Here is a 141,648-nt window from a genome sequence, read left to right on the forward strand (position 1 = left end):
CTGGTCACGTGACCGAAAAATCGGCAGATTTTTTTTCGGAAAGGCAAAATTTTTGACTTTGAATAAAGAAATAGAGTAAAAGACCTTTGCTTTACGCCTTGGACTTTGAATATGATTTAGAGAATTGAATTACTGGCCGGGTAAAAAAAATTTCATGTCAAAAGCTTTCCAAGAATCTGAGTAAAGTGATTTTTTGTCCAAATTTTTGAGCAATTTTTCCCTTACAGATTTAGCCTGAGTAAATTTACAACAAATATTGAAAATTTATAATTCTAGTTGTAAACAAGATATCGAAAAGCGGTTTTTTGCAGGTTACGGGAAATTTATCTCAAAATCATTATTCAAAACCATGTTATTGTAATTTGGCGCGAAAACGGTTAAAATCTTTTACAAAGCTATGGGCCACCCGGTGGCCCGTGCGTCATATAGGAACACGATTCATGGGCCACCCAGTGGCCCGTGCGTCCGGAAAGGGTTAACATCCAATAAATTAAATGAGAAACTGACGAGCTATCCAGCATTTGCAATGAATCATAACTTGGTGGATACTTGCTAGGATAAATTTTTTTGAGATGCCGTTAGCTTTCCATGACATAGCAATTTTCCACTTCTATGGCCATTTCAATTCTTCGTTCCTTTTGGGGACTGGGTTCGAGTCTACCAAGGTTGAATAAAATCAAAGAATGGAAGTCGTTGCATTGACACGCTAACAATTATGGACGTAATTTGACCCTAATAAACTCGATTCCAATCTCATTGTTGTGATAAGGTTCATACTTATATCTTATAACCATAAAGTCCCTAAATCTTATTTCCGAATAGCAATAAAATCCACAAATAACACTCAATTTAAACACTAATTTTCAGTCCAGCCCCACCTTTTTAACCACTTCCACAAGCCCATGCAATCATATTATCTTGCGGTCTGGAAAATATTGCAGATATATTATGTATGTTATTACTAAGAAATTCCTGCTACATTTTTCCCACTATTTTTTCTCTCCTTGCTTCTCTCCGATATATCATTTCTTTGTCAAATGGAGATATCTGACTGTGATTGACGTCATCAGGCTATTCATGGGTTGAAGATCCATTTCAGCACCCTGCTGAGCATTTTTCCATCAAACCGATCGCCTAAAGGAAACACTGAATATTTTTGTTTCAATTTAAACCTTGAAACTTAATATCCGCTGTTTCTCGTGCAACCAGGAAGATTATTCACTGCAAGTATGGTAGAATGTCTTATGTAAAAGGTTTTTCTTGAAATATTGACTCGCACACTGTGTGTCCGGAAAAAAACGTGCCCGACATTAAATAGCGTGAGGACACGTGAGGGAAAGCCATTATATTTATAAAATCACAGGCGACTTTAACTATAAGGAAATGGAACGTTCTAGTAAAAGGATGACCTATATGGAACGTTCTAAGAACGGCATAGTGCGATCCGATCCGCATCGATAATTAGCCTCCGTCTCGGATGAGGACTGGGCCCGAATTTGCGGACGTTTTCACAGTTTCACTTTCGTTTTCGGCTATACGACAGCGTTTTCAAGCAGAAAGCAGAGGAAATCTGTAAAATTATGGCAGGGAATGCTAACCTATTTTTCCAGTGTTTCTCAAGATTGGAGCAAGATTATTGTTCTAGAAAGTTCATAAAGGCCACAGTTTCAGATTAGTATGATTTCATCATAAAAAACATTTACACCAAAGCTCCAATTATTGATATGTGAAGGCTACCAAAAATAGCAATGTCCTTTATCAGAACAACTTTAACATAAGGGACAAGGACAGTCAAGAAGTCTACTTCTTTGTTGAAAATTTGCACAAAATACTAAGAGAAAATGGTACTATGGAAGCCCATTCTATACTCCTAAATGATAGTTGAAAGATCAGCAGTTTGAGAGGGTTGATTAAAATAGAACTCAAAGCACACAATAAAGTATACATATATATTTGTCCAGAAAGAACTGGCATGTTGTTTGCTTTGTTTTGGTGTTTAAAAATATGTACTTCAGTCCTAAAAAAATACAAATTCGAATATAATGAGGGCAATGAGTCTGGTCAAATGTTACTATATTTACAAGGAAGGATTACTAAAAAAATACTACTGTATGTACTACTGATGAACTAAACTCAAAAACTAAAACTTTACCATAAATTTACATTACGACAATTTAAAAATCTACCTTTATAATAGCAACAAAGAAAAAAACAGGGCTCAAAGTTTAAAAAAAAGAGCTAGTCAGAGCTTCAATTCAGTAGGTATAGAGCTTTCAAAATTTGAAAACAGGCACTGCATTGGTTACTACAAGACATACTACCCACACGGTTTTTTGGATTCATGAAACCAGACGGTGTCAATCGAACAACTTCGAACAAAAATCGCAATCGAACCAATCGAACGTAATCGAATGCGATCGAATAATTGCGATTCGATTGTCGAACGTAATCGAATCTCAATCGAACGGCCGATTCCTGGGTAATATTCGATTGTGTTCGATTGCGTTCGAGTAAGGTTAGATTGGTTCGATTGATTGTTGACTATGTTCGATTGGTTCGATTGATTGTCAATTACATTGGATTAATCTTCAATTTCGTTCGATTACGTTCGATGAGTTTCATTGCGATTAAATTAAATTGGATCACTCTTTTAGAGCTTCTTAGCGTGGGCGGCCGAGCGCTTAAGTACCATACAAAAGCGAATAAAATCTAATACAATTGAAGCAATCGAACGTAATCGAATACAATCGAACGTAATCGAATACAATCGAACGTAATCGAATACAATCGAACGTAATCGAATACAATCGAACGTAATCGAAGCAATCGAACATCAAATCCTGGGTAATATTCGATTGTGATTCGATTGCGTTCGACAATCGAATTGCAATTATTCGATTGCGTTCAATTGCGTTCGATTGATTCGGCGTTCGATTCGTTCGATTGACACTGTCTGGATGAAAAAAATAAAGTATTTATCAAAAAAAGGTTCTCTTTTTTTTGGTAATCAATTCCAACAAACAACAATCAATATAACAGTTTTTTGAAAACCATCCCACAGTGTAAACATTATCAACCAACTAAACCCACACCGCCACACCGCCAAAATTGTAAAAATAATTCAATACAGTATAATTTCTATCAACAGTTTCTCGTAAAATGTTTTTTTTCCAACATTTCTGATACCAATCATGGCTGGAGGCATCATGTGTAGAGTAACTGCGTGGCATTTCATTGCTTTTAATGATCAAGATACCAAACATCAACCAAACAAAACTGACGCCAAGCCAAATCTCTGAAATCTGTCGATTAAAAATTTCCATGAAAATTATGATTGAAACTTATCTCGTAAAATGCTTTTTTCAACATTCTGGAGGTGTTCAAAGTTAGAGGTATCATATATAGAGCCAAGCAATACATGAAAAGTCATTTGCTATCCCATTTGCCATGAGATATATGAGTCAACAAATCAAACAAAAACCAACAAATCATGTCTCTTCACTTTCATGTCACATCGTGTTTATATGGGGTATCAGAAAGCCAATCCACAAGAAAGAGCCATCTTCCTTTATTATGGAGTGTTCCAAAACTATTGGTAGGTTGTTTGGAAGTAAAGAAACCCACACAGTTTGTTTTATTTTGAAGATTTAACTTGAAAACAAACTGCATCTTTCCAGCAGAAACTCATGTTTCAACCTGCTACATAACATTGGTCAGTCGGGTCTGCTACTAACATGTAATAGTTTTATTATAGCCGAGCTTGAAAATCCTTAGGCAGAACTTGTAACATGTATTATGTGTATAATTATGTCAGTCGACTTGAATCATGATACCTTACTCACATTTCACTGGATACATTTTCGCTGTGAAATTATCCGCAAAATTTTCTGACCGCGTTCTGAGACGGAGGCTAATAATCCCCTTCTCGCTGCTACCCCTTTCTAAGAATCAATCCCTTGTTTTCATGAAGACCAAATTTCATAACAGTACTTGGAAATAACCTACAATATATATGGAAGCCCCCCCCCCTTCTTAAACAACCCCCTCCTTGCTACCACCCCCCCCCCTTTTCATAAAATTTTTTGACCCCCCCCCCTCCTTCTTAATTTCTTGGGAAGGTGCCGAGTGTGAGTTAAATCTTAACATTTGAATACAAAGGATTGTTCGTAGTAAGCGTTCAGGAATATCTCAAGATCATTCCATTTCATTTGTATTTCAGATCGTTTGTGATGACACATTATCACATTAGAGTTTTTGGTATGCATAATTATAATAAAGTATAATGCTAATGATTTCTGAAGAACAAACCTTACCCTGGATTGATTGAATTTCCGAGAAAAAAACTATCAAAATAATAAAATTAGGTTATCAAGCTTTAAGATACCTCTACCCCCACGCCCCCGTAGTAAGAACATTTTGAGGTGAAAATACCAAAAACAAAGGTTTACTGATTACTAGTTCTCATGGAAATGATTCTAACGGTTCATGTGGTTGAATTTGGTCCAGCCTTTGGGGACCAGCTCTATCACGAGTGTTACACACACTGACCTTTATATACCCTGGACCAAGCTTCTCAATCCCGGCCAAGCAAAATCTTTGATCGGAGTTTTTTGAAAAGTGGTACCCTAATGTCGGCACTACTCGATATCGGTGTAAATGCATCGAGAGTGCTAGGTCTACTTTTCCTCAAATTCTTATACGTTAATTTTTAACATTGCAATGGCTTCTTCTCGGGTAACAATTCCAAAAAAACCTCCAATCAAAGATGGTGGATATTGCTTGGTCCAGGGATGTATAAGGGTCAACGGTTACACGGCATTAAGCTGGAACTCTGTGGAATTAATTAATTAAAAAACCTCGGATCTGGTTAGTCGTCTCGAATCGAAGCATTTTTGTAACTTGTAAAGGTTTTAGGATAGATATGGTAGATATGAGTCCTCCGAATGCATTCTGAATGGATCCTACCCACGAAGGAACAGGAACCACGGCGCTGACAGACACTGCGACTTGACAGACGCGAGCTGACAAAGCCATGGCGTATACCATAACACTCGAATGACACTGGGAGAGCGAGGCCGAACCTTATGAGTGTCGCGGCACGTCACAATGTCACTCCTGTATCAGAGTAATGGTAACTAATTCCCCTCATGTGGCATGGGTTGACCCGGGCGAAGGTATATTCACTTGCCAAGTGAATCGTAGAGACACGGTGGGTATCAAACTCGGGCCTCCAAGGTGGGAGTCAAGGATGATAACCACTATACTACTACGCATTTTAAGTTTTAACAAGTGACTGCAAAATGGACAAAATTATGATTTATATCTATCAAATCGCAAATTTTTCTACCCGGTTATATAAGTTTCGCGCTTGCGTGCTTCATGAAGAAAAAAATCTCGCTTGACCAGATGAAAAAATTTCATATAAATCCGTCATACACTTGTTGTTCCTCAGCTGGAGTCTGATAATTAAGCGCTTGTATTACTTCAACCATAAAGAGCTTAAGATAACGACAAGTGTGACAAAAATGTATGCTATTTGCTTGGTGCCCCTACAAAAGAATTGTTTTTAACCTTATACGGCAAGTAGTATAGTATAGAGGCGAACCATTTCAAAACCCTTCATTTAAAAGAAAAAATGTTACCTGATTGGTATTTTAAGTCGGTTTAAGAAAAACAATGTATCGTTTACACCCATATAGACCACCTGTTGATTTGAAAAGTATACATGACTGTTTCTGTAAAATAAATCTAAACCTATCTAACGCAGTGTCCCTGTTACTTATCCTCTGTTTGATATTATGATTGTAATACATTTAATACTATTTATAGCTACTGTACAATTCTTGAGAATTTAATGAAATCCTTGCATTTTGATAGGGATCAGAATTTCTTTTGAAGCATGACCAGTCATTTTTCTTCCGTTCTCTCAAAAACATCGCATGAGATTTTCTTATTTCTAGACGGGGTTCCTGATAATTTCTTTTCCCTTATAAGGAAGTGTACGTGAATATTCGGTTGGTATTCGCAATATTTTTCTCCCTCTCGTATCTCTCTTTGGGATTGGCTCCTGTTTCATGGCGAGGAAAGAATTTACCGATTTTGTCCGAATCTTTTTTTTAAACAGTTGGATTCCTTTGATTTGGAAGATTAGATGTTGTGAAAGGCTCGTGTTTTACACTCCAAGCAATCTCCTTTTCTCTGTTGACAATTCCTTTTGAGGAAGGCACTTACGGACGTGCTTGGATGTTAAGACGCAGTCTAGCTTAGAGTATATTGTACTCCATCCCTAGTGACAGTGTATGTGTGAAATAAAGGCAGAATTTATTAAGGTTCAGAATTTCACAAGGGGCCCTTCGTGAGGTGTATACAGGGGGTTTGTACTTTTACGGTGTTACGGGATTGGCTTTTATGATTCGCTTTATTTTTTGCCAGTATTCCGGTATTTTAACCTCTACCTCTCTTAAGGGCTACTTAGACTACACAATATATTGACCAACAATATTCGACAATATGGTTTAGGGACCGTAATATACGAAGTAAACAACTGGTACTCTATTTTAAAAAGGAATTTTCTTTTGCAAATTGAGCTTACAATGTATTGCGAACGTCTTTTCAATATATTACCGACACTCAGCAATATATCGTCAATATATTGCCCGACAATATATTGTGTAGTGTATGTAGCCCTTTAGTATCCTAGCCCCTGCAAGGGCTGCAACAGGCATCGGCTGTGGTGAAGTCTACTTTAAAAAATGACGAGCTTGATAATTTTGACGTTGCTGAGAACTTCTTTTCTAGACGCGCCCAAACACTGCCTGTAAACAGAATGTTGAATCTGAAACGATTACCTAGTTACTAGGTACTTCATTTGACATTACACGCGCCAGAAAATAGATAAATGCTCTCTATTGTTCTATATAAGCAGAACTAAAATATGAAACTCTCCCAGAAGGAAAAGAAATTGGGAATATGAAACTTCGAAAGTAAAGAAGGCCTTTTCTCTAAATTTATCGTTATTGAAGGTCCGTCAATCTTCTTCAAAAAGTTTATTTAATTGACAGGGTATTCGTTTGATTGACAGCTATCCGTTTGATTGACAGCTAGCAGATACCGAGTGACCGGCAAATTTTTTTATTGGGTATCGAATACAAGCACGCTTTGTAATGTTTTATCAAATAATTGGCGAATATCAATCAAATCTGAAATAATCTTTCATTCTGACACATTTTAACTGAGGTGGGGTTTGGGAGTCTAGAATGATCTGTCAAGGATGTTATCATGTGAAATGTACTATACGAGAACTTTAGACCATGAAACTGATTGTTATTTTCTTCTCAACCTTCTACTCAAACCATAAAGGTATTAGGTCATCATAAAGGAAGAGCTCAGTGTACAATATATCTAGCAGCGCTATTATGAAATACTTTCCATTTTCGATGTACGATGCTAATTCTAAAAACTCCTACGTACAACAAAAATCTTCAGCATCTTTTTCAGAAACAACTACCCATTCCCTATCCAAGGTTATCTGAAATATTATATTCAATGTCGACGTCTTATGTAAAAAGCCTTGGTTTGTTGCATTGCCAAACTAGGTTGAGATATCATTTTGCGAGAGTAATCGAACTTCAAACAAATAATTCAAGTTTGTAACATTTCATTGAGATGAAGAAATTTTAGGCAATTCTTGAAAATAATGATTCAATATCAGATCTATAATCTCTAAAAATGAATTTAAGATATCCAAGATATGTGACGTTATTTCGGCCAGCCATTTAACGTTATGTGTAGGTTACGGAGCTGTTAGCCGTGTTTTGGTATGGATGGCTCGATTATGGATAAACATTCATCAGGGACTACTTAGACAAAATAGCGTAGTGAGTACGGGAGTTTGATAGCGCCATCTTGTTAACATGAGATATATAGCCAAGTTATCTCCAGATATCTTGAGATAAAGTGATATTAGTGATATCGTGATAGTTTAACTCGAGATAAACCTTTATATAGTGCGATTATTTATCTTTTTAAAGAAAAGAGAAAATTTTATCTCGGATAATTTAGTGCAAGATAATTTTATCTCGGAATAGTTTAACTCAAGAGTTATGGACTTGACACGGTAAAAAAGTCCACCAGCTCAAGAAAGCACAAAATTGAAACAGCTAATGTCTCGTATGGTATGATGTCTTTTCTTGCAATAATTAAGAGATATTTTCCAAATATCACCAACACGCTTCCATCGGTGAGCCCCCTTCCCCCAGCGGCACCCCTAATCACGCCATCACGCAAAAAAACTTTCTCCATCACACATCACGAAAATCGCTAAAATTGTCATCACGCGAAAAATAGCCCAAATCACGCATCACGCCTCAAATTTTTGCACTATCACGCATCACGCCAAAATCTTCATCACGCCGAAAAAAATCTCTAAGCACGCCATCACGCAAGAAAAAAGTCCCAATCACGCCATCACGCAAACCGCTGGGGGGCCTCATCGGTCGTTAAGGTTAATTCTCTTCCTGGCCTAAAGATCAGGTAAAAAAAGCTAAATGGATTTTAAAAAGCCAAAATAATATCAACCTGAATTGCGTGCAGATACTTCATTAAATGTGACGGTGATTTCATAAGTTTGAATCAATAGCGAAACAATGACAGAAAATACAATTTATTTTCACATCGCCTCTATTTACATACCATCGTTTCGTTAATTTGCACAGCTACCTAAATATCGCAAATTTTACACCCAATTACGACACATTTCACACCCAATTACGACAAATATTTGACGATAAAAGAGGACGGAATTTCAATTTTCGCACCATGAACGGCACGCAACTCCTTCAAAGAAGGTTGATGAGATTTATAAAGGAAACTGATCAAAATTATCCATCTCAATTTTACGTAGAGCTTTGATATAATGATTACTAAATTTCTGTTAATTCTGGGACTTGCTGTCCTTGGTGCCTTTGGTAAGTTCAAGCTACGAAGAATTGCTTTTATTATAATCTTTCTACAGCAATAGAAGAATATGGAAGATAACATTTTTAAGCTACGAAAAACAGCTTTAGTTAACTTCAGCACCCATGCTGTAAAGGTTTTTCTATCAAAATTTGGGATGAAAAATTGGTCAAAAAGCACTATTTTCAAGATTTTGAGACAAATGAGCTTTTAGAAAATTTTTCCAAAATTTATTTTTAGTTCAGTAAAAGATACACCATATACCGCAAAAAAAATTTTCAAAATGTTTTTTCTTCGCCGAAAATAATACTCTTCTTCACAAAAGTCTTTATTTTCTTCTTCATCAAACTTTTTCATTGCGATCCTTAAATTTTCTCAAGGACTTAAGGATGATTGGCCTAACAGAAGATGTTTAACATGCCACAGTTTTGTGTGCTACACCACGTAGAAATTTAAATTTATATTTTGTACGTGGCAAATATTAAAAATTCATTATGGTCAGAGTCCTTAAATGGCGGTGTTTTGTTTTTACCAAAACTATAACTAAACGTTATGATGTGGCAATATCCTATCGGGGAAAGCTTTGTCGGGGAAAAGTGAACCAATTTTAGCAAGTAACGAATATTTTTACCCGACAAAAATTTTCCTGTTTTGATAATCATCCTCAAGATACAAGACGAAGATACATTTTTCATATTTCAGGTGCTGAATCACGATGTTTCGATATGACAGTCAGGGAATCGTGTGAGAATATGAAAACATATTTCGGAGATATGTTCTGCAAAAATCCTGTCTTTTACCAAAACACGTGTAAACTTTTCTGCAAATCATGCAAACCTGATGAATCTGGAGCTGAACTAAACTCCAAATGTGGTATTTCCAAAGTGTTGACAAACAAACCACATTTTCATCGAGTGCGTCGTGTCGTTCATGGCAACAATGCAAAAGAAGGGTCTTTCCCATGGCTTGCTTCTCTTAGTTATTTTGGTAAACACTTTTGTGGTGGTGCCCTTATTGACCGACAATGGGTGAGTAGCTTTTCATGGATATGTTATCAATCTATCAGTCTTACAAATCTTGGAATATACGGTAAATATGTTGAAACATGCACTGCCCAATGCTACGGAAAACGATATTTGTTACTAGTGGTTCCAGCTCTATCCAGTGTGTCCCAAAAAGTGGTAAAATCCTCATGATTTATTCGAAATTTCATGACTTCCTTACTTAATATTTCACTCTCCAAAACCCATTCAATCATCTTGGTAATCGAGTATCTTTTGATTCAAGAGAGAATTTTAATCTTATTTCAATAATTCTAAGCCCAGTCTAGATAACGAGTTTTGAGGATTTTACTTTTATATACAAATTTGTCCACATTGTATACGGTATGGTAGCTGTTTCTCCTCATTTTCATGCAGGTGTTGACAGCAGCTCATTGCATTGACGAGGACCAACGTGGTGATTATAGAAAAGTTGTCAGTGTTGATCTTGGAGTTCACCACCAATCAAATATCTTGAAAAATCCGAAATTCGAACGGTTTAGTATCAAACGTGTTATCAAATACCCTGGGTTCCCAAACGACCTCTCAATGCTAGACTATTCTAAACTGAAAGACGACATTGCGCTAATCCAATTAGATCGACCAGCAGCCCTGAACGACCGCGTGGGAACAGTTTGTCTTCCAAAGAAAGGAGTTTATCCGAAAGTTGGAACTAAATGCATACTTGCAGGTAATTCATCAGATTGCTCCAATCTCGTACGCAGATCCACTTGTACTGCAAAGAACATGGCGTTGAAGTGTTTTCCAAAAATCCAGAGAAGGTTTTCAAAGAAAGGCTTCTTCTTAGGTTACCCTAGTGTAGACGTTTAGTCAGTTTCTTGTCAGTCGCTCAACATAACAAAGCAAACATTTTTATCCCCCTTCCTAATTTTTTTCAGTTACCGGTGTTTGTCATAAGAATAAACAACTTGGCATACATTAGATATTATGTGAGCCTTGTCTACTAGAGACGTCAATATCGATATAGTACCCTGCTGGTACACAACGTTTTTTCGACGTTTATCTAACGTTCACAACGTCCATATAACGTTAGATAAACGTTGAAACAACGTTATGTGCCAGCTGGGTAGGGCTTTTTATCATTCTCTTCATACCTCAGGTTGGGGGTATACAAATTGGGAAAAGAAGACTGATGCAGATATCGTACAACAGACATTTCTTCCCATCGCTGCGTCCGATAAACCACATCCTGGTTGCCATAACAACCCTAAAGTTATGTGTTTCGGTGAAGGATTTAACGCTAAAAATCCGACTGGTTGTCGCGGAGATTCTGGAGGGCCAATGATCTGCCAGGATGCTGATGGTCGTTGGGTGGCTGAAGGAGTTAATAGCTATCTCCACTCTTATTGCAAATACTTTCTGGCTAATGCTCCAGTTAACCAATATATTGACTGGATTCATAAACAAATGAATACATATAAATAAATAGTATTTGTGAATAAAAAACAGCTGACTTTTTTCAATCCTGTTCTAAGAGGGTGCTTATTGGTATAATACTGTTATCGAACTTTAATAAGATTTAATTTCGCTATAATCTCGGTCAAAATAAATTGAGAATTTTGGTTAATTCCTCGTTTTTAGCAATTTAAAGTTCGGGCGAGAAAGTTGCTTTTGGGCTAATTAATCAATTTATCCGAATATTTCAATTCGAGATGGGTTTATAGACTTCCAGGCTATATTCATAGCCCTATTGGACCATTCTTGGACTTTTAGTCTAGTAAGTCTAACGTTAAAACTCAGAGTCAAAAATCTATCCTTCCAACCTAATTTAGAGTGCTTTCAAATCGTTTGTGGTTGTAAGATTTCGTGGGGATTTTTTCTAAAATATTATGGGTCATACCAAAGATTCCCGAAAATGGTACTTGATGCCTCTCTGCTTGATGCTCATCAATTAAGAGAATCAGGGGTAAGTGGAGCAATTCAGGGGAAAGAATTGCACCTTCCCCTACCTTCGGGTAAATAGCTATCGAAAAAAGAGCCTCCGCGTCGCCTCGAAATTTTGGCTGTTTTACTCAGAATTGGCTAATTCAATTTGCCGCCAAAATTCATTTGCGATAAGTCATTACATGAATTTCTAAAACTCGGGCTATTTATCTCATAAAAAAAGGTTTTTTTGTTTTGTAATAAAGCTTTTGCCAAAAAATATCCTGCTACCGCCAAAATGAATTTCCGCTAAATATTTTTTTTCCAGTCTTACTATAATTTCTGAGAAAAATAAATAAAAAAATGGTGAAAAACGAAAAAGAAAAAATGAACTTTAGTGCGTTTAGTGTCGAAACTCCATTTTTGATATAGAGCTTCTTTGAAGACCCCTTATTGCAATTTTTTCTCACATAGAACTATTGCATAGAAGACTAAATAGGCCTTAGAAGGTAGCCCGAAAAAAAGATATCCAAAACAAGGCTTTCGTCTCCAACGAGCTACCTTCTAGAAGCTGTAACCTTCGATGCAAGAATATTATTAGAGAAATAATGGAGAGGACTTCAAAAATATTTTCAATGAAAAAGGGGGGTGCGAAATATGTTTGGGTATAGCTCTATAGAGATAGCTCAGGAGGTCAAATTTCATGGCTTCACATTTGAAGATTTGAAATTTTTTGAAACTTATTTCATATTACCTTAAGGGAGCTTATTTCAGCGGGAACTAATTTTGGCGAATTTGGCGAATTTAGACAAAATTCGCCAAAATTAGTTCCCGCAAAAATTAAATAATTTGCTCACTCGCCAAAATACTTTAATGGGATAAATTTTCGCGGGGATTAAATTTCGCGGTTGAGCTCATCCGCGAAATTTTAAGATTCGCGGGGATTAATCTTCGCGGATGGCACTATTGGGGGACATTATTTTCTCGATTTTGTGACTTTTACTGTCAAATCATGCATATTGGTTGTTCAAATACACATTATTTGCGCCTCTTTGATGCAAGTAACCATTCAAATAGTATTTATTTGACATATTTTGAGTTTTGTTTAGAAATATTTCGCGGATGGGCCTTTTTCAAATTTCCAATGGGACTTATTTTCGCGGATGACACCCAAATCCGCGAAATCCGCGAAAATTAATCCCCGCGAAAATTTATCCCATTAAAGTAAGTTCCCGTCAAAATTAAATTTTTTGTTTCCTTGCCTAAATAGCCCCTGAAATTCATCAAAATTGCTCAAAATAAGGCAAAATAGAAGAGATTTACGCGGTCATTCGCCAAAATTAAAAAAATTCACTATTCGCCAAAATAAGTTCCCGCCAAAATTAAAATTTTTTAAGATTTTTGCCGCTCGCCAAAATTAGTTCCCGCCAAAATAAGTTCCCTTAAGGTATTCTTAATTCTGTATTCATGAAATATCATCGTGATAGCCTCACCATTCAGGTTCCTATAGGTCTTAACATTGTGTAAAAATTGGTTCAGTGGACTAAGAGAGAATGTTTGTTAAGGGATCCCCCCTCTTACAATTTCATATGTCAGCATAGTCTAGCCTTTTTAAAAAGAGCTGAAAATACAGTGCTTTTAGGGGGTTTGTTCTTTTACGGTGTAACGGGATAGGCCCTTTTTTAGTACGGTATTACGGGATTTGACGAAAAAAGAGACGGGAAAACGGTATTTTGAAATCAGACGGTGACGGTGATTAGCCTAATTTTTTGTCGGTATTCCGGTAATTGAAGCTCTAAAAACCGGTGTTCCGGTGATGGGAAAAGTTGGACAGTCACATTTCATAATCAAAAACCTTTTACTAATCTCTTGCACACTATATTCAAACTAAAAATTTTTGCCTGTGGCGCAAGTAAATTTCCGTTTTTAGATAAGGTGACTGGGAAAAGCTTCAGAACCATTGACATTTGATTGGCGAATTTGTGGGGGGAAAAGCGATTTTAACTATATAACGAGGACCCCAACATATGAAAAATTTCTTCGTCGGCGCAAATCATGGTTGCGCCTCCTCGCTCTGACCAAATCTGATTAGTTCTCAGGCAAAGAAAAGAACAATCCCATGTATAAACTTTCAAATAATGTCTAGTCAGTATCCAAATGATGTTAGGGAGAACAGATTTAGATTGCACCGAAGATAGTGCCTCAGATTACCGATTTTGACGCCCATCTCCCCTATTTTACTTCGCAATAAGCGTTTTTGCCATAAACGGAGAAAGGTTGTCGAAAGACTTTCACGCGCGCATTACCTTACAACAACATTTTTGCAGCAGAGAGCGTCACTTTGAAATTTTTGTCAATTTGCTTGAACCCAGTCCCTTCGATTCTGAATCCCCTCATATTACTACTACCAGTAAAGTAAAAAAATTTGCTCTGGGTTCGAGATTGCAATTCTTGCTCAAGCCACCACACTACATCTTTTTAACCCAGAATTCTCGTTTAGGTGCGATATCAACCACTAAAAATCGGAATTATACTGCGCAATAAAGTGTAAAGTTTCATAAATTGAAATACTTTTCTAACAAAAATCATCGCACCCTTATGGAATCACAAGGTTGGTCGGGTTGGTCTTAGTGAAACACAATGGCAAAAATGCCTTTCCAAAGAAAAAATTTACAGAAGTTTCATCTGCGGCGCACATTTTCTTCCGCCTTCTTGCCTTCAACATGACCCGCATGGCTCCCTCACTTATTTGCCAAGAAAAGCTATTTTGAAAATTTTCAGTTATTCTTCCACAAATTCGTTTCAAATTGAATTGAAATGGGTCCTAAAATAGCATTTTCAACCCCTCAAAATTCAAAAATCTTCTCCGTTGCCCAGCCATGGTGAGCAACGTCAATTTACTCCGATATTTGGCCCCCTCACTTCACCCCTCAAGCCGGGCACAATCTTTAAATACGTCAACTAGTACCTCTTTTCAAAAACGACACAAATTTTTTCGCGTGATGCGGAATGAGATGAAACATTTGGCATGATCACGTGATTAGAGGAAAGAATTGGCGTTATGGCGTGGTGGCTCATGAAACATGCCGGTGACGGGATTTTGTATTTTTAATGTACGGGATTCCGGGATTCAGCGAAAATTTTGACGGGAAAACGGTATTTCGAACCCCTACAAACCCCCCCCCCCTTTTAGCGAACAAAGTGGTTGAAGATTGAAACTTCGCAAACCATTTTTGCGCCTCCTTAATCTCTGATAACATTGTATATGCAAAGAAAGACTTTACTTTTAAATTCCATATGATTCAGACATTGAAAGCCTCATTTCTGGACAAAATCAGTCCGAAAAAAAGCTATGTTTGAAGGAAATCAGTAGTCCAAAATCAAAATTTTCTCCCGTCGGGGCAAACCATGGTTACGCCTCCTTCGTCACTAAATTCTTTGCCCCTGCACTTTTTAAATCAAGCTACTTGCTGTCTTCTATATGATAATGTAGTCCTTCCCATGCGAGTGCACAACATTTTTATATTGAGGCTTATACACTCACAATCTGGAAATTTACTGTAGTTAAACCCGATTTATATGTGACAAGTCGCCCTTATCCAAAACTAAGTATAAGTAAGTATAACCATCACCTTATTAATAATCAATTAAATTGTAGGGGGGAAATTTAGCAAGGGGCAGGAGGGGGGTGCGAAATTTTGTCAACCCTTTTGAGGGGGGGGTTCGAAAAAATTTTCCAGGTAAGGGGTGGGGGTGCGAATATTTTTTGGGTTTTTTGAAATCCTCCACTCACCCCTAGTAGATAGTTTCTGACCACTCCCTTATATGTTAATACTGTATACCCCTTTTCTCGAAAGTGTTGCAATGGTTACCTTCCTTTTCCCTCTACTACTGCTGCTTAATTTGATTTACTCCACGTTGGGGACTTCTCGATTGGACAATGAAAAAGAAAGCCGATACTTTACAAGAAAAACCCCTTTCAATATGGCTAATAATACACCACACGTTTGTTGTTATGGCAATAAGGACGTCATATGCGCAGGAAATGTTGCTGGTGTTAAAAACTATCCGACTGGCAACGTATGCTGTGTGTCTGTAACTCCACAGCTGTTAGGTGTTACATTTTCCTTGCAATACTGTTCTTAATGGCTCCTAAGTTTTATACTACCGAGCAAAACTTTGAAAGTGATAGTGTCCAAACTCAGACGAGTTCAAAGGCCTTATTAATTTTCAAGATATGATGTAATAATTTCTCTATCCTAAAATATTTTTCAAATTTATTTGTACAGCTTATCAAAATCTTTACCTACCGCCTTCATCATTTTTATCATTACGGTATCATGTGGCACGTAAAATATTTTTTGAGAGTCAACAATGGAGAACAGGTTTTTACAATTTCATAAGAACAAATAAATTTTTGTGATATGGCATACATTCTTCTTTTTCTTGAGATTTTGAGCCTTCTTACCTGACTGTTTTTATCTTCGGGTGATCTGTATTACTTACAACTCGGCCATTCCACAGTTTCATTTTTGAACGATATTATTTTTTGGGAACCTCATTGTTCCATGAAATTGTTCTAATAAAAAAGAAGCCTATTTAACTCTCCTTCTCTATATTTAGATAAATTTTGGTTCCCCGCCTGATTGCTTCAAAAGTCATATAAAATATACATTAGTATTACAAATAACTGCTACTTTTTTCATCAAAAACTTTTGGATGTTTCACACCCGGTCTGCAGAGTTTTGAATCATCAAAATGAAGGTATTTTTGGTTATCCTGGCTTTTTGTGTGTTTGGTGAGTGGGTTTGGATATTTTTTTTCATTTTACTTTACGTTCTCATCATAGTTTTTTATAATGACTATGTTTTCATCTACAGACCTGTTGGGAATCTCTGCTTACTAGAAAGATTTCCTAAAAATCGTTGTCGGCTATGAAAAGTGGAAATAGATAGATTTTCGACCTGTAAACAAAAGAATCTGAAATCCACATCCATAAGTCGGTGTTTTTTACACTTTTGGCAAAAACGTGAAGTTTTTTTAAACAGGTTTTAAAATAAATACAAAATGCACCTTTTCTTAATATAATATCAGGGGAATCGTCTAAGGATTGAAGATTCCATTCCATTTTTCCCGAGCCTTCTAGAGAAACTAAACCAGTACTTGTAACCTCTTAAAGTTAGGAGCACGTTAGGATTAAACGATTCCACAATGAAAATGGATTATAGATTCCATGAGCAATAACTTTTGATCTAATGGGGCTTTAGAACTGAAATTTGGCAGGATGGAGCATTTATGTATTTTCTATTCTTAAATAAAAAATCTTCCAGCTGGGAGCAGTTTGGGATCAGCTATTCCTAATTTTTCATTGAGTTCAAGCCTTTTTAAACTGAGGATTGTAGTATGTTTATTTGATATCAAGTAGTTCAAATTAAACTATTTGGAAGGTTTGGGCTTTTAAGAACACGAAAATAAGATTTTCCACTAGAATAGAGCATCTAAGGATTATCCAATCCTTCATTGAAAGTAACATACTTTGCCTTATCCGAAATGAGCGTCTTAGTCTGGAATGAGATATCCTACAATGCTCTAAACTGATTTTTTACGTTATGCATAATATGTCGTTACGTTAATGACCTAAAATAAGCTCAGATAGAGCCCCGAAGGATTAATAATTCCATTTTAAGACAAGTTGGGGTTGGGGTGGGTTGGGGTACTTTCACCACTTTAAAATGAAATTTTTAATCCCAAAACACTCGCGAAACCGCACCTTTTGGTATCTAAGAATGTTTTAAAGTTAAGTGGAAGTGACTTTTGATTAGTTTTAGATTGTGATCAGTCCATTTTAACGATGAAATGCATCTTTTATAATTGTTCAAGTTCAGAGGTGTTTTTCGGATGGAATTTTGGATCCAAAAGTGCTCTTCATCATTATTTCATAAAATATAGAGATCATGTAACATGTTCAGACCATCAGAATCAATTCAAGAGCCATCTAACTCTCATAATTCCAAAATTCTTAAAATCTAATATTTTGGAATATTGGATCCTTCTTCGCTCCTGGGACGAAAACTAAAAGTTCTATGCTCGTGCGTTACACCTTTTTGAAAGATTTCATCCCAAAATGCTCGTTCAAATTCATTTTATTCAAGAAAAACCGTTTTTTAGAAAATTTAATGTCACGTTTTTGCCAAAAGTGTAAAAAACACCGACATAATTCTAATAGCAGCGATTTTTATCTCGTTTCAGGTACGGAGCAAAAAGAATGCAAAGACACGAGCACGAAAGCAAAATGCGATTTGATGATCAAAATGTTCGGTTTTAAAGATTATTGTATGAAAGAAAGTGACTTTAACAAAATGTGTCGCTTATCATGCGGGTTTTGCGTCAAACCAACCACACCAATGCCAACACCTAAACCAGGTAGTAGGGATCATATTTGCTGTTATTTTTTAAGCTTTTAAAATGTCTGTCCAATGTCTGTCAGAAAAACTCAGAAAACCCTGGCTTATGGTAAGACTAACTATTTTTGGATGATTATTTTGAGCTCATTTGGGTTTCTATACAGACATCTGGTGACCTGTTGTAAACTTTTAAGCTAATGGGGATGAAATCTCGAATAGAAATGAGCAGTAAAGAAAGTACAATAAGAATTGAAAATCGAGTTTACCGACTGAATAATCCAGTGAAACATTCTCAAAATCATAGCTCTATCTTTGATCTTAGATCCCAAATGTAAAGACACGAGCACGAAAGCAAAATGCGATTTGATGATCAAAATGTTCGGTTTTAAAGATTATTGTATGAAAGAAAGTGACTTTAACAAAATGTGTCAGTTATCATGTGGGTTTTGCGTCAAACCAAGTTCCAACTGACCAATTCAATGAATGCTGGGATAAGTTGATATATTTGGCTTGTAATATATTTTTGTAATGTTACATAGTATAGTTTATTATGAAAATATTATGAAAATATTATGAAAGTATATAAATTGTTTTACAAAATCAAATCTTGGAATCCTTGTTAACCCTATCTAGCCTGAGCCTGAGCCTGAGCCTGAGCCCCCCCCCCCCCCATCGGCAAACTTATTTTCCTGGATGATTATGGACTTTAGATTTAATGGGTTTTTCCAACTTTCAGTTATCTTCACTTTTCAGAAAAATTTTCTTTCTTGCCCTTCAAAATTTGATGACGTCGGCATTTTTTTGAAATGGACCCAAGTTTTTAAGGCAAAATGTGTGGGGGTTTTCTAACAACTTATAAACTTAAAAATCTTTGCAACGTATTAAAAGCTTGGGGACACGAGAAGTTTTTTTCGCGTTGGTACAATGCAACATGCTCCATCCCATCTGATACTCACAGTAAAAAGTACTGTCTGTCTAGACCTGAAAATATTGGCAATCTAATTAAAATCGTTAGTGGGAAATTTAATTGGCTCTAAAACAACCTTTGCGTGAATTGGATTGAAGTTGTTGCATTGAAGCGAAGAGACTAAGATAACGTCAGAAAAAAACACTTTTTGGTCATTTGCGGCCCGCTCGCAAGGTGCTAAAAATTTGTTGAAGAGATTGCATTGAAGAGAAAAGACTTGGTTGATGCTACAAAAAAACGTTGTTTGAATGTCCGATATGAATAATAATAGTAATCGCGACCTTAGAATAAAAGGATTCTATCGTAAAATTTCAACTTTTTGAGTTTTATGCATAAATGAAATCTTGAGGGCATAGAGAAACATTTTGTCAACTCCTTTTACTGTTTACTTTTTTCAGTTTCTCAAAATTAAGAAGATAAATAGGTTCTATCCCCAATTTTGACTTTTTCGTTGGAAGAAAAAGGTTCTATCAGGCAAATAGAACCTTTTAGATGTTATTTTGTCAATCGTGCAATCTTCTCCCAGTAAGAAGCAACAAAAATAAAAAGGTTCTATTTAATTTGGATAAAAAGGTTCTATTTAGCAGAATAATTAAAAAACACCCAAATTTCACTTTCACTGCACTTGTATGCATTTCTTTAGATGTGTCCTTGGTGGAAATGACCAAAGAATTGAATATAAGACGTATGGTACGAACTACCCTTAAGAAATTAAGAAAAATTGACAATAGAACCTTTTTATTCTAGCAATTTTGGGAAAATTAAAAATAAAAAGGTTCTATCCGAAAAATCATTGCTTAATAAAAACAGGGGAAATGAATGTAAAAACATTTAAATTGATTTTTTTGTAGTTGTAGGACACAATCTTTCAGAAAAGCATGGTTTTTAGGTTAACAACAATGTGGAACCAGGTTATTTCTCATCCAATTTTTTCAAAACGATTTTAACAAAATCAAAGAAAATGTCAAATAGAACCCTTTTATTCCAAGGTCGCGTAATAGCGTTAATATTGTTATATCTTTATTTCGTGAGGCCCATAATGGTTTGTCTGATGTCATGACCGAATCACCTTTTTCTTACGTTATGACGTCATTTCGATTTTTTAGTGTGATAAAGAATCCACCGTATTGTCTGACTAGGCAAAAATTTACGACTATAAAGACAATATCACGTGACTATGCTCGCAGCAATGCTATGCTTTAGTCTAAAGGACTTATAGAAATTCGCGACCGGTTTTTGCTGTCGAAGCGAGTTTACAGCCGGTAGAGTTAGCAGTCTTCAAAACTCTTCTGCGACAAATTCTCTTTTAACTCCCACTGTCATTATCGGCTGCAAACCTATACTTATTTTCCCACATTTACGATATGTGTGACGGACGATAACATCGTTCTAACTTAAGACGTGGTATGTGATAAAGCTGTTTTTTTGTGAAAAAAATTTCTTTATCAAAGTTAGGCTGATGCGTATCGTCTAAAATATTTCTGTCCCAAATTACCCCCGTCTTTTTTTTTTCTTTTTTGATTATGCGTCATAGCAATCAAAGTAATTAACAGCTATTATTGCTGCACTTAATTGATAATTCAATACTGTCTTTCATACTGTACGTTGTAATGTGGTTAAGATTCACAAACATTTTAAAGGTCCCGATTTCTTTTTGTAGGTACCCGGACGACATGGAACGCAACCGTATACATCTTGGCCTGGCTCCATACCCGGTGGGCAATTCTCACAAAAATATCCACCGATTCTTGGCGTACCAGACGGACACGGTTTGCATGGATTTTCAGCCGCAGCCTTCACCTCTACCTTGATGTCGTAATACTGATTTTGTGGGCAGCAACTTGGTCCGTTCGCTAGCCTGTCCCTCTTTCGCCTCTTACTTCCTCTCAGCTAAAATAAAATAAACCTCTTTAAAAGTTGTCCTTAACTCAAATTACTAAGATTTGAAAATCCCTCTTTCAGGACTTGGTGAGAGCGTTTAAGTCAGTCGGGGTGACGTGAAGGGGATTAATGGGATATTTTTTATGAATATGTATGAGTAAAAACTTTCGGCCAACACTCCCAATTGGTAGTAGTGGTAAAAATGTAACTGAAAGAAAAGGTTAAACTTCCTATAATAGAGTTTGTTTTTTGAATGAATAAAACTACCTTTCCTAGATGATCTCGCTTGCTACTTGACCAAATCTCTATTCGTGCGTAAAGGTGGAACGATGATGCAGAAAATACTTTGGGTAATTCGTATTTGCTTCGAACAGAGATCTTCCATGTTGATTCAGTAGTCGGGTAGAAAGGCCCTGGTAACACTCCTTCCTGTGAAACACACACAGAGTATTCTTTATCACCAGGGCAAGTGTGGTACGGACGAAATCTCTGACTTTCTTTACAAAAGAGTGGATTTATGTTATCTTGATACTTAAAACTGAAGATTGTTGAATCATCGAATGTATACTCTTTCCCATTGACAGTGTTTTTCAGCATTTCGATTTTGGATTCAACTTGAAATGGTGCTTTGTAGCCAGAGCCTTTCGGATGTTGCGGTGGTAGAAAGATTTCAAAGCGTTTAATGAAGAAAGGTCCTTGGTCACCCTTCTCAATCCAACCTAATGAATGGAAAGTATCAGCATTTGTTATTATTACCAATCCGACACTTTTAAACTGCTCCTTATAGCTCGTAGAACCTTAGCCCGGGGGACACTTATAACTTTTCGATAGACTGGATGGCCCTGATATGAGGCCCAGTGTAATTAGACAAGCTCTATTTTTTGGCTTTGCTTTGGGTGGTAGCAGATCCATGCCACTAGATCTAGTCCATTTTCGGAGAAAAACACACAGAAAACCATGACCAATAGACCGATTCTTTTTCAAATTTTGGAGGTATTTACATGTTTTTATTATAGTTTCATAAATTTTGATGGCGTTTTATAATATATTTCATTGTTTTGTTGTTTTCTTATAATTTTTGAAAACGAATATGAAAAAATTCAAGATGGTGAAATCCTCTAGTCTACTTCCCTAGCGCTATTAAAATCATCAGGAAGCAAAGTTCAGTCAGAAGTAGACTCTAGTCTAGTAGAACCTTTAAGAGGCCCCCCCAGCGGACCCTAAATTCACGCATTCACGCAAAAAAATTTCGCAATTCACGCATTCACGCAAGTTTTTCTCGAAATTCACGCAAACCCGATTTTTTGTGAAATCGGGGAAATTTTCGGAAAAATCGGGGAAATTGTCAAACATTTCTACACATTTGGGTGAAAAGCCAGTTTGCAGAGTCTGAATTATCAGAGAAGTCGTTTGTTTTTGTTAAGTAGTCGAGAGTGGGGCAGACGTTAGACATTGCAATCTACTATAAATGGTAGAAGGCCCTCGTATACGAGGCGCCCCAGCGGAACCAAAATGGCAAGGCTGCTACACTCGAGATTTTTCGACCGGATCTGGTCATGCACTTGAGAAAAACTTAACTCAGTAGTGATTTTTTCCTGTACACCTAACTATAAGCACATTAGCTTAAAGCGCTACGTAAGTTTTTAACTTTAATCACATGCCATCACGCAAAATATTTTATTCTTCTAACATGTCACTGTCGTTTAGAAAAGGTGAAACTTCTCCAGTTAAGGTAACGCGATAGTAAGTGAAAAAATATGCGCCGCAGGCGAATTTTTGTACAAAAAATATCTTAACCCAATTCAACCTACGCTTTTAGGGGCGGTTCGGAACTAGGGGGGGGGGGGCTTTTCCTGTACCACCCCTTAACTTTTTATCTAGTGGGTCTTTTTCGATGAAATTTGGCACACAAGATCCTTGTGACGTAAGGTAACTTTTTACAAAAAAAAATTTTGATGACGTCACTCATCATGCCCAAAGTGAGCAAAAAACGAAAATTTCCTTTGTTCTTATAAATAGCTATTGTTTTCTAACAAAGGCTTTAGAAAAAAGTTGCCTGAGTTTAAAATGCTTATTTTATCCTAAATATTAGATAAATTACGGTTTAAACGATATATTTGACAATGAAAATAAATTTGTATTGGAAAAGTGTCAATTTTTGTGGCACCTTACTGTCAGAAATGTCATCATGCTCAAGGTGTGAAAATATTTAGGTGTCAAATTTTTTTTTATTTTGAAGCTAAATAAAAGTTAGGAATTTACAGAAAATTTCACGGCAAAAGCTCTATTATTTCAGGAGCTATTAGCAATAGTTTGACCTCCGAACAGAAAGAGCCCCCCCCCCTAGTCCGAATAGGGTTAATCATTATCATAAATAGGTCAAAGAAACTCCAGGGTGACACCATAATGCTTAGCTAAGGGGTAAGGAGGCGCAACCATGGTTTGCGCAGAGAGGAAATTTTTTGCATTTCTGTCACCTCGCGGTTGGCTAAAAATGCTATCTTTAACACCATTGAAAAAGAATGTAGTCTAAATTCGTTAAGAGGCGAGGTACGATCGCTTGATAGTTTGCAGAATGAGGTAAAAGGATGAACATTTGTTGCGAGCGAAGCGAGCAAACAAAAATTTTAAAAAGAATAGTTTTAATCAGGGCTCGCGTCTTGATTTCCTAACGTGGAGGGGCCGAAAACATAGTGACTAAGGGAGGCGCAACCATGGTTTGCGCCGACAGGGGAAAATTTCTATTTTCACACTCTGATGTGCTTAAATACGACTCCATTTCAGACTGATTTTGCCAAGAAATGAGGTTCTCAAAAGTCTGCATCATGGGTATTAAATATTTCTTTGAATTAAAAATTTGTGGTGAGGCCTGACTAAACTATACATGTTTTTTTTTTTTATAAGCAAGTGTCTGCCCCTACATCAGGCTCGCATCATGCTTAACATTCTATTGTTCTCAAACAATAGAGCCATTGTTTAGTGACCAAAAACTGAGCCTGCATATGCTTATAAACGTTATGCTTATAAAAGAAAAAATATGTACTTGCACTCGACTTTTGGCGAGTGCTGCACTCAAAATCTCGAACAAACGTGCCACGTTCTGCAAACTGGGTGAAAAGGGAAATTCCCCGAGTTCACGTAAAAAACAGGGTAGATTCACGCATTCACGCAATAGAAAATGGATTTTCACGTTCACGCAAGTTTTTTTAATTCACGCATTCACGCAATTTTTTTTCAATTTTCACGCATTCACGCGACCAAAAAAGCCCATTCACGCATTCACGCAAACCGCTGGGGGGGCCCCCTTTAACAATGGCAACATTCAAACATTTGAAACCAAGTATCAGAACCTTTATCTGCTTTAAAGTTTTAACTAGGAGGCCCTAAGAGAGCGAATGGGTCATTCTTAAATAGCCCGCACTACCCATATATCGGGTAAGAAAAAAGTCTTGATGTGGGATGCCTTTGAAATTAGGTGACATCTTCAGTAATTCCAAGAATATTCAGCCTTGATAGCAACTGGTTTTTCATAGGAACATTTCAAAATGAAATATTTAATTTCGATTTAAGTTACAAACTTACCATTTTCTGCCATCCAACCTTCTCCAGGAATTTGGAATAAGATTTCACCAGAGGTTTTCCATTCACTGTTTTTTTTCTTCTGTAGTAGTTCGTTGATGTCGATTGTTCCATTGATTTGATTTGGAAACATCGAAGCGCTGACTGGTATCAACACTTTGCGCTGATCTGGATTGATTGTCTTGTCTCGGACCTCATATCCCATTAATAAATCCAAATCACTTTCTCTATCAGGGTTTATTTTCAAATTGGTGCAGAAGTTTTGCTCCTGGCCTTCATTTAGATATGTGATTTTATTGCAGGCTTCATCGATCAAATCTCTTTTCTGTATCTTGGTTAGGATTATGGAAAGCACTTGACTAAGCTGAACATGCAGATGGTGTTTTAAATCTCCCTTCAAGATCTCAGACAATTGGTGAGCACTGGATTGTTGAAGTTTCAGTTCAGCCAGATTAACCAAAGCATCGGACATTGCAACACCATTTCCGTTGATTGATTCCATCACCTTGATAACTGCGCCGATACTTTTCTTTGACTCAGCACAAAGCCCTTGTTCCGATTCAGAATGAACAGCACTCGCTGCGTAGCTTGATGTTGATCCAGTGATGATATCACAGAGTCCTCCGACTATGTTATCTAGTATAATACTGAGTTCATTAAGATCAATGGCGCTGATTGGTCGCCCCATGGTGCTAAACTCGTTCAAAAAATATGAAGCTGAAGTTTCGTCGTAATTCTCTTTGTTTGCTTTAATGTTAAAAAGAAATACACGAGCTCGATCAAGTTTCTGGTTTTTACTGACCCAATTCTTTTCGAATTTTGTCAAAATCTTTGTTAGTTTTTCCATTTCACCGGAGAAGTAACGTATGCGTTTCGAATCTGCCTTAATTTGAGAAATTTTATTGGCGCTTTGTTTTGCTTTCGAAAACAGGTCAAGAGAAGCCTTTGTTGCCGAGATCGCTATGCTAGCTTTGCTATCTCCGGAAAACACATCGACAAAACTGAAAAGCGATGAAACTATAGAAAGTACAGTATCGATCGCTGATTCAGCAAGTTCCTTTTCATTGACTTCTTTAGCCATTTTCTTTAACTCATCCAATTGTACTTCAAGGGTGTTGACTTTACTTTCGAAAAGTATTTTAAGCGTGACTTCCCACGGCAATAAACGCTTGTTTAATTTTAGTTCAATTTTGTTTCTCTGGAAGGAGCTCAAATTCTGAAAATGTCCTTGCAGAGAAATTTGATATTTTGTTGTTCGAACAGCTAGTTCGTTGATTTGTTTTCTCAAATCGGAAAATCGTTCCTTTGATCTTTTATCAAGCAACATGACACTTGAAGCATAATTTGTCTTTAAAGGAATCACTAATTTCTTTTGCCTTGGCTTTAACAAATTCCCCAAGCGTTCTAGTGTAGACTTTGTAGCACAATATTCATTGATGCCCTTCCCTGTGGAATCTTTTGTACAATTCCAATGACCGTATTTAGATTCTAACCTTGACAAAGCCTTGATTACTGAATCATACTGTGTTTTACGGTGCCCTGTACTTGTATCAACTATTTTGATTATTTCAATTAAATCTGTGGATTTAGATGTGAGACATTCGACTTCGATATGGTAAAAAGGTTTTAGAGGGCACTTTGTCGAGAATTGATAAGCACATCTTCGAAGGTCGTGTTCAGTGACTTTACATCTGACGTCACTTATCAAGCATTTTGTTAATGTTCCTTTAACAGATATCTCCTTGTGTCTACCGTATGGGACGCCGTATTTTTGCATACAGAGCACATTTGTTTCTTTAGAAGTCCAAGGCTTTTGTCTGGTACTGATGACGAATTCATCCATCGCTTTGAGTTTACATCCATTACATTCCAAATCAAAAGCATATTTTTTGAGACACGCCACACCGGCTACGTTGGCGCAATTTTTCGAGAATCCAGATCGACAGGCAGAAAGACGGATATCTTGTTTGTTGCATTGGATATCAGATAAAACATGACCAACAGTGGTCACATCTATTAGGTCGTTTGCATTGAAAGGAACACCCACATGATCAAAATCTTTCACTTTATTGCAAATGACTTGAGCTTCGTTCCTTGTCATTGCTTTGTTGTAACAAATTGGTTTCCCAGTGATGAAAGCTGCACCATAAACACCACTTGATCGTCTTGTCACTATAATAAGTGAAAGGAAAGTGCAATTATAACCAATAAAAAATACGGGTTCAAGCAAAAAGAAATAGGATGGGTGAAGATAAACGGACCACTTTTTAGATACTCTTTTCACCTTCTTTTAAGTCCAATGTAGGTGCTGACAATTCACAGGCCAGTAACGACAGAACGTGTCTTGTGGTTGTTTAAAGGAAGCCCGGGAGGTGTACTTAGGAAAAATGGTATCTGGGTATGTACGAGCCACATCCATGGCGTTCTAAATCTTTAGGACGCCATGGCCACATCCCTTTTTCACACCCTCGAAAGAGTCTTAAAGAGGGCCTTAAAGGGGTTTAAAAACCATTAAAACGCCAAAATTACCAAAATCAAAAATCGACTCCCTCAAACCAAAGTGTCATGAATTCTTGTTGAAATTTGAAGATTTTGGGTTGATTATCTTTCTAAGGGTGGCAAAGACGTCAATAAATGAACAAAATATTCTCAGTGCCACTAAGGGTCGATTTTCGAAGTTTTGCTCGAACATACCCGTCATCTTGCAAACTTAGCCCCGGCCCCCGGGCCCCGGGAAAAAAAGTAAAACCTCATTCGTGCTCACGATACACTGTAAATCTGAAATTGAACACCAGGGTAGCATCCACGGTCTAGCTAACAAATATTAACAAGATTGAAGAGTACTGACCTTGTTTCACTTTTTCAGAATATAACCAATGATCTTTATCTACATAACAGGGTTGACCGTAATATTTTGAAACAGTTGTAGATGTCTCTTTTGATAATTGACATAAAAGGGTTCGTTTGTTATATTCAAATGAATTGCAATACGTTTGCGCTTCACATTGAAGTTGACATGCCTGGATTGTTGGAATGTTTTTAATTTTTCGGCTATTATGACTTTGAATGCAAGCCAATTTTGGAAGGGTCCACTCTTTGTTGATTACGTCTGAATAAAAAGAAGAGTTAGATGTTGGGTTGAAATATTCGATTCATTGGATGGGTCTATAAAATACACACTACCTTCTGGTGGCAAAAGATTGTTCCTGTCTTTCATAAACGAACACGTCACACAAGGGAGAATAAGTTGAAGGTGGATTTATTTTGTACAATTTCACAAGGTTTATTGAGCGAGTGCACCATTATGAATACATCCTCGTTGTTTGCTTTAATTCTACCCCGTGGTGACGAGGAAGCTGATGGTTGGTCTCCTTTAGAGGATGTCCAATCACGCTCCTGTATTGAGCAGTCTAGAAGTCATCTCGTTAGAACCCTTCAACTCTATGATGGTATAGCTAGCGATACACTGTACATAGATTTTGAATAAAGCACGTTAATTCGGAGTGAAGCACTTGGGAACAAGGCCAGTGTATTTTCACCTCATTCACGATGTACAGGGTGTCCCGAAAAAAAGTATCTAGTCGCACCTTGTCGTACCACTTCTACAGGGTGTCCGGAAAAAAAGTATTGAGTTCGAACATGATTCTGAGTAGAAGGTTGTTGCGTGTGTTTAACAAAATGTAAGAAAATATACAGGGTGTCCCTAATTAAAGTATCGAGTTTGAACATGCGATTGAGTAGAAAAGTTTGTGTGTGTTATCGCTAAAATATAAGAACGTTCTCCATCACACAGGCTTATTACAAAAGGTAGTTACAACGTATAAATTAATCGTAATGACAAAGAAAAAAGAGGGAGAGCTTAAAATACAATTTTGTGAACACGCACATAAAACTTTCTACTCATAGTTGTGTTTCGACTCGATACTTTAATTAGGGACACCCTGTATAACAATAATTGTTTTTACGACAGTCATTATGATTAAAAAGAATAAACTTTCTTTACAATTTTCATGATGTTAAGTTATTGAGAATTGTTTTTTGTAAAAATTATTCTTAAAAATTAATATGACACAGAGAAACTTTGATAAACATTGCAAATTTAGTGAAACACACACAAGAACTTTCTTTCTATACAGGGTGTCCCGAAAAAAAGTATTGAGTCCCACCACTTCTATAGAAAAATAGTTCTTGTGTGTGTTTCACTAAATTTGTAAATGAGCATGAGCTTTTCTGGGAGAAGAGGCATTCACTTGTCAAGTGAGTCACAGCACTGGGAATCGAATCACAGTCGGCAGTTAATATTGATGCTCACTGAACTACTACCCCCTCCCAAAAAAACAAAGAAGTTTAAATACACACCATTTCTTAATTCTAATGTACTTGGTTTGAAGCAGATGGCAACATTGACAGCCTGTCCTTTTGACTTTATCAAACTGTACTTGCAATCTTTGAGTTTGCTTGCTGAGCTATCACACTTGAGATGAACCAACCAATCACCAAACGAGTTTTCACGAACACCGTATTTTGGTATATCATTGTGTCCAGTGCATCCGAGGGCTTTGAAAATCAAGTCTGCAGTTTTATCATTCAATCCTACCAAATTGTAAGAAGATGTGCGCTTGTCTATTTTGGGTGGAAATCCGTTCTGTTTTACCCAATCAGCCCTTTGTACGCTGTAAAATTCTCTGTCATCCATTCGCTCATTGTAAGGATCCCATACGATCCGATCCGATAAGTAATATCTAATTCGTATCAAACCAAGAACTAAATCATATCCATTACGCCATCCTGAAAAAGTAAATATAGGAAAATTAAACTTATAGAGGGACTGTAAAAATTACCTTAAATTTATCTTGTCAAAAGTTACGAGGGCTCAAATATTTTAATTATGTCATCATAAGCTTTTTTTGCCCAGGAAAAACTGTAAGCTTATATTTTCAATATAATTTGATTAAATTCGATGTTTTATATATGATGGATGCATTGATATATGATGACTGGCTTCTCCTTGCAGGGGATGTCCGGTTCTATATTGAGCGGTCTAAAAGTTGTCTCATTAGAACCGTCTTACGTTGATGTTTATACTGCCTGCTATTTTGTGAGACACTGACATGCAGTTTTCGGATCGAGTGCGTTAATCCGGCATGAACCACTAGGGAACACGGCTAACGCACTTTCACCCTATCCGTTATATATTTTGGAATCGATACCTAGCACAGTCAACGACAGGCTTCTTAAGTCTGTGTCCTCCCAAGTCCCCTCACATGGCATGGGTTGGCCCGGGCAAAGGTACTTTCACTTGCCAAGTGAATTACAGCACCAAATGGGAATCGAACCCTGACCTCCTGAACGGAAGTCAAGATTGATAACCACTTTACTACTGCGCCAATGTATATATGGAGTGAAATACACTAATTTTACTTTATAATCATATGAGAAATCTGGGCTGGGGGATCATTATGCTTAGCAAAATTTCATTTTCACCTTCAAATTATGCTTGGTCATATCCTTACATTTTTTCAAACCGTCTAATTTTGTGCGATTGTCATTTTCAAAATATTCCTTGCCTACAGCCAAATCTCATAGATACTATTTTTCGAGCTATGCTTAGCATTTTGCTTATTTTTTGCAAAATTTGAACGTCAATATGCTTAAAAACTTTATGCTTACGGAAACGATTTTACTTACCCCTCACATTATTTGAAACATCAGACCTGTGATCTTTGTACGTTGAGAATGCGCAATCTTTTTCATCTTCTCCATCGGGACAATTTGGTATGGTGTTGCATACATATGTCGGATCTCTCGAAGATGCATCATCACAATAATAGTATTTGCAGTTAGGTCTTTTCCTAAATAAAAAAATAACTAGTCGATGCCCGAAGGCGAACTAAATTTGCTGAATAAATCAACTGCAGGTTTGACTAAAAAATATAATTCATTTTTGTCTATTTAAAGGCCGTGATACCACTTGTGGCTAACTTAAATCTCGACTTTCTTACTCACTGGTAAGGTGTGTGCCACTTAGGGTTCAAAAACAAAGATAGACAGACAGACAGATGCCCTCCGATGCATCGGAATGGGTCCTACCCACGATGGAGTAGGAATCACAGCGCAGGCAGACATTGCAACCCTGCAGATGCGAGCTGCCGAGCCATGGTGTATACCTCGAAACTCGAACTACACGGGAGAACAGATGTCCTCGCAGGTGTAGCACCTCTTAAGTGTCTCAGCACACCACAATGTCTTGAATATCTACCCATACTTTTGTATCAGAGTTATGGTACCCAATTCCCCTCACATGGCATGGTTTGACCCGGGGGAAGGAGCATTCACTTGCCAAGTGAATCGTAGTGCCACAGTGGGTATCGAACTCGGGCCTCCTACACAGAAGTCAAGCACGATAACCACCATACCACTACGCCTCAAAAACAAAAAGCAGAACAAAATTGATTACCTCAACCAATTAACAATATGCGGTATCGGTTTGGAAAATCCACTATGCTCGTGCGACTCCTCCATTTCTTCCAAAGAACAAGCCCGTTCCTCCTGACAGCATTCCTCTCCTAAGTAGCTACTTCTTCGCACACGACCGCTTCGTGATGTCAAGAATTGTGCGGCACTTTTACGTGATAAGGTCACATCTTTTCTGTGTCTATCAAAATCTGGATTAATGTTCTGATGACACTAAAATTTTAAACATAATTTTATGACAACATTTTCCCCAGCTAAAGTCCCAATATTGTCAAGCGATAATCAAGTCTGAAAATAGAAAATGGTCTTTTAATCAAAATAGAATAAAATCAAAGCTTGTTCTAAATTCTGAAGCTTAAAAAATCAGTACTTACCGCAATTCTATTTGCAAACAGTATCAGTAAAAAGCCAATATGAAACGCCACCATTTCTCCACTAAAACCAGTTTCCATCAGGTCCTGATATTGCCGAATCACTATACTATTAAAACAGATATCTTCAGCAAATCTCTTCGAAATGATAAGCTTTCTCTTACATGATGTGCGTGTTTTGTTTACAGATAAACAGTCCAGTACTTTCATAAATAACAATATATGAAAAGCGATCCAAAAAGCTCCAAATTTGGTCCTGTTTTACTTTATTCTGTTCTCTAGCGAATTCATTTGAAGTTTTACCACTGGGCACAATTAAGTCATTCAGATTCAGCCAGGTCCACGCAGCGGGCCTGCTGCTTTTATTCCCCTAACCTACCACCCCCTCCTTTAGCCGCCGCCCACCCCGCCTTCCTACATCGAACGAGGAGACTCTAAGCAATTCACCGAGCTGTAAACGAGCTTCTAACTCCTTCTAGATCCGGAGATATAAGCCTTTAAAATTTTCTTAAAAGACTTAGAAAAAAGGACCGTGGCACTTAAAGGGTTAAACGATTTTCTTTTAGAGATTCTAAACATTTTTAACCAGCAATCTCGAGAGTTCAAATATTGAATTCTTGATCCTGATAAATTGATTTGAAGTTTGCCAGAGGGTACCTTTCCGTCAATCCATTCAGTTCAAATCACCGAGATAAAGAAGTCTGAAGTTAGTATGAACTGCATCCGCCTCATATAAAATGAAATTCTTAAGAATCAGTTAATGAACCTTTAGATTTAAAAATCAATTATTTACAAATTCTACAAATAGCATATGATAAGAGCAAATGAAACAATGTAAGTATTATTTACATTCTAATAAAACTTTATCCTTGGGAATGAGTCAAATCTAACCTGCATTTGACCTTAGATTCGTTAAGCATAAAGCCCTGAAGGGGCTAGACAAAAAAATCTTAAAATCTTTATTCTTTCCCAGGCAAGAAAAAACGAAACCTGAAGGCTTGCGCCACCTTTAGAATGAAGGATTGAATCTAACCCCTGGGCATAATAAATTATGAACCCCCCCCCCCCCGGACAAGCATCAGTTGACCCCTCGAAATTAAGAAATACCCCTAAACGGAGCAAATTTGCCCCAAAAACAAGACAAATTTTGCAGATTTTTCACTCCCCCCTGGACAATATCCAATATATCCTCCAAAACCCCCCCCCCCCCCCCCATGTAAAAATTTTCTGGAAGAGCTCAATAAATAATTAGGAAAGGACCAAAAAGATCAAGAAAGATAAAGATTTTACGATTATTTTTAATTACGTTGATTTGGACGACTTTCGTGTCGTCAGGTTGAGATCAAAAATAAAACAATATATAGCGTAAAAGTTAAAAAATTCCACAAGAAATTCCATGCAGAAAAAATTATAGAAATATGCCCTTTCGTCACAAAATGTGGTATCTCTTGGCTAGTCACGCCTCTGATAAGCGTACATACAATCTCCCAGTCAATTGTTCAATGTGGTACAACGAGACAAATTTTGTCGACTATTTTGTCGCTCAATGCAAATCTAAAATGCGAATTTTCATCATACTGAAAAGAATTGTCTACCTACCAATCAGAAATTAATCGAAGATTTTTTTATCGTCTTGATTTTTCAGCAATGTGTTCTTCTAAGTATTGCCATCCAAGTCTCCTCCACGACCTAAAGATATTTGGCACTTGGCTGCTAAAACTCCAGTTCAATGTAATATGCTTCTTATAGGAGGGGGATATCATTTAACTATTTGAAAATGGGATCTCGGGAATCTATATTGACCAATCAGGAGAGATTCTGGCAATCATTACCAGTCCCAAATTTGTTCATCATCATCATTATCATTAACATTCGAATGTTTTAATAATCGTTCCAACATTTGTTCGATATTTCGAATCTGTTTCTTAGTGTCTTTCGATTCTTTTTGTAAGCTATCCACTGAATCTCTTATGGAACCCGTATGCTCTGCAACTATCTCTTGAATACTCTGAAAAGAAAAATTGCAAAAGTTTTAAAGTTTGTTTATTTAAAATCGCCACCACGACCGAATCAGGTGAAAGCATGGCGTTCAAGGTCTAACAAACGCGAATTTTTTATATGCACCGTTACAATGTCTTCACGAACCCCACCGTTTGATTGGTGGGTAGATTCATTTTTACGTCGCTTACAACCAATCAGCTGTTAGGTCTATGACTTTGTAAAAACTAGCCTTTAGATTTTGCTACCTTTCTGTGGCAACAAAAATGAATAATTACAATACAATACGTCTCCAATCTTTGTATCTACAAATCAATGTCGTTGCCGATTTACAAGACAGCCCTATCATAGTGACCGGGTGAGAATTTTGTAGCCAGTGAGGAGAAGTTGGAAAGCCAGCTGGCACACAACGTTGTTTTAACGTTCAAATAACGTTATTTTGGCGTTATGAATGTCACATGGACGTTGTTTTGACGTTGTGTGCCGTTTGGAAAGCCAGATAACAATGGGAATAAGGGATTTGAAGATGGAAGATTCTATCACTACAAGGAATCGTCAAAATCTCCAAGTGAAGCGAATATTACAGATATATTATATAAAGCACTAGATAGAGCTACTCTACCTTTTCTAAGCCATGACAAGTGAAGCTGAAGAGTAATCTTAGGTTCCAAATAAACACTAAAAACCTGAAAGTTGTGACGTCCTTTATTAAAGATGGAGCATGAGTCTACTTTAGCAATAGACGGGATGGGATGGCTCGATCTAGTGTTTTATATAAGATATCTGCAGCGAAAGCTCGTTGCAGCTCTCCAGTAAGGATGAAATTTTCTGTTGGTAGTTTTTGTCACCAGGGAGAGGTTGCTTTTGCTGTTTTTCAGCTCTCTGACACGAGGTTGGCACAATTACTTGCATCACTGTAGACCCCTTATCTTTTTTGTCTGAATATCCTTTGTTAATTAACCATACGACATCCCCCTTCTTGAAAGATTGCACACTCTTGGTTTAAATATCTTTCGTTCTTGGTAGTCGAGACGGAAGTTATCAATTTAAATTACACTGAATAAAAGCAACTTTACCTTGGTTGGATTCAGTGCTTCATTTATCTCATCCATTTTAGTGATATGAGAGATCAAAGAAATCCATCGGAAATCGCGATTCGGATAAACTATTTTGTCTTTGATGACGTATCGTTTACGGAAAGTCTTCGGTAAAGATTTCTCAACGTCCAACACAAGATGCACCTAACGAAAAGGAATCAATGAGAAAGGTAAGTTACAAACGTTCTAAATCTTATGCTAACACCAAAATTTACATGGAATGTATGAGTTCCCAAGGAGCACCGACGGCCAAATGAATTATATTGACGTAGGCAAACATGTTGCCCTGGTAATGTTCTTAGATTTGATCAGACAGTTGTTTTACCATACTACAATCATCAAATGCAGAGCGTGTTTTTCATAATCTTACTTATTGTAAAATTTGTATTCTTTCTTTTTCTGAAGCACAATTTTTCTTATTCAGAATTAGCAGAACTCCACTACTACTCTACTTCGAGTTGACGCTGATCTCATTTTACTAAAAGGCAACACACCTGCATAGCAACTCGGTTGAGGACAGCCATGTCTAAGACACCTTTGATGTCATCAACGGCCAAACCAACCTGAAGAAGACGAAGAAAAACTTTCATCAGGGATACAATTTAGGAAACAGTACACTCAGGTTTTAGTAGCACAAGGGAGAGTTCAGTTAAAGCTAGATATCTGAGATATTTCTTTTAAACCTTTTGTTTATAATTAATTGTATACTCATGTCAATAGCGGGAAATCTAGTGTGGGAAATCAAGGCTAGGACAAAATTTTTCAATTTTTCAAATTTTCACCATCATCATCATCATCCTTCGATCTAGGTTTTTAAAGACCTAGGTCGGAAACATACAATAACCCTCCCTCCACAGCTCACGGTCGACCATCACTGTATCCAGTTCTCCTAACTCAAGCCCTGTTGTTCTTTTTAAAATGTCTAAATAGGTATGTTTTCGTAGACGCTTTGGACCAGCAGGGCACCAGAGTAATAGATCAGATATGACTTCCTGTTTCGAGCAGAAACAGTGTCCAGAGAAGGTAAGCATTCTGCTGGTCAGGACAGTTGAAATTCTCGGAAGTCCGTAATAAATTTCTTGTAGAGTTGGATGGTTTCGCCAGTCCAGGTTTTGTACCCATTTTAAAAGGTTAGTATAACAGCCGTCCAGACTTTTTAGCATAGCTTTTGTCATTGTCCAAGTTTCGGAGCCGTAAAGAAGAATTGGCTCGACGAGAGCTTAAAAGCTGTAAAACCATGTGTTTACAGGTGAGAATACTGATGCTTGTGTGTTTGTGTTTCAAATTCAAATCAATGTTTTTCCTTTTCTATCCAACCAACTTGTTTCTTGCAAATTTTGAAAACTGAGCTCTAGATTGCTTAAAAATACACTCAGAACATGCACATAAAAGACAATTATGACAAATTAAAAAAGAAAAACTTTGCATTTTGCAAAATAACCATTTTTTTTTAAATTATTTGGGGGGGGGGGGCATAGCCCCGTGCCGACTACTCTCGGGTACGTAATAGCCGTCCCCCCTGCTAATAAATTTCTCGAAAGTTTTCCACCCAGGTCATTCTTGTTCCAACCCCCCCTTATTAATTTTTGGGAAAATGTTTTTGAAAGTTCCATTTTTTGTCCTAATTCTGCTGTATTAGCCTCCTTTTCAAAAATTTTCCACCCAGGACATTTTTATTCCACCCATGTGGTTTTCATTCTTATTCCAACCCCCCCCCAGCTTATTAAGTTTTGAGAGTTTTTCCAATCCCCCCGCTTATTCCAATCCCCCCGGCAATTAAGTACCCGAGAGTAATAGACTTCTTTATAGTTTTAACCTCCCAAACACTTCACTCCACATAACAAGTTTATAACAACTGTTTTTTATTGGTTGTTCAATATCCATACAGAGGGAAGGCAAACCTTTTCAAGCCAAAATACATTCTTCTCCGATTACCCCCGAAGATGTTCGTTCATCCCATCCCCGTATGAATATAATATGGAATGGCACATTGCTTCTATGAGAATTATCAAAAGTTAAAGATAAAAATGAACAATATAAATTGGATTAGGGGTGGTGTGGACAATTCTTAGGGATATTTCTTAAGAAAGTAAATTTGTTCAGTATTCTCACCATAAGGTTCATCAGCAAGATGGTCATAATGATAACAAAGAAAAAGAAAAGGATCCATGTGGCGGTGGGCGGTTTGTATCCCGCCTCAGAGAAAATGTTGTCGTAATCGAATTCACCAATCATCATCACGATCGTCTTCAAGAATGAACGCCCTGTGTTGCTAAACGTCAAAAACTGAAACGAAAAAAAGAAAACTGAAAAATAACGTCGAATCACAAAAGCTAGATTGAAATTCACGACAAATGATGTAAGGCGGAATGAACAGCCCATCAAGGAGATCCAACACTTTTATAAGTTACTGATTCAAATCTCCGAACCAAGTTTCGGCAAACTCACCGCGTCATAGATTCGAGTCTTTTAGACCATAGTTTCGGAAATAGCCAACGAAAAAAATTGTCATATTGTACGCTGTAAATGTAACAAAATTTCCCTCTAACATTCTACGTTGATGACTAGTACCGAGCAAATCAATCGACATAATTTGGGTGTAGACCCTGTAAAAAATCGTTGTTATAACGTGTTACATAAAGAACTGGAGGTCATCAGTCAAAGGCACTTTGTTGGCACTTGATAAGCTGAAGGTTTGTTTTATCGCTTAGCAATAAATACATCGTGTAATTGGAGCTGTATCCATAGGAGACGGTATTTTGTCTGATGGAAAGAGAAATAGGGGAACCGTTTGGAAAAGTTTAGACAGCTTTTTAGATAGATAAAACAGTTCTTAGAAACAATTTTTATGATATCAGCACAAACATGCTAAAACGTGGGAAAACATGAGATAGACTATTTTATTGTAAGAACAATTTAAGAATAATGGCGAGTCTGGAAAACTACATACCCCTTCACATTCTATTGAGAAAATACTAGGGCTGGTCATAGCCAATTATTCAAAGATTGAGCTAAACAACTCCAGCTCTAAGCGCAAATCAGGTTGCTTACAAAAAATACGTAAAATCAATATATTTGCAAGATTAAAGAGAACCTTAGATAAAGGTAAAATCAACAGATTTGTTCTCAGAACAAGCTTTCTTATAGATTATACAGCACAAGACACGTACAAACATGAAGATCATGTGTATTTTCTAGTAAGATCTGCGCAAGTAATTGTTAAGACAAGAAAAGTTTTGTGTTGAGTAGTGTTTGGACAGAAGGAAGGCTGATTGAAATCTCAACCAAAATGAGTCTATATTTTGATTTCTTGTCACTAAATGTTGGTATCGAGACTGGAAAAGTTAAAGCGAAGGAGCAGCAAGAATTCGTAGAGAAAAACAACTTTCGCACGAAAGAAGAAGCAAAGCGTTATTTTTACTTGGAAAAGATACATGACGTAAAACCTGCTATTGTCTGTCTTCAAGAACAAATCCCGAAAGACGTCAAGGAGATCAATGGCAAAATGATTGAAGACCTATCAGCAAAACTTAAAGCCAAATACACTCCTTTTTATGAATCGTATGGTTCAAATAAACAAGCTGCTGTCCTCGTCAAAAAGGATTTCATCTCAGACAATTCGAAACTCAAACGGGTTGAATTCACTAATGCGGATACCAGGGAATATTCTGAGATTCGAGCCCGTTTAGTACTCGTAGAATTTACTCCAAATGGCTTCAGTCTACCGATCTATATCGGATCATGGCATGGTCCTTGGACGGGCCCTTGGGGTGGAGAAAAATTGGAAAGACAACGAAAATACGTTGATGCAATACTCAAAAGAGTCAAAACACACGTTGGAGAAAGGCCTTTCTTTATTGCTGGAGATTTCAATCTCAAACACAGGGATCTGCCACAATTACCACATTATTGCTACAGTATCTCAGCAAAAAATGACAAAATCGATTATCTTATTGTTGGCCGCAACGGAACATCCAGCTACCCTGAGAATTTAAACAAAGTGACATTCAAAGACCCAAAGATGACTGTTATTGCTGAGGTAAGCGGAATTTCTATATCCATTTCCATAGATCTTACAAAAATGAGAATAGGAATGCAATATTTAGACCACTTCAAGTAGACGCTCCTTAAAACATCATACCTCTTAAAACCTACAAAGTTGGATTTTGGGCTCTCTTAACCTCTAAACTTAATTTAATATCATATATAATTCACTTTTTTTAACCTCTTATAAATGCACTTTCATAAAATACCTAATTTCGAGAATTTCAATTATCGCAAAGCGTCGTAAAATTCGAGGTTATTCAAAATTATATCTATACTTAAGGTATAAATAATCATTTTTTTTCTTCATGGCTTTACCTCAAACAAATCGTAAGGCCCTCAAAGTTCTATTTTGGCTCATTTTTATGGTAGTGGCCAAAAAAATCTGAAAGTCAACTTTCTCTAAACATGGTCATATTGCATACCAAAATGTCACAAATTTGATGGAAATTTAAAAAAACATTATTACCAGACATCAAAAATGAAGTCAATAAAAGTTTTGACCCTTCAAAGCCGTTTTTTGATAAAAAAAACAGACGCAATTGCATTATAGGTATGAAATCCTGGAAAATACAAATATTGTTTTGGGAATGGATTTTTAGCATGTATTTGTTCAATTGAATCACGGTTTAGCACCAGAGGGTATTTTTAGGGTATCTTTAGCGTATTCGGGTATTCTTATGATTTGGCCAAATTTCACACTGATATTCTTATTGAAAATATTCTTATAAAAAAGCGTGTACTCTCGAAAAATGTAATATTCTTTTCTTTTTTAGGTTAAACAATCATCGTACAGAAGATCAGATGCAGAGTCATTCTTGGGTCACACACCTCAATTGGCAAATGCCACGATCATCGAAAAACAAAGCTCGTCGGATGTTGCAAGCCTTAGAACAGGCTTTTCAAGCTTTTGGCAGTAGGACACTTTTATACAGAGATATAAAGCGACTTTGATCAAACTACTCTAATAAATTTTGAGGAAATTACTGATAAAAAGTGGGTGAAATTCTTATCATATCATACAAATGACAACACTTTCGTCCGATTATTAGAAGTATCAATTGGTCGTAATAAGCGGAGAGAGCTCGTTAGTAATCTATTATACCATCAGCACTAATCTAATTTTTCAAAAATATTATCTTCATTTAAATTTTATATTATTTGAATTGAAGTTTTAGTAATATTCATGATATGCAACACTGGAGAGTCGTGACGTATTGGGTTGAACTTTTTGAAAATTCTCAGAAGACTCTCCAGTGTTGCATATCATGAATATGATTTCTAATTCATTTGATTAACCTGACATCTTAAATATATTATAAATTTTGGAAATACTTTCTGTCTCTCAAAGACATTCTCTCATTCTCAATCTAATGCCATGTTGCGATCAACAGTTTAAGAAACGTTTACTAGAAGATATCGCCTGGATTATCATTCTTCATGTTGTACAGTGCAGTCTCTATAATTCGAAACTCTCTAATAACTCGAATGTATCCTTAACTCGGACGAGTTTTCTGGTCCATTCAGTTAACAATTCCTCTATAATTCGAAATTTCCTTAATTTGCATTCCCGTGGGTGTTCGAGTTATAGAGACTCAGCTATAAAACTTTTTGAATAATAGTACACCCCTGTGTCCCTAGCCCCACTGGAAAATTCGAAGAAAATTTCATCCCCACTGGGAAGTTGACTTTAACTTGATCCCCATTCCATATTAAATGTTTGAAAATTGTACTTCAAAATCATCCGCGCGGTTTGCGCGCACCTATTGTTTTATCTATTTTGTTGTGACTTGTATTGATTTTTAGTTCTTACAAAGTAAACAAGAGACAGTGCACAATATGAGCATAATTATTTTTCTTATAAACATCTACTTTATAAGAATGAAGTCAATAACTCTTGATAGACAGCCATATACCTTTCAGTAATTAGTCCTTACAAAGTAGACAAGGGACAGTGCATAATATGAGCATAATCATTTTTCTTATAAGCATCTACTTTATAAGAATGAAGTCAATAACTCTTGATAGACAGCCATATACATTTCAGTAATTAGTCCTTACAAAGTAGACAAGGGACAGTGCATAATATGAGCATAATTATTTTTCTTATAAGCATTTACTTTATAAGAATCAAATCAATACCTCTTGATAGACAGCCATATACCTTTCAGTAATTAGTTCTTACAAAGTATACAAAGGATGGCGTACAATATGAGCATATTTATTTTTATTATAAGAATCTTCTTTATAAGAATCAAGTCAATAACTCTTGATAAACAGGCATATACCTTTCGATAATTAGTTCCTACAAAGTGAACAAGGGATATCAAGATATTTTACTGCTGTGCGCTAAGCTGTACACCTCGTTTCGTTTTTATCAGCTAATCAGAGAGAAGAAAAATATTTGACTTTTGTGTTTGATTTTTCTTGTGTAAAAATATTTTTGATATTGTGCTGCGCATAATGGTTTCAAAGGAACGAGACAAGCGCTATGGAATAGAAATCATTAGCTGTGCGCTTTTTTAATGGCGCTATGAAGGCGTTGGCGGGGCATTCATAGCGAGAAATACTTGCTAGTTCTTATGGATAAAGATTCAAATTTTGAGGCGAAAATTATTTTTGTGAAAATCTGGTACTCTACTTTCATGCGAAAAAATCAGGAAAAATTAATGATCCAGTCTTCAACAAAGTTCAAAAAACCTTACGGCTATTTTTTAGCCGTTTTTTGGCTGCACTTTGCCCCCAAAATCGGGCTCCGTTACATTCGAGGATTTATAGTTAGGCGCCTTTGTACAAAAAAATCACAAGGAACGAATGAGCCAATCTCGAGAAAAGCTAATATTACCTAAGTAATTGGTAATGTGTTTATAATAAAATATCTTCAAAATCAAGCCTTCATGAGCAAAAGAAATATCTATCCCATCAAAAAATTGATCAATTTGGTTAAGAACATCGATGTATGCTTATAAATAGTGATTCTTATAGATAAAGATGCGTTTTTTGAGCCGAAAAGCTTTTTGGGAAAATCTGCTAGAACCATCTTTTACCTATGATGTTACCCTACTTTCATGCAAAATCAAAAATATCAAAAAAAATTAGAATATTTCACTAAGTCCAAAAAACCCTTTTTTAAGCCGTTTATTGGCTGAAATTTTTCCGAAAATCGGGCTCCGTCACATTTTGAGAATTGCCATTTTGCATCATTGTGCAAACAATCAGAAAAAACTAATGAGACAAGCTCATAACGAACGAACGAACGGACAAACGGACGGACAACAGTTAATTTATGAGACCTCAACCGGGGTAGGTCAAAAAAGTAAAAGTAAAAGTAATTGTGTACTGTAGTAGGAAATGTAAAAACAGAAGGAGTTTAATGAAAATAGACTCAAGAAATACATTAATTCAAATTAAAATTAAAACCATGATGCTTTGCAGAGGAATAAGACAGTAAAAAAGATGCATCAAAAGTCTTTTAATAAGATAATCTGTTGGATTGAAATTCGATTTGAAATAATTAATACCAGTGAGACAAATATAAAGTTCTTGAAAGACAAAATTATTCTAAATCAAATTCTAAATCTTACCTTTATATTCTTTTAAGGGTTATTTCTTTTGAAAAGCGAGGATAATAGGATATCTTAATAACGTTCATTACAAAACCTAATTTGTATGTTTTGTGAGAAAGTTTTTTTGGGACCTAACACTGTGAATTCGATAAAGGCGTCTATTTAAAAATCTTTTATTCTACAGTATTGTTTGTAGTTTTGATACCAATATATATCTTTTGTACAAAAAGACCTCAAACAGTGATATTTTATGAATGGTAGGGTGTTTATATTAGAATTATTTGCACATTTAGTAATTAAAATCTTATTCATAAGTTATCTATTACACCCCTGTCTCGGATGAAAGGAGCTATCGTGAACGCTTTAGGGTTACCCAAAGTCAGCAAAAGAAAAAACTAAAAAAATCCCCGGTGGATATGTCATTGAATATGGTATAATACTAAGGCTGGTCATAGCCAATTATTCAAAGATTGAACGAAGCAACTTCAGCTATATGCCCAAATCAGGTTGCTTACAAAAAATACGTAAAATCAATAGAATTGAAAGATTAAGCAGAACCTTAGATGAAGGTTTTTAGAACAAGCTTTCTAATGATAGAGTATACAGCACAAAACACGTACAAACACGATGTGTATTTTCTAGTAAGATCTGTGCAAGCAGGTGCAGTAATCGTTAAGACAAGAAAAGTTTTGTTTTGAGTAGTGTTTGGAGAGAAGGAAGGCTGATTGAAATCTCAACCAAAATGGGTCCCAAATTTGATTTCTTGTCACTAAATGTTGGCATCAAAACTGGAAGTAAGTCCGATGAGCAGAAAAAATTCAAAAAAGAAAACAATTTTAGCAGCAAAGCAGATGCAAAACGTTACTTTTACCTGGAAAAGATTCATGAGGAACAACCGGACATCGTTTGTTTACAAGAGCAAATTCCGAAAGACGAAAAGGAGATAATCAATAAAACTTACACATTTTACGAGTCCTACAGTTCTGATAAACAAAGTGCCGTCCTAGTTAAAAGTAGTCTTATCTCTAAAGATTCGATTCAGCACGTCAAGTTTAACGATTCCGATACTAAAGAATATTCGGAAATTCGAGCTCGCCTGGTATTGGTAAAATTCACTCCAAAAGAATTAAACCATCCTATTTATGTAGGATCGTGGCATGGGCCTTGGACTGGGAAATCAAAAACCGAGAAACAAGGGTATGTAGAGGCGATACTCAAGGTAGTCAAAGAATATGCTGAAGATAATCCTTTTTTCATTGCTGGAGATTTCAACCTCAAACATAGTGATCTTCCAAAATTGCCAGATAATTGCTACAGTATCTCAGCTGACGCTGACAACATAGATTATTTGGTTATTGGTTGTGTAGGGGCAAAAGAACCGTCACAGGCGCAAAACAAAGTCACTTTCAAGGACAAGAAGAGACAAGTATCTGCAGAGGTTGGTAAATTTTTATTATAACGTCAAACATAAATAACATAAACTTTTCTCTACCATGCCAGAAACAAAAGTTTTGTGTTGAGTAGTGTTTGACAAAAAAAACAGACGCAATTGCATTATGGTATATCCTGAAAAGTACAAATATTGTTTTGGGAATGGATTTCTAGTATATTTGATCAACTGAATCACGGTTCAACGCCAGAATTGCAGGGTATTCTTATGATTTGGCCAATTTTCACACTGATATTCTTATTGAAGATATTCTTATAAAAAAGCGTGTACTCTCGAAAAATGTAATATTCTTTTCTTTTTTAGGTTAGAGAATCCGGGTACAAAAGATCAGATGCAGAGTCATTCTTGGGTCACACACCTCAATTGGCAAATGTCACGATCACCGAAAAACAAAGCTCGTCGGATGTTGCAAGCCTTAGAACAGGCTTTTCAAGCTTTTTTTCCACCCAGAACATTGTTATATCTATTGCAGCATCCCTTTTTGTATTTTTGATTTTAAAGAAAAATCGTTAAATTTTTTTGGCAGTAAGGCACTTTTAAGGCCGGTCTCCACTTGCGCACGCTGCGATGGCACTTTGTCAAGCAAAGCTACCACGCTATTGGTCAAAGGAAAAATGAAGCAATTCCATCGGCGTGATCCGACGTAACGGTTGAAAAAAGTTGAAATGTGTTCAACTTTTTCTTCGAGCGCGCGCTACATTTTAATGACGTAATCTTTTTTCCAAGCAAAAAGGATTGAAGGCAAAAGGTGCGATCGCACCGCGCACAAGTGGAGCCCTGCCTTTATACAGAAAAATAAAGCGACTTTCGAAACTTTGATCAAACTACTCTGATCAATTTTGTTGAAATTACTGATAACAAGTGATACTTTTATGGACCTACCTGGTTATGCATTTAACACATATATAATTGATATCTACGTGAGCATGAACGTTATAAACTATCATTCAGAACACAAATAGTGACGATTTATTAAAATTAGTCGTTTGTTTCTTATAAAAAAAACGTTTAGAAACCAAAATTTCATGCTCTTGAAATATTCTTTTATATTCAAGACTTCGTGAGCATAAAAAGACATCTATCTCATCAAAAAATTGAGTAATTTGTCAAGAACATTGATGTATGCTTATTAATAGTGATTCTTATAGATAAAGATGCATTTTTTGAGCTGAAAAGTTTTTTTACAAAAATCTGCTTGACCCATCTTTTACCTACTTTCATGCAAAAAATCAGAAAAAAACAACGATCCAATATTTCACAATGTCCAAAAAACCCTTTTTTTAGCCGTTTTTTGGCCCAAATTTGCCCAAAAACATTTTTTTTTTCGAAAATTAGGCTCAGTCACATTCGAGGGTTTATAGTTATGCAACTTTGTGCAAAAAATCATAAAGAATAAAAGAGCCAATCTCGAGAAAAGCTAATACCTAAGTAATTGATAATGTGCTTATAAAAAAATATCGAATTTGGCCAGTTTTTCTATAAAAACACGCCAAGCAACCAAAATTTCATGTCTAAACACACATATGCTTCAAAAATAAGCCCTCGTGAGCAAAAAAAACATCTATCTCATAAAAAATTGAGTAATTTGACTAAGAACATTAATGTATGCTTATTAATAGTGATTCTTATAGATAAACATGCGTTTTTTGAGGCAACAAATTTTTTTTGCAACAATCTCCCTAAGCCATCTTTTACCTATGATGGTACCCTACTTTCATGCAAAAAATTAGAAAAAATCAATGATCCAATTTTTCACAAAGTCCAAAAAGCCCGCTTTTTAGCCGTTATTTGGCCCAAATTTGCCCAAAAACATTTTTTTTTTTGAAAGTTGGGCTCCGTCACATTCGAGGGTATATAGTTATGCATCTTTGTGCAAAAAGTCTTAAAGAATGAAAGAGCCAATCTCGAGAAAAGCTAATACCCAAGTAATTGATAATGTGCTTATAAAAAATATTGAACTTAGCCAGTTTTTCTGTAAAAACACGCCAAGCAACCAAAATTTCATGTCTAAACACACATATTCTTCAAAAGTAAGGCCTCACGAGCAAAAAAAACATCTATCTCATAAAGAAATTGAGTAATTTGACTAAGAACATTGATGTATGCTTATTGATAGTGATTCTTATAGATAAACATGCGTTTTTTAAGCCAAATAAATTTTTTTGCAAAAATCTGCTTGAGCCATCTTTTACCTATGATGGTACCCTACTTTCATGCAAAAAATCAGAAAAAATTAATGATCCAATTTTTCACAAAGTCCAAAAAACCCGTTTTTTAGCCGTTTTTTGGCCCAAATTTGCCCAAAAAAATTTGTTTTCGAAAATCGGGCTCCGTCACATTTTGGCCACCACCGTTTTGCACCTTTGTACCAAAAATCAAATGATTCCTATGATTCAATCTCGAGAAAAGCTGGTAACGAACGGACGGACGGACAGAGGTGAATTTATAGGACCTCCACCCCACCGGGGTAGGTCCAAAAAGTGGGTGAACTTCTTATCATATCATACAAATGACAACACTTTCGTCCGATTATTAGAAGTATCAATTGGTCGTAATAAGCGGAAAGAGCTCGTTTATACCATCAGCACAAATCTAGTTTTTCTAAAAACATTATTTTCATTTAAATTCTATATTATTTGTTTTAGTGATGTATGATTTTTAATTAATTCATTTGATTAACCTGACATCTTAAATATATTATAAATTTTGGAAATACTTTCTGTCACTCAAAGACATTTTCTCATTCTCAATCTAATGCCATGTTGCAATCAACAGTTTAAGAAACGTTTAATACTAGAAGGTATCGCCTGGATTATCATTCTGCATGTTGTACAGTGGAGTCTCCATAACTCAAACCTTTCTAATAACTCGAATGTCTCCTTAACTCGGACGAGTTTTCTTCTGGTCCATTCAGTTAACAATTCCTTTATAATTCGAAATTTACTAAATTTGCGTTCCCGTGGGTGTTCAAGTTATAGGGAGACTCAGCTATAAAACAGTTTGAATAATAGTACACCCTTGTGTCCCTAGCCCCACTGGAAAATTCGGAGAAAATGTCAGCCCCACTGGCAAATTGACTTTAACTTGATCCCCATTCGATATCAATGTTTGAAAATTGTACTTCCAAATCATCCCCACTGGATTTTTTAAGCTGGGAACAATGGAATCTTTATCCACATTGGGATTTCAATAGAAATTTTTATCCCCATTGAGGAAAAAGTTCCACCGGGTGTGTGAGACAGGGATGTAATAGTTATACCCTACCTTGTCACCAATCAGGAAGAAGAAGCTAAATCCAAAAGCCAATACAAAAAGAATGAACGTGATGGAAAACTTCAAGAAAGTCTTCGTAACATCTGTAAACATCACCACATAGATCCCTAGACTGGGAAACTTCTGAATAAACAAAAGTAAATCAATCCAGGCTAAGAAGATGGTTAATGCTCCAATGTTGATGAAATAACTATCCAATTGACACCTAATGATGAAAAAACACAACAAAACATTTTTATCCACCCTGTAAATGCAAAAAGTCGCGATGAGTTGCAAAACTAAAAGAGAATTTTTCTTCTCCGTAAATCACAACATAGGGTTGTTGTAAAGTTCTTCGCAAACTGTCCAAATTTTTCCCCCAACTAAATTTTAAGCCGACTTTGTTCTGTTTACCACCGTAAAAGATATAATTGAAATTAATCTGAATTGCTTGGAAGCAAATCAATTACAAATCTACACTCTTACATTAGCAGTCAATTAATTAATATAATCGACAAAAGTACTAGAGGGTAGAGCGGATGGAGAATCTAAGTTTAATTATTTTTCGTAAGAAAAGTTTAAGGGAAAACATACAGTGAGGTGCTGGTGGTAACCCAATCATAATCTTCACGCACGAAAAAGATGGCCAGTAAATAAATCAACCACTCCATCCAATTAGTGAGATCAGCCACGTACGATAGCTGTCGGTTGATCAGTTGAATAAGCTGGCAAGGTAGAAAGAACATGAAGTAGTTATTAGCTCAGCGAGCTTTCAGACTTAAATTTAGCTTTACACTTAGACCGGAATTCGCCAAAATATTTACCATACTTGGAAATGTTGACATATTATATTATATACATAAAGTTTATAAAACGAATTGTTTTGGTAGATACATACATCAAGATTAGAGTCTTAAATTCGGCTTCAGGTTATGAAGATCTTTAAAATGCGCAACTTAACTCTTTGTTTAATTATTTCATGGCGCAAATTCAGAATTCTCCTAAGAAATGATGACAATACACTCAATTAAAAAGTTTCGACCTTGAATTACCAGTATGAAGAATTGACATTAGATTTCATATTCCAGGACTCCAAATCTTATTAGGAACGAATAACAGTAAAAAAGCTAACATTAAAAAGAAAAGAGATACCTCTAGTAAAAGTTGCAAACTAGCCAGCACCAAGACTACAATACGTCCTATATGATGAAACATGAATGTCAGGGTTGCTTCTTTGTCCGCTAATGTTGCTCTCTTTATACAAGCACTTGTTCCGTTCACTGCTACATTGCGTGGTAATAAAGGCTTAGTCACCAACACGTATCCAGTCAAGAACAGTAAGAAAATAAAGTAGATTGCGAATTTTGAGTAGAAGACCAAACGTCCGAAATTTTGCCATTTGTGATAGATGAGGGATAGGACGAGTGGATGGTTAAGCAAATTACTTCGTTTGTGTTTGCACTAAAGTGAAATGCAATATATTACAGTTACCTTATCGGGGAAAACTTCGTCGGGGAAAAGTGACGAAATTTTGGACAAGTGACGAATATTTTTCCAGAAGAAAACTTTCCCCGGCCTTAATGCGTTTACCAACTACCAGCAAGTGACGAATTTTTCCCCGACGAAAATTTTCCCGACGAAGTTTTCCCCAATAAGGTACTCACAATTAGTTTACACAATAGACAGCTCCAGGTTTTTAGTTTTACGCTCGAAACAAAAGATATGACGTAGCCTATTTACACTTGACCTTGAGGAAATTCATAAAATTTAGCTCGGGGAGAAAGAACCTTCCAGCTAGTGACTATAAAAGTGAAAACTATTCAAAATGAAGTAGGTAAACGCCAATAGATGGAGAACTCTTATCAAATTTGTTGGAATACTAAGTGAGGATCTCGAAATTCTTCTAAAATTTCAGGGATATTGTTCACAGTAGGGGATTTTTTCGCACATTACTGATTTCTCAATCTACAAATAGTCATCAAATACGACAGAGATAGAACAACAGAAATTCAGATGTTATCATTTCATACTATGTTAGAAAAAGGGTCTATCAATAAACACACCATAAGATATATAGGATGATTTTCTTTCAACTGTAAAAGATGTTGATTCTTTCGAGTCAGTTGGTTAGCATCAGCGTCCTTTAATAAACTTGTGGTCGTCGTTTGACTGGCAATACTCCTGGTGTCTTCATCTTTGTGTCCAAGATACTGACTGTCCATAAAGTCAGGGTTCCAATCACAAAATGTATCGTCGATAAATTCATAAAAGAATTTGACTTTGTAATCAGGGTCATCCGGGGTTACAGTGTTTGTGAGGTCCATGCATTTGTTTAATACAATGTGCGCCACATCTAGGAGACGAAATAGAGAGATTAGTCTAGGATGCTGGACGATTACTTTTAAAAAGAGATGGTGTAGTAAGGAATGATTCAAGACTATCACATAACATCCTAATAACAATTAGGGAAAAATGAAAATGATAATACAATAGCCACATTCTTTTTCACCGTTCAACATATTTTACTAAATAACACTTATAAACAACTCTTTACTGGGATAAATTTTCGCGGGGATAAATTTTCGCGGGGATTAAATTTCGCGGGTGAGGTCATCCACGCAATTTTAATATATGGTGCGGAATTAATTTCGCGGACTGTACTATTGGGAGACAACATTTTCATTATATTCTACTTCCAAGTCAGGCATGTTGGTTGTTATGTTGGTTGTTAAAATACGAATTATTAGCGCTTCTTTGATGCCAGTAGAGATTTAAAAAGTAGTTTATATTGTTAATTTGAGCTTTGTTAAAAATATTTTTCGGATAATTTTCCAAATTTCCAATGGGACTTTATTTCACGGATGACACCCAAATCCAAGAAATCAGCGAAATTTAATCCCGCAAAAGTTTATCCTATTAAAGTTATAGTTTGAGATCATTTTTCAGATAATTCCTCCGTTAAAGTCTTTATTTCATCAATTTTAAGATCCACGCATCAGCACCTTGAAATCTAAATCAAATATATAAAAGAGGCCTAGGGATGGCATTGCTGGTTACCTGGCAACTTGGTGATGAGTTGTCGCATTGGAGATCGGATAACTTTCCCGTATTTCGTTCGATTTCTCATCAAAGTGATCCATTCTTTGTGTCCCAATAAAACTTTCGCCACTTTCCTGCAATGAAAAATGGACAACATTTGTTTTTCGGTTTATACCGAAATAACTACTTAACTTGTGAACGGTGTGATGAACCGCTTAACCCTGGGCAATGAATTTAACATTAAGAGTGTTATTTGAAATTGGTTTCCACATGGATCTCTTCAGAAGCAAACTAATAGGTTTTTTAGAGAAAAGTAATTGGAAAACTGCTCTGAAAAGGTTTTAAAAAAATATTGTTTTATAAGAATCCATTACTTTAGTCTAGAATCCGAAACCTACACAGGAAAAAAATACAGCCGACTTACTTGTGTGATTTTTCGATAGCCATGTCCAGTGCATTTTTCCCTGAATGGTCACATAACGTTATATCAGCACCTTCCTTTAGTAACACGCTGACAACCTGATCATGGCCTTCCTGACACGCCAAATGTAAGGGCGTTGTGCGGGCGATATCACAGGGATCAATCGGGGCGTCATATTCTAGCAACACTTTCACACATTTTTTGAATCCCTTTGCGGCGGCGCAATCGAGTGGCGTCCATTGTAAGATGTTTCGTGGGTCCACACTGGCGCCCTGGTCCACCAACATATCAATGATTTTGAAATGACCATTCAATGCAGCCAGGTGTAATGGTGTGTTCCCCGATTCATCCTCGTCGTTTATGATGCTTGGTTTGTTGGCCAGAAGAATTTTCGCAACTCTTTGAAAAGAGAAAAACGAGAAAATTTAGAGAGGGTTGGCAGTAGTTAAATTTGGAAACTAATTAAAAATTAGATAAAAAACTTCTTTCTAAACTCACACGGAACATAAGTACTTTTTAGAAGAGTTGAACCCCTAATTTTCGACCAGAATCGTCTAAACGTTCCAAAACTTACTTCTTGTTTCCATGGATACAGGCCAGGTGTAAAGGCGTGTTATCCTCGTCATTCCATACATCAATATCCGCCCCATAATCCAACAGTAAGCTCACTATATGTATGTATCCATGCAACGAGGCGGCGTGTAAGGGCGTGTTCTCGAAACGGTCTACTTGGTTGATCATCACTTCAAAATCGTTCTCTCTTGATTTCGTCTTTTCAAGTAATAACTGAATGGAGAAAATAAGTCGCGTTTCTACTACACGCTTTTTTATAAGGACAAACAATTTAAGCACAATTGTCCAAATTAATAGCAAGTTAAGAACATTTTAAGGCTTTTGCGTACTCTCAAACACCTAATTTATTGGACAAAAATACTTACAAAATGGTGAAAATTTAGGTCCTAAAAATATTTTAAGATGAAAATGAGTTTTTGATACATACTTTCAGTACTTCAATAGCATTTTCTTCAGCTGCACAGAAAATGACGGATTTTTCATACAGATCAACAATACTGAGATCGGCATCATGCGAGAGAAGGATTTCAACTGTTTCTTTGTGACCATTACCAACCGCTAACATCAATGGTGTTTGATTCTCATTGTCGTAAGCGTTAATATCACATCCCCTGGGAGAAAGATGGAAAAATATCGGTCATCCATTTAGTATGTACGTAGAATATTTCAAAATATTTGACACCCCCTCCCCTTGTACGCAACAATAGAAATGACGATATCAAAATAATAGACCTACGTTTTTACTAAACCCATCTCCTCCTTCATTGCGTACGTACTATATGGATGGCCCCTTATGTCATTTGTAAATTCATGTATTATAACTTCAATACAATAATCAAAGAATGATGTATCTTTAGAAAAACGTCTAAAAACCTTAAGATACCCTTAAACATCAAAAGACACCAAACAACCAAGAAATTATTAGGCTACTAACAAATTGGCTCAGACAACTTTTGACGAGCTCTAACTCGATTTGCAGGGGGATCGGATTTTAATCGAATAAGGCAGCGTCATTTCGAGAGTTTCTTGTTGACGGCGACCTTCAATATTATCAAATAATGGAACGTATAGAATTGTAGAACGCCGAATTATGTAGAGAGTGTCAACTGTTTCTACAGAATCTATGGTAACTACTACTTACTTTGATAAGAGAAACTCAACCACACCCGTCCGATTATTTCGCGCTGCTTTATGTAAAGGAGTCTGCAAATCCTCATTCTGTGCTTCTAAATCAGCCTTGGAAGCTACCAACAGTTTACAGATCTCCACTGAACCAGATGTAGCTGCTAGATGAAGAGGGGTAATGAAACCGTCGCGACATAGATTAACATCTGCACCTTTCTCAATGACTAAGCAGCATGTTCTGTAATCATCATTGGCGACCGCCAGGTGAAGAAGAGATTCTCCTTCTACATTTTTATCGTTAATGATTTGACTCAATGACCAATCACGCCACATGCCGCCCCCTTTCTCAATGTCCATAATGATTTCACGGAGGACCTGAGGATGCAAAAACTTTTAGAAATCAAGAAATACCAAAGCACAATCATGTCTACAAATTTATGTAGGATCGAGTTGTAAGAAAAGTAGGAAAAATTGGGGACTGCAAAATTCTACTTATTCCCAGACGTATACATGACAACTACCCGCGTACCTCTCAACAATCCTATATTTTCAATTTCTTTTTAGACCTAGATAGCTTAACAACGATCTAAAAGACACACACAGTATTTGCCATGTCAACAAATTGAAGAATCGGATGCATATAGACTTACGGTTGTAGATACTCATCATAATCTGACGAACACAACTTAGTACCTAAACCTTGCTAACAACACCCCTGTATCATAGCCCTCGTGGATTTTCATCCACGATAGAAATTTCTATCGAAATCCTCAATGGGGATATTAATTATATTTTTATCAGGTCAAAAAATCCAGTGACAATGGTTAAAGAGTTCAATTTTTCTATTAAATCTTATTATCAAAAACAAAATCAATTTTCCAGTGGACCGAAATTTTAGGGTTTTTTTACTTACGAAACGGAGTTTTGGCAAAACTTTCGTTGGAGGACTGGGTCTGTGAGACAGGGGTGTTTGATATCATTTTGTAACGTAAGACATTTACAAACCTTTGATCCATCACCGGTAGCAGCATAATGAAGAGGGTTCATGTGTTCGTTATCCCAAGACATTAACTCCGCTCCACTGAGTAGAAGGATTTTGGCTGCTTGAACGTGACCATTACCACAGGCGTTGTGAAGGGGCGTGGCTCCTGATGTGTCTTTCATCTAGATTGGAATAAGTAGAATGGAAGTTAAATATTTGAACTTTGCCTTTGGTTGGTTTGTAAAGATTCAAGGTCAGATGTATTAACATTAGGTATATTATTGAACAAGTCAATTCTTAGTAAAAAATTGTTGGTCATTCTAAAACTTATTTTAGATCTTAACTTTTAGGTATTAACTACCCTGAAAGAAGAAAACTTTGAAATTGGCTTCTGTTATCAACATCAGCAAATAAGGTATGTTAAGTTTTCGAAACAAATAAAAGCGGGACTGCTTGGTGCTAAGAGACACAGGGTTTGTTTTGTAATTATAGTTTTCTTCTTACTCCGATATCGATTTCATTTTCAGTTTCAGTCCAATTGATTAAAAGAGTGATAGCTTCAATATTTCCCTTGATAGCTGCATAGTTCAACGGTGTTTGATTGTAATTATCTCCCGCATTGATGTTTGCTCCATGATGTAAGAGGTAAGAAATAACATCCTCGACTTCTTCGTTGACGATAGCATCTGGAAGAAGTTCCGCTACTTGTTCAACACCCGCAGCGGTAGCCGTGGCTGAAAAAGAGAACGGTGAAAAGCGTAAAATCAGGTGTGACTTTTTTTTTGGCTTATAGTGAATCATTCCCGTAGTAACATCCATCCCAAAAAGCAATATGGTTATGCTAGTGGCACAAGACAAATTAGCAATCGTTTGATGTAGGCTGCATTTATCAACGGGAAATAGTCTTCGACGTGGGTTTGAAATGGACCGAAATGAAAACAGTATGGTTATGGTTACTTAAGCATTCGTCCTCATTTTGATTCTAGCTTATTAGCGGGTATTAATAATGCAAGGAATAATAAGTCATAAGTGGTAAAGTAATCATCTGGTAGCTGTCGTCGTAACCGGGAGTTAGGGAGTCTATCCCCTATTCTATTTGCGCTATACCTGGGAGGTCGAATATCGAGGTGGAGCGCCAGCTCCCAGTATCTTACCGCTTAGATTAGATTTCCCAATCTAAGCTACTCATTTGTTTAGTTGGTGATGACCGGGGATCGAACCAACAAGCCTTGGATTGTAAAGCGAATACTCTACCGACTGAGCTACCACGGCTACAAGTCCACAACAAGTTATCAACAGTACTAGACTTACTGAATCCACTCTTGACAGCAGCCACATGTAAGATAGGTTTCTCATCAGCAACATCTTCATCCAAAGGAGTATTCATTGTTATAGCAACGTGCTTGTCCTTCCTGAAGTACTTAGCTGCAAAATGGATAGGTAGAGCACCGTCTGATCCAGCTACGTTCACGTCTAAAGAAAAAGAAGGAGGAACGGTTTCGACATCTTCGTCTACTTATTATCATTAAAATTATTTCTGTGTGGGGACGAGCAAATGTTTGCAAATCTGTTTGCCTCTCAGACTTGAATTACCCATGAAACTCAGCACTCCTATGGGTATGGAATATATCCAGCTTATCCATATTTCAACCTGTCAGGCTCGAAATTCCTTCTTCTAGTTTAAAAAATGATCGAGAGACTACAACACATTCCATATTACTAGGCTACCCAGTTTTTCTAATGGAACGTCAAAAGCTTTTACTTACTAGCTCTGCCTTTGACCAGCAGATCAATGACACCCATGTGCCCATGCCTTACAGCGTAATGTAATGCTGAAAGCTCTTGACGATTCAATTTGTTGATTTTACGAGATCTTTTTTTGTATTTCTGTAAATATTTCTTGACTATCATTTCGTTGCCATATCGAGCCGCCTGTTAGGAAAAACAGATGAAGTTCAGTGGCGAGCGAAAAAAAAGTCTTCTTTTTCAATATTAAATAAGTTCAATGAAAAGGACCTTATGTAACTCAGATAACTTTGAGAAGATAAAAACGTTCATTTGATCGAAATATTTTTTATGCTTTGAAAAGCTTTTAGTAATATGTGTAAAATCGTCTTTGTAAGGTACCAATTTTCAGATTGACTAGGTATCAAACCATGTGAACGAAAAAGGAATAACCTGCAGAGGTTCTTGTCATTTAGCTCACTTTATCCCTGATATATATCTACAAAATTACCTGGTGAAAAGATAACTTTTCCCTTTGGAGCCCGTTATACGGTACTTGTTCCTCAAGTTTGATGTCTCCTGTTGTCCCGCCCATATTGTTGTTGTTAAGGTGGGGTCCGCCATTGGCGGGCGTGAGACCGTTCTGGTAAACGCCATCCATGCCATAATTGGTGGTACCCGTCCCAGCGACCTAAAGTAATATGAAAAATTAAAAACATGCATTAGTTTATCAAAGTTTATGTCTTGGTTTTGAGTTTCGACCTATAACCACGAAAGTAAGCAAATGTTTTTGATTTTTGCAGCAAAGTCTTCGATAGCATTTTATCTTACTACCTCAAGCATGGTTTCCACTTATTGAGGTCTTGGCTCGCGTTTATTTCTATTTTAGAATTTCAACATTATACATATCTTGCATTTCTCCTTTGAGAAATTTTCCAAGGAGTTAGCTAACACTAAAATTTTCATTCATTAGTTTAAACAAAGGTGTCCAGCCATCAAAATTTGATAGCGTAGCACAATATGTAAAGAAATATGTTAAATCTGAGACCTAGAATCAACAAAATATCATTAAAAGGAACAACTCACTGAGTCTATTCTCGTTCTCCTCGGACTCGGAGGAGCAGCTCTAAACATTCTCGGACTATTAGAAGGTACGATTCGACGATATTTTCTATAACCATAAACTTCCAAAGTTGAATTGTATTCTGAGCTCTTATTCTTCATTTAAACCCTTGCCGACATTTTGCCGACTTTTGGTTTGTGTTAAATGTTTACTGCTAACACCAATAATTCCTCTTACGTAAAATGCATGAAAAACCAAACTAAATAACAAGCTATTCAAAATGGCTGATTCGTCTTTTTTTACTTGAGGGTATAAACCTTTGATAAAGAATTTATCACCATACTCACTTTATTGAATTCATCCGATTCAACTTCTTCTATTCCGATTTCCAATACGGGATTTACCGTTGCCATGGGAATAGATTAAATAATATTTTGCTTTTTCAGAATGAATCAATCTATTTTGTTTGTTGCTTTGTAACAAAGTAATGAATAAAGGGCAAACTTTTCAATAAGAAATATTAGGATTTAGTAATCAGGCATTTTTCCTAATCCCAGGAAGTATTTGGTCACATGACTTTTATTCTAGATCCCTTTTTATACTTACTATATTTACAACTCGAAGTTCTTTTTTTTTGTTCAGTAAAGGACTGATGATCGAAAATAAACCTGAATATAATTTGCTTCATAATCTATTTTCCAAAATTTTTTCTCAAAACTGTTTCAATTTCGATTTAAAGCAAGTCATGAATAATTGAAAACCCCTTGCTGCTTACTAATCTTTTATCTCAAGAAAGTTCGGTAAAAAGTTACGAGAATTTCACGACATGAGGTACACCCTTAATTTTCTTTCACCTTATTCATCATTGCTTATTGTTTATGTGGGAAAAATAATCCCAAAATACAAACAACCGCCACCACAAATACCAAGAATAAAAACGAAATTCAAATACGTTCAGGCATTTCTCGTAAATCACCTTTTTTGTCGAGTAAGTGCCCGAAACTCTCACCTCACGCTATTTTTCATGGTATTCACGGAACAATGAAGAAATAAAAAAAGCTGACAAGATGCTTCAAACAACACTCATCCGACCTTTCTCGTGTACTTTAAATATATTGCGTGCTTTAGCGGACAACCTCAGGGAAAAAAAGAAGGATGTCCTCTATTCATAAACTACACGTTTTTTTTTTTATAAGGAACCTTAACTTTGCTCTGAGCCTGGAGTTCCTTATTTTTACAGAGAATTTCAGTCTCAAAGTTCCTTATCGAGTTCCTTACTACGGCTTACTACATAGGAAATTTTGAACTTTTTGCCCCTTAAAAGATCAAAATTTGGTCAAATTAGTCCCAATAAGGTACATTATTTTCAAATCCACTTATTCTCAGCCTGAGCAGTTCCTTAACAATTCCTTATTTTTTGAATCATTTTCAGCCTCGAGTTCCTTATAAACGTGTTCCTTATAAAAAAAAACGTGTATTTAGTCTAAATCTATTTACAAGTACTATTTAAAATACTGAAATCAGTAAAACAACTCTTCAGTCCTAAGACACAAAAGTCACAAGCAACAATTGATGTTGATGTAAAAATTATAATCATGCGTATTTGATCGCACACGATAATTATCATGTGTAATTATAAAATATCTTAATAATTAATTTGTTTACCAAAAGCCAAAGAAGAGCTTTTTTTAACGGGCTAAGTTCTGGAATCCTTGGCTCTCAAAGAATCTCAATTCCAGCTTCAAAATCCTTCCCTAGACCTGCAAGTAGCTTTGGTGAGACAATGGATGTCTGTCAAACTCAAAATAAAAAATAATTTAAAATCCAATCAAACAAAATCTCAATGGAGGATCTGCGGAGGAGTTGGTCTAAAAAGCAGGGTAGCCAATTGGCTACCCCAATTGGGGTAGGTTGTGGGGTACTCCCTTTTTGCCCAATTATCTGAAGTTGAAGCGTAGTGTTTTAATTTGTAAAAATACAACGTTAGAAACCTTTATTAACAGTCATTTAAAAAAAATCAGGTTTAGATTTGCTCCGTAAACTTTAGTCACTGTAGTCATTTTTTCAAAAAGTACTAAAATCTACTTCTGTTTACTGAGTGCAGTCGCCATCTTGTCTCCCTTCATCTCATACTTTGAAAGCTTACAGACCAGACCATTTTTATGGTTTAAAGGTACAGAATATTTTTAGAATCCCAACTTTCTAACAGAGACTCAAAATGAAAATCAGAAAAATGGGTAATCTCGTAACATCATAGGATACCTTACACATATGGTAACTTAGGGATTCACACCTTGCAAGAAAATCATATTTGATAATTATATTTAATCAGAAGGTCTACTCTCGGATACCTAATAGCCGTCCCCCGCTAATTATTTTTCGAAAGCTTTCCGCCCAGGACATTCTTGTTCCAACCCCCCGCTTATTAAGTTTTGAATTTTTTTTCCACCCCCTTCACTACGGCTATTAGGCACCCGAGAGTAAGTTCAAATAGTGGGGGAAACAAGCTCTGACCATGTGTTAAGTTAAATCTTTGAATATCTTCTGCGTCATAAATGAATAATTAGAATATTCTTCAAAATTTTACCCCTTGGCTTCAATAAGGATAATGATCTAAAAAGCTTTTTTACTCTGGTTTGTGAAATACACGGCTACCCCACAACCTAGCCAAATTTTTTATAAGAACAAACTAGATAAGAACATAAGGCTTCGATGGCCGAAATGTTAAGAACAAGTTAAAAACATTTTAAGGCTTTGCCGACTCTAAAACAGCCGGTTTCTTAAAAAAAATGCTCAAAAATATGTTAAGAACGCTTTTCGGCCTAAAACTCAAAAATTTATATAGTTATTATACAATATTATACTCTCATCATTAATTTTAAACCCTCTTCAGAGTCCTCACTGCCCCTCAAGCTCTAATTTCCAAGTTATAATATGCACATACACAATACTCTATACACAGAACCAATATAAGTCCATGATCAAAATCTGATACAACTCCTCTAAAATCTATTTAATATCGTCTTTATAAAAACGAAACAGTAATGAAATTATCATACTAGCTTCTCCTTTCTATATGCTCAAAAAAACATCTGCTTTTGTGAAAAAAGGGTAATCACAGATTAATTATTTTTCGAGCTCAGTCTTGTCACAGCAGTTTTTTTAAAAAATGAGGAGCGTGCTAGGAGACTAGATGAAACGTCCCAAGGGGGGGCCTTAATAACTAATTTTTGAAGGTTTTTAAATGTGAAAACTATCTACAGGGTGTCCGGAAAAAAAGTATCGAGTCGTATCACTTACATAGAAAGAAAGTCCTTGTGTGTGTTTCACTAAATTTGCAATGTTTATCAAAGTTTCTCTCTGTGTCGGAAAGCGGGTGAAGGAAAAAAGCTCTCATACCACCGGCCGGAAATATCTAACCAAACGACATTTGATAGCTTGAACGGTCAACTTGATTTTCTTTAAGATGAACCATATGGATGAAGCTATAGTCTGCGGCCGGGTCAGAAAAAAATTATTTTTCACCGCTTTGCGCAAACTGGGGAGGCAATTTTAGAAGATTTTGGTTTTTGGCCCCCCCCCTTATGAAAAGTAAATATCTTTTTAAAAATGACGCGAGCGAAGCGATCACAAAAATTAAGGTGTAAAAGAGCAAAGGGGTGCTAAAATTTGTAAGCAGAGGCGTCTTTTTGCGCCCTTTTGTTTGGCACCCCTCGGTCCTGGTCATGAGCGTTCAGAAGCATATATGGTTTACTAAAACTTAAACCAGCCGTTAGTAAGATAAAAGCTAAATTTTGTTAAATAAGCAATTTTTCCTGATTCTAAAATTGATACGTCTCGTCAACAGCTCTTCAAAACATATCAGCTTTGTTCTTGAAGTGTTCTTATTTTTTAGACGTTTTGGAACCTCAGTGCTCTTATAAAAAAGAGTGTATTTGAATGTTCGAAAAATGGTAGATAAATAAAACTCACTAAAGTCTTTCGCAAAATAATCTGCAGAGTGGAGACAAAAAAGGCTATAACTTTTAATAGAGTTCGAAATAGATACAGTAGCGGTTTTGTGCTCATTAAAAAGATATTCCGGAGTGAAATTTAATTAAAAAAAAAAATACTCAAAAAAGATAAGAAAATGATTGAAAATGAAATAGAAGAATATTAACTCGTCTTCAATAAAATGTGTTATGACTTTAAGTTCATTTTGAAATACATCGTCCTTTTTCAAACTAGCGCCTGACGCCTGTTTCGACGTCTAAAGGAGTCAAAACAAATCTAGATACAATTTACTACATTCCTACCATTAGATCATCCGTGTCAAATTCGTCATGCGTTTCCAAGGTTTGGATGAAAATCGTTGGAAGATTTCTCGCCATTTCAACAAGAAGTTTCTCAAAGCTAACTTCTACTTGGTCTACCGTTAGTAAAGGGTCAAAGGGCCAAAATTCCCCTCATTGTAGGAAATCTTGAGTTACAAAATTAACGTGGTACTTCTTTTCTTGGCTGTAATTTATGATCCTCTCTATGTCACTCTTACTGAAAGTCTTAAATGGAGATGATTCTGTTTTCACCTCTCATCAATTTTTTTCCTTATCTTTTATTTGTATTTGCCTGTGGTCAAAAATTCTTGATCCCTCTTTCCAAAACAGAGGAGATAGATTCTGATAATTTTCGGGACGTAAAATCGAGGTTTTGATTCCCTATTCTCCAGACGCCAAATCTGCTTAAAATCAGCAATCTCACTCTCAGGGTGTCCTTCATAATTGTTCTTATTTAAAGGTTTTGTTTTTAAATAAGAGTATTATCGTTTGCTTACTCATCAATTTTAATTTACAAGCTTTTTCACATTGAATTGACACGAATGTGGAGCAAGATTGGCCAGCGAAAACATTTTTACTCATATCAGCATAATATAGCAATAGGCAGACACTGTCCTGATATGAAATATGTGTCTGATATGAAACGGGAACACTTGTAGAAAAATAAAACCTTAAACAAAAAAGAGTGTAACACCCTTTTCTCACAGACCTGGTAGAAGGATTATTTCAGCCAGTTGGGATAAAAATGACGGCTGGGGATTTCAATTCTTTTGTTTTCAAGCCAGAGATATTGGCAGGGATGAGAATAATAGCAAAACATTTTGCAGTTAAAATTGGTTTATTTGACTATTTTCAGTGGGGACAAAAATGGTAGGATAATTTTCCAACGGGACGATATTTTGGTCAATCTTTCCAGTGGGAAGGGGTCTAGGGGTGTAGTCAATGATATTGAATCATCAACAAGATTGAATGTTTCAAAAATATTTAAAACTCCTCAAAAAAAGAAATGAAAAAAAGATTGAATATCAAAACAATACTAACGCTGTTTACAAAACATTCTCCCGCAAGCAGATCAACCAATAAGTCACAATTTCAAAACAAAAATCATTCCCTCTAAAATCTTATGTAAACTAAATAAACCTTACCTTGATGGTTCGAAATGGTCTGACGCGTGTATCGCCCTTCCAAACGCTGTATTTGGTCGAGATAAACCCCATATTTTTTTAAGCCAAAAATTTCCTCAAAATAAACTTAGATTTGTCATTTTGGAATTTTTTCATTACATTCAGTTCGAGTGTTTATTCATCCTACAGACCTCATGTATGCATGTCTTCCCTCTTCAAAACAAGCTTCAGAAAACATCTGCCTTTGAAGCTCTATCTCTCAACTATAATCATCCCTACAGTTTTCCTTTTTGTAGCTGTGTCGGAGAGAAATCTTTTTATCTATCTTTAAACTAAAAAATTGGAAATTGTGAAACTATGTATAATGTAGTTATAAGATTGAGAAGATTAAACATGTTTGCCTCAAGAAACTAAACTTCCAATTAAAAGATATTCTAATTTACAGACATTGTTAATTTGTAAACTAAACCAATCAAAATCTAACAATCCCACCAAGCTGAAAATGAGAGTCTAATTAGTCTATAGAGAAAAATCAGACAAGATGGGGACAAGATCTGATATCTTGCAATAATTTGATTTTATATCAAGCCCCACCCTTCTCCATGCACTAAAGCGTTTTATTTGTGATTAGTATGCTAACAGTGTAGGACGAAACAAGATGTTTTTTTTCCAAAAAGATAATAGGATGGAACGAAGCAAAAATTACTATTTAAATTCTATTTATTGTACATTATAAAAAACACAGCCTTGTTGTTAAAATATCTTTAAGTATTAGACGTTACTGAGTTAGAAATTCCAGTTTCTTTTCTTGGGTTTTTAGTCCTCCAATGAACATAAATAGTTTCGAGTATGAAAACAACCAACGCAATGAGAAGAAAGATTCCAACTAGAATCACCATTCCACCTGCATATTCAAACTCAAATTGGAATGCTTTTGGAGCATCAGAGTCATGGGGGCAAGTTTTCATCCATTTATCTAATAATTGGCTAATTACACCGGTGTCCTTTAAGTGGCGTATAGCTTTGGAGAATATTTGATTTAAATGAGAGTTTCTTTGAGTGGCGAACGAACCAGGGGTGGCAAATGATTCTTCTTTCAAGATGATTTTCTCGCAATATGAAGGAGATGTACCTTGCATTGTTGATAAACCAGAATATTCAGCAATGAACGCATCAAGTTGTCTAGAATAATAGAATATCAAGGTTAATAACAATATGTGGGTTTGAGTTTAATTAAGTGTAAACTCTAAACTGAGTTTTCTATTTCGATTTAAAAGATCTAAGAACTTTGTGAAATTAGTGCTCGCAGATGTTTCGAAAAGAATTTCGGGTAAATCCGAGAGCACCGTAATTGCAGTAAAATTACAAAAAATAATATGAAATTTAAGCTTCCTCGACTAAGTTCTCTTACCCATCATAAACCTTGGCCATGCCTTCCTTGATACTTTTGGTGAGATAGATTTGAACAAATTCCGAGTAAGCTTTTCTCCAAGTGGATGAAGATTTCAATAATACAGCAGTCGCTGACGAATTGACAACTCCGTACGTGAAATCACTTGTCGGGTTTGTTATCTGAAAAGTTATGGTTACCCTGTAAGATTGGGTTTGATTTCACTTTGGAAAAAAGTAAAGATTATCTAACCTTTTACGTGGGTTAATCCCGGTTGGTAGACGGCGTTGTTTTAAAAATAAGTGTCAAACTACTGGCCAAACCCCTAGTTGATTGGTTAAAAGATCAACATATGATTAAAACAAGGAATATCACAAAAATCCCCTAAAAGTACAATCTTCTTGTTGAAGAAGATTTCTCTATCATTGGCACAACTAAAAAATCACACATTGAGGGCGTATAGGAAGTTGGATCAAATTTAATAAAGTCTTTCACCTTTTCATCATACATGCCTTTAAAATCAGCCATACTCTCTTTCAATATGTTCGTTGCCGTGAGATTAGCCATATACGTTGACGTAATGATTGTCAAGCCAACAGCATAAGCAATGGCAACTATTCTTGCCGACCAATCATCTGGAGTTTTACCTGCGAGATCGCGTTGAAATGTTAAGCCAGCTCCATAGGAGAAAGATTCTTTGATGGGATATTTGTTTGTGGGAGGGTTGGTACGTTTTATAACTTTCCCAAGGAAATACAAAGAAGCCACAGAAACAATGACGAGAACTGGGAGGCTCAAAATTAACATTGGATCAAGACTCTCGGCAAATTTCCAGTTTGCGAATTTCAAATGTTCTGGTTCGTTTCGAAGAGCAATAGCCAGTCTGGTGACGAAAATATTTTCGGTGAATTCTACAACGTTTGTACGAGCTTCAGTTATGGTCATTGCAGCTATGGCAATATCAGCTCGTCCTTCTCTTAGTTCGTTCACCATTCCATTCCATTGGCAAGTTGTTAGATCCTCTGGATCCGAACAGTTTGAGAATCCTCCATATGCCCCATCTGGTGCTCCATAAAGAATCCAACTGTGACCAGTATGTTCAAATAAAGCAGCTGCAAGGTCAGCATAGAGACCAGAACAGCAAGTTTGTTGCCAAGAATATCCAGAGTTGTCTAAAGGTTTTTGACATAGATAACTTTCATCTTGGCAATAAAGTTCACCGAACATATAAAGTTCAGCTTGAGGTACATCGAACAAATAATGATCATGAAAAGAGCTTACAGCACGAATTAATTTCTGTTCTTTCTGTTCAAGACAACCTCTTGATGATTGAGTGATTGAAGACAGGATCTCTTTACTGGCGTTGATTGGTAGCTGTATAGCGCAGGTCGAATTAGAATATTTATGTGCGAAGATTGTAGTGGAAATAATTCGTATCCAAAATAAATGGTCCTCATGAAGACCCCTGATGATTTCAACAAAGTTTTGAACCATTTTCCATTCAGTATCGTCAACTATCAATAAAACTTTTCGACTTTTTAATTCTTCAATTATTTCATTCGCAATGACACCCAGAATTGTTTCATTGAGTTCTTGGAAAACATAAAAAGTGATTTGCTTATTTTCATTTTGGGTTTGAATATCAAATGTTTTGTTAGCAATGATCACTAGTTGATTGAAATCATCTTCTTGTTGAAGAAAATTGATCGCTCGTTCCAAAAGTTCTTCGCTACTTACCAATGGGAGGGTGCAATTCTGAAAATATGCAAAATAGTATATCTGTTGATTTCGCAACAAAAAACTGAGCAACTTACAAATCACAAGTTTAAGAATGTGTAACAACATTCCTTTTAGAAATACTGTAGAACAATCTAGATTATAGTAAAGCAAGTAAGTTTGCGACCGCAGTGGAGGGTGACCCGAAGGCTCCCTTTTCTCTAGCTATCTACCCGAAGGCAGGGGAGGGCGCCATTCCTTTCCCTGGATTTCTTCACTTACCCTTGATCTGTCTCTTTATTTGCTGAGCATCAAATAGAGAGACATCATGATGGTCCCCCCCCCCATGACGTCCATGGAATCTTTTGTATGAATCAGCTGGGGTTAAAACCCGCAAACCTGCGCACCGTAGCTCGATGCTCTACCTTCATGCTACGGCCTAAAGTTGCAGTTAACATTATAAGATGACGTACCCTTAATAAGCTTAGGTTGTGAATTTGATTCAAAGATGACCAATTTCCAATGTCAAATCCATAATAGTTCTGATTGGCAAAAGTTGAGATGAAACCTTCGTTTGTTGTTGTAAGCATAGTATTAAATTTGAAGATTAAAACCAGTATCGTCACAAGAGCTGATGACATATCCATTTCAGTTTTTTTTCATTAGCACAGGTCATTCAAACAAAGTATTTTAGTCTAATAAAAGTGTAATTTGACCACGTTATATATCCATTGAATTGAAGTCTGGCTTTAGTTTAAATGAAACTTTTTTTGCTTTGACTTTAGAGTTTGGGTCTGATTTTCCTTGAGAAAGAAAAAAACTATGAAGAGATTAATTATCATTTTACAATAAAGAAAACAATGAAATAAATGGATATGATAAAAAAAATTGGGGCAAAAGAATTAATTAAAACAAACAGTTCTTAGGAGAGTGATAAAAGTTTGGCTTCTTGGTCTTATTCTTGGCTTATCATATATTTTCAAAAAAAGAGGATAAATTTAGCCTCATGGATTCGCTGTTTTAGGGCTTTCTCAGGGAAACAAAATTTAAGAAAGAAAGATGGCCTTCTCCCTGTAATATACGCTTTTTTATATTTTTTGAAATTTTCAGCCTTAAATGTCCTTCTTAGTTTTTTTACCAAAAATCTGAAAATGGCTTAAAATATAAAATATAAAATCTGTTAATTTTTTTTAGTAATTTCTGAAATCTGAGGCTCAGTACACGTTTTTTTTTTTTATTAGAACACCTACAATTTGGCTGAGCCTGGATGTGCTTATTTTATTTGGCAATTTTCAGCCTAAAATGTTCTTAAATGCGTTCTTAATTTTTCAGACTACTCTAAATCGACAATATGATACAAAATAAAGAGCACTTAAATTTGGCAAAATTTGGACAATATTTGACTCTCGACTTTTGAAGATCCACCCCTGAATTCGGTTTAAACTGCTTAAAAAGAGGAAAAAATTGTAGTTTCTTGTCATTTTTTCCAAACTGAGACTGGGCATGTTCTTAAGATGTTCTTAATTTTTCGACGAATTTCAGCCTATATGTTCTTATAAACTAGGTTCTAATAAAAAAAAAACGTGTAATTTGTTCTCAGGTTTTAGCCAATTTTCAGCCTCGTGTTCTCATAAAATTGTTCTCAAAAAAAAGCGTGTACTTTATTCCTCCAATATCTTAAATAAAAAATCGACGAAACTTTTTCGGCACACCATACAGTTAAAGTTGTACCGTCGTAATTGACAAATCTTCCTTAGATATCATAGGAATCGTTCTAATCAAGAAAGTGCATTTCCCCATGATATAAATTCCCAATTAAATTCTTGATTTGACACAAACTTCAGTATAAATAAATGTAGGATTTTGCAAGTGAATTTGAATGTATATTAAACAAGCGGTGATTGTTTGTGCATTCATTTTGTCGTGAATGAGAACTCTGCAAACAGTATGAAATATATCCCTCTGTGAGGTACCTGAAATGTTGTAAATTTGCCAATTGAGTAAGCTTATTCTTTATTGACATTGACATTGCATGTAAAACAATCATTACAAAAACTGTACGGAAAATCTTATACAAAATATATATAGTGAAGATATGTAATTTTTTATTAGAACACCTAAAATTTGGCTGAGCCTGGATGTGCTTATTTCTTTAGCAATTTTCAGCCTAAAATGTTCTTAAATGCGTTCTTAATTTTTCAGACTACTCTAAATCGACAATATGATACAAAATAAAGAGCACTTAAATTTGGCTAAATTTGCACAAGATTTGACTCTCGACTTTTGAAGATCCACCCCTAAATTCGGTTAAAACTGCTTAAAAAGAGGAAACAATTGTAGTTTCTTGTCATTTTTTTCCAAACTGAGGCTGGGCATGTTCTTAAGATGTTCTTAATTTTTCGACGAATTTCAGCCTTTATGTTCTTATAAACTAGGTTCTAATAAAAAAAAAAACGTGTATCTGTCATTGTTTCAAACTGATAAAAACGAAAAAAGTAAAGAATATTTTTGTTAATTATGTATATTTACGATTTTTTTGGGTATTTTTAATTTTTTAATTTTTTAAATTATAAATCATTCCGAAACAGAGGGAAATTTAGCAAAAAGTCAAAGGGAATTTAAATAGTGGTATGTGAAAGAAAAACCTAATCCAAATAAAATCCAAAGAAAAGTAATATTAGAGAAACGATGAATTGCAAAGATTTCTGACAAACACACTTCCGTACAATCATTAATACCAGCTCATCAGAATACATACAAAATGGGGACAAACACAAAACAAATAGAAAAATATATAAAAAAACATGCATACACACAACACAAACCCGAAGTCCCAGACTTGTGACTGGCATAGTGACTTTCCACGTGTTTAAGGGCCCACACTCAGTCGCCTTCAGAAAACATAACGGAACCGACCAGCAGCTTCCAAACAAATAACAGACACTACAACAAAATACAGTACAAAAGGGTAAAAAGACACACTATAACAACTATCCCACATACACTACAGGTGAAACAAACATTTTAGCAAACATCTCACACAAAAATAGAAAAAATCACATAAAAACTGAAAAAAACTGAATCGTAAGTTGGACGAGAACCCAGTTCGGCGTGCCGCGACGGGATAAACTCACGGGGAAAAGAAAAGTAGGAAATGAATAACTCCGATGCTTATGCTAATTCTTTAGCCATGAAAAAACAAACAAAAAACACAAAAAACAATTTCACAATTTGAAAATATGTAAAAATTCTTCGACGGTTTTCATACTTCATAGAACAGTCCGGAAACAATAGTGTCCTCCCCCCCCCCCCTTTATAAAGGAGGGGGGAAACCAAATTTCCAATTTTGAATGGGTGAGGGGGAAAAAAGAAAATTTTGATAGTAAAGGGAGGGGGGGGGGGAAGAGGGGGGAAAACATCGATAGTTGGCAAATTTGGTGGGGGAAGTGTGAAATCACTTCAATTTTATCTCAGCAACCAAGCTCAGTCCACATGATATCATGTGATTAGATCATGATTGAAAAATTAACCAATTTTTGTTCTATTTTGTCTAGTATTCCTTTTGCAGCAAAATTTTACGTTTGTGTCAGGTTGAAATTTGAGAAATTTATACGGGTATATGGGGGGAAAATGATATTTTCAGAATTTTTTTGGGGGAAAGCAAAAAAGAGGGGGGAAACTAAAAAACTGAAAGGTCATAGGGGGAAAAAAAAAAGAGGGGGAGATTTAAAAAAATCAAGAATTTGGTGGGGGGGAACAAACCCTGGAGGACACTATGGAAACCTGGTAAAAAACATTTGACAACTTGCTTCTTCAAGAAAGCATTTGAAGCTCACTGGTTCCGCATGCGAATGAAAAGCTCAGTGACTCTGACTATATACTATTATATACATTTTAATAAAGCTAAACTAGGCAGGATGCAAAAATGAATAATTTAACAAATTGTATTGAATTTCATTAATGTAAATGAAAAAGAAAGAAGAAGAAAATAAATAATAAAAAATTCAAACATTGCAAAATCTAGCCAGTTAAAGCTCATATAAAATAGAATAAAATATCAAAAAATATTAGAATTATGAATGTACATTAATCAAATTCGTGTCTACTCTTTAAAAATCTACCCTTTAAAGGGGTCGAAGGGGTCTCAAACACAAAATATGTTTTCGTGGATTACAACTATCTTTATCATCATTTTTATCATCGTTTATCGTGAAGCACATTTTGTTTTGTCATTAAAATTCGGACACAACTGTTCAGTTCCGGACACTTTGCAAAACTTTATTGTTGATCTCCAAAACCATGAAGCGAATGAAAAAGTAAGTTTATTGGTGACAATCGACAATGATCTTTAGTAAATCGTGATCAATAAAAACATTCGCGATTTTAATCTCGATAAGAAATCGATTATCTATTTCAATCAACAACATGATTCATCGATCAATATCGATTAGAATTCTTCTTATCGATTAAAAACGTATATGTATTAAACATTTTTCTCATTATAATTTTACAGAATTGCACCCATTCATTCGCCCGTAATGAGGAACTTTTGGGACGAGCGATCAATTTTCTTCAACAAGAAGATGATTTCAATCAACTAGTGATCATTGCTAACAAAACATTTGATATTCAAACCCAAAATGAAAATAAACAAATCACTTTTTATGATTTTCAAGAACTCAATGAAAAAACTTTAGATGTTCTTACTCACGATATAGCAATAACTCTACCAGGGATACCAATTATATTGCTTGCTACTGACTCAGAGTGGAAGACAGTTCAACACTATGTGAGAACCCATGTCGAGGAAAGTTTGTTTTGGATACGATTGGTCCATTCAGATCATCAATTGACAAACAACCGCCATGAAGAATGTACTTTTGAATTATCAAGTTCTTTTTTACAGCCGTACGATTCCAAAAATGCCTCCTGGTAAGTACCTTTTATCCAAAACAACCAAATAAAGTTTTTAGTGCAGATTCACTAAATGTATTTAGGCTCCTAGCACCTGACACTTGTCTCATAAATGATCGAATAGACAAGGAGTAAATAAAAGAAATGTATGTGAAAAGTTTTAGGAGGCTAAATTGTCACAAGAAAAGCAAGTTTCATTGTATTGTAAACTAGTCACAAAAGATTAGTTACAATCCGGTAGAAATTCCTTAGAAATTACAAACTATTTGAAACTTTTTTTTTATCTTCAAGGTACTCTGAGGATCAAAAGAATCTACTCAATCAAGTAAGCGTGACAGAGGATATATGCAATGCAAGAAGGAAACTAAGTCTGATTACAGCGGTTGGTGTTTTCGGCGGATCTTTATTTGAAGTGGACCATAAGTTCTTAGATCAGGAGAATGAAATCGTCTGCGAGATCCACAATTCTTATCCTTGCTCCAAACCACTAGACATATATGGCACCAATTGGACGTTAACTTGTTGTGCAGGAATCGTAGTTGAGCTTGCATCAAAGGTGTTTGAGAAGGCTGGCTATAATTGGGTTCTGTATATAGCTCCCGATGGCTCTTACGGAGGTTTTAAAAATTGTTCAGACCCAGAGGATCCAACAACTTGCCAATGGAATGGAATGGTGAACGAACTAAGAGAAGAACGAGCTGATATTGCCATAGCTGCAATGACCATAACTGAAGCAAGGCTAAGTGTCATGGATTTTACTGAAGATATATTTGTGACCAGAATTGCAGTAGCTTTGAGGAACAGTCCTGAAAAATTGAGTTTCTTTAATTGGAAATTCATCCAAAGTCTTGATGCATCATTAATAATTGGGGTTTCTGTTAACTTGTTATTATTATTTGGTGCTTTATATTTCTTGGAGAAAATTGCATCTATCTCCAATCCAATATCCAAAAAATATCCTATCAAAGAATCTTTCTCCTATGGAGCTGGCTTAACATTTCAACGCGATCTCGCAGGCAAAACTCCAGATAATTGGTCAGCTAGAACTGTTGCAATTTCTTATGCTGTTGCCTTGACAATCATCATGTCAACATATATGGCTAACCTTACGGCGACGAATGTGGTTACGGAAAGCCATAAAGATTTCAGAGGGTTGTATGATGATAAGGTAAAGAGAATCTTATGTTTTTAGTATTTTACCTTTCATAGCTTGATAACGTTTAGCCTAATGAAGAAACTATTATTTAAAAGACCTTAAAGGTCCGAGTTGTAAGACATAAAAGGCCTGTGTTTTCTTGATTTTATACAACAGATTCAAACGCCTTTTTCTGAGTAGTACTTTTCTTTTTTGAAAGACATTACAAGAAGATAATCAACATTGGACAATCAAGTTTAACTAATTCTGACCAGGAAATAAAATATAGTGGGAGTGGATCAGGAATACTTATTTAAATGGATAACTGAGAAGAAGCTAACTTTTCACTCGAAAAATGAAAACGAAAACTTTTATTCCCTTTCTCTATCTCCTCTGTGATGTCAACGTCCAGTTGGCCTCCCTAACGTCTATATAAAGTTAGATGAACGTTGAAACAACGTTGTGTACCAGCTAGATACAAACACATTGAAATCAGAACATGAAACCAGGGTATAAAGCAGGGTTCGCAGATTACTCATTGAAAACACTCTCACCACTTTTTCAGTAGGTAAAATATTTCAACGCCATCATTACTCTTTCCACCAAAATTCACTCTTCCAGGAGATGTCAATTGAACTGTTCGATTTCCGAACTAATCAAACTTAATCAAACTTAATTTAAAGATAACGAACCAAATCGAACAGTCATCGCACCAATAAATTTCGGTAAAGTTCGATGTCTGTTCGAAAGAAAGGTAGGAATCTTATTCAACTATTGATACCACAAATTGATCATTATCTTTCTTTAGATTTTACACCCGACACCAGACTTCAAATACGGAGTAGCAGACTCCTCATCAACGGCAAGTTTGTTGAGTTCAGCGGCCACATGGAAAGACGCTTATCTCGAATTCGTGCAAAATTATTTAACTTCAGGATCAAGAGATGGAATAGCAAAAGTTTATAGCGGGTAGGTGTATAGATATGAAGAACGGAAAAAACAATACTAACCAAAGTAACATACATAGATAACATACGGGTATCGACCCCCTTTTACTTTAGATTTGACCAACATCGAGATTATGAGGCCCGGGGGAGTACTAGGTTTACAGGGGGTGTTGCCCGATTTTCGACCCTCGAACCTTTAGCGGGACTAAAAAGGAGGAAAAATTAGTAAATTTTGTGAATTTTACGACCCATATTTGGAATAGTTTGACCAAATTTCGATGTTTTTAGGGATAAAAAATTTAAAATTTCCTATTTTTCAGACCCTTAATGAGCCTGAGATTTATTTTTCTTACTTTTCCATACGTCTTTCAGAAGAGTATTTTTGGTGTTTTTATTGTCGATCAAATTTATCGGAGAAAATTCCCAGGGCGAATTTCCTGTTGTCGGGCATTGGGAATTCGTTCTACCCGCATAAGACTTTTCTAAAGAACTTTTGAAGACATGGGAAACATAATTCGCTCAAAAGTCAAAACCTTCAATTTTTTGACCACGCTTTCTTTACTATATGCCACAATCGAATGTGTTTTTTTTCAGAGAACTTGACGCTTTCATCGAAGAATATTATCCTTTATCTGTCCAACAAAGCAAGAAACGAGAATATTGTGAGAACATTATCATCAAGCAAGAAGAACTTGTTATTCCAAATGCATTCGGTACACAAAGAAAATCACCCTTAACACATATCTTCTCAAAAGCTATTCGTGATTTAAAAGACAAGAAATTTGTTGAGATTCTTTTTGAAAAATGGATCAAGACATGTTCAGAAACTGAACTTAAAGCATTCCAATTTGAGTTTGAATATGCAGGTGGAATGGTGATTTTAGTTGGAATATTTCTTCTCATTGCTTTGGTTGTTTTCATACTCGAAACTATTTATGTTCATTGGAGGACTAAAAATGGCGTGATTAAGCCCAACTTAAGCGACTCTGTATGATAGACTATGAAACTGTTGTAACAAAACACTTTTATATAAACGCTTCCCCCCTTTCAATGAATCGATGAGACCCCCTCCTAAAGGTAAAATTGGCCAAAACATCGTCCCTAATGGAAAATTATATGAAAGTAACCAAATAAGCAAATTCTCTTTGCAAAATATTGTGCTATTTTTACCATCCCAACTGAATTTTCTGACTTGAAAACAATGGAATTCGAATCGTCAGCCTTAAAAAAACATTGAAATATCAATCTCCATCGAATTTCAGTCTGTTATTTTGACCTCAAATGGCTGAAAAATCCTACTGGGTCTGTGAGAAGGGGTGTAAAGAGAGACTCCTTTATACTCATTCGTTTTTCTTTTGAAGTCTATTGATCGTTTCCATGTTATTTTCCCACTTTTTATTTTTTTCTAAGCAAGAAAAGTTTGAAATTGTAAATAAATGTTGATTAGTAAATTATTTGGCAAATGGAGATGAAAAAATTTCAAAATTGAAAAAGTGATAAGTAGAGAGAGCTTTTTAACCTTTTTTTGCAGAGGATTTTGTTTTTTTTGGAAGCGCACTTTATCATGAACATTGTGTCTTCGAAATGCATCAAAGTTATAATACATTGTAACGTACACGTTGTGAAACTTGAAACGCTATACTGATTCACCGATATCAATCAGTGTTCCGTTTTGTTTACTTTCCTAAGAATTTTTCGAGCGTTTGATGAATGGGTTTTGATAACATAAATATTTCATTGATTTGGCCAATCACATTGATTCGAAAGCTTCAGATGAATGATGGGCGGGGATCTTTAAGGATTGAACGAATCTATCACGACTATTTAAAAGTTTTGTTTTAGATAAGAGTGATATCATTTGCTTACTCATCAATTTTAATTCACAAGCTTTTTCACATTGGATTGACCCGGATGTGGAGCAAGATGATCAGTAAGAGGGAAAGAAAAACATTTTTTGTTTGCATCAGCATAATAAAACAATACCAGGCAGACACTGTCCTGATAAGAAATATGTGTCTGATATGAAACGGGACCACGTGTGTAAAGATAAAACCTATAATGCTTTTATGGATTCATAATTGAAAAGGTTGTCATCCAATAAACTAGCTAATAGCCAAGGCCATGATGCGCCCGTTGCAATGTTTTTCAGGGAAACTGACGTCGGTTAGTGATAACCAAGGAAACAAAAAGCAGGAGGCCCAAATAATTACAGTTTCTGTAAACCATTTCAATGACATGTTAAATGAGTCAGAAAGTTGCAATAAAATTTGCTTTTTGGACCTACCCCGGTGGAGGTCCTATAAATTAACCTCTGTTCGTTCGTTCGTTCGTTCGTCCGTTCGTCCGTTCGTTACTAGCTTTTCTCGGGATTGGCTCATTAGTTTTTCCTAATTTTTGGCACAAAGATGCAAAATGGTAATGCCCAAAATGTGACGGAGCCCGATTTTCGAAAAAAATTCATTTCCGGCCGAAAATGCCGGAAATATGCCGGAAAAACCGGTTTTTTGGCATTATCTCGAGATTTCATCATTAGTTTTTTCTGATTTTTTGCACAAACATGCGTATTAACAATGTCTAAAACATGGCCTAGTCCGATTTTTGAGAAAAATTCTATTCCGGCTGAAAATGCCGGAAATATCCCGGAAATCGCCGTTTTTGCAGATTTTCATCGGACTTTTTCCTTATATTTCGTTGTTTTTTCACACAAAAACATTATTCATAGCAATGCCCACCATCAGGCATGGTTTAATTGTCAATAAAAGTGATTTTAGAAGCCGGAACTTTCTAAAAATCGCCGGAACAGCCTATTTTCGCCGGAAAAACGGTATTTCTTGAATTTCTCGAGCTGTACTTTATATTTTTTTCATGAAATTTTGCACACTGATGCAAAATGGCAATACCTAAAATATGACAGAGCCTGATTTTCAATTAACGTACTTTTCCGGCCGAAAATGCCGGAAATATGCCGGAAAAACCGGTTTTTTGGCATTTTCTCAAGATTTCATCATTAGTTTTTTCTGATTTTTTGCACAAAGATGCGTATTAGCAATGCCCAAAACTTGGCTGAGTCCGATTTTTGAGAAAAAATCTTTACCGGTCTAAAATGCCGGAAATATACCGGAAATCGCCGTTTTTTCAGACTTTTTCCTTATATTTCGTTGTTTTTTCACACAAAAACATTATTAATAGCAATGTCCACGATCAAGCATGATTCAATTGTCAATAAATCTGATTTTTGAAGCCGGAACTTTCTAAAAATCGCCGGAACAAGCCGAACGGGAACGGAACAGCCGATTTTCGCCGGAAAAACGGTATTTCTTGAATTTCTTGAGCTGTACTTTCTATTTTTTCATGAAATTTTGGACACTGATGCAAAATGTCAATACCTAAATTGTGACGAAGCCCGATTTTCGAAAAAAATTCATTTCCGGCCGAAAATGCCGGAAATATACCGGAAAAACTGTTTTTTTGGCATTTTCTCGAGATTTTATCATTAGTTTTTTCTGATTTTTTGCTCAAAGATGCGTATTAACAATGCCCAAAACATGGCCGAGACCGATTTTTGAGAAAATGGTCGAAAATGCCTGAAATATGCCGGAAATTGCCGTTTTTCTAGATTTTCATTGGACTTTTTCCTTATAATTGGTTGTTTTTTCATTCAAATCCTGTTTTTTCATTGAAAAACATTATTAATAGCAATGCCCACCATCAAGCATGTTTCAATTTTCAATAAAATTGATTTTTGAAGCCAGAACTATTTTAAAAGTCGCTTGGAACAACCCATTTTCGCCGGAAAGACAGTATTTCTTGAATTTCTCGAGCTGTACTTTATATTTTTTTATGAAATTTTGCACACTGACGCAATATGACAATACCTAAAATGTGACGGATCCCGATTTTCGAAAAACTTTTTTTTCCGGCCGAAAATGCCGGAAATATGCCGGAAAAACCGGTTTTTTGACATTTTCTCGAATTTTTATTTTTAGTTTTTTCTGATTTTTTGCAGAAAGATGCGTATTCGCAATGCTCAAAACATGGCCGAGTTCGATTTTTGAGAAAATTTTTTTTTCCGGTTGAAAATTCCGGAAATCGCCGTTTTTGTAGATTTTCATTGGATTCTTTCCTTATATTTTCTATGTTTTTCACACAAAAACATTATTGATAACAATGCTCACCATCAAGCATGATTCAATTGTCAATAAAACTGATTTTTGCGACCAGAACTTTCTATTTATTTTTTCCCTACAACCCTTTCCTCTCCCCCTACCATCAATCAATGATGAATTTCTTGCGTTATGCTTTCTGACTGATTTTTTTTCATTTTTCTCCTTGCATTGCTATCTAACTTTCATCATCAGGTAGGTCCATTCAGCATCTAGCTTGTTTAAGTTTTATTTATAAGAACTGCAAGGAAAATGTGTAAAAACAAAACAATATATAGTTTTCTTAAAAATCACACAAGAAGTTTTCTTTGCCACTCCTTTATGGTCCTTGTACAGGAAAAAATAAATTTAGCAGCTTCCAAGTGTAGAACACCTAAAATCAATATACAACAACAGAACAACAAAAATCAATATTTTTTTTAAAACATAATTCACTCAAAGTCATCTAGAAGAAATTTAGTTCAGTAAAACATAAATAAAATATTAAAAAAATATAAAATCGATTATCGATTGCAATCAATGAGTAATCTATAAAATATTGATTGCATTGATACATAGTTTATTGAATATTTATTGAAACAATTGTGAGTATATATTAATTATCTATCGATTGCGTTAATGTATCAATTAGTTATTAAGTCAGTAAAAATCAATAGGTAATCGATGTAATGTACTTAAATTGATACTGATGGACTGCAATCGATATTTAATCATAATTGATTATTTATCAATCATAATCAATAATCGCACCATCTGGATTTTTGTCCAAAATTTGTTGAAAAATACTTTGGTCTTACTTAAATCAAATTCCAGTAACACTTTATCATAATAAATGATCAATAGCAAATCGCAGTGGTGAAAAACTCAAACCCATGCATCAATCGCGATTGCAATTAATAACCACAAGAACTGGATTTTGTCCATAATTTGTTGAAAAATACTTTGGTCTTACTTAATCAAATTCCAGTAACACTTTATCATAATAAATGATCCAAAAGTTCATCAAATCATCCATCATCTTCAATATGAAATCGCAGTTTGGTGAAAAACTCCAAGGCGACAATCAAAAATATGTTCCGTTCGCGTCAGCCAACTGACCAACTTGGCAGACAAAAATTCCTAGTCAGACGAGTCAGAAAATTGTCGGAATTTTTCATCAAGCGAATTCGAATAAATATTAAAAACTATACTTTGAAACCATTTTCCAAAAAACCCTTACGACTAAATTTACTACCGACCGACTCAATTTCAAGAAGATTTTTGACGCGAACGGAACATATTTTCGATTGCCGCCCAACCCATGCATCAATCAATCACAATAATTAATAATCGCAACGTCTGGATTTTTGTACATGATTTGTTGAAAAATACTTTGGTCTTACTTAATCAAATCCCAGTAACACTTTATGATAATAAATGATCTAAAAGTTCATCAAATCATCCATCGCATCATCGTCTTTAAATATCAAATCGCAGCAGTGGTGAAAAAACTCCAATGCATCAATTGCAAATCGATAATCGCACCGTCTGGATTTTTGTCCATAATTTTTTGAAAGATACTTTCATCTTACTTAATGAAATTCCAGTATACGATCTAAAAGTTCATCGAATATTGTTCATCTTATTATCGTCTTCAATCGAATTGCAGTGAAAGCCGCCATAATTTGGTGAAAATTACTTCTCTCTTCTTCTTCATTACATTTACATAGGAAATGTATACGTTAGGATACTTCATCCAATAATCCATCCATAACTTTCTCCAAGCCCAACAGAAAAATATGTTTTTTATTGCAATCAACCATCGCATCATCATGGAATCATAACAACAAACCAAAACAAAGCAAAAAATAAGTCTCACTTTTGGTAAAAAATAGTTCATAAAAATCAACGAAAACTAAAGCAAATAAAGTCTTTACACGATGCAAAAAGGCATGTCCCTGATGCAAGAATTAATTTGCCAAGTTAGAGCTAATTCAAAAAGATGAAACTTGCAATGCCAGCATGCAAATGATCAAAAACACTATCGCTTCGGTAGCCATCTTGAATAACCTTTTAATGAATCCGATCGGAAGAAAGATAGGAAATCGGGGAAATACTACGAAAAGTAGTTTAATCGAGCAAGGCTCTTGTCTCTGTTAACATTAACATGCGTCAAAAAAACACAAAATAAAAAATGAATGATCGAGAACAAACATGAATAATCGAGCCGGAAAACTGAATCGTGAGATTTTCCCTAGCTACTCCTCATTAAGGCGCCCTTGACGGGCGCAACTATCTGATATTCCGATGGCGAATTAGAGGCTGCCCCGATCTTTAAAGGATTGGACTAATTTCCCATGCCATGGAGTGGGTGATAGTCGGTCTCTGATGTGCCGCATCTAAAGTCGGGCTCAACGACCTTTACGTGTAAGCCTGAAAATATTTTGGTCGGATCCGACATAGTCTGGTGAAATTTCGTAAATCCAACCTTTCAGATATTTTCCCGACTATCAGTGCTTAAGAGTACCAGAAGAAGATCATAATATCGAGTGCAAGATAATCCGATGAAGATAGTGTTTTTTTTCATTTCGGTTATCTCCACATAAAAGACCACGGCACGATTATCATAAAGATGAATGGGCTCTTCCAGAAAAAAGATTTACCCCTACTGTTGAGGATATTGATTTTTCGAAGTATCGAACCCCCCTGGATATCTTACTTTATTAGTAAAGACCCCTGGATATCCACTCTTAAAAATATGCTCAACCCCCTGGATATCCTCTCTTATAAAGATGCTTACCCCTGGATATCGTATTTTTTACTTGAAAAGACACTTAACCACCTGGATATCCGCTCCCTTGTAGATATTTAACCCCTGGATATCCACTTTTGAACAAAAATCGCTAACCCCCTGGATATCCGATATCCTCAACAGGGGGGGGGGCACGGACTATTTTTGGAAAAGCCCAATTATCCCTTCAAACCCGCAAAGACGTATATATTCGTTTGAAACTAGCCAATAACCAAGACCAAGACTATGCCTGCCATTAGACTGTGGCTATAACTCCATACCACTTGATTTAAAAGGGCATAAACCGAATACTTTTAGAAAGAGTATAAACAACCAAAACCGTTGTCTAACTCTCTTTTATGCCAATTTGATATTTTAGATTTCATAATAGTCGTTGAATTAAGTTTGTTTGGAATCTTTGCGACATGATAAATACTCATCAAAGCAGGAGCTAGACGTCAACATCTCAAATTACGTCATATTAACGATACATCGCAAAATGGTTTTGAATTGCGGGAAGTAAAAATAGAGTAGAAGAGTGAATTCAATTTATGACAACCCACGATTTTTTTTCAATCAGATTGTTTTTTATTTACCCTCCAAAATATTCGACACTTTTAACTATTCATATACAATAAATTGACCTGATTATTAATTTTTCATAATCTGAAAATCGTAATCAATCACCATATTATTTTCTGTTTAGTCAATGCAACAAGATTGACAGGATTTTCATCATTTTTCAGAGGAGAGAAAACTGATTATATAAAATGAAGTATACTTTCTTCAAATTAGAGTTGATATTATGCTTATTATGCCTCTATAATTGTTATGTTACACCAACTACACACAAGCAAGACTGCTCATGGTCGAGCATGCTACAATACCATAGTTATACCAAGAGCTTGGCATCACTGAGCGAGGTTTATGACATAAATTCTAACAATGTAAGAAATTTCAAATATTTCGTTTGGTCAAGTAGAAAAAATCCACATTTTTTTCAACTTCATACTTCATCTTCATTTTCCAGATTTTTGAAAAATTTTGAAGTCTTCAAAACATCCGCTTAAGATTACTTTTTCAATGAGGTATTACTTTTAATCCTCTTCTCTTTTGACACAATATTTTTCAGAACAGCAAAAAATTCACTGCCGCATATTTTGAACCCAGTGGGGATACTTAGGCAAATGGGGGGTACGGTATGTGCCGCCCTTAAGGGTACCTTTTTTGGACTTCCAAAGTCCCGCTAAGGGTCGGAAAAATCAGAGAATCTAATTTCAGTCCCACTAAGGGTCGGAAAAATAGGAAAATTTCAACTTTTTACCCTCTGAAAGATCGAAATTTGGTCAAAATTGGTCAAATTTGTTCCGCAAAGGGTTGTTAAATTCCCAAAATTTTCCTTTATTTTCTCCTTTTTAGTCCCGGTAAGGGTCCAAAGTTCGAAAGTCGGGCGGCACCCCCCGTCAGCTCGCAACCCTAGTACCCCTCCCCCCGGATTTTGAAAAGGATATTAGCAGATCTTATGGGTCTTTGCGTGGTATTGTTGATTAACTACCGCAATATTGATACCATCAACCAAATCTGATCAACGCATCAATAATTTTCTCCTTTTAAGAATTGCACCCATCCATTTCCGAGTAATGAAGAACTTTTGGAACGAGCGATCAATTTTCTTCAACAAGAAGATGATTTCAATCAACTAGTGATCATTGCTAACAAAACATTTGATATTCAAAACCAAAATGAAAATAAACAAATCATTTTTTATGATTTCCAACAACTTAATGAAAATATTTTGGATGTCATTGTGAATGAAATACTTGAAGAATTAAAAAGTCGAACAATATTATTGGCACTTGACGATGCTGAGTGGAAAATGGTTCAAAACTTTATCAGATCCGTTAATATGGGACACGAACGTTTATTCTTAGTGAGGTTGAGTCTACAGGAAGGAGGGAAACAAGACACCGAACCATGCTTCTTTGCATTATCGTCAAATGATTTAAGGTGGGTTATGTAAAAAAATACATTTACTTTCCAAAAATATTTCTTCCATTTTTAAGATAGCCAAAATTTACTATATTAACTATTAAATAACCCAATGGGACAACGTCAAATGACTTGACGTCTTTATATAACCCCTTTCATCCTCTAAATAACATTATTTGAATTATTTTAGGATGTCAATAAAATAAATCTAATGACTTTGTCAAATCTGATTTACACAGGAACTCTTACATTAAATTCTCATAATTCGTCCTATTTTGTAAAGATTTGGTGATCAATTGCGCAGGAATCTAATATGTTTTCTTCTTTATTTCCAATTTAAGCGAAGAGAAAGTCTTACAAGAACTGAAGGGAAGAAAAGAAAATTGTATTCACGGCAATAATGACAATGTTATTCGCGCAGTCAGTGTTTTTGAGCCTATCCATTTATTTGAAGTCAAACTATCGATATCTGAAGTTACTGGAGAGCTCTTCTGTGAGGACGGGAGCTATATATGTTACAAATCAAGCAACCAGTCACGTGACACTTGGACTTTAACATGCTGTGCTGGTATAAATGCTGATTTTGCTGCAAGTTTGTTCGATTCCACGAAACAAAACTGGGACTTGTATGTCACGCCTGATAACTTTTTTGGTGGATTCTCAAACTGTTCAAATCCAGAAGATCCTACAACTTGCCAATGGAATGGAATGGTGAACGAACTAAGAGAAGGACGAGCTGACATTGCCATAGCTGCAATGACCATGACTGAAGCACGATTAAGTGTGATTGATTTTACAGAGAATATCTTGGTCACGAAACTTGCAGTGGCTTTGAGAAATGAGCAAGAGCATTTACCCTTCATCAATCTGAAATTTGTTGAAAGTTTAGATTGGTCTTTGATTCTAGCATTAGTGGTGAATTCTGGTATCCTCTTTGTTGTCATGTATGCTTTGAATCACTTCCTAAGATACTATCATCCTCGCTCAAACAAATATCCAATAAAAGAAGCTTTCTCTTACGGAGCTGGCTTAACATTTCAACGTGATCTTGCAGGTAAAACACCAGATGATTGGTCGGCAAGAATAGTTGCTATTTCTTATGCTGTTGCCTTGACAATCATTATGTCAACGTATATGGCTAATCTCACGGCAACGAACGTCTTAGCAGAGACATATTCAGATTTCAAAGTCATGAAAGATCAAAAGGTGAGATTTCAGAAAAGTCAAAAAAGTTTCTTTGAAAAAGTTATTTGCTGAATCATTTTTCTAAAGATACTTCATTGGTTAAACCTAACAATAGTCTCTAAACAAAGTCAGAGAGAAGTAAGAGTTTAGGGGACCTTAAGTTCGTAATTCAATCTCTAGTTCATTTCACCTCAAATGCACAGTATTTTAATGTATTTAGTCATTACTTGATCCTGTTATAACGATTGAAATTACAAGTTAGCCTACAAACTATTGTTGCGTCATTTTCCTTTTCATTTCTTTCTTTCTCTCAAGATTTTAGATCCAACACCAGATTTCAAATATGGAGTTGCCGACGCAACGGCGGCCGAAAATATGTTAAAATCCTCTCCAAAATGGCGCAAAGCCTATGAAGAGTTTGTAAAGAATTATATTACTAAAGATATCCCGGATGGTATCCAGAAACTGTACAATGAGTAAGACTTCTCATCACAAATGAAGTAAATTTTTAGGGTTGTGTTTGAATGCCACCATCGTTTCAATGTGTGTTGATATAAAAAATCTCCGTTTATCAAAAAATGAGATCTCTATGAACAGATCTAAATAGATCCTACAGAGACAATGATAGTGATGGGCCATGATTATTTTCATTAGCAATTATTTAGTAGATCAATTCAAAATAATACACAAAATAAATACGGTCGACACACACGTTCCGATGTAGTTAGTAGCAAAAAATAGACCCTGAGAGACAGTATTTGGACGAAGTTTGCATCTTGCCAGACATCGATTGTTTTCAAGGGGTCTATGGCATTGAGTTTCAAGCCGAAGGCTAGAGGTCAATCTCTTTGGTAGGATTTGAAGCCAACAAATCCTACCAAAGTTGCGCGGCCTTGAGCGACCCGCCTGGTTTTTACACAAATGACAGATTGAAACTAAAATTTACAGCTTAATTTCGAAAAATATATCACTCGAAGACAAAGGAATTGCTAGATTCAATCCGTCATCAAAAATACGGCGCATATTTTAAGGCTTCAATTTTTCTTGCCTGAGAAAGGTTAGAGATTGACCTCTAGCCCTTCGGGCTTAAAACTCAATGGTCTATGGTCTATGAAGTGAACGGAATATCATGGAAGAGCGGGGATTCAAACCACGAATCCTTGGTTTGAGACACCGACGCCTTTGACCACTTGGCCATCGCTCCTTTAGACCAATTTTGTATAATTCTCCTTTAATGCCCTAACTCTTTCTCGATAAATCTTCATTGATAGACTTTTACCAAAATGGCCTAGGTTTGAAGTAAAACCCTCATGTAATTTCCTCTTTCTTTTAGAGAGCTTGATGGTTTCATTGAAGATGCTTGGTATATCGGTATCGAGTTGTCCAAAAGATCGGAGTTTTGTGATAAGATTGTCATAAAACATGATACACTTGCAGTAGCGCCCGCCTTTGGTATACGGAAAGACTACAAATTGGCAAATATGTTCTCGAAAGAAATACGAGCATTAAAAAACAAAAACATTTTTCAACAGATTGATGATAAATGGGTTAAAAAATGCCCAGCTACAAAACCGAAAGCATTCCAATTTGAGTTTGAATATGCAGGTGGAATGGTGATTCTAGTTGGAATCTTTCTTCTCATTGCTTTGGTTGTTTTCATACTCGAAACTATTTACGTTCATTGGAGGACTAAAAACCCAAGGAAAACACCCAATACTAACACATTCGATAATGGAGCTTTTCAAACAGACGATTCATCAATTGATATGTTTCAAGAGTTCCCACGTAGTTATAAAGTGAATGGTTTGACCAGGAGTGATGTATGATAGACGATTTTCTTGCAAATTAGAAGAAGTAATATTATTTTGACTAATGTTGTCATAAAACGTTAGGCAAGAGCCTGTTTACAGAAAAAAAGATTGATTTTAATTTTATTACCCTTAACGTGTTAAATAGATTTTTGCAAAGCTCATTTTATCTCATTTCAATTCAACGTCCTGTAATTTTAAAAGAAATCCGACCATTTTGTTAAGAATTTTGAACTTTTTGTTTATCTGAGATACCTACTCAAAAAGTTAATTAACAAAGAAACGTTTTGAAAGGAATGTAAAGAAGAGTTGTTCGATGTAAAATTCCTTCTGTCAGGATCCCCTCCCTCTCATCAACAAGTAAATTAGAAATCAAAGCAGCATTTTACTTTTAAATATATAACTTTGATTTTAAAATCTAATATTTATATGATTCAGGACATAAAACGGTTGAACTCTAATTCAGGAGAAAACAGGAAAAAAGGGCAGGCACTCTTTATTGAGGGAAAAGTGAAAACTATAATTCTTTTGTGAACTTGTGTTTTTTCATAAATCAAGATTTTTCTGATTTCTAGATCTTAACTCTACAAACTCTTTATAGTGGGAAGCGGGGCTCCGTATTCAAAAAGTGTACAGTAGTGGAAAACTGAAGAATGTCTGAATACTGCTTTTAATACTTTTTTCAACTCTTAACTCTTACTTTAACTCCTTCTTAACTAAAAATAGTGTAATTTTAAGATTTTTTCGATCATATTATGTTCGTAACTAGAATTTAAATAACATTTTCAGCTGCGGTTGAAAAAAGTCAGAAATACTTTACTACTATTGAAAAATAATTTGAATAAACTCCCAAAAAGAATATATTTCTTATCGGAATGTATATGTTGCCATTGGGTGTCGTTGCCATTAATTTCAATCGATACGTCCCCTTCAAACCTTTGAGGAGTAATTTGATTTAGGTTTAGCCATAAAAGGTGCGGATGCTTGTTAAGCAATCTCTATATCTTTGAATCACCATCATGGCTCAAGTGTAATTATATTTAGTTGTAGTTTTAAGTAATAGGGCTAAAGCGTGTAAACGTTCTCTTTCTTGACCCCTTAAAAACAAGCACAAGAAAATTTCGTCATCCAGCGAATCGTTTCTAAAGCTAAAGGTCGATAAGCTGTGATAAGTTCTATTCTTCTCGAGCTCTTAAGCCGGCGAAATTCGCTGTTCACCGGGTCAAAAATCCCTCTAAGAAGCTGTTTACATTATACTTTCACTTTTATTAAAGTCTTGTCGGAAGTTTAAATTGAAATTCTTGTCAATTTTCTATTAAAACTTGTTGGGTAACAAGAATAGCATTGACATCTAAATCTACTGAGCAACCCAAAAAATGAAGTAAAATATTGAATTTCTTGTATACGGATAATTCAACATTTTTTTATTTATGCACTATAATAATAAACATAACCCATTGATGATGCTCCATTCAATCGATTCAATCGATTGTTCAAATGAAATGTGAAATTCGTATAAATAGATAAATCGATGAAATCGTCAATGTCAATGTTTTTCTCGACAAAACATAACTTTCCCGCTTACAAGAAAATGAATATTTACAAAAAGCAAAATGAAGATCAAATGTATTGAAAATTTCATATGTTTTTGTGTTGTATGGAACATGCGTTTAGAGATTTCATATACACAAACCAACTGTCTGGCAATTACGAACTGGACAACAGAACAGTCTTTAGAACAAAATATACAGCAAGGAACAATCTCAATGAAGGGTATAGGCTGGCAACAAGATGTGCAGAACATTTTTGAGAACATGGTACAAGTTCAACCAACAGCACTTGTAAGTATAGTCAAGATTCAAACCGCCTCTGATAAAAGATTCTTCTTTTACCCATATTCTTTTGATAGGTATACCATACTAAAGTCGAAATTCCCAGTGAAAATTCTCATCATCCTTCAACATCAAGAAACAGATTCAAAACTTTGACCAAGAATTATAAGAGAAGATTACCGATATTGTTTAAAAAAAAAACAGTTCAGTTTTCCAAAATTTATTGACTCCATTTTCTCATTGCAGAGTCCATGTCTTGAAGATATTTTCTCCAGCACCCTAAACCATACAACAACACTTATACGTGACTTCCTCGTCAAGAACTTAGAAGAGGAAATAGCAGTGGTCAGAACAGGCCATAGAGAAGCTGGCAACATTACTGAGATACTTGAGAGAAGTATAAGAGTGACCGATTATCACATCGATACAATGAGTGAGAAGGTGTTAAATGAAATTGTCAATTCACTGGCTACATCTCCCGTCAAAACGGTAATGGTATACGTGGATGAGGTGGAATGGCTATTGATGCTCAGGTAAAGTGATCAAGTTCTGCTAGAATGTGACAATCAACCATACAAGTACTTGTTTAGATACTCATTAGTTTTAAATCAAGCTTTTACAGTCATGATATCTGATGTTTAGTATCAGGTGAACTAGGTGATCAGCAAAAAAGGTAGAAAAAGGTCGAAAGGTAATGTGTTCTGCAAATTACTCAATTTTCATTCTTCAAATATTTAAAATATAATTGCCGTAAACAAGCAATTTGACAATTATGCCTTTGATTCTTGCAGGTACCTATCGAAGGAAATGCAAAGAGGTTTATTCTTTATAAGACTGACAGTGTCGACAAATTTACATCATTTAGATGAGCAGTGTCTCTACCAACTTTCTGTCAAAAGGTTAATGATGGAAACACAAAATACAAGGTATGTGGTAACATTTTTTTCAAACAATTTCGCGATGAGTCCAAAAGTAACACCAAAAGTAGCTCGCAATCGACCTCTCCGTTCGAATCTCGATTTCTTAACGATTTCTTGGTAACAGAAATTATTTATTTTGCAAGCATTATGACCAAATTTATGTCTAAATTTTTATGTTTATATTATTTGCATTATTTTTCCCAGGACAACCTTATTGGAGGAAATGTTACTAGCCAAATTAGGATGTTTCTTATCCAGAGACAACCTTGTCACTGCTGTTGGTGTTCTTGATGGTGGTGTAACAATGTTTGAAGCTGACCATCAAATCTCTGAATTCGGTGATGTTTTATGTCCACATGAATCACATCCATGTCGCAAAGCTACTGACAGTTCTGGTGATGAATGGATTACTGTGTGTTGTGCAGGATTTATGGTAGATGTAGGTTCCAAAGTGTTTGATTATCTAGGATATGATTGGGAGTTGTATATAACACCTGATAACTTTTATGGAGGATATGAGAATTGTACAAATCCTGAGGATTCTTGGAGTTGTCAATGGAACGGTTTGGTTGGAGAGGTTATGCAGGGACGAGCTGATGTAGCTTTAGCTCTGCTCACACATACATCAGAACGTATGCAAGTGATTGATTTTACTGAGAATGTGTTAACAACAAACTTAGCAATTGCTGTTAAAAATGAACCGGAAGATTTGGAATTCATCAATTGGGAATTCCTCCAGAGTCTTGATTGGACGTTGATGTCAGTACTACCGTTGAACCTTTTCATAGCCTGCTGTTCTATGTTCATGATGGAAAAAATATTGAACAGCTCTGAGATTCTACGCCTCAGATATCCTAAAAAAGAAGCTTTTTCTTACGGAGCTGGTCTAACATTTCAAAGAGACTTGGCAGGAAAAACACCAGATAACTGGGCTGCTCGTTTGGTTGCCATTTCTTATGCGGTTGCCTTGACGATCATTATGTCAACATACATGGCTAATCTTACGGCAACAAACATTGTATCCGATTTGTCAGCTATTCAAGGATTGAAAGATAAGAAGGTGGGTTGTTTGATATGGAATTATCAATAAAATTCCCATAAGAAGGGAAGACAACTCCAACTGATGTATGGGTATTTCCGTACTGCTGTCATTAGACTCGAGTCGCTTATAATCTGTGTAATACAGTAATTTATGTGTTATGTGATAATTGCCAGAGTATGATATTACTTTGTATAAACTAAGACTTGATCCTTCCATTATTATTAGATATTAGGCTAGGCTATTCAAGCGCATTAAGGGAAAAGCAGATGAAAAATTGGCATTTCAATATAGTGAATATATGGCTGAGAAGAATATCTTGGAGAACCCTATCATTATCCACAATAAAACATCCAGTAATTGCTCTCTGTAATATTTGTTTCCTTTAGATTTTGAGTCCTACATCAAATTTCAAGTACGGTATCGGCAAATATACCTCAACAGAAACGTACTTCAAAACGAACAAAATGTACGCAAGCGCATTGAATGATGCAACGAATGTAGATTTCATATACGGAGGTGAACCTGAAGGTTTGGAGAAAGTTTACAAAGGGTAAGTTATATTGTATTATAGATATACTTCCTACATAACTTCTATAAGAAACTCTTTTCGCTAGAGGATCTACAGTTATACAGTCAATCCACTCTAATTCGAGCCTGTCAAATCTTTCTGAAATTCGAAATATAATATTGGTCCCCTCAGCTGGAAAGTGGTGTAAACTACTCTCTGTAGTTCGAATCTTTCTCTAATCCGAGGAAGATTTTTGGTCCCTTAGAAATCGAATTAGAGAGTGTCAACTGTAATTGAACAAGTTTTACTACGGTAAAAATGCCCTTCAATCTTTTTACAATTTTAGCGAGTTGAACGGTTACATTAGTGAAGCTATTGTTTTGGAGACAATGATCGGAGAATCTTACTGGTATTGTGGAAGTATCAAGGTCGTTACCGACGATACAGTCACCATCGCTAACTCCATCGTCACACAGAAAAACTCAAGTTTAAGCAAGTCTATATCGGACGCACTTCGCTTTATTAATGGGGTAAATGGACTGAAAGTGTCAAAAAAGAAATGGTTAAAAACATGTGATTCAGAATCAATGAGTTTTTATCCGTTTACGGCGGAATATGCCGGCGGACTAGTTGTTCTGGTAGCATCTTTTGTTTTGTTTGCACTTATTGTGCTAACTGTAGAGACGCTTTACGTGCATCGCCGAACAAAACATAAAGATAGGAACGGTGTGATAGAGCGTCACGATGAAAATAAACAGGTTGATGAGAAAGTTGCAGTTTTTCCGACTGTTAAGGACAATACTGTGAAAGAAGTGGGTATTGATAACAAAGGCGTTGATTTTACGGACGAAGCTATTCATAATCTAACTTTGATGTATTAAGAGAAAATGTAAATCGAATTTCAAAGAGCGATGAAAAAATCTACTATACTCTAACCGCCACTGAATGTGAATCAGTTAATATGTTGAAAAAAATCTACAAATAAAAATCCTCATAATTCACACTATCTATCGATTTCTTTTCTAAAACCGTCTGAAAACTGATTTGAACTGCCCTGTGCATTTGAAAGTATATCAAATTCACAAAAACAAAAGAATCTACTCTGCTGTTTTCAAGAAAAACCTCTTTTCACTCCTAAAAGATACTTTTCCCTCCAAATCCCAAACATAAAGTGTTTTCAACTATACCATACGTTACAATCTTGACCGGTTACTTTTTCGAAGCGGGCTACACGACTTTTTGCGCAATGCAATTGGTTCTTTTTGCATGACGACGGGCCTACATTGTCCAGAGTTGCCCGTCGTCAGGAAAATTCATTGTGACGTCACTTTTTCAAAGGAAAATGAACAATGGGTTGACATCATTTCTCTCATTTTTTATCTCTTTTCGCTTGTTTTTTTTCGCTTTATTTCCCTATTTTTCCTGGACAAAGCGCTAAAAATCAATCGAAGCTGAAGGAAACGGTTAACAAATACAATAATGACCGGTTTTTTTGGGCTGTACTGAAAATATTGACCTTGGTCAAGTAACAACCTTGCAAGCTCGGTCGTTACTTGGTCGTTACTTGACCTCGGGCAATATTTCTCAGTACAGCCCTCACTAACCGGTCATTATTGTATTAATAAACATCATGCAAGATTAAAAACGAATAAAAAAGAGAAGTAATTTGAACATACATGTCATCCTCTGGACAACCAACTTTCATTTTTCTTGCTCGGACACTTTGCAGGTTATACAGTCTTGGTAATTTCCGACAGCAGCAATCTTCTCCAATTCTCTTGTCATTTTCAATTTTATATTTTCATACTTAAATTCATATATTTTTTATCACTGTTTTTTGCATTTGTTTTTTACCTGTAAAATTAAAAGAAAACGTTTTTGTTAACACCTCAAGCATCGAGTTTAAAGCGTGGAAGAGGCTAGAGATGAAACACTTGGATGGGAGATGAAGCCACTTTTTTCCCATCTGAAACATGTGACCCGCCTGGTTTTCACAAAAACGCCAGAATCGCCAGATTTCGAAAAATATGCCACGTGCAAACAAAGAAAGCGCTGGATTCAATCCGTAATTCTAAACGCGAAGTAACTGGTTGGTAATTATCAAAGATCAGCGTTAATTCAGGTCGTCTAGCATCACTCTAGACAACCTTGATCAAGGATTCGGACTTTTACATACACGTTTTTTGTATAAGAACATCCAAATTTTTGAAGCCTTGGGATGTTCTTAACTTTTTGAATTTAAAGCCTAAAAATGTTTTTAACATGTTCTTATTTTCGCCATTTTTTGAGCTTTTTTGTCCATTTTCCTACGAAATTCGGTGTTCTAGAGTATTCAAAGCCTTAAAATATGTTCTTAGTTTGTTCTCAACATTTTAGCCATCGAAGCCTTATGTTCTTATATAGTTTGTTTTTATAAAAAAACGTTAAAACAGAAGAAGTTAACAAATGAAATTTTAATATTGTTAGCTATTTTGGTAATAAACAATATCATTTAAAAAAAATTGAAATTCGAAAAAATTAAAACTCAAAATGGTAGTCATTTTTTTTTCAAAGAATAGGTAGCCATTAAAATCGAAAAAAAATACTTTCTACTCCAAAACTCAATTTCAGTTCGAATATCAGTGACGCAAATTATCAAAATGACGAAAGATAGAGAATGTAAGGGCGAAAATGAAATAATTTTAAAAAATATACACACGTAAAAACAAATTAATTATAAATCTATTATAATATTATAATTTTAATCAAATGTTATTATAATTATCTTTATGAGTGTGAATTTAGAATTTTCATAACAGAAATGCTAAGTAAAGAATTTAGAAAAACAGGCGGATAGAGATATACATAATTATTGGTCTAAAGAATTAACACACAGACTTTAATACAGTTTTGAGTTCGTTTCAGTCCTGAGCAACATTTGAACCTGTTAAAAGGAAGTTTTTAGTGAAGAAAAAACACGAAAACATAACATGCTTCCCTTAGAACGTGATGAACTAGGCATGCTTTTAACACAAGGAGACCGGGCTTAGGTTTGAAGCTGGGAAAATTTTTATTAACAATAGAGTAGGGGGCTAAAAATCTGACAAAACTAGACAGAATGGGTTTCTTGAATACCTTCTATTGAAACTGGTTTTTGTCAAGTTGCAATGACTAAGTCTGGTCGGTTTGCCCCTCTATAAAGATCCTGTTGACTCGCAAGTACTTGATTGGCATGATAAGTTCATTTCGCTTGGTAGGGCGCACTGAAACAGTAGTTGTCGAAAAGATATACGACATAGTGATGCGAAAAGTGAAATAAATTGAAAGAATTAAAACAACGCATATTTACAAATCGATCAAATTGATAAACCTAAGTAAATAAAAACTAAATACACGCGTTTCGTTATGTAGAATATAGCGAATGCCAGTGGTTTTGTTTATTTCCATCATAATGTCACAAAGAGTGAAGATTTTGAAGAGGCTGAAGATGAAAAACTGAGCTGTCATCTTTTTACTCTTTTTTAATTAAGACTAGTCTCCTAGTGAGACTTTCAGGTTAATTTGGAGAATTTTTACTATTCTGCTACTATTAGAAATATGGTTTTGAGTTTAAAATTTGACACAATTCAAATATTCTAATTCGGCCTTTTCGCAAAATTATAAACTTCTCGTCAAATTTAATCAACTTTTAAGTCTTTACCCGGGAATGGACAGAAGATATCAAAAACGCAACTATTTAGATAAGGGTGGAAGAAGGAAGGGTAGAAAAAAATAAATATATTGCTAGAAACTAAAGGAGTATTTATGAAGGTATTAATGAGAAAAGGCGTAGCATCCCGGGAAAAAAAGTAATTACTTGAAAATGACAAATGCCAAATGATCCCGCCTAGACTAGACTTGATGCATAAACATGTTCATCTTTGCGTCTACCCGAGGTTATGTAAATAATTGAACCATTAAACCATTTGAATAATTCTTAAATTTCTATTTTCACGAACATTCGAATCTTTTAATGATGAAAAGTCATTCAAAAATTCCCAATAACTCTCTCTCTTTATAGCAACAAAATAAAAGTGTGTTTCGAAAAAAATAAAATTAAATGGTAAAATAAAATTATTCCACGGGTATTAAAAAATTCCCGTTTTCTAATACAAAAACAGTGCCAATTTAAATCCTCCAGCATTCAAAGTTAGTCTGTAGTTAACTCGACAGTCTAATCCAAAGCTTCCATTTTAATGACAACATTTTGATGGAGCAATCAGAATAAGCTAAAAGCATTAACATAACTTTCTTATCGGTGTCCATTACCATATATCATTTTTCTCCACTGTGTGTATTTTCTTTAAACGAACTCAAAATTTACTGTTGTTAAATCAGATATGTCAGCCATTTTTAAAAGCCATTATGGACAAATCTGACGCGTCTGGTTCCTTTTGTAACCAGATGATCAACCAGCCCAGTAGCGATTATCAACTCTTCCAATAGGGCCACGTTACTCCATCATAAATCATTCTGCAAACCCAGATTCAAAGATTAATCTTCAGTATTAATAATAATCTGGATTACAAAACCCTTAGAAATTTTTGTATCTGCGATCGTCAACTTATCATAAAGTAATTTGCCAGCGAAGAAACAGCGTTGTTTACTAGGCGGAAAATTATGATCAGCCTGGACGCGTTTTTTGATAGAGCTTATAGTTTCGCCAGTACGAACGTTCATTTTAATGTCTTTTTGTTGTGTTGAAAGTCTTATTTTGATGAGCATGTCTTCACCAGAAGCTTGCTCTGCTATGTTCTCTTTCGACCCATCTGACGTCACATTTTCGTCATCACTGGCGATCAGATTGGTTGGAAGGCTTATACAATATACAGGGATGACGTAATGATTACCTAGCTCGTCATATGCGTCTGCTAGTGACCCTGAAAAAGAAAAGATTTCAAATATTATCCAAGCGGGCTTTTGTACATCCGCTAGTAATCCTGAAGTAATTCAAATCAAAACTATTATTTTCAAAAGCAAAGTTCGCGCTCCTCTGTAGACGAATACCCGAAAAGATTCCAAATATATATTCCTAATTCGAGAAGCTCTATGGGTCCAAGCTGATAAGAGTGGTAGAAAAAATTCCGTTTTACCTGTTCCAGTCCCTTACCTGTAGGAAGCGTGATGTTTGCACCGTCTACAATAGCCTGTGCAAGAGCCTGATCCTCTGTTTCACACGCTGCTCGCAGCGCATCCCAAATTTCCCTTCTCCCATCAAAAGCAGGCTGTGTTTCCCAATACTCATCTCGCTTACTTCGTAATTGTCCCATTGTTATGGCTGTCTCTGACTGCCATTTTGGACGGTCTCCAGACAGAGGCTTGTTTTTACCGATAGTCACTATGGAAACAATAAAAAAGTCAATCGAGAATGACGATTTTAATTGATTACATTTCGATATTAAACTTTATTCATTTAAAACAGAATGCGATTTCCAGAGGGTAATCCGAGCAGAATATTCCTTTTTTCATTTTTCCGAGGGGGTAAAAGACTGATTTTAGTTTGTCCACCCTCACTTTAAGGTATGAAGAGAATCTTTCCAAGGGTATTTTTTCCGGGGAGTATAGGGGAGTATCAATACATTTTCAATAATTTTTTTTGACTTGAAAAGGTTCATCCAATTCCGACATATCGAAAATTGGATACTTCACCTACCTGCAGCTGGGTTCCCCCCTGTTCCAAATTGGCCACCAGCTGAACTTGATCTAGTACCATCAGTGCGACTGACACAACCTCCCATAGTATTGCACTCAAAGTCCAAAAACAAAACTATATCATCCTCTCAAACCTTCAAATCTAATATCTTTTTTAATCTATTTTCGTTTTTATTTGACACCTGTAAAGAAAACAAGAGCTTCGATTATTGCACATTTTTCCAAATAATATAAACGAAAGTGAGATGCTAGATGTGACAAGATGGGAAAATCTAAAATTAAGAATATCAAGGTAGACAATAACAATATACAAAGTACAAGGTTTATAAAAAAGTGTTCAAACTCAATAACTCTTTGGTTATATATTTAAAACGGAAAATAAGCTTAAGTTGAAAATTTTGTCATCTTTTACGTTTCATCCATTGATACATATCATAATTAAACTTGACTGTAATGAATTTAAACCTTCGATAAGATTTTATTCTAATCATTCTCTACCAAATCTTATAGTTGGCAAATTTGATATATTTGTTTCATACTTGAAAAACAAGCCTGTATGCACACAAAGAGAAGTATCAAAAAGTTGATAACAAAAATTTTAGAAAAAATCGAATAAGAATTCACGATTCAGTCCTATGAATTATGAAAATCACATTATCAAACGAGAGGGAAAAGGGAAAAGAGCAATAGCAGAGGAAATTCCCATTGTTTACAATTTTTATTTTCATGTTGGCCTAAAACTAAAAAAAGTTTATTTCAGATTTTCCAAAAAACTGTCCAATATGGAATTTCATTCTATCCTTACTTTTTTGGTAAGAGGAAGAAAAAACCTCTAGAATTTATAAAAATACTTCGATGATGCTGTCTTTTTGATGTGATCGTATGCCTTTAAAAAGCAATACCTTACCATTAAATTGCAACAACACCTTGACAAACTGGTATCATGAGAAAAGAAATATATAGCAGTCGCAAAGTCCTATCAAGTTCCTTATAACTCTTTTCAGATTAAATGGGACTTTTTCATTTTAATTGGAACTTCCATAGCGGATTATAGCAAAAAAAACGCTAACCTTAGCGAATTCTGTCTCAACCAATCAGAATACAGAATTAAAAAAGAGAGAAAACGCTATCAATAGCGGCAACGCTATCGTTAGCAAATTTGCCACTATCGATAGTGCAATGCTTTTTTAACCAATGAGAAGAAAGAATTTCCCTCACAATGATTAATATAAAAAGCAATAAAAGGATTAACAACACTATCGATAGCGATTTGCCTTTTCAACCAATGAATGTGTAAGTTTGCCACTATCGATAGTGTAATGCTTTTTTAACCAATGAGAAGAAAGAATTTCCCTCACAATGATTAATAAAAAAGCAATAAAAGGATTAACAACACTATCGATAGCGATTTGCCTTTTCAACCAATGAATGTGTAAGTTTGCCACTATCGATAGTGTATATGCTTTTTTAACCAATGAATGTGCTTTTTAACCAATAAAAAGAAGAAATTTTATCCCACGATATGATCATAGATAAAAGAAAATCTTATCCAATTCAATGAAACGAAAGTCATGTGTTTCTATGTTTGTGAAAAAACATTTACTTTCTTGCAATTAGTGATCAAAGAAAAGAATATACTAGGAGAAAGAATTTAGAGCCATCAGATTGATCAGTCAGGTTCTATTATGATGTTAAAAAAAATACTAAAATGTTAAAGAGCAAAAATTATCTTTAAAAACTAATACAGCTTACAATAAATCCAAGTTCTAATTCTATAAGAACAATTTTATAAGAAAAACGGCAAAAAATAAGAACAATTTAAGAATAGTACCGAGGTTAAAACATGTAAAAGTTTTCTGTTTTATTTTTCCTTTTTATCGATATAGAAAAAAATGATACAGCTTTGGTGGAAATTCATTCCGAGCTTGTGATGGATAGGAAATTTGAGAAAATGTAGAACAGTCGAGGTTCATTCCATATTTCATAGTTCCTTTGAAATAAAAACGTGCAACATATTTCATAAGCTAACATTCATAACGTTTTTTTCTGCTCCTTTTCCGGCTATTACATTTCTGGACTTGACTTTTAAAGCCCTTTTTGCCTTGACCCGTGCCTTTGCTTTTGAGAGCGGATCCTTTTCGTTTTTGTTGTTTTTTCTTTTTGTTTGTTTTGTTTGCGTTTGCCGTTTCATTGTTTTTTTTTTTTTTTGTTCGTTTTGTTCGTTTTGTTTTCGTTTGCCGTTTCAGTGGGATTTTTCTTCTTCTTTTTCTTTGGCTTCTCGCGCTCGGAATGCTTTGAAATCGCCGTCTAAAATTGAAATAAATTCAATTGAAATACACTTATTCTTCTTCTACTTTTCTATTCAATTAGAGATAACATAATTGCTTTATTACAAATAATTCTTTAATCAAATCCTTACACGCGGAGTCCTTTGTGACTTTTCCATGAGCATATCTATATGCTCGTTTCTCCTTGCGTCGTCCTCTGACATCTAAGAGATATTTGATTAAAATTTAAATGAATTCTATTAAATTTTCTTCTCTTTTCTTTACTTTTGAAAAAGATACATTAAAAGATACATTAAAATGTTTATGCACATACTTTTGAGAACGGCACACACATCTGCGTAAGAGACGGCACACATCTGCGTGAGGTTTCAAATAACTCAAAAAGCATCCACCATCTGATATCAGAGTTGCAGCACTGGCTTCACTCCATTTCCTTGGAAAAGAATTGATTCCAAAAATTGATTTCAATTAAAAAAATGGAAACACGTGCTTTTTAAAACAATAAAATCGACCAGAACGGGAATCATTGACTAAAAATTTCGAGTTTACGAGTTTAGACTGATAAATACTGTTTTTAGCTCAATTTTCCATACTTTTGAAGAAAGGAGACTCTTACATTTGTTCCTTTCGTAGATTGTCGGTGAAATTACCCCACCATATCATTGATTGATGGGGCAATTTCACAGAGCAAGATTGTATTTTTTCTTCAATCTCGTCTACTGGAAGTTGTTTTCTCCAACTAAACCGTACTAAGGGAATGGGTCCAGTTGGTAGATGCGAAAGGAGTGCTGGCTTGAGTTGGGTCCATTCTGGATCCATTGCGAAACGTTTAAAAGACAAGTCAACTTCCTCGTTGACTAGCTCAAACTTGTAAGCGTGCGGCTCAGTATGATGAGACGGTGTTCTTATGTTGGGCATAAACCAGTCCCGGTAATTGAATACATATTTCAGTAAAGAAACACTCGTGTTTTGTTTCTGAAAGGATTCCTTAATCGTTTGAAGCAGGTGATCAATTGTGAATACGTCTTTCTTGTTTAAGGTCGTTGAAATGTTACTGAATGTCTGATAAGATTAAAAATGTATAAAAAGAGATTAAGTTTTGTACGTCTATCGCCTATAACTTAAATCGACAAATGCAAAAGTCTTTTCAATTTTGGAAGAAAATTAAACAAATTGATGAAGAGGAAAAATTATGAAAATAATTTCCTTACACTATCGATATCTTCGTGGGTATGTCCAACAAGCAAGTAAGAAAGACGAACCTAATGTCGAATCAATATGTTTATTTTCATTCAACCAAAGGATACATTCTTTTGTAACACATCATCTTTTTATTTGCTCAAGAACATTTTATGCTTAAGTTTAAATTGGTATAAAAGGTGCGTTTTAAGAATTTACGAGCAGAAACTAAAATGTTGATATCATTTCGGTACCATTTGCCGACTGTAACTTTTTACAGTAATTTTATAGTAATTGGTTTTCTTTTCTTCATTAATTAGGCATTAATTAATTAAACTATATTCAAGTCTTGATGAGTATTGTTGTATTTATATACCTTTTTAACGATTCTTTTTAACACCAAAAACGCAAAAAAGGCTAATAAAAACTGATTTTTATTCTCTCTCCAGCAATTATCCATTTGTACATAAAGAACTGGTGGAAGAACTCCATCCTGAATGAAACGAGAAGTAAATATCTCATTAAAGTCCGAAAAGATCATTGGGAAATACCATTGTTTTAAATAAAAAATACTTTACTTATTTTGCTTTCCAAACTCCAATGTACAAAAGAAACCGACACACAGAAATGAAAGATTGAAAGCTTGATAGCCAAAAACTCTAAAGTGAAAATAAGCGATTTTTATGGTATCCATTTTTTTGCTTTACAAAATGTTACATAACAATATCATATACCTTTTATGATTATTTTGTTTCGTTTTTCTAGAGGATTAGTGAAGAACACCTGTTTCTTAACATCGAAAATAAATTGTTTACCATGAAGGGCAGATAAATTGTGTTATGTTAATTCTTTTGAAATCCTACTTGAACAAAAACCTGTTTATTCTATTGATGAAGGGAATGACTTCACACAAAAAGCAGTTTTGAAACGACAAAGGTCCATTATTTGGAGCATAACTAACTACGTTTATTTCTTTTTTAGAAATCTATTCCATTTTAAATCTTTCTCTTTAAATTTCCTATTGAATTGCTATTTATTTTTCAAACAAAGACAAAGGAATTGAATTGTGAGTTTTCGCGTATTAAAAATTTGAAGAAATTCTTTTCTGTATGACAGTTAATTGGGTTAATGACTTACCTTGGCTATTCTCATAAAAACATAACTCAAAATTGACATAGTCAAATTAGAGTCATGTGGTGTTTCATGAAGATCGACCACGTAAAAAGCCTTTCGGCAACCGTGCGACAAAACACCTGTGATATGGGTCTTTACAAACTCAGATGAATATTCCTGAAGGAAAATGTTGCAATGTTTAAAATATTAACCTGAACTTTAAGCATCATGCTATTAAAAATTGCCTGAATTAAATTGCCTGAAATTTATTATTAATTCTCGTTTGTAATTTACACGTTTTTTTTATAAGAACGTCAAAATTTTCGAAGCCTTCGGATGTTCTTAGTTTTTTGGATTTGAAGCCTAAAAATGTTCTTAAAATGTTCTTATTTTCAGCATTTTTTGAGCATTTTGATGTAATTTCTTAAGAAATTGCATGTTTTTAAGTCTCCAAAGCCTTAGAATGTTCTTAGGATGTTCTTAAATTTTTGGGCCTCGAAGCCTTATGTTCTTATATAGTTTGTTCTTATAAAAAAAAACGTGTATTTCTTTAATTACAGATGTTTTAAGGGTGGTAATTTTCCGACTTCTACTAAAAGTCGTCCCAGTGTAAAAATAGTATAGAAATTCCCCATTGAAAAACGTAAAAATCTTTATATTCCCACTAAACTTTGATCTACTTAAATTTCTCATCCCCACCAATATTTCGAACAAAGAACAATCATAATTTCGTATCCCCAGTGGAAAAAGTCCGTTTTTGATAACCCCGTTAGATATAAAAAAAATATCCCACACTGACACTGAGACAGGGGTGTATGTTTGTACTCTCGAGTCAGATTTGGTTAAACTGATCTTTTATCAAAAAGTGTAAAACAGACCTTAGAAAGGGTGAAAAAATGAGGCAGAGATGTTTTGTTCTGATCCATTCCATCGATGATAATACTGGCGTATCGATCAGGATTATTTCTGGCTTTAGTCTGATGGACCTTGTATTTTGCTCTTTCACCCCTAAGGATACAAAAATTGTATTGGTGTAAACAGGAATAATTCCTGTTGTCACTTCAGTAAAAGAGAGAATTTTTTTATGTTTCTGTTCACTCTCAAAATTTCATGCTCAAAATGATATATTTTTCGTATTAATTATATTCTTAGTACAATCTTGTTTACTGATACACCGTGTCTCTGCTGGAAAGGCTGTCTAGACATTATGAACAGCTAAGGATTTTCATTTTATAACAAAGAAAGTGCTTGCATTTTACAAACATAAATCAACCAACTTACATTTGTTGTTCGTTATGCAATTTTCGTATTAAGGACATTTTATTTTTCAAATCCTTGTCTTTGGTTGAATTTTTTATGTCTTTGATTAGGGTGCAAATGCCACACTTCGTGAATCTCGTGTTCTTTTGGATGAAAAGTATTAAAGTTATATTTGATTAATTATGATTTATGATCATAACAGAAGGACTATAGACTAAAGAATAGAGGCAAAAATTGCTTTTGCTTGAAATTCACAGCTGCCCCCTCTATTATCCCATAATAAGGAATACTGTGATTGTTCCAACAACACAGTTTAACGTCATAAGGTCATGACAGATTCAAGATAACAATAGAAAATTAAAAAAATCCGGAAACCTCTGAAATCTTTATCTTTGGAAGCTCTTGACGCCAAGCTCTTAAGAATTGACCTTCACTCAGACATTTTAAATCCTAAAAATAATTTTAAAATTTGCTGATTAATTTTCAACTTGAAACTTAAATTAAACTGGCAAAACAAAGCAGGATAGGTGCAAAAATAAAGATATATTCATGGCAGAAAGGACGCAGAGAAAATTTGAATACACGTTTTTTTTATTAAGAACTGCTCTTATAAAAAGCGTGTAGAGTTTGAACGAGACTCCCTAGAGATTTATTCCTTTATTTGTTCCGCGCGTCTAAAGTTCAAAGGCACCGCAATGTGAACAGAATTAAATATCCGCGTCTAATGTTAGATTTTTTCAACAAGTGAGGAACAAGCTTTAAAGACACTTGTTTGAATGATAGATTTATACATAATTCCATTTTGAATAACCTGTAATTGAATTTCTTCTTTATATGTCTTGTAAACAGCTCTTTTGGTAAAACAGGCTGGTATGACCCGAGAATCAGGATCCCGGTCCGGCGGAGCATCTCCACAATCATCAGCGAATCGCTTTATCCATAAAACAGCATGATGCTAAAATGCATAAAATAAATTTCTTTTGTAAAATAGAAACATGGGAAAGAGGACCTTTTCTCTTAGTAGCTAAACAACAACATGAACAATGATAATAACGAAAATCTGAAAAATCTGAAATACTACATATTCGCTGCTGCATTGTTTTGCTCCCTTTCGCTTCTGTTGCCCCATCTTTGTGGCCTTTTAGACGGGCATTGCGTTTTCGATAGAATCTAAAAGAATAACCGTAATGGAAAATCGATAAGATTGAAAAAAGGCAACGTAAAAGCTTTATACACGCTTTTTATAAGAATATACTTTATAAGAATATTCATGATGAATTGGCCTAAAAGTTAAGAATGTCCTAAGAATAATGTTATCTTAAATCTTTTCAAAGTCAAATTTCATAAAAAATCCTCAAGTCAAGATACTTTAAAATCTTCTCAAGCTGATTTTTAACTGGCTTATTATTTCTTCTTGTTCTTCTCTTTCAACCAATTAGATGGTTTTAATATTACTCATTTTAGCATAACAGGTCTTTTTTATAAGAATAGCGATTTTTGGTTTCATGATGAATATTCTTAACTGGTCATCCTAAAATATTCTTGATAACATATTCTAAATTTTTTCTCACTCTCAGTCTGAAAAATGTTAAGAGTGATATTAAAATTATTTGATTGAAAGAGAAGAAGAAATAAGCCAATTTTTTATAAAGTATATTCTTATAAAAAACCGTGTATTTTGGACGATTTCCACCAAAAAGTTATATCTATCATGAAACCAAAAAAACACTTTTCTTATAAAAATATTTCACTTTAAAAATATAAAATGGGAAAGTTACCTAGACTTTGATATGCCATAACAAAAAAACCAAAATTTTTGGCAGACAACTCGATCAATATGAAACACCAAAGCGTGAGAAAATCTTTGCGATCTCAAAAAGTTTATGATAAACGTATTTTTGCTCTTCGTCTTTCTCCCAGAATTGCTCCCTTATTCTAGTCACTTGAACGCAGAAAAGCCTTCGTGACATTTTCTTTCACAGCAACTGTTCTGTGTTAAATTCTTCTAAATCATTCGCAACTTTTTCGATATTCAGTCTCTGCTTCTTCCGAGGTATCTAGAAGGTTGAATAAAACAGAAAATGACCCAAAGTAATCTTACATTTTTTCAATTGGTTAACCAATTTTTTCTCTAATCTTTAAAATCTTTACAAAATTTATAACGATTCATTGAAACTTTTCTGTTTGGTTCGATCTCACTTGGGATGTTTTTCTCTGTATATATTAGAAATTTGAGAATTCATACGGGATAAATTCTAAATTCTCCTAAACTATGCTAAACTATACGAAAGAAGGCATCAGATAGATAGTTAATTGCCGGACATAAAAACATAATAATAAAAAATTAACTTACTTTTGCTGCCATCAAATTTTTATTCTTATCTTCGCTTGTTTCCATCTTACCATTCAAAAAAAAATATCATAAAATGGGTCCTAGGTGAAAAAGGTTTTTTCGTTAAAGCCATTGACCTTTTACATAGTCATAATGTATGTTGATTCAGCAGATTGAAATAAATAGAATCTTTTGTAATGAATAAAGAAAAATGTGGAGCAAGATTTTTTTTCTTCCTTTTATTTACAAATTTGAAAGGAATCTTTTATTAAAATTTTGCTGACATCAGTTTCAGACGAGTCGGGTGTATATAACACTGTATAATCCCTTTAATAGTGTTAAAAAAAGAAATTGAATTCGTTTTAAAAGGATAATGGCACCGCTTAACCTAAATGTACGTTTTACATTATTTCGAATTCAATAAAAAAATTTAAAAACCCCTATTGTGAAACTTCTTTTGTATTCTGTTTCATCTACGAGATATTGGCAAAAAGGCCAACAATTTACTCCTAATTCATATTACATCGTCCGCCAAAATGGCTAGTAACTTTGGTTTTGAATCTATACTCCAAAACCTTGTGGTTTTACCAAGTGAAGATGATTTTAATAGTGAAAGTAAACTTCGAGAGGTATCGTTTTTTGATCTCGTTAGTTTGCTCCGTACTGCTATTCAAAATCGCAACGACGAGACTACTAGGGTTGATAAATTGTATCGAGAGATGACCACAAAAGAATTTAAAAAAATGAAAGATGAGTGTGTGATGGAGATGGAAATAGAAAACAAAGTCAAGGTAATAACAATAACTATTACAATAACAAGTAAAAATAAAACTCTTTCTCGGTCACGGAAATAATGATTATAATTTTAGACGAGTTTAATTCACTTCATACTTTGGTTTGGAATATTTTAGATTTATTTTTTAGAAATACTCATGAAATCGATTATTTCCACAGGCCTCGTTTATAAAACACTTTTTTTACTTTGTTTACAGGTGATTCGAAGTGATCAGTACTATCTCTGGAGGTGTGCGCTACTTTGCACGAGTGATTATCGCTTATTTGAAAGGATAAGCTCACAAAATACAGTTGGGCACTTCAGAGTAAGATCTCTATTTGAAGGTTTAAATGTAACATCCATATCAGAAGCACTTGGATTATGGCTTGAAAGAGGAGATATTGGAGCAAAAGAATTGGGTAAAATCAACAAAGACCTAAAAGCTAAGCAAAAAGAGGTACGTATTACTTCGATCGTTGAAGACTTAATTGCCTAAAATTTTAAGAAATCATAATAAAAAAGTTACTGAAGGGTTAGTCCACTTGGTACTTTATGGGGTCGTGCAATTATCCTTTCATATTTATCGACTAGTCTCATCATATCGATTGTAACATCATAATCTCTGTTTACAGATTGAAGTCACCTCCGAGAGAATAAGAACAGAGATAGTGGTTGATGAGTATGAGGTATGTAGAAAGACATTATTGATGGAGTATCAGAGGAAAAGAAATTACAATTTAGTGCAGCCCTGAATCAGTACACCCACTCGTTACCCCAGTGAGTTTTTCAGCCCCGGTTGAAATTTTCCAAACGCTTTGAAATGAAACCCATTTTGCATTTAAAAAAATGCTTATCGTGTGTAGAAAAACATTTTTTAGAATCGAAAATTGAAGAGAAAGATCGATGAAGCACGCACTAAAGAAAATGTTTTAAACGCTGAAATATTGAGGGTATTGGCAATTTACTTTTTCCACAAATAATCTAAACTGAATATCTTAAAGGCTGTTTATTTTTTGATGGATTTCGTATTTCATTTCACCAGAAGACAAATTCGTTTAAATCGAAAATAATTAATTTTTAAAACTTTTCATTTTAGCTGAAAGAAATCATACGTTTCCATGAATTTGATAGGGAAGAATCAAAGAGGGAGAATGATTTGCTTATGGAGAAAATAAACCTGGTACGTTTTTTTTCTTGATTAATAAAGCAAAAGATGTAAAGTAGCATTGAAGATGGCTGAGAAACAATAGATTCTTTTCAATAATTAGCAATATAGAGATTTAAGCACGTACTCAGCATGACCTCATAAGATGTTTGTAAAAATGTTGTAAATACAATAATGGAAAAATATATGCACATCTTTTTAAGCTTCAAAAAGAAAATAACTATTTGCTACAAAACAATGAATTGCAGAACGACAGGCTCAAATCATTGATGGATGGGAACTCAAATTATCTAAATAATGTAAGATGTTATTGTAAAAATGGTATTATTCATTGAGGTGGACACTGTCAAACATTTACGGCATCAATCACTTTAAACATAATATACATATTACATTATAATTATACAATTGATAATTACTCTTTTTAACAGCTACAATCGACACCGGCAAATAGAAAAAGAAAAATGATTGACGAAAGTGGGACAAGCGATGCAGTTTCTTACATTGTATGATTTTTTTTCAATGTTGGTTTTCTATAGCTTTCTAAAACTTTTGCTGAACCGAAAATGGTGAAGAACTTCTATTTCGTGATTGTTTCGTAAATTTTAGATTGTCACCGATAATCATGGCGACGATAGTGGCGGTGTTGAATTAACTCAGCATGAACAAGACCAAAATGAAATGCAACAGGTATTACATTCTTTTTTTTGACTAAGAACAATTTTATAAGAACAATGAGGCTCAAAATGGCCGAAAATAAGAGCAATTAAAGAACAGTTCTGAGGCTGCAAAGTTAAAAAAAAACGGTTGTTTTTTTTCGATCATGTTTTACCGAATATGTTTTTGACTAAAGCTGATATGGTATCTTTTGAAACTCCTATTACCCTTTATAGGACCCTGGCTAGAAAATTTCTTGCTCAAAAAATATTTTTCCCAACAAAAAAATAAGAACAGTTTGAGCCTCAACTCAAATATAATGGTTCCTATAGAAAAAAAGACTGTAGTAATAATTTTTCCCCTGTTTAGATCAATTCAGAGAAAATAGATTAAATTAGGTTTTATAAATATGTTGAGGGATTAACATATTTTGCATAAAATTTTTCTAAAGATGTTCAAAACTTTCAACTTTAGATTGTCAACATTACATTATCTTTAAACTTTAGAGCTCATCGAACAACTCTGGCCAGCTTAACCAATCTCTGAATGGGTCTTACAGTTGTCCATTGGTTGGTGTTCTTGATAGGCAATTTGGTGGATCTATCACCACATCCGAGGTTAGCATATTACATTTTAAGTTTGCTCGTATCAATTTTCTGCCGTTGAGGAATTACTACCTGTTTTAAAATATTGGGTATTTTTATCGTATTTATGTTAATGCATAGATTAGAATGTTAAAATCAATTATCTTAAATTCTTCTAACAGACTTCGCTTGAAGAAGATACACATAATTTCATGAAAGAGCAAAACGAAAAAGGACAAAAGGTATTAAATTATTTTAACCCCCATTTTAAGGATGTGTATGCAAACATAATGTAGATATACTATACACTACTTGAGTCTTGTTGAATCGAGGTTTTTATATATAACGAGTATTGGAAAAATATTGATAACAGGGATGCATTCTTTTTTCCAGAATACGGTTGACTTTCAAGTAGATAAAGCAAGGGAAGCAATATCCTTAGAGGAAACAAAAAACGATGTGAGTTTTTTAATGTTTGAAATTAAGCAGCTTTAGAAGCTTTTTTTAAATTTAATCACATAATTTGAATCATGTGCACAGTTCGATGGTTCACGTGATTCATCCTTTTTCGTGCAAAATCAATAGATTTTTAAAAATCATGATAAAAGTTAGCTTTTTATTGCGAAATCTTTCTTCGTATGTTTACTTTTCCCTTTTTGTTTCTTGTTTTTAAATAGACATTAGATGATGAAACAACTCAAGCTACAGCTACGGATAATGATCTTATGAATGACGTAAGTGTTCTTTCTTCGGAACGTTTTTGCTCAAACATATGCTACCTTTAAAGAGTTTATTAGATCAATTTTATTTTCAAAGATTCTATACTATAATCAATGCTATAATATTGTCAATTTAAATGTTTATGTATAGAATGAAATTCCAGAGCCCACGCTACTGTTCTTAAAACTCGCAAGCGTAAAAATCGCATTTAACAACCAGAAATTCAATTTCATCAGGATCTTTGTTGAATAAAGTTTTCTTGCAAAATTTTTCCTTACAGAAAAAAGAAGAGCCGTGTATTTCAAAGAAACAAAAAAATTCGAAGAAAAAAGAAAAAACTCCAAGAAAAAGTGAACCGAACGTAGAGAAGCAAGGAACGAAGAAAGGAAAGAATAAACGCGCAAAATATACAGAAAAGCAGAATTTAGATATCATCAAAGTTGTCGAGGTAAAGATAATTTTTTATAAGAACGTTGAGGCTGAGATTTGCTCAAAAATTACTTAATGCTTTATTAAAATGTGTCCCAGGTACACAATTTATTTTATTAGTTTTTATTTCAACTTACAAACGATCTCGTGTTGAAACAACATTGTTTGGGCGCCAAAACAACATTCCGTGCTTACCGGGGTTTATTAGGTTCATATCTAAAGACATTGCATTATTTTGTTATTGAGACTCGTGCATATATTAAAACATTAATAAGGACATTTAAGGCTGAAAATGGTTGAAAAAGTAAGAACATCCAGCCTCAACCAAAATTTAGGTGTTCTAATAAAAAAACGTGTACAGTATTTGAAATGAACTCTTACGCAAAGGAAAAAAACTTAGTTACAATAGAACAAAAGTTAGAACAAAAGAATTTAAAACAAACCATTCTCCGGTATTCTTTTTCGATGAAACCATACTTCTTTTTTACTTATAGGACGAATTGCTTCCAATTATGGAAGTAAAAGTTGGCCAATGGGTGATGGTTAAGTACAACACGAAGAGATTCCTCGGTATGGTGGAAAAAATTAAAGATGGTGAAGCTCTTGTGTGCTGTCTCAAAAAGGCCTTTCCTGATGAGACACCGCAAGACCTGGAAAAGGAGTGCGACACCCTTTTTTATGAGAAAATTTATAAGTCTCCTGTTACTCCTATCTTGACAAAAGTAGGTCGGGCGTTACTTTGGAAGTATGAGGTATGAGAAAACTCTCCAAGATTCACAAATCGTATTACTATAATCATAATCATGTATTATTATTAAAACAGGATTCAGTTGTTCTTCCGTTTTTTGTATAACCCGTCAATCATTCGATGTTCTTAAAAAATAGTAACGATGTGATCATAATTTACATTTTTATTTAGATACATACATTCTATACATTATGGAGTTAATAGTTTTTTTTATGTGTAATATTTTTTTATAAAATTTGCTTCTTACAAGAAGATCATTAACAAGAAGACTCTTTAATAGTTCCATTATACGTCCGTATACGTACGTATGTTTAATCTAATTAAGATTGTTGCGTTTCATTTTCTTTCATTTAAGATTTCAAACATATTATTTTTTTAATGGAATTTCCAAATCAGTTTTTATTGGTTAAAAAGCATATCGATAAGGGCAGATAAGCACATTCCTTGGTTAAAAATTGCATACCGTTATCGATAGTACTCGTAATCCTTTTATTGCTTTATATATTAATCATTGAGGGGAATTCATTCTTCTCATTGGTTAAAAAAGCATATACACTATCGATAGTGGCAAACTTACACATTCATTGGTTAAAAATTACATATCGCTATCGATAGTGTTGTTAATCCTTTTATTGCTTTTTTATTAATCATTGTGAGGGAAATTCTTTCTTCTCATTGGTTAAAAAAGCATTGCACTATCGATAGTGGCAAATTTGCTATCGATAGCGTTGCCGCTATTAATAGTGTTTTCTCTCTTTTTTAATTCTGTATTCTGATTGGTTGAGACAGAATTCGCTAAGGTTAGCGTTTTTTTTGCTATAATCCACTACTGAAGTTCCAATTAAAATGAAAAAGTCCCATTTAATCTGAAAAAGAGTTGTTAGTAATTGTAATTCGATCTCAAATCAACACACAAATAACTTTCTCTTTCAAGAATGCTCTGAAGTACACGTTTTTTTTTTTTATTAGAACACCTAAAATTTGGCTGAGCCTGGATGTGCTTATTTTTTTAGCAATTTTCAGCCTGAGATGTTCTTAGATGCGTTCTTAAATTTTCAAACTACTCTAAATCGACAATATCATGCAAAATAAAAAGAACTTAAAATTGGTAAATTTTGGACAATATTTGACTCTCGATTTAGAAAATCCATTCCTAAGTTTGTTTAAAACTGGTTGAAAAGAGGAAACAATTGTAGTTTCTTGTCATTTTTTTCCAAACTGAGGCTGGGCATGTTCTTAGTGGGGGGCGTACGAGGTTTTGAATTACCGCCATCTCGGCCATTTTTTTGAAAATTACCGTTATCCCGTCCAAAATTTTCGAAAATACCGGTCCCGCTGTTTTTCCCATAAAATTCTAAGGACTAGAAGTAAAAAATTCGGCAAAATGGAATAGGATGTGTATGAGGAAGTTCACTATTTTTGTATTTTGTTAAACATTCAAAATTCTTTGTACACCTTTCCCAATTGTTTGGTATTTTTCGAAGGTCTTCAAACCATATTGAAAACTATATATTTGTATTCCTCTTTATAAAGACAAGTGCATGCTGAAAATTTTATCTTAAAAGCTTTTTTCTATCAATTTTTATGACTGTTTTTGTTCACGGTGAAATCCCTTATAAAAATTTTCGTTTCCATGTAATTCTATTGTTTATAAAGAAATTTCAAATCAAAATAACTCAAGAACCGGAAGTGCTTTTTTCATAATTCTTTTTTTATTTGTTTAGTTTTGCGACCTACAATTTTATGAAACTATATAGAAACATCCAAACATTAAAACAAAAAAGTCAAAAAGCCTAAATAACAGGGAGTTTCTAAACATCGACCAGAGATGGCGACCACGACCGGCGACCAGATAAATTTGGGTTATCGAGTTTACCTGCTCTCTCCACCGTAGAGAGCATCCAAATCGAGTCCTGATCTGGCTTTCAAATGAACCACTGAGCACGTGGCTGAGAATTACTCTAGCTAGAGAATACTAAAAGTGACTTTTGACGTCACCAGTCATTTTCTAGACAAAGTGACACTTTTTGACAAAAATATTGACAGGGCAATTAAGTGTGATGCCTGTAAACTTTATTACACCAAATATTTTAATTGTACCGAATGAGATGCCTTTAGTATGAATAGATAGAAATTGTCAGTAGGAAAAAGCTGGGAAGGCCAGTTTTAGTCTTTTAGAGATATCAATCTCATCAATTATTCTATTGTCCTTACATTGTCAAAATGGGTTCTAGGAAAATTGCCCCCGAGAAAATTGCCCCCCGGAAAATTGCCCCCTAGGAAAACTGCCCCCTAGGAAAACTGCCCCCCAGAAAATTGCCCCCCCCCCCCGCCATCTTTTTTTCCACTTTTTTATAAAATCCAATGAAACTTCAAATGGGCCATTGTAGCTGTAAAATTAAGTAGTTTTGAATTACTCTTAGGGTACCTAGTAAACGGGGGTCAGCGGGGGTGGATTGGAAAAAAGGCTAAAACAGCATAATCCGTACAAAAAAGAAGTTTCAGATTCCGAAAAATTGATAAGCGGAGGAGGGGTTAGATCAACAATGTCCTGGGTAGAAAATTTTCGAAAAATAGATTATTTTGGTGGGAACTTTTTTTGGGGAATACTGTAATTAATTTTTTAACTGTGGTTGGAATTAATTTTAGCGAATGACAGCGCAAATCTGTTCTATTTCATCTTATTTTGAGCAACTTTGTTGAATTTCAGGGGTTATTTAGCCAAGAAAACTGAAATTTTAATTTTGGTGGGAACTTATTTTGGCGAGTTAGTAAAAATTAGTTCCCTTAGCTTAAGATAGCACGGATAGGGCGCTTAGGGTTAAGAAATGGGGAAAGATTTTTTTGAAAGTGATTTTATTACTCGACTATCTTTCTCCACCTCATACAAAACTTGTAAAAGTCGTTTTTGAGGCGTCTTTTTTCTTTAAGAAAAAACTAAAAACTAAAACATGCAAAGCAGATCAATGGTCAGCGCTTCGAAAAATGGAAAAATAGGGGGCAATTTCCGGGGGCAATTTTCCTAGGGGGCAATTTTCTGGGGGGCAATTTTCTGGGGGGCAATTTTCCTAGGGGGCAATTTTCCGGGGGGCCGTTTTCTGGGGGGCAATTTTCCGGGGGGCAGTTTTCCGGGGGGCAGTTTTCTCGGGGGCAATTTTCCTGACAGCGTCAAAATGACTTATTTTGACAAAATAATGATCTGATGATCAAATATAAAGCTTCCTAAATAAATTCCAGCACAAATTTTGTCACTAATTAATTTGACGCCGAAAATACAAAAGGATAGAAATTGACACTCTATTTAAGCTCCAAGAGCGTTGAAATGGCTGCTCTATACGTTTTGCACGTGGCTTTATAATCACTGTAGGTGAGACAGGGGTGAACTTTACTCTTCAATTCGATAAATAAATGATCATAAGAAGAGAAAGACTCTACGATGGAGAAAGAGGAAAAACTCGATAACCCAACTTTATCTGGTCGCCAGTCGTGGTCGCTGGTCGTGGTCGCCATTTCTGGTCGATGTTTAGAAACTCCCTAAATAACAATTCGGGAAAGTTGTCTTGAAATAAACAAAACAAAGAGTTTCTATACTTCCACTTCATAGAAACCGGGCTTTATAAAGCGCCGTGCACATTTGCATTAACGTTTCAAAAAAATTTTTAAACATTTTTTATGAAATGGTGTAAGATTTTTTTACCTATATGCTGACTCCTGTGACAACCTTTTTTAATAGTCCGAAAATTTTATGTACCGTCTACGTATGACTTTTACCGAAATACCGTTGTTTTTTATAAGAATTACCTCATCCCGGACGAAAAATCAGGTGTTTTACCGTCACCGTGACTCTTGCAAAATACCGTTTCCCGAACACTTTTTATCGTTTTTACCGCTTCCCGGCCCTAAATTAGGCTTTATCCCGAGTACCGTCAGATCGTACGCCCCCCACTTCTTACGATGTTCTTATTTTTTCGACGAATTTCAGCCTCAAGTTCTTATAAACTGGGTTCTAATAAAAGAAAAAAAGGTGTATACAAAAGCTTAAGAACAATACAGAAGCAGCCATTGGAATGGATGAATTTATAAATGGTTAAAGCTATAACTAGAGTAGAAAAAACTATCAAAATCAAATTTTGCCAAAACATTTGATCTATGGTACTCTAAATACATTTCCAAACATATTTTATCTGGTTATCCCTTTAAATCAAGAAAAACTTTCAGGCTCCAAATGTTGTAAAACTAAAAGACAATACTTTGTTCTCCACCCTTTCATTCAATCAAACACCCCCTCTCACAGAACCAGTAGGATTTTTTAGCCAGGGGGGGGGGGGCAAAAATAACGGACTAAAACTCGATGGGGATTGATATTCCGATGTTTTTATTGCTGAGGATTTGAATTCTTTTGTTTTCAGGTCAGAAAATTCAGTGGGGATGCAGGGCCGGCGAAACCGGAGGGGCTAGGGGGGCTGTAGCCTCCCCACTTTTTTGCAAAAAAAAAAAAAAAGAGAGAGAGAGAGAGAGAGAAAAAGAGAGGGTGAGAAAAAGAGAGGGTGAGAAAAAGAGAGGGTGAGAGAAAAAAGACCTGGCTACGTTCAACAATGAAGCCAAAACGGTTTAACAATCTTTCTTTGCTCCATATCCATAAAAATCTAACGGATAAATTTGATTTAGATGAAGTTGGTAGAGAGTTTGTGTCAACTCGAGAATATTGCTTTGATTACTTTGGACAATTTTAATTTTTAATACTGTATGCTTACTGTCTGTTAAAGCAATCTCAATCTCAATATACTTTTACTTATGAATTTTGAACATGTAAAAGTCCGCTTTATTTACTTAAGGTTTCATTTTGTTATTATATATGTAGTAGTATATTCTTTGGTGATTATCAGTATAAAAAAACGCCTAACTTCTTTGATTTTTTCATTCCAATAACTTCACAAAAATTAAATTTAGACCACTTCTGGGCCAATGTAGAGTACCATAATTTCAAAAATTTTCCGGTTCGTCGGCCCCAACCATGGTGGGGCCACCTTAGTCATTATATCATTTAGCCCCCCTCACTTTTAAAACCGATTCGCCGGCTCTGGGATGGGGAAAAATAGTAAATATTTTGCAGTGAGGATTGGTTTATTTGATTAAATTCAGTGGTGACAAAAATTTGAGAATAATTTTTCAACCGGGGACGAAATTGGACAATTTTTTCAGTGAAAGGGTCTGTGAGAAAGGGGTGTAAAAATAACGTCATAAAAAGGGGGAAAAGGGAAGAAATATTTAATTTTGTTTTTCATTAACTTTCAATTTATTATTTACGTACCTTGCGCCCCTGATTGTGTAATCCCTGTAGCAGCAGAAGCCATGTCAAATTCAAATTTGAAGTCGAAATTGAAAAAACCACAATCAAACAAAATTAGCAAGAAAACGACCCTCTTATTTTTATCTACTAAACGTTTTATGAGTGTTGAGTCATCATCAGAACTTTGATGATTTTTTTTTACAAACTGCTTACTAATTAGTTTTGGTTTGAAAAAAAGCTTTTCATTAATCAGTACCTTTTTAATTGTCGGTAATTTTAATACCTGATTTTATAAAGCTATTTAAGAAAAGTCAATCCTTCCCTTGGATAGGTAATCATCTTATTTCATACACGTTTTTACATACAAGGCTTCGATGGTCAAAATGTTAAGAACAAGTTAAGAACATCTTAAGGCTTTGAGGACTCAAAAACACCCAATTTCTTAAGAAAATTTACAAAAATACTCAAAAAATGGCGAAAATAAGAACAAGATTATTTTTAAGTTTAAAACTCAAAAAGTTAAGAACATCTGAAAGCTTAAAAAACTTGATGTTCTTATAAAAAACCATATAAATCTTTCTTTTGTTTATTAATGATTGCATGTTATCGTACTGTGGCATTTATTGTCAATTTCTTTTTAAGTTTATCGGAAACGTAAATAAAGCCTGGGATACACGGGAACGAGGCTAGTATGTGACTCATTAGTGAGGTTAAGTAAATCGGTAAAATCACGACGACGAACGAAAATTTAGCAGGCTAGTGAGTTTCAACCAATCAAATTTCGTATTTTCACTAGCCTTATACATTTTTCGTCCGTCGTCGTGATTATCCTTGTATGCTTAACCTCAGTATTTTTACTTGGGATGGGGCGTGTCGATAGTTTAACCGCTGACCTTTATATACCCTAGATAGTTTCTCAATCCCGGCCATGCGAAATCTTTGATCGGAGTTTTTTTTAATGATTTCAATGGTTAGCACCTTACAATAGTGATGTAAATACATCTAAAGGGCTAGTCTTCTTCTCCTCTCCTTCTCCAATCGGCGTCGAAATATATTGTAAAATTTAAAAAAGGTTTTTTTCGAAATTCTGACTACGTCAGCAAAAAAAAGGATTTTTCTTTTTTTTACTAATTTCTGCTGACGTCATCAAAATTTCGAAAAAGGGATGGAAGGCAAAGACTAGACACAGAAACAAATCATCGAATCTTGATGCTGAGGCTTTGAGACCATGGAGGTATAAAGAAACAGGAGAGAAGTATGCTATTGTAGCCATGCTCGCCCTACGATTAAAAAAATTACGAGGTATGCATGCTCATAATCTCATACAGGGTGTCCCTAATAAAAGTATCGAGTTTGAACATGCGATTGAGTAAAAAAGTTTGTGTGTGTTATCGCTAAAATATAAGAACGTTCTCCATCACATAGGCTCATTACAAAAGGTAGTTACAACGTATAAATTAATCAATAGCCCTTTTACTATTCCCCTGTTGCATAAATGCCATAAATGTACGTCTTTAAAAATCAAAATTAATAAAAATTCAAATTCCCTCGTTTTACTTTTTTATTGTTCCATACATTCCATTTTTATTATTTTCATAGTTTTACATACGATTCTTTACAAACATGTTTTAATTGTTGCGTTTTTCTCATGATCGTAATTTCGTTGCATTTGTAAACAGGCAGAGTATGTTTTTATTGTTACGTAATGACAAAGAAAAAAGAGGGAGAGCTTAAAATACAATTTTGTGAATACACACTTAAAACTTTCTACTCAATCGCATGTTCAAACTCGATACTTTTATTTATTAGGGACACCCTGTATATCGTGCATTTTTAATGAGCTCTTTTGTTGATAGGTGAAATCTTATTTGCTAACTTAAGTGTTGGAAATAAGATGAGACGAGATTCATTGTTTCTGACATTGATGTAAGAAAATATTTGGATTAAAAAAGGGCCTGTAAACTTTGCAATCCTTCATCAAATGACAAAATTTCGATCAACGTTTTCTTCAAGGTGAACTCTATTGCTTAATACTTTCCTCCAAAATTCTCCAGCGACTTTTTGTCTACAAATTGGGTCTGAAATTGTGTGTGCTTATAAAGAACTTTTTACTTTCTGGCTGGAGAAAATATCTTTTCAAAACAAAATTTAATGGATGACAAAATTGAACGCAAACTTATTTCGTGGAGCTAAATTTTATTTTATTCTTGTATATTAGAAGGCTAGAAATCTTCGATGCTAATAGTAAGAATGTTCAGAACAAACTTTCTACTAAAAAGTCCTATTTCACCGGGCGAGCCTAGAATTTCTTTTGATTTATTACATAAAAGAAATCAAAAGACTTTAACGACCAATTACTGACAAATTCATCTCCTGTCTTTCTTTATACCTCTATGTTTGAGACGAATGACGAATAACAAATTCTTTCATTCTTCCGCCAACAATACAAAATAAGGTTACAATGGCGTTAAAGTTACTCTGTACCACGTTTATCGCTTCGTACAGTACACTCTGCACGCATTGTCTGTTTGATAAAAAAATTTACTTACGGAGATCTCTGCGATAAAGTATGTTTAATAAATAGCAACACTTCTCTCATCTTCTCCCCTCTCTCACCAATATTCCATCGCAGCGGTTGGTACGAAAAATCTCTAATGAGAAAAGACAATGACAACAGACCCTCTAAGGCAATGAATTTTGAAATTAGTTGTACATATTGGGTCTGTGTACACAGACAACGTTTAAGTGTGCTAGTAATGATTCGGCGTAGTTAAGTTGTGATGCGTGGCTAACCTGGTTTCAAACGTAGATCAGCTTTTTGATGTTTTTGCGCTAATGACCTGACTTTATTACTGTTTTGATAGACCAGCATATTACCTATTAGCTGATCATGTCAGAAGGTGGCGAGCGTTTGTTAAAATATAAGATCTGCGTAGGAGAACGCAGCAAGAGTCGACGAGCCTCTTTCTTTCTTTCCACGAAACTCGTGTAAATATGGTTCTGGTTCCACAGGGGAGGATATCATTGTCTATTTTTCATATTTTCACTTCTCTTTAGTCCGTGTTGATTAGTTAAAGGTCTCATTGTTTTACACGCAGCCCCCTGAACAGGGCTCCCCAATATAATGCAAAACAGGGCGTTTTTGTGTAAATTCTAGACACCTCATGTTCCATGTCTATTTTTCTTTCGCGTTCGCGCCCTCTATCACACTTGTCTTTTCTTCAGGCTCGGTCTAGCAGCTTGACCCTACGACCCTACACATAGTAAGCACCACCTTGCATATAGGAGGATTTTTAACAAGCGAATGAAATATTAGCCAGGAAATTTCCAATCTTACAATTATACAAAGTGATGAGGAAAGTACTGAACAAGGAAGTCGAGTGTTTTCCAGATTTCCACAGTGAAGCGATAGACGGATTTCTGGTATGATGAAGAATGTAATCACAAACCTCTAAAAACCACAGATATTATAAGAGTCCTTTATGGCATGTCCGAAAAAGCCATAAGTTTGGCGCAGAAAATTGGGGGCTTTAGACATAATTAATTTATACCTTTAAAGAAGCGTATTAGGATGTAGAATTATCGCAGAAATCACTGTTAATAAAATTGATGCTGAAAAGTAAGCAAACCTTGTTTTTTGAATAACTCCAGTTTGGCGCGGAAATTAAACGTGAAATTTGGACCAAAGTTGCATGTTATTAATAGAAACATTTTTGCATATTTTTTTTCGAATTTTTTGGTTTTTGCCTAATATCTTTTTTTGGTGTTAAAATTAATTTTTTTAACAGTGATTTCTGAATTCTACATCCTAATAAGCTTCTTTAAAGGTATAAATGGACATGTCTAAGGCATTGAGTTTCAAGCCCGAAGGGCTAGAGGTCAATCTCGAACCTTTCTCAGGCAAGAAAAATTGAAGCCTTAAAATATGCGCCGTATTTTTGATGACGGATTGAATCTAGCAATTCCTTTGTCTTCGAGTGATATATTTTTCTAAATTAAGCGGTATATTTTAGTTTAAATCTGTCATTTGTGTAAAAACCAGGCGGGTCGCTCAAGGCCGCGCAACTTTGGTAGGATTTGTTGGCTTCAAATCCTACCAAAGAGATTGACCTCTAGCCTTCGGCTTGAAAAACTCAATGGTCTAAGGCCCCCACTTTTTTTGCGCCCAACTTATGGCTTTTGAGAAAGTGCCGTTTATCCGAGTTTCTTGTCGACAATGCACACGATGCTTTTTTATATGAACCGCGCTTCTCAATTAATTGCCGTTTTGGCGCCTCATTAAAATTCCGCCATAAATTTGTAAACAAAGATGGTAGTTTTTTCTGTGCAACTCGTCAAAACAAAACTTTTTGAATTTTTGAAAAAGCAGGTACATATGTATATTTGATTTGTTTTGCACTATTTCCATCGATGATCTTTACTGTTGATTTTGTTGTATATATTTTTTCTTTGGATTGATTTGCTAGTTTTGGGTTCAGTCAGTCAGTTGTTAAACTTTTTCTTTTCCAGACGATCTCAATCGAACGGAATCGACGATCGAACCAGTCGAACCAAATCGAACGCAATCGACCGATTGAAATTCGATTGTCGAACGCAATCGAATCTCAATCGAATATTACCGCAATTTTCAGATTCGATTGATATTCGATTGCGTTCGATTGATGTTCGATTGCGTTCGACCGTCGATTCATTGACCCCGGATTGTTCATCGCATAATTTCTACGGGAAATCGAAAGTAATTTCATTCAGCTTGTGATGTTTGAGAGCTTGGATGTTGGGAAGCTGCAAGAATAAAGCCAGACGATCTCAAGCGAACGGAATCGACGATCGAACCAGTCGAACAACAATCGAACCAATCGAATATTGCCCAGAATTTTGATGTTCGATTGAGATTCGATCAGTCGAGTACTGAGCGATCTTTTCAAGTCATCTCTATACAAAAAAGAAAAGAAAAAAGACCTATCGAATGAGAACCTCATAATGTTCCACCGCAGAGTAACTTGTGTTTTGAATCTATCAAAGCAATTAAAACACTAGAAATCTTCAAATCCCACGATATCCAAAAACTCGAGAACACGCAAGCAAATTGATCTTGCAATGGTATAAATTGAAACTTGAAAATGTTATTAACACTTAGTTAATTGGCATAATTAGTGAGATTAGATATAAATTGATCATTTTTCCGATTTCATTTTTAGGGCCTGTCTTCTTTGGAATCAAGATGCAAGAAGATGGAGCAAGAAACGAAGACTTTTTATAAGAACAAAAAAACTCATCAAGCATTTGCTTTGCGTTTGTTTTTTTTACCAAAGCTGTGAAGATCACATGTCAGAAGGATAAGCAAGCAATAGAAGAACATAATAATCTGCACAACACTCTCGTATCACAGAACCCGGTGGGGACCTACAGCGGGAAATTTCTATTGCAAAATATCTTAACGCTAACGGGGAAGAAAATTTGGGGTTTTAAATGGTCGGGGGAAAAATTGCGACGGCGTGTACTTTTGTTAACTCTCCGAAATTTTCATCATTTCCCCCCAAATTTTTCAAGTTTATCCCCTTTGGAAAGTTCTATCGGCTATCTGAGCCCCTCAGAATGACTTAATTACTCAATATGGAGTATTTCTCTCCCAAATTCATAAACGGATGATATACATTGTCCCGGGACATTTACTAACACGCATAGACGTGCATTTTCTATATTTCATATATAATAGAACACCCCTTTCTCAGTGACCCAGTGAAGTTTTGAAACCCACTGGGTCTTAATATAGGATCTCCAAAGCTCAAAAGTGATAACCTTTAACTTTCGCTGGTAGGGAAAAATTGACTTTCAACTAATATTCAAGAATTCTTAAAAAAACTGAGATTGACCGGGGTAAGACGGTAAGACCATAAATAAGATCTTTGATTTGGGTTCTATGCAATTTCTTTCACCGGGTAGTTCATCATTGAGTGGAGCTGACCGGGTCACTGATATAGGGGTGTAATAAAAGAATTTGTATATATAATCTCCGTGGATACAATCGAGTGCAAAGTTCTTCGCGTTTCGATGGTGAACAAACGATTTTTCTGTCGTGTTTTTGTCAAGTTGACAATTAAGAGTCATGTCTACCTGAGAACGATCTCGATTATCGGTTCACCCAGTGGTCCCTATAAAAGGCAACGAATGAATTAAAAAAAATTGTCATGAAACTAATTTTGCAGTATATTCAGGGCTTCATTAGATTATTTATTGAGCTTATCTTTAGATAGAAGTCATCGACCTTAAATAGGGGTGTATGACAAAATTATTTTACTAGAAGAAAAGATACATATTAAAATGGTATAAAGGATGACGATAAAACCAGGTGAAACATTCGAGAACGAAATACCTTTTCCTAATTAATGTTGTATGTGCAATATGACGATGCGTTGACTTCTCGATCCGGGATACTTGATAGCTGTACCATTATTCGGCAAGTCGCATTTGGAACATCTAGAAAGAAAAGCAATATATTCAAATTATTTTAATCTTCAACTGGCAAAACCACATCTTAATACCGATCAAATATGAAACAGTTGACACACAACAGCGTTTCAAAACCTTTCTAACATTTTTAAATGTCCATCATGTGGCGTTAGAAGATCTTTACAGTCCCCAAACCGGTGAAATTCTGTACTCAAATACCTTACGTATCTGCCGCTTTAGGTGGATTAAACTTCGCGTGGAGTAATTGAAAATGGCATCGATCTCTAACTTCGCGTGGAGTAATTGAAAATGGCATCGACCTCTAACGTTAGAGGTCGATGAAAATGGTAAATTCGTAATTTTCATGAGTTTTGGCCCTTTTCGCAAAACTTAGTTCTTGCTATAAATTGAAAATCCGTTAAAACTAAAGAAATTTGGTGAAATCTAGTGAAAAAGAGGCTGCTTCGCAGCGAATTTTTTAAAATTCTCAATTCTCTAAAAAAAGTACATGCGAAAATTAATCGACTTAGGGTAATAATAGCGGTATTCTAAGTCGCGTCATTAAGACAAAAGTGACGAGAAAGTAAAAAATCCCACTCGCACAAGACAGAGATGTAATGTGTATTCCGACAAGGACATGATGTGTATTTCCTTCGTTGTGAGCCCGGGGGGGGGGGTACTAGGGTTGGTGAATGAGGGGTATGTGCGGACGGGACCTCCGAAAACCGACCCTTAGAGAAACCAAATTTTAGTGAAAAAGTGACCCTTAGAGAGACTTTTTCGAAAAATTTTCTCTGATTTTCAAAAATTTCCTACCCTTAGTGAGACTTTTTTGTAATTTTTTCTCTCAAAATCAAATTTTTTTTCTAAAAATCGTGATTTTTCCCACCCTTAGAGAGACTACTTTGAAATGTTCTGATTTTTGTAACCCTTAGAGAGACTTTGAAAGGTGAAAAACCCAACCCTTACCGTCCGCACATACCCAGCACCTATTTTTGCCTAAGTACCCCCCCCCCCGGGGTTGTGAGACAGGGAGATAGGAAAGCAAAACCTCACTCGCACACTCGCATGAGACAGGGATGTAATATGGTATATTTCCTTTGTTGTGACACAGGGAGGTGCGAGAGGTGGGAGAGCTAAAATACCACTCGCGTGATACTGTACGTACCTGATAAAATAATATTTCTTCCCACTATTTTACCGAGCTTTTTACGTTGCCTTAATATACATTAATGCTTGTGAGAAAGCATAAAAAAGCAAGCTTTTATCCCCTATTGATCGTGATATAAAGAGGGCCTTAGATAATATCCTTGAACTCATTCGCATGTCAATGACCTTCTTAAAGTAACTCTCACAGGAATCTGCAAAGACGTCATCCTAATAGACGTAATAAAAAACTTACCATTGTTGAAAGAATAACTTTTTGTAATCACTTGGGAATATAATTACTACTTGCATCGTGTTTACGTCATATTTCTCATCTCTTCACTTTTTCTACCGTGTAGGAGTGCCAAACATGAGATTTCTATAAGGAAATTTGAAAAACTTCACCGCAGAAATATTTTCAATATTTTGCTCAATTTTTCGACTGCAAGTTGTGGGGTAGCAGAAATATATATCAATGTGTTCCTTATAAGAGCCGCTAAACGAATATCGTATTTTCATTTTCACCACAACGTGTTATTGAACGTTTTACGTACTTTTTGTTTTAAGCCTTTGATCTTTCTTTTTTTTTTTTTGTTTAGCGTGGCGCTAAATGATGTGATTACTCATTTTTTTGTCGTTTAAAATATGACAGTGTGCTCGACTGTCGATTGCGTTCGACAATCGAATTTCAATCGGTCGATTGCGTTCGATTTGGTTCGACTGGTTCGATCGTCGATTCCGTTCGATTGAGATCGTCTGGTCTTTTGGAAAGAGGTAGTTCTTGCAAGCCTCTGGAGAATTTCTTTTGGTAGTTATCTGCCTTGACCTATTTCCTGTACTGTGTAAAAAAAAATCCAGAAAAAAGAGTAGAATCCGAAAGATTCAACTTTGTTTGCACAGACAGTCTGTGCCACTAACTCGATCGGGAAGATTCTTCCAAAATGGGAAGATTCTTCCGAAATGGGAAGAACCTTCCCGAACGGGAAATTGACTTGACTCCCGAATGGGAAGATCTTCCCGCTTTTTTACTTACCTAGGACTTTTCGATCAGGTTGAAACTTCCCGTTTGGGAAGTTAACGCAGTTTTTTCAAAATTAAACCAAATTTCCACGGTAAAGTTTATTTTTCTTTCGGTGAAAAATCTTAAAATTAGATGCTTTATCAGCTCCAAAATGTTTCAACTTTCGCCGGTCATCGTACAGTTTCGCCGAAGATTCAGTCATTTTTCATCTTCCCAAAGAGGAAGAATCTTCCCAATCAGGAAGAAAAAATTCGCCTAAGTTCTTCCCGTTCGGGAAGTTTCTTCCCATTTCGGAAGAATGTTCCCGATCGGGTTAGTGGCACAGACTGACAGAAGCACACAAAAAACCCGGAGTTTTAAAAAATGGCTAACAAAAGCTTTGTAAGAAAAAACGCTTCAACTCCCACTCCAAAAAATACTTGTCCAAAACGATGAGTATGTTCGAAAGCATTTCTGTAAAAATTAGCTCAATACAGTTTCCTTTACGACCCTCGACATGGCCCGAGAATTCTCGGGCCAAAACTTTTATTGGAATTCGCGTAAAGCCCGAGTATGGCCCGAGCTGGCCCGATAATTCTCGGGCCGTGTTCGGGCCTCACGCGGGCCACACACGGGCCACACTCGGGCCAATTTTTGAAAACATGATTTAAACAAGCATGTAATTTCAGGACTGAATTTTTTAAACATTTTCTTTGAGAAAAACTTGGTTTCTCTTAATTATATTAAATATATGAATGTTGTAAATTCATATAAATATTAAATGTCTTATTTGGTATGAAAACATAGTTATAAATATATGGTGGAAATATTTGCTAGTAAACTGGTCCTGGTTTTAAACTGAAGCGTGTCCACAGGAAGCTTGTAAAGTTTTTTTGAGCGATATATAAACAAAACAGACAAATTTTATTTTGTACTATTTTGTTTGACTGGACATGCTGAATCAATTTAACATTTAACATGGTCCGAACATGGCCCGAATGACTCGGGTCATGTTCGGGCCAAAAGAATTGATAGGGTCTCTCGGCCCAAACATGGCCCGAAGAGGCCCGAGAATTCTCGGGCCATGTCGAGGGTCGTTTTCCTTTGTGTGAAATATTGATAAAAAAGAGGACCCTGCCGACGCACCGGACTGTCCGGTGTATTTGTCCGGTGGCAAAAAGTATCCTTTCGCTACACCGGACGCAATAAGTCCGGTGTCAGTCCGGTGTTGCATACAGGGAATTTTGGATGCCAGACATTTATGAAACAAAAAATTAAGAAACACCGGACGCACCGGACTGGTCATGTTCGGTGTTTTGATTGTCCGGTGGGAAAAAATATCCTTCTCTGACACCGGACATCCGCCTTCCTTAAGTCCGGTGTAGAAATTGTCAACGGTGGTAAAAGAAATTCTCATTTTACACCGGACTTTCGCGTGTCCGGTGTTCGTTAAGTCCGGTGCGTCGGCAGGGTCTTTAAAAAAGTTGATGCAATCAGTTTCGAAATTAGATGTCCAGTCTGCGACCGACAAAATCTAAGGTAAGAAACAGTTACATCAATATGCCTTCTGACCTGTCTTTAAAAATATAAATAAAAGTAATCACGGAAAAGGGCGCAAAAAAAAAGACATAAGTGTGAGAACAGAGTAATCAAACGGGCAGGTCTAAAACGCCTAATACCTACTACTTAATACTTACTACTTAATACTTAATACTGACTACCTAATCCGTTTGGATACTTTACAGACCAGAACTTCCAGGCCCTGACACTCCTTCGCATGTTCGAAATCTCTAAGTTTCGTGAAATTTGAATGTCAACACATAAGTCTTTGCTTTATATTTACCTAAAGTCTTTCAATGTGTTATCTAAAAGAATATTTAAATATTTGCATTAAAGTAAATATTTTCTTCCCCCCATATAAGTACAAAGCAAAAGGTCATTATCTTAGTTTTTTTCTTTTTCCTGCTCTCTCTTATGACTTTGATCTAATTATAAGAAAACATATGTAAATATTCAAATCAATTATTCTTATACGCCCCTGTCTCCTAAATAAAGATCCAATCGGCTAAAACGTTATTTAAACGCTCTTCGAAATTAAATATAGGTCATTAATTGTATCCTTTTGTATTATCTGCATCATATGGAGCAGTGTCATAGTACTTCTTGAGATTGGTTCGTAGGGCTTTATATTCAATAACTATAATAATATTTTTGTCAAATACTAATGTCACTTTGTCAATAATAGGCAAAAGTTCAATCAGCACCTCCAAAAATCTCTCTTTTAGCATTTTCTACTAGAAATTTCTATCTAGTGATATTTAAAGCATCTTATTCAGCACATTAATAATTCTTATTATAATGAAGTTTAAAAAGGCCATATTAAATGACCCTGTCAATATTCTGGCTCGAAAGGGTCATTTGTAAATCAGGTTTGTAATAAAATCAATTCATGTTTAAATATTCTCTGCCATCTACTGTACTTCAGTTACGCCTGCTCCAATGAAACAGGGGCATACTTACTTATTTTAAATTTTCAGATCGACTGATTCTTATAAATAAAGCTAATATGAGCAAACGAAATATTTTTCTCCTACGAAAAAGTGTGTCTCGACAAAATGTGTGTAGTCTGTAAACTTTACAGAAAAAGCGCGGGAAAATAAAGTGAAGAGCAAAAAAGAGAGAAAATATTTTCATGTCTTCAAAAGACTGTAAGACAAAAAGTTGAAATTTTTTTAACACCAAATTTTCAGATTAGGTCGAATTGGGCATGCTGATTATTTTAAAGGTATTTTCGAGCAATTTTGAGGTATATACAGTAAATATTAAGTATTAGGTAGTAAGTATTAAGTAGTAGGTATTAGGCGTTTTAGACCTGCCCGTAATCAAACTCGTTAGAAAAAGTACCATTAGAAGTCATAAAAAATCAACCTGAATAAATGCAATCAAAATTCCAGAGAACTTCATAATTCCCCAAAAAACAATACATTACAACAAATGTAAATACACAGAGAGTACAAGCATATGATATGTCAAACTCCCATCACATAAATTTTACAATTACGTCAGAGTAGACCTACGCTCGCCACCGAAGAGGTTTATTTGGAAAGGGTAATTATATTTTATTGTTTGCTTCTTTTTTAAAGATTCGCCGGGTTGGAAATTTCTTTGTACATATTTTACTTACCCCAAATATTTAGGAGGCTGAGTTTTAAACGAATCGTCATGTTGAAACAAACGATAAATGTATCAAGGTCTGTTTTATTTACCCCCTGGTGACTTAACAAAAGAGACTTAACTCGATGTTACAATCCAATTATTGAAAGTTTGTCTCGGCCTTTTTATAATGAGCGAGACGTTCTCTGATTACGCAATTTTCATATTGACATTTTCGAGGCATTTTGATGTAACTGAGAAAAAGAAGACTCTACATTGCGATCAAAACATTCCAGACGCAGAGAGAAAAAAAGAAGACTTTACATTGCGATCAAAACATTCAAGGGGCATGCCCGTGGTCTTCAACTTGACAGCGCTCCAATACGAAGTTTCTAGCTCCGGATTGAAATAACAAAGGAAACCGGTATATTGAATCTCCGGGTAGACATAGAAAATTCCCGCTTCCAACTTTCATATTATTCCTATCTCTAAAGAAGGGTGTCGAAATTAGAAGACGGATGTCGAGATTAGACCAACTTACGGTTAGTGAGCCATTTAAAACAAAAGAATGAGTGCAAATAAATTTAATACGCGAAAGCTTATCAGTTTTTTTATCACCCTGATCAATTAATATGACCTTACCTTGTAAGTAGAGCACTGATTTTCTCTTTTTAGCATTCGGTCGCAGACTGGTACGTCGATCGGGAACTGGGCACTAGTACCGCTCGCTTCGAAAGTTTTTTATTCTAAGAAGATCGCCTCAAATAAAAAATCAATAAAAGTTGTCTAACCGTTGGTTGAAAAGGATTTTTTAAAAAGTAAAAAGTAAGTGAAAAATTTGAATCTAAAAATTTCGGTCGCCAACCAGGCAGGGTACTAGTCCTGTAGCTGTAGTCAATCACACTAGACTAGGAAATCAAGCTTTCAGAAAAAACAACATCATTAAAAACTTAAAATGAGACAAAATGACCGATTGCAAACGTGCAGCAGCCCGAATATCAACCAACCAAATTTTGTCCTGGCATTCAATTCCTGAGATAGGGCTTCAATTCTAAGGTCTTGTTTATATATATGATAAAGTAAAAATAATTCCGGACATGTAAATGGGTCAGTGTTTGAGGTCCGGCAAAATTTCTGGGAAATAGCCTATCCGGCACTGCGCGGATCTAGGTGGGTTCTGTCTCCCCCACATATCTTTTTCTTGGGAAGTTGATCTTCAAATTAGTTTTTATGCCATCGGTGAAAATTTAAGTTTGAACGCTAATTCAATGGCAAATTTTTCGAAAGAAAAGCAAAGATTACCTTCATGCGGATTACATCTGCCCAAAAGTTTGCGCCACGCAGTGAGGCTGGAACTTCAATTTTTGAGGATTACGATTTTACCAGCTTTTTAGCGATTTTTGCCTCGCTAACCCAAATCTTGCAACCTCTTTACCTTAAAGGAGATCGAAATTAGAGTTATTCAGCGTTCCAAAAAAAACGCAAAGCAGAAATTCTTTCATCGTCACAGGATCAATTCTCAACAACAAAATACATCTTTTGGTCTTTGGGTTTGTTTCTGGCGTTTTTCCTTCAAAGAATATCGATCACTTTCCTATTCCCTTTTCCTATTTTGCGCCCACAATAGAATGGTCCAAATACGGGGTATTCCAAATGAAGAAAGATGTAGTCTGATGTCGTTCTGTAAGTGTTTATTTTCTGAGAGATACAAATAGTGTATTGAATATTATTAACTTATTTATTTAAGTATTTTTGAGCCTATATTTAAATATCTGGTTGAATAGAAAACAAATGATAGCAGTTCTGTTTTTCCCCAAAACCCCAGGAAAAGTTTTTTTGCTGACTTAGCTACTTCAAAAATTTTGGAAAAGAACTCCCATAGGAATTCCGATACATAACCCGATTGGTTTATTGGCTTCAAGAAAGTCATAATGGCAGATAATTTTAAAAGTTTCTGAGTAAATGTGTGTAATTTATCGATGTTGATGGCTTGTTGATTCTTTAAAGAAAAAAGATAACAGGTATAGCTTTTTCTAATCCTGGAATATCGAGGTTCCAGCTACACTGCCACGGACAGAAAAATGAAAGAATAAAAGTGATTGAAAACCGTCCCTCGATCGGACTACACAGTCCCTCGATCGAGAGACACGCATACCCAGAGTGAGTGATGTAGTTCGATCGGGTGACGTCCCCCGATCCAGGTAAAATGCTGTACTGAATACACCTTATCGGAAATTTCACAAAAACAACCGCGCTAAAATGGATCCGTTGAAATTGGGAGGTAAACATAAATGGGACAATGGTAGCCCAAGTAGCGCTAAAAGTTCCTGCGTAAAAACAAACAAAACAAAGCTTTCAAGATGCTAGCAGAAGCTATAAGAAAGAGAAAAACAACAACTTTGGTGGTTCTTCAGTTGATTTGGAGACTCTTTTGGCATCAATATTTTGGGTGTTTTGTAAGGCTTTTTCCCTGAAAACTGCAATATCACGCTTTGTTTACCTCCCAAAAAGCTTTGGGTAGCAACAACGCGAGGAAGTGGAATTTCCGATAGGGTGTATTTCTCATAGTTTTCAAAAATGTAAATTTCATTAAAGCGCTGGGTTATTTTTTCATGAATCCTTTTAGAAGTTTTGCGGCACATTCTTTTGCTTGCTAAGTCAAGTAAACGATATAGCACTTTCGCAGCATTAATCTTTGATATACACTTTTAGGCAGGACGCTAGTGTGAAAAAGAAATTTTTCCCGGCCGCCCGCATGACTTTTTTTCGTCACCCGGTGGACCGGAAACGAAAAAATTTTTAGGGTCGCCTTAACAGCTCTGTATTGCTTTCTTCATGCATAGACTCGTTTCTATTTTACTGGCTATGTCATGCCTGTTTCTATTGTTATTATATTGGTCATTTAGATATCTAGAGAGGAACATAAAGTACTTAGGAGCTATTATATACCTTTTATAAGTTGTAAATACAAGATTAATTTTGACAGAGATTTTGATGAATTTGAATTATTTGAAGATATAGCTTTTTAAAGGGGCTCTATCTTACAAATCCTGCATTTACTAAAAATAGACAAAAAGAACGACAAATTTCATAAAAAATGAAAAAAAAGAACAACAAATTTCATGGGTATTTCGCCTCCACAACCCCGACCGAAAGTGACTGTACCACCCATGCCACAATTTCATTCATTCCTGTTTGTTTATCACGAGAATTACAGGGCTCGAAATAACAGTCGGACATCGGACAGTCATTGTCCGACCCAAATAGCTTCATGTCCGACCCAAAAATCACAATTTTCAAGCTAAAGCAACCCTGATCAGACATTTTGTCTGACCCACTTGAAATCGTTATTTCGAGCCTTGGAATTAACTGCACGTGGTTTAAAAGAACGACAAATTATGCATATGTGTTGTTAATGCAGGAATTGTTAGACACACCTACTGTTGGGGCTTGTTTTGGGCTCAAATTTGTACAGTTTTCAAACAAAAGGGGTTATGCTGTTACCGTAAGTTGATCTAACTAACAGTATCATAGCCCTAACTCTTCATATTAAATTTACGGGAAACACATATTTGGACTTTGTACCCAATGCTGCCTGCACGCAAGCACTATAACAGTTAAGCTACCTATAGTCCAGCAAACGCGGGACAAAAATTAGTTTTTTGAAGTTTGTTTTTTTTATTATGATTTTTTTAGGTTACAGTAACGGAATTCCAGAAAGCAATTTGTTAAGGAAATTCCATGTCGTCCGTTGGGGGATAAAAAAATGATAACAACTGGAATGGCCAAATACAGCTTTTCTACTTTTCCTTTGTTTCTTTGCAAAAGTTCAGGAAATGAAATAAACACTTTGATGTCTGCTACCGCAGCAGTATACAGTATCCTAAATCTATAGCTAGAATCGCTTTGCGTACTCTTTAACAAATTAAAGTTTTTTAACCGCGCGAGAGCTCAAAGGGACTCGACAGGCATATTCTCAGCTCAATCCTCAAACGGCGCTAAAATGGTAGAACTTAGCTGCAACAGATCATTTCGATGGAGGAATGAAGTTGTCAGAATGTTTAAGGTTTTTTCGACAGAAAATCATTTGTTTGATTGTCAATGATGACATTGCTGTTATTAATTTTGTTAAATCTGACAAATTGATGTTTGTAAAAAGTACACTTTATAGTTTTGATTCCCATTGAAGAATCATATATGTACTGGTTTTTATGTTATTAGATGCTGTTTTAGAGCTTTAGAGTTAACCTGTCTAATATCGACATAGCTCATCTATATTGCAACACCCTTCTTTAGAGCTGGGAATAATAGGAGGGTCAGTTGGAATTGCTGGTTGTATATTACCAGACGGTCTCAAGCGAATGGAACCGATGATCGAACCAGTCCAACCAAATTGAATGCAATGGACTGATGGAATTTTCATGCTCCTTCAGGCGAACACAATTTGTCTATTTCATGCTTAAAATTACTTCACATTTCAGTTGATGCCAGCATGGAGGTATAAAGAAACAGGAGAAGTATGCTATTGTAGCCATGCTCGCCCTACGATTAAAAGAATTACGAGGTATGCATGCTCATAATCTCATATATCGTGCATTTTTAATGAGCTCTTTTGTTGATTGGTGAAATCTTATTGGCTAACTTAAGTGTTGGAAATAAGATGAGACGAGATTCATTGTTTCTGACATTGATGTAAGAAAATATTTGGATTAAAAAAGGGCCTGTAAACTTTGCAATCCTTCATCAAATGACAAGATTTTTCGATCAACGTTTTCTTCAAGGTGAACTCTATTGCTTAATACTTTCCTCCAAAATTCTCCTGCGACTTTTTGTCTACAAATTGGGTCTGAAATTGTGTGTGCTTATAAAGAACTTTTTACTTTCTGACTGGAGAAAATATCTTTTCAAAACAAAATTTAATGGATGACAAAATTAAACGCAAACTTATTTTGTGGAGCTAAATTTTATTTTATTCTCGTATATTAGAAAGCTAGAAATCTTCGATGCTGATTGTAAGAATGTTCAGAGCAAACTTGAGTTCTACTAAAAAGTCTTATTTCACCGGGCGAGCCTAGAATTTCTTTTGATTTATTACATAAAAGAAATCAAAAGACTTTAACGACCAATTACTGACAAATTCATCTCCTGTCTTTCTTTATACCTCTATGATGTCAGTAAAACAACCATGAAATTAGATATTACTTATATAAACAAGTTTTGTTCTAAGTGGCACGCTAACATTCTCCCAAATTAGCATGCAATTATGATGCAGATCTTCCAGTGCAACACCCTATAAAGAATTAGCTTGAGTATTAATGTTTTATTTCCATAAAAACTTCAATCTGTCAATCATTTTCTCAAGCGAAGAACACACAAAGTGATTTTAGCTTTACAATAGTGCAGCGGATCATCAATGGATAGTATTCAATTATCATTATCCCTTTATTTTCATTCCTCTAGAACTTTTGCTAAAAAAAAGAAAAATAGAAAAGTTGTATTTTTTACTGCTCTATTCACATACTGAATTTGAAAGATCTTCTATGTGGCGTTTTTTTGCAAACTTCAAAAAACTAATTTTTGTCCCGCCTTTGCGGGACTTTGGCTTAAGTGCTTGCGTGCAGCATAGGGTAAAAAGTCCAATCATTGCTTAAAAAAGGAAAAATAGAAAAATTGTTTTTTTTACTGCTCTATTCACATACTGAATTTGAAAGATCTTCTATGTGGCGTTTTTTTGCAAACTTCAAAAAACTAATTTTTGTCCCGCCTTTGCGGGACTTTGGCTTAAGTGCTTGCGTGCAGCATAGGGTACAAAGTCCAAACATGCGTTTCCTGTAATTTTTGTATGAAGAGTTAGGTCTATACTGATAGGTATTTGGGCTCTTCCAAACAACTATTGTTGAACATGATCAAATCTCTATTGAATATTACCGCAACTTTCAGATTTGATTGCATTCGATTGTGTTTGTTATATCACCTGATGTTTAAAAGACCTTTTGCTACAATCAGGACAGGAATATATTGGCAATTTTGAGTATTTTTTGTTTTTCAGAATTCACATGGTGAACAGGTTTCCCTCTGATTTCCCTAGTTTCCCAATAATTGACCACCCAATTGTGAATTGCGGTATACACATCAATTTTACACTTTTCAAAAACTTCAATTGCAGTTACCATACCAGAAAGAGAATTCAAGATTCAAATTGAATATAGGCCATTTGTGTACAAAATTAGTCACATTTTTTTCAAAAGCACAAACAAAATGTCTTTTCAAAAGTTTTTTTTTACTGTTTTTAACTGTTGATATCTGTTTATCTTGTCCGACTAGCACATCCAGTAAGCCTCCGCAGGCAAAACACAAATTAAAACTACAATTGCATTACGGCTAATTTTGTCATTTTGGGTAGATAGAAATTTTTTAACATAACTTTTGATTGACATAACTGAGTTGAGAGGTTTTATGTATCAAAATTTTAGTGAAACTTTCTTCTGTAGAATATAGAGGGAATAAAAAAATCTTTAACCAATATCTTATACTTTTTTGGTGCATCTGGTACATATACATCTCAATTTTCATTAATAATTTTTGTTATATTGATTCCAAAAGCTGTGATAAAATCAAACCACTAAAGAACAATGTTAGAATTAAAGTATCGATTTTACTTTTATGGTTTGCATGGATTTTTTGATGAAATTATGTTTACAAGCATTCATGATTACTTTTTACTGCACCAAGACATTAGTTTACCTGGTCATTCATCACCTTATTCTTTTTTTACATATGGGCTTGCAAGTCTGATCATCGAATGGTTATACTTATCACATTTAAAAGACAAGTATCATATAACTTTACGTTCTTTGATTTATGTGGTTTTTGCTTTCTCCTGGGAATACACCACTGGTTTGATTTTACGACAATTTAATGCATGTCCCTGGGATTATTCACACAAACCGTATAATTTACATGGATTAATAACATTAGATTATGCTCCATTATGGATTATTGCTTGTTTGTATCAAGAGGTGCTCACAAATTTTTTCTTGAAAGTCAACATTCATGGAGACTCAAAGATGGATTGAATTTGGCTGTTTTATATATAGTGATACTTTTTTCTAAAATTAATTCGCAATGTTTTGTATATCTTGTTTGCCGCAAGGTTTCTTCCAACCTTCATAGATTCTTCCAACCTTAATAGTTAAGATTCTTCTAACCTTGAAAGATTCTTCCAACTATGTATGAAAGATTCTTCTAACCGATCACGGAAAAAAAATTTGCTGCCCACAACTAAACGTGCAGTTCTCTTTTTATACCCTTCCCCATACAACTTCAAGGAATGTTTTGAAAAAGTGCTAAAAATATTCCAGAGCTAATCACAATATTAAGGGTCTATTACATCACTTTGTTGATAACAAAATGTTTGGGAATATTCCACCATCCCCTTTGATTCAGTGCTAGAGTGTGTTTTTATACAGTGTATATTTAATATAGACATGACTATACATACAAAACTTACTTTTTATTTCAAATCTAAAATGTAAAGATGTTTGAAAAAGAAAAAATTAATTTCAAAAAAGATTTTAATTTATTATTTATCACCTGGTGGGTTCAGCCCAAATGGCTTTATAAAATATTCTTTGTTTTGGAAGATTTTTGAGTTAGATTTATATCAAGTTTTTGTAAAGGTTTATACATGACATGTAAAATATCAGTTCTTGTGTTGTTTTATATTAACAACAAAAAATTAGGTTTTGAAAATGATATTTCCTCCTGCTTTCCTAGTTCTTAGTAGAATCTTCCAGTATTGAAGTATTCAAATATTTTTTCAAACTTTTGATGTGATTATTTGACATGTACCAGAAGATACGTGGAAGCTGCAATTATCATAGACAATATTATACTGGTAATTACTAGTGTAGTTAGGATAAAAGTTATCATTCATTTCTTCATTCTTTCATAGTTAATTATATATACAGTACATATAAAAAAGACCCTAATAATTTTCATCTAGTTATAATGTAAACAATTTTAAATATTTTTTTATATGGAATTTTTCAAAATCAAAACCGAAAGAAAAACCAAACAATTCAAAATTTTATTCTTATCTTATCATTTCTACTTTTTATCACTGCCTAATATTAAGTGGATGAATTTTTGCGTGAATCTCCAAGCGATTTTTTAAGTACATAAAAATCTTGGTTAGTTGCCGGCCAAGAATTTCATGTCCTTTAAATTGCTTGGATGGTCACAATTTCGTCAATCAGCTTCTTTTACACCTAATTTCCTAGTTTTTGGCAAAAATCAAAAATTTTAATTACCTCTGTAACTAAACTCAGCAAAATCATAAAAATCCACTTTTAAAGGTTCAACAATGACATGATTTTCTCAAGCCATTTTTCACCAATAATGTCATAACTCAAACTCAATAATATTAATATCATTATTTTATTGTTCGTTCAAGGAAATAAAAAAACTATAAACAACAAAATAATAAGAAACATAATGTCAACACAAGTTGTGGGGAATATTTCTCATTGGAATCGAAGTAGTCCAATACCTACAGATCCATGTTATAACCCTAAACCAGTGTCCAGACCTCCCTCAGCAAGTCATTTACCATTGAAAGGTCCTATCTCCAGTGATCCTGGAATGGATACTGATAGATCTACTCGTTCAGGTAATTTATTAATATTTTATATATTGTTTTTTATATTGTTTTACATTATACATGGTTTGGATGCTACGCAATTTTACAAAATAGATGATATCATTTTATGTTCCAGCCGAGTTTAAAAAAACTTTCACTTAATTTTGGCAAATGGTTATAATCATGTAAAAATCATTATTTTAATTTCAGAAGCAGAATATTAAACTTTTTTAGCAACATTAAAAAAAATCACAAAATTAAAAACTTACTACCCGGTAATCATAAGTTATTAAATTTCACAAAGGAACGCATACATCTAAAAAGAGCTCAAGGGGGGTGAAGAGACGTGCTCATTCAAGTCCGGTTTGAGCTCCCTTATGATCAGCGTTTCTTTTATATAAAGATCATTTTTACTTGAACAACACGACTAAGTATAAAAGAAAGAACTATACTCTCGCCTCTCTAAATTTACAAGAGCACAAAATTTGAAAATTATTTGTTAATTCTGTTTTGTCAGCATAGGAAACACAATGTTTACAATGTTTGTTTGTTTTTACTTTACAGTTTCTTCAGCGAAACCACGTGTTAAACCTGAAGCTTTGTCCATTGCTCGAAACCACCAAGGGAAAGAGTTAGCTTATTTGTTCAATCCAGCAATGAAAGTCATTCCTATTGGTGTTAAAGCTGGTAAGTTTAGACTTCGAGTCGTTCATTTTTAATTAATAAAACATTGTATGTTATTTATCTGAAGTCCAATCACTTTAGGAGTGTACTCATTTTTTCTACAATGTGGTGAAAACCAGGTAAGCGTAATTAGACCCCTTGAGAGTGGTTTCTACATAGTAGCAAAATACAGGGGTGCACTTTTAAAGTGGTTGGACTTGAGTTTTCCTTGTGATTTTCTTTCTGCATCCATTATCAATCTCCTAATGAGAATCTGAAGAAGAAAAGAAAATCTACTCTTCCGATTCCCCCCACCCCATAGAATATGTTATCTTCTTAGCCGAAATTCCCGAAAAAAGGCATACGTCAAATTAACGTTCAGTCTCGATATTCCAGCTCATTGCAGTGAACTCTCGATTGATAGGCAGTCCAAAAAACGTACACTCGGGAAGAGTTTTTCTAAAGATGAACAGGCATTTCTGATTATTAGACACCTTAAATGTTCTCCGTTTGTATCCGCTATTTGTCTAGACTAGAGTCTACTTTTGACTGAACTTTGCTTTTTGATAATTTTTAATGACGCTGAGTCCAGTGAAGTAGGCTCGGAGCGTTTGGCGAGGTCGCCATTTTGAGAGAAAATGTTAAAAATCTAAATAACAATAAAACTACTTGGAGCTGCTGAAAGTTATTAATCAAAAATGAGAAACAAACATCAAAAACAGATAAAAATATTGCTTCATACTGTTTTTACCTTCCAAAAATAACTAAACTCCGGTGGACTGTAAAACCATAACCATAGACTTAATCGTGCCATCCAGTCTATAAAAAAAGCTTTAAGTGGAGCCCGGGCTACTATTTGTCGAGTTTACTGTCTTCTGATTTATTTACATTTCTTTATTATAGCAATGACAATCTCTTCCTGGGAAGGAGGAAGGGGTGATTCTTTTTTAATTTTTATGATTTTCGAAATATTTTGTATTACTCTAAGGGCAGAAAATTTAAGGACAGAAACTTTCGCGATTTTTGCCCTTTTTCGCGAAAGTTTCTGCCAAGTAAGAAATTTCACGAGAAATTCGCGAATGTTTTCTCCGCGAAAAGTACACTTTTTTTCTATTTTATAGTCAGTTCTCAAAGTTTTTGGACCTACCCCGGTGGAGGTAATATAAATTAACCTCTGTCCGTTCGTTCGTTCGTCCGACCGTCCGTTCGTTCGTTACCAATTTTTCTCGAGATTGGCTCAATAGTTTTTTATGATTTTTTTCACAAAGATGTGTAACTCTATAAACCCTCAATTGTGACGGAGCCCGATTTCTTCTTAGCCAAATTACTCAATTTTGATGAGATAGATGTTTTTTTCATACATTAAATTTGAAAAAGTAGTTCGAAAGTTATTTCCAAAAAACTGACTTTTTTTCCATGTCGAAATTTCAAAAAATCATTAAAAACAGCAAACAAACTTTTCTCTGGACACTTACCTTCTTTACACATAGAAATACCAAAAAAATGCAACTGTGTTCATCAAAACTCGTTACGGAATTTAAGAATATAGTAAAACAAGCTATTCCCACGTGGGATAATATTTTTGGAAAGGCTGAAATATTCTTTTTGAAATTGCAAAGAGAGGTTTTGATGTTATGTGTATGCTATGTGAGAAAACTTTTGAAAAAATAGATCACCATTCCACGACTAGTAGCTTAAAGAACTTGGGTCTGCATTGAGTTTGCTGGTGTTGGAAATGTTTATGACGTGCAAATAAGATGGACAAACTATTGGCAAAATATAAGATAAGAGAAAAGGGAATAAAAAAAACAATGAATTCAGGGGGGGGGCACGCAGTTACTACAAGACATGATGTGTAGTAAGTGCTTTTTCAACACTTTATTTCAGGACCACCACCCTTTGCAGTTACTACACCTTGGTAGTAACTGTTTTCAGAAAAGATTTCCAGGTACCACCCCTGTTTTTGAGTGATATCATCAAAAACATCCTCGAAATTACCCTAAATTGTGATTATTTTTCAACCTAAAGCCATTTTTGTGCTAGATTTTCTTTTAATTTACAGCTGTTGAGAACATTTTAATGATAATTAGGGAAAGCATAATTTCAAAGTTGGGTCTGAGAAAAATTTCAAATTTTTTTTCGTCCATTTATAACAAAAAAATTTTTTTTAACAAAGAATTTTTTCACAAAAAAATTCATTTTTTGTGAAAAATTTTGAAAGTTCTTTAAAAAGAATTAAAATATAAGCACTTACTACACCAAAAGTGCAAGTTTTAGTGTTTGGCACCACCCCCAAACAGCAGTTACTACACTGTGTAGTAACTGTTTTCACAACTTCTGAATACAGTACCACCACGATAGTAAGTGTCATATTGTCTTGTAGTAACTGCGTGCCCCCCTGATGAATTGTGTTTTTATCATTTTGTCTTATTTATACCGTGATTGCTGTTTTTAATGATTTTTTGAAATTTTGACATGTATGTGTTAAATGCATAACCATGTAGGTCCATAAACGTATCACTTCTTATTGCTTTTTTTGCCTTCAAAATGAAATAACATTCTAAAATTCGCAAAAGTTATATCCGCTGAATTCGTTCCAAAAGTTAAATTCGCGAAATTTCGCGATTTTGCAACCTCGCGAAAGTTTCTGCCCGCGAAGGTTTCTGCTCTTAAAGTACTCACTGTGAGAGAAAGTCCTTAATATTGTATTACCTTTTCACCACTATAAACAGTCAAACATACCCAAAAAGACCACGGTAAAGAGAATTTCCGTAAAATCAAAGAGATCCAACGTGCGAACCGAGATCGTCAAGTAGAGACATCACGACAGACGCCTATGAAAGCTGTCTACAAACCTGATAGATTTGAGCATGTTCAATCGAAAGTTGCTCAGCGTATTAAGGTACTGTACTTTCATTCAATTTCTTTGTTTCTTCATTTAACAATCTAACAATGCTATCATCGTTAGACCTGCTTCCATGCTCTTTTCTTTTTAGAAATAAGATACCTTTAAGGTGTATATGACCGGAGATTTTTACCGGGGAAAATAATTATATAGCTGAAATCAGGAGGCCTTCTGTACTAAAAAAAAAAGAAAATTCTAGCACCAGAGGATAAAATAAAAACTTTTATTTCAAAATTTTTAAACATTATATTTTCAAAAATTATAGTCGTGCTCTTACTTAACTTTTTTTAAACGGTATATTCTTTTATTGAAATTGAAGGATTGGCTGAAAATGGAAAACAAAACAAAAAATGGTGTACACTTGAAACGAATGGATAAAGGAATTTTATCCTGGGGTGGTTTCTTAGGCAAATGCGTGCCGGGTATGTGCGTGCCAAAAGGGTTCCTTTCTCACACTCACGCAAGTCCCTCCAAAAGGTAGATTGCGGTACCCAGTTGGCGTGATAATCCAGTTGGCGTAAATTTCGCCCTTCGTAGTGATTATTTGAATTCGAAAAGAAATCCCAGCAAAATATACTAACGGGAATCTTTATAAACTCACGGCAACTGGGTACCCCACTCTACGAAACCATGAAAAATCTATTGAGTCTCTGTAAAGGTTCCAAAGTTACGAAAATCAAAAATCAACTCTCTCTAAAGGTCATAAATTATAGAAGCTTGGACTAGAATCTGTAACTTTTGGCTGAAATTTTGGGGAAATTGTCTCTCTAAGGGTGGTAAAAACGTTAAAAAATGAAAAAAATTCAGTTTCCTTGAGGGTCGATTTTCTAACTGTGGCTCGGACATACCCGTCATCTTGCAAACCTTCGGAATTTTATTCAAGAGAAATTTTCCTTGTTCGGGGAAAAAAGTTGTTGACCTTGATTTTCAAAATTAGATTTTGTTCGGAAAAACCCAGTAGTATACAAAGTTCTTTCTGTCTCTGTGAAGTGTGAGGTACAAAAAAAGAGGCAAATGAGACAAAAAGACTTTGCTTTGACAACTTTTTATAATTACTCAATAAAAGATTCTAAAAGACCCAAAAAATAACATTGCAAATGAAAACTGTCAAAATATAAAATACAGTCAAATATGTGGGGGGTACTGATATGTTTGAGGGGGGATTCAATGGCAAGGCTGCGGGCTGACTATTTCTTCTATTATTTTTCTTTATATCACCACATTTTCATCCAAAAACCCTTCATTTTACAGTCTATTGGCTCTGTTTGTTTTTACTTGTATCTACCATCTTGAATTAACCATTATACTATAGTCAATAGAATAGAAATGTGATTTTCCTAAAAACAATATTAAATCAACAAATATTTTATAGGTATAGCACTGGGGTTGCTTAAAATTTTTTTAATATTTGGGGGACCTATTTTTTTGCCTGGGACCTAGACCTGGGCTGACCCTATGTAATGATTGATCAACATTTAACAAAGAACATAATGTTGTGTGAAAATCTGTTTAGATACTTTTTTTCAAGATAAATATCTCATCAAACACAAGAGTTGCTTCCAGATTTCGAATTTATTCTTTCAATTGTTCCGACTTTTTCACTTTCATCTGATTTCCTTTTTCCAAGGATTTGTGGGCGTGGTCCATGTGCACCTTTGGTGACGTCATAGTAAGGGTCTAAAGGCGTAGCCGAATGTGCGGCACAATGATTGTCAAGTTCAGGTGCTTGATGTGGCATCGATCGAGGGTCGTCTTCTCTTACTCTGTGCGCTTCTGTCCGATTTTCGTTACGGCTATCTTCTATATTTCGGACACTTGTGCTCAGTCCTTGAGCATGATCCTCATGCGAAAATTCTTGTTGACCTTCTGTCCGAATCCCATCACAACCACCCTCTATATTTCGGACACTGTGTTGATCACTGTTGCTATGCGACAAACGGCAACAACAACAAAATAAATCATCGAACAGTTTGAAATATTCTTTTCTCAAACCACCGTCAATTAACGTCACCGACATTGACGTTAAAATCGGTCCCGGTAACGGAATCAAATAATCGACTATCCCTTTCAACACTAGGGTACTGAATATTGTATAATATGATAATAATATAAGTGTTAGCCAGAAAGCTTTTGAGGCGATACTACTCTTTTGGTGTAATATGAAATTGGTATATCCATTTAGGATAAGTAGGAAAAGCGATATTGCTATTAATGTTCCAAGAAAGTATAATGCACTGTTGATGATATTGAAAGAAAACGATATGAAATAGAATGCAGTCAACGAAAAAATGAAATAAAAACATTTATGGATGTATAGAATGTTGAATATGCTACTCATCTCAAACGTCTGTAGGTACTCTAAAAGTATAAACAGCAGCCAATTTAATTGCTGAGTAAGCAATAATCCTGTCCAAGGTGTTACCAATGGTTTCATTAGATCAGTATCTGAATCGCTTCTATTCGGTAATATCGATTCGTAGAAAAACGAATAATAAACCAACCCCACGTGCAACACAAAAGACATTAACTGGACAAGTAAAGTTTGCTGGAATAGAAAAACAGCTGATTTCACAATATGTGGAGAATGTTGTAAAAGCCATATCAGTAAACAGTGCCAAAAGAATGTCCAGAAACATAGTAAACTCAATGAAACAGCATTTCTCGTGTTTATATCGTGTATATAATAACTTGTTCTGTTTTCCACTTTTTTTTCGACGGTAAGGAAATCATGATCCAGGCTAATACAGAAATATAGCATAAAGGCTAGTGATGATATGAAAATAAATATCCCAATTAGATTCTTCATTTTTTTTTATCTTTATTATTGTATTCTCTTTGAACCAATCTTCGTTTTGGCGTATTTAGACAGTGTCCAATGACTGTTAACGTTTCCAGCTCTTGATCTTTTGCAAAATGTCTAAAAAAAAAGTTCCATTTATACTGAGACGGAAAAATCGTCTGAGACGAGTAGTTTGTAAAATGTGATCTGAGGAGGAGATGCTATTTATTGAAACATGAATGGAAAGTACACTCCTCCATAATGCTCATCGACCGCCGGAGGCGGTTTCTTTCATAGTGGTACGCTAATCTCGTTTTGCCTTGACTCGTTACTTTGTCTACCATTTACTTTCGAGTTTTTTAACTAGATTACCCAGGTGTTTCTCTTTTTTTTCCCTGAATGTCTTTTATTCGGAATTGAATAATCGAGACATGAAAAATGACTATACTGTAATCTGTTTTCAATGAATAATCTAAAATGTACTGGAGACGACATGTAGGCTCCAATACTGTGCGCGCGCTCTTTCGCGAGCGTGTTGCGTGATGGAAGGCGGTCGTTTCAGTGTGGCTTAGATCCACACTGTGACCTAGTTTTCTAAATTACTCGTCTCGGATAAATTAATCGTCTCAGTATAAATAGAACCAATGAAACATATGAAATACACATTGTATACAAAATATCTAAAATCAATGCAGCGTTCAGTTATATCTTACAGTCAGTATCACAATTTATGAAAAATGAACTGTGATGACAGACATCGAATCTAAATACAGCGCGCATTCTACGTAAAACCATCCAGGATCTTGAATAAAGGCGAATTTCTTCTTTATGAATTTAGTATAAAATCCAGTCCAAATTATTGTGAAGATTAAAAAACAGCAATATTTTTTTACGATACTGTAAAAAAAGTAAATGTCGAAGCTCCGGATAGTTTGTAACGAATATCACTTTTGAACCAAAAGTTTTGGCCTTTATTTTGATATTTCTTTCCCTAAGACAACTAAAACGTCCAAATAAACAGAAAACAACAAAAAATTATGCTTACATAACGTAATATGATCTTTACAATGTAACCCTTCAGAAACTTGTACCAGCGCGCAAATGTTTGTCCAAGAGGTGACGTTTTGAAAACATGCGACACAAGAATATACTTTATAAGAATACCTCATTGGAACTAAATTTTGCGGTAATTGATTTTAGCGTTTTTCGTGGTTTTTTGGCAAAACCGTAGTCTAGAAAGCTAGACGACTAATTCAGACTAAGCAGAAACAAAGCAAAAAGTAATGGAGGAATAATTTTACAAACTAAATTCCGTAACAATAATCATATTATCATATAACGCCTATACTACTGTATTACACGCATTATATACAACTCCAGCCTAGCAAAACCGCGAAATACAATTTTTTCCAGTTTTATCGAAAAATTTGAAAAATCCTTAGGAAAATGAAAGAAATTTGTCCCAAAAAGGGCAAAACTGCGAGAATTAAAACCCGCGAAATGCAATTTTCGGATTTTTTTTTTCGACCGTGAATATTAGTTCCCGTGAAAATTAGTTCCAATAAGGTATCCATGTTGAAATTGGCAAAAAAAATAAGAGCATGCTAAGAATAACAACATCAAGGAATTTGGCAAGTGAACTTAAGAATACCAATTTTTAAAGCACTTTACCTGTAAATTGCCAATTATCTCCCCAGCATTGCTAAAAGTTTTTACAAAATAGCCAAATCTTTGCTCGAGGTATGCATTACATGCTAGATTCAGGCTGGGTTGGATCCTATCGTAAGAATATACTGTAAGAAGAATATTTTGGGATAATTTTCCCCAAAAGGTTTAAGAATATCCATCATGAAATGAAAAAACACCATTCTTATAAAAAAAGCATGTACCTTGTATTGGTGTTGCTGTGTAGATTAGCTGTCATAGTCTGATATCATATACGTTGTCTTATCTTCTTGAGTAAACAAATACAGACAATACATATAGTTTTTTTATAAGAACATCCAAAATTTTTGAAGTCTTCGGATATTTTTAACTTTTTGAGTTTTAAGCCTTAAAATGTTGTTAACGTGTTCTTATTTTTAGCACTTTCTGAGTTTTTTTGTCCATTGTCCATTTGTTCTTAAATTGTTCTTAACATTTGGCCATCGAAGCCTCTTGTTCTTATATAGTTTGTTCTTAAAAAACCCGTGTATGTGAGTATTTTTGTGCAATTTCCTAAAGGAATTGTGTGCTTTGAAGTCTGCAAAGCCTTAAAATGTTCTTTTTTTGTTCTTAAAAATTTTTGGCCATCAAAAGCCTTCATGCTCTTATAGTTCGTTCTTATAAAAAGATGTTCCATACTATCTTAATATTGGATAAGAATAATTCATGATAAAATTAGTCGAGAAAGAATTAACCAACCCGTCTAAAATAAATTTTGTTTTTTATAACAACCAAATATATAGTCTATAAGCATATGAGGCATCAATGGCCAAATTATTTAAGACAGTTAAGAGTATATTACGGCTTTATGGACTCTAAAACTCTCAACTTCTATAAAAGAAATCGCACAAACATACTCACAAGATGGTTTAAGAACATTTTAAGAACATTTTTAGCCTTTGAAATTCAAAAAAGTTAAGAACATCCGAAGGCTTTAAAAATTTTGGATGTTCTTATAAAAAAACGTGTAGTAGATGAGAGTTTAAGAATATTCGAGGGAGGTAGACCCCTAAATTGTTCGAAATTGGGTAATTCGAGGCTCAGCATTGTTCCTAAATTGTCCTTTCTAGGCGATTTTGAGCCTCGGGGCAAATTTGGGCCAAAAAGTGTCTAAAAATAGGGTTTTCAGACTTTGCAATTGCTTCATTAGTTTTTTTCTGTTTTGCAGGCCTTAGGAAACGGATTTTCGTTTTTTGGGGAAATTCCCATTTACCGTCTATAGGGAAATTACGCTATTAAAATTCAACCCCTCATATACCCAGCATTTGCTGCAAACGAAGAAATAGTAATATTGAATTTCCTATGCCACAAATTTCTAATACTACAGTAGTCATCTAAAAAATCTACACTT

The 141,648-nt window shown here is 35.1% G+C and overlaps 13 protein-coding genes and 1 long non-coding RNA gene across 19 annotated transcripts in view; 8 read left to right on the forward strand and 6 right to left on the reverse strand.

Annotated features, from left to right (window-relative positions):
- The first annotated feature begins 8,801 nt into the window (after positions 1 to 8,801).
- LOC136817390 (chymotrypsinogen A-like) lies at positions 8,802 to 11,469 on the forward strand. Its single transcript, XM_067073735.1, has 4 exons — positions 8,802 to 8,966; positions 9,658 to 9,983; positions 10,374 to 10,686; positions 11,116 to 11,469. The coding sequence occupies exons 1-4, from the start codon at positions 8,915 to 8,917 to the stop codon at positions 11,439 to 11,441; spliced, it is 1,017 nt and encodes a 338-aa protein (XP_066929836.1). The 5' UTR covers positions 8,802 to 8,914; the 3' UTR covers positions 11,442 to 11,469.
- Positions 11,470 to 16,577: 5,108 nt separating this feature from the next.
- On the forward strand, positions 16,578 to 18,888 carry LOC136817219 (uncharacterized). Its single transcript, XM_067073558.1, has 3 exons — positions 16,578 to 16,677; positions 18,129 to 18,302; positions 18,606 to 18,888. Exons 1-3 carry the CDS (start codon positions 16,638 to 16,640, stop codon positions 18,752 to 18,754), a joined length of 363 nt encoding a protein of 120 aa, XP_066929659.1. The 5' UTR covers positions 16,578 to 16,637; the 3' UTR covers positions 18,755 to 18,888.
- A 1,881-nt stretch (positions 18,889 to 20,769) lies between these two features.
- LOC136817379 (uncharacterized) lies at positions 20,770 to 31,663 on the reverse strand. The gene is made up of 8 exons (XM_067073718.1): positions 31,559 to 31,663; positions 31,168 to 31,397; positions 30,399 to 30,562; positions 29,070 to 29,498; positions 27,559 to 27,819; positions 24,714 to 26,882; positions 21,399 to 21,850; positions 20,770 to 21,140 (listed from the first exon to the last, which is right to left on the reverse strand). The coding sequence occupies exons 1-8, from the start codon at positions 31,634 to 31,636 to the stop codon at positions 20,874 to 20,876; spliced, it is 4,050 nt and encodes a 1,349-aa protein (XP_066929819.1). The 5' UTR covers positions 31,637 to 31,663; the 3' UTR covers positions 20,770 to 20,873.
- A 1,160-nt stretch (positions 31,664 to 32,823) lies between these two features.
- Positions 32,824 to 89,496, reverse strand: LOC136817385 (transient receptor potential cation channel subfamily A member 1 homolog). Of its 5 annotated transcripts, none has more exons than XM_067073729.1 (19): positions 89,323 to 89,496; positions 55,339 to 55,518; positions 54,869 to 55,034; positions 54,414 to 54,575; positions 53,607 to 53,836; positions 53,126 to 53,284; positions 52,137 to 52,495; positions 51,423 to 51,606; positions 50,997 to 51,208; positions 50,426 to 50,821; positions 50,020 to 50,135; positions 49,026 to 49,315; positions 48,115 to 48,423; positions 47,557 to 47,687; positions 46,975 to 47,188; positions 36,763 to 36,936; positions 35,145 to 35,213; positions 34,630 to 34,794; positions 32,824 to 33,563 (listed from the first exon to the last, which is right to left on the reverse strand). In XM_067073729.1, the coding sequence occupies exons 2-19, from the start codon at positions 55,486 to 55,488 to the stop codon at positions 33,384 to 33,386; spliced, it is 3,666 nt and encodes a 1,221-aa protein (XP_066929830.1). In that variant the 5' UTR covers positions 55,489 to 55,518; positions 89,323 to 89,496; the 3' UTR covers positions 32,824 to 33,383. The 5 variants fall into 5 exon arrangements, with proteins under 5 accessions (XP_066929830.1, XP_066929828.1, XP_066929827.1 ...); XM_067073727.1 differs by lacking the exon at positions 89,323 to 89,496 and adding an exon at positions 61,349 to 61,545; XM_067073726.1 differs by lacking the exon at positions 89,323 to 89,496 and adding an exon at positions 60,186 to 60,305.
- Positions 37,781 to 44,300, forward strand: LOC136817392 (uncharacterized). Of its 2 annotated transcripts, none has more exons than XM_067073737.1 (2): positions 37,781 to 38,689; positions 44,014 to 44,300. In XM_067073737.1, exons 1-2 carry the CDS (start codon positions 37,940 to 37,942, stop codon positions 44,221 to 44,223), a joined length of 960 nt encoding a protein of 319 aa, XP_066929838.1. In that variant the 5' UTR covers positions 37,781 to 37,939; the 3' UTR covers positions 44,224 to 44,300. The 2 variants fall into 2 exon arrangements, with proteins under 2 accessions (XP_066929838.1, XP_066929839.1); XM_067073738.1 differs by lacking the exon at positions 44,014 to 44,300 and adding an exon at positions 39,471 to 40,006.
- Positions 62,030 to 65,517, reverse strand: LOC136817387 (glutamate receptor ionotropic, NMDA 2C-like). Its single transcript, XM_067073730.1, has 4 exons — positions 64,907 to 65,517; positions 63,213 to 64,472; positions 62,739 to 62,899; positions 62,030 to 62,509 (listed from the first exon to the last, which is right to left on the reverse strand). The coding sequence occupies exons 1-4, from the start codon at positions 65,078 to 65,080 to the stop codon at positions 62,092 to 62,094; spliced, it is 2,013 nt and encodes a 670-aa protein (XP_066929831.1). The 5' UTR covers positions 65,081 to 65,517; the 3' UTR covers positions 62,030 to 62,091.
- Positions 68,524 to 72,970, forward strand: LOC136817380 (probable glutamate receptor). Its single transcript, XM_067073719.1, has 5 exons — positions 68,524 to 68,749; positions 68,947 to 69,365; positions 69,639 to 70,515; positions 71,291 to 71,451; positions 72,024 to 72,970. Exons 1-5 carry the CDS (start codon positions 68,591 to 68,593, stop codon positions 72,421 to 72,423), a joined length of 2,016 nt encoding a protein of 671 aa, XP_066929820.1. The 5' UTR covers positions 68,524 to 68,590; the 3' UTR covers positions 72,424 to 72,970.
- LOC136817381 (glutamate receptor ionotropic, NMDA 3A-like) lies at positions 79,085 to 83,434 on the forward strand. Its single transcript, XM_067073720.1, has 5 exons — positions 79,085 to 79,309; positions 79,978 to 80,369; positions 80,693 to 81,557; positions 81,852 to 82,012; positions 82,870 to 83,434. The coding sequence occupies exons 1-5, from the start codon at positions 79,133 to 79,135 to the stop codon at positions 83,360 to 83,362; spliced, it is 2,088 nt and encodes a 695-aa protein (XP_066929821.1). The 5' UTR covers positions 79,085 to 79,132; the 3' UTR covers positions 83,363 to 83,434.
- Positions 84,911 to 88,652, forward strand: LOC136817382 (glutamate receptor ionotropic, NMDA 1-like). The gene is made up of 6 exons (XM_067073722.1): positions 84,911 to 85,185; positions 85,423 to 85,709; positions 85,968 to 86,102; positions 86,301 to 87,156; positions 87,525 to 87,688; positions 87,993 to 88,652. The coding sequence occupies exons 1-6, from the start codon at positions 84,958 to 84,960 to the stop codon at positions 88,525 to 88,527; spliced, it is 2,205 nt and encodes a 734-aa protein (XP_066929823.1). The 5' UTR covers positions 84,911 to 84,957; the 3' UTR covers positions 88,528 to 88,652.
- A 2,537-nt stretch (positions 89,497 to 92,033) lies between the features above and the next one.
- LOC136817397 (ubiquitin domain-containing protein 1-like) lies at positions 92,034 to 93,496 on the reverse strand. The gene is made up of 3 exons (XM_067073740.1): positions 93,318 to 93,496; positions 92,775 to 93,002; positions 92,034 to 92,544 (listed from the first exon to the last, which is right to left on the reverse strand). Exons 1-3 carry the CDS (start codon positions 93,400 to 93,402, stop codon positions 92,159 to 92,161), a joined length of 699 nt encoding a protein of 232 aa, XP_066929841.1. The 5' UTR covers positions 93,403 to 93,496; the 3' UTR covers positions 92,034 to 92,158.
- Positions 93,497 to 95,041: 1,545 nt separating this feature from the next.
- Positions 95,042 to 101,049, reverse strand: LOC136817399 (uncharacterized). The gene is made up of 12 exons (XM_067073741.1): positions 100,935 to 101,049; positions 100,238 to 100,326; positions 99,968 to 100,111; positions 99,532 to 99,606; positions 99,178 to 99,299; positions 98,775 to 98,904; positions 97,921 to 98,073; positions 97,160 to 97,276; positions 96,816 to 96,866; positions 96,221 to 96,666; positions 95,736 to 95,807; positions 95,042 to 95,623 (listed from the first exon to the last, which is right to left on the reverse strand). Exons 2-11 carry the CDS (start codon positions 100,283 to 100,285, stop codon positions 95,771 to 95,773), a joined length of 1,323 nt encoding a protein of 440 aa, XP_066929842.1. The 5' UTR covers positions 100,286 to 100,326; positions 100,935 to 101,049; the 3' UTR covers positions 95,042 to 95,623; positions 95,736 to 95,770.
- Positions 101,050 to 102,024: 975 nt separating this feature from the next.
- LOC136817260 (uncharacterized) lies at positions 102,025 to 105,641 on the forward strand. Its single transcript, XM_067073593.1, has 13 exons — positions 102,025 to 102,279; positions 102,481 to 102,720; positions 102,896 to 102,949; positions 103,142 to 103,213; positions 103,360 to 103,443; positions 103,632 to 103,727; positions 103,860 to 103,934; positions 104,038 to 104,118; positions 104,592 to 104,702; positions 104,852 to 104,911; positions 105,063 to 105,128; positions 105,347 to 105,403; positions 105,540 to 105,641. The coding sequence occupies exons 1-13, from the start codon at positions 102,025 to 102,027 to the stop codon at positions 105,639 to 105,641; spliced, it is 1,353 nt and encodes a 450-aa protein (XP_066929694.1).
- Positions 105,642 to 117,524: 11,883 nt separating this feature from the next.
- LOC136817398 (uncharacterized) lies at positions 117,525 to 119,987 on the reverse strand. Its single transcript, XR_010848079.1, has 3 exons — positions 119,709 to 119,987; positions 118,230 to 118,333; positions 117,525 to 118,008 (listed from the first exon to the last, which is right to left on the reverse strand). It is a non-coding gene; the product is annotated as an uncharacterized lncRNA (long non-coding RNA).
- A 14,190-nt stretch (positions 119,988 to 134,177) lies between these two features.
- LOC136817261 (enkurin domain-containing protein 1-like) overlaps positions 134,178 to 141,648 on the forward strand; it is a 15,950-nt gene continuing 8,479 nt past the window's right edge. The window contains exons 1-2 of the mRNA XM_067073594.1: positions 134,178 to 134,181; positions 135,642 to 135,811. Coding sequence (XP_066929695.1) covers positions 134,178 to 134,181; positions 135,642 to 135,811 — 174 coding nt within the window. The remainder of the gene's footprint in view (positions 134,182 to 135,641; positions 135,812 to 141,648) is intronic.

The sequence above is a fragment of the Clytia hemisphaerica genome, unplaced genomic scaffold (assembly GCF_902728285.1).
Source record: "Clytia hemisphaerica strain Z4C2 unplaced genomic scaffold, Clytia hemisphaerica genome assembly, whole genome shotgun sequence".
NCBI classification, from domain to species: domain Eukaryota; kingdom Metazoa; phylum Cnidaria; class Hydrozoa; order Leptothecata; family Clytiidae; genus Clytia; species Clytia hemisphaerica.

Excerpts from the sequence above, each read along its gene's own strand:
- LOC136817219 (XM_067073558.1), top strand. The coding sequence starts at position 16,638 with ATGAAGGTATTTTTGGTTATCCTGGCTTTTTGTGTGTTTG. Across the intron at positions 16,678-18,128 it reads CCTGGCTTTTTGTGTGTTTG|GTACGGAGCAAAAAGAATGC; the intron begins GTGAGTGGGTTT and ends ATCTCGTTTCAG. Across the intron at positions 18,303-18,605 it reads AATGCCAACACCTAAACCAG|ATCCCAAATGTAAAGACACG; the intron begins GTAGTAGGGATC and ends CTTTGATCTTAG.
- LOC136817392 (XM_067073737.1), top strand. The coding sequence starts at position 37,940 with ATGAGTCTATATTTTGATTTCTTGTCACTAAATGTTGGTATCGAGACT. Across the intron at positions 38,690-44,013 it reads AGATGACTGTTATTGCTGAG|GTTAGAGAATCCGGGTACAA; the intron begins GTAAGCGGAATT and ends TTTCTTTTTTAG.
- LOC136817381 (XM_067073720.1), top strand. The coding sequence starts at position 79,133 with ATGAAGTATACTTTCTTCAAATTAGAGTTGATATTATGCTTATTATGC. Across the intron at positions 80,370-80,692 it reads TTATCGTCAAATGATTTAAG|CGAAGAGAAAGTCTTACAAG; the intron begins GTGGGTTATGTA and ends TTCCAATTTAAG. Across the intron at positions 82,013-82,869 it reads ATCCAGAAACTGTACAATGA|AGAGCTTGATGGTTTCATTG; the intron begins GTAAGACTTCTC and ends TCTTTCTTTTAG.
- LOC136817399 (XM_067073741.1), bottom strand. The coding sequence starts at position 100,285 with ATGGGGCAACAGAAGCGAAAGGGAGCAAAACAATGCAGCAGCGAATAT. Across the intron at positions 99,607-99,967 it reads AAGAAGAAATTCAATTACAG|GATTTAAAATGTCTGAGTGA; the intron begins GTTATTCAAAAT and ends AATTATTTTTAG. Across the intron at positions 96,867-97,159 it reads TAAAAAGAATCGTTAAAAAG|GTTCGTCTTTCTTACTTGCT; the intron begins GTATATAAATAC and ends ATTCGACATTAG.
- LOC136817380 (XM_067073719.1), top strand. The coding sequence starts at position 68,591 with ATGTTTTCGTGGATTACAACTATCTTTATCATCATTTTTATCATCGTT. Across the intron at positions 68,750-68,946 it reads ACCATGAAGCGAATGAAAAA|AATTGCACCCATTCATTCGC; the intron begins GTAAGTTTATTG and ends ATAATTTTACAG. Across the intron at positions 69,366-69,638 it reads GATTCCAAAAATGCCTCCTG|GTACTCTGAGGATCAAAAGA; the intron begins GTAAGTACCTTT and ends TTTATCTTCAAG.
- LOC136817397 (XM_067073740.1), bottom strand. The coding sequence starts at position 93,402 with ATGGGAGGTTGTGTCAGTCGCACTGATGGTACTAGATCAAGTTCAGCT. Across the intron at positions 93,003-93,317 it reads AGGGGGGAACCCAGCTGCAG|TGACTATCGGTAAAAACAAG; the intron begins GTAGGTGAAGTA and ends TTGTTTCCATAG. Across the intron at positions 92,545-92,774 it reads AAACATCACGCTTCCTACAG|GGTCACTAGCAGACGCATAT; the intron begins GTAAGGGACTGG and ends TTTCTTTTTCAG.
- LOC136817379 (XM_067073718.1), bottom strand. The coding sequence starts at position 31,636 with ATGGAAACTGGTTTTAGTGGAGAAATGGTGGCGTTTCATATTGGCTTT. Across the intron at positions 31,398-31,558 it reads TGTTTGCAAATAGAATTGCG|TGTCATCAGAACATTAATCC; the intron begins GTAAGTACTGAT and ends TTAAAATTTTAG. Across the intron at positions 27,820-29,069 it reads TACATTAGAATTAAGAAATG|ACGTAATCAACAAAGAGTGG; the intron begins GTGTGTATTTAA and ends CTTTTTATTCAG.
- LOC136817382 (XM_067073722.1), top strand. The coding sequence starts at position 84,958 with ATGAAGATCAAATGTATTGAAAATTTCATATGTTTTTGTGTTGTATGG. Across the intron at positions 86,103-86,300 it reads ATGGAAACACAAAATACAAG|GACAACCTTATTGGAGGAAA; the intron begins GTATGTGGTAAC and ends TATTTTTCCCAG. Across the intron at positions 87,157-87,524 it reads AAGGATTGAAAGATAAGAAG|ATTTTGAGTCCTACATCAAA; the intron begins GTGGGTTGTTTG and ends TGTTTCCTTTAG.
- LOC136817390 (XM_067073735.1), top strand. The coding sequence starts at position 8,915 with ATGATTACTAAATTTCTGTTAATTCTGGGACTTGCTGTCCTTGGTGCC. Across the intron at positions 8,967-9,657 it reads TGCTGTCCTTGGTGCCTTTG|GTGCTGAATCACGATGTTTC; the intron begins GTAAGTTCAAGC and ends TTCATATTTCAG. Across the intron at positions 10,687-11,115 it reads AACTAAATGCATACTTGCAG|GTTGGGGGTATACAAATTGG; the intron begins GTAATTCATCAG and ends TTCATACCTCAG.
- LOC136817260 (XM_067073593.1), top strand. The coding sequence starts at position 102,025 with ATGGCTAGTAACTTTGGTTTTGAATCTATACTCCAAAACCTTGTGGTT. Across the intron at positions 103,444-103,631 it reads TTATGGAGAAAATAAACCTG|CTTCAAAAAGAAAATAACTA; the intron begins GTACGTTTTTTT and ends CATCTTTTTAAG. Across the intron at positions 103,935-104,037 it reads GCGATGCAGTTTCTTACATT|ATTGTCACCGATAATCATGG; the intron begins GTATGATTTTTT and ends CGTAAATTTTAG.
- LOC136817387 (XM_067073730.1), bottom strand. The coding sequence starts at position 65,080 with ATGGATATGTCATCAGCTCTTGTGACGATACTGGTTTTAATCTTCAAA. Across the intron at positions 62,900-63,212 it reads AAGGCATGTATGATGAAAAG|ATAACAAACCCGACAAGTGA; the intron begins GTGAAAGACTTT and ends ATAACTTTTCAG. Across the intron at positions 62,510-62,738 it reads ATGGCCAAGGTTTATGATGG|ACAACTTGATGCGTTCATTG; the intron begins GTAAGAGAACTT and ends CTATTATTCTAG.
- LOC136817385 (XM_067073725.1), bottom strand. The coding sequence starts at position 56,051 with ATGAAGAATAAGAGCTCAGAATACAATTCAACTTTGGAAGTTTATGGT. Across the intron at positions 53,837-54,413 it reads TGCTGTCAAGAGTGGATTCA|CCACGGCTACCGCTGCGGGT; the intron begins GTAAGTCTAGTA and ends TCTCTTTTTCAG. Across the intron at positions 34,795-35,144 it reads TCAACCGAGTTGCTATGCAG|GTGCATCTTGTGTTGGACGT; the intron begins GTGTGTTGCCTT and ends CCTTTTCGTTAG.